The 121896-nt window shown below is 51.6% G+C and overlaps 1 protein-coding gene and 3 long non-coding RNA genes across 13 annotated transcripts; 2 read left to right on the top strand and 2 right to left on the bottom strand.

Annotated features, from left to right (window-relative positions):
* Positions 1–276: 276 nt before the first annotated feature.
* LOC309660730 lies at positions 277–25347 on the bottom strand. 2 transcript variants are annotated; one of them, XR_014263572.1, is made up of 3 exons: positions 25208–25347; positions 13323–13405; positions 277–7841 (listed from the first exon to the last, which is right to left on the bottom strand). It is a non-coding gene; the product is annotated as an uncharacterized lncRNA (long non-coding RNA). The 2 variants fall into 2 exon arrangements; XR_014263573.1 differs by having other exon boundaries at positions 277–7727.
* LOC309660721 lies at positions 20938–28976 on the top strand. Of its 3 annotated transcripts, XR_014263566.1 has the most exons (4): positions 20938–25519; positions 26614–26927; positions 28141–28207; positions 28419–28976. It is a non-coding gene; the product is annotated as an uncharacterized lncRNA (long non-coding RNA). The 3 variants fall into 3 exon arrangements; XR_014263567.1 differs by lacking the exon at positions 26614–26927 and having other exon boundaries at positions 25397–25519; XR_014263568.1 differs by lacking the exon at positions 20938–25519 and having other exon boundaries at positions 25548–26927.
* A 12160-nt stretch (positions 28977–41136) lies between these two features.
* Positions 41137–62445, bottom strand: LOC309660736. Of its 5 annotated transcripts, none has more exons than XR_014263580.1 (4): positions 60606–62445; positions 57184–60571; positions 51605–51722; positions 41137–44200 (listed from the first exon to the last, which is right to left on the bottom strand). It is a non-coding gene; the product is annotated as an uncharacterized lncRNA (long non-coding RNA). The 5 variants fall into 5 exon arrangements; XR_014263581.1 differs by having other exon boundaries at positions 51605–60571; positions 60606–60628; positions 62007–62445; XR_014263577.1 differs by having other exon boundaries at positions 41137–44215; positions 51605–60571.
* A 167-nt stretch (positions 62446–62612) lies between these two features.
* On the top strand, positions 62613–98527 carry H6PD (hexose-6-phosphate dehydrogenase/glucose 1-dehydrogenase). 3 transcript variants are annotated; one of them, XM_082461209.1, is made up of 6 exons: positions 62613–62992; positions 76159–76252; positions 80650–81286; positions 82420–82537; positions 93812–94081; positions 95333–98527. In XM_082461209.1, the coding sequence occupies exons 2-6, from the start codon at positions 76227–76229 to the stop codon at positions 96694–96696; spliced, it is 2415 nt and encodes an 804-aa protein (XP_082317335.1). In that variant the 5' UTR covers positions 62613–62992; positions 76159–76226; the 3' UTR covers positions 96697–98527. The 3 variants fall into 3 exon arrangements, with proteins under 3 accessions (XP_082317335.1, XP_082317336.1, XP_082317334.1); XM_082461208.1 differs by lacking the exon at positions 62613–62992 and adding an exon at positions 73928–74001 and having other exon boundaries at positions 75867–76252; XM_082461210.1 differs by lacking the exon at positions 76159–76252 and having other exon boundaries at positions 62614–62992.
* Positions 98528–121896: the final 23369 nt, after the last annotated feature.

Here is a 121896-nt window from a genome sequence, read left to right as displayed (position 1 = left end):
CATTTTTGTTTTTAATAAACTTTTTATTTTGGAATAACTTTAGATTTACAGAAAAGTTACAAAGGATAGCACAGAGAATTCCCTCATATCCTTTACCCAGTTTCTTTTAAATGTTAACATTTTACACAACCATGGTACAGTTGCTAAAACTAAGAAATTAACATTGGCAGATGTTAAAGGTCTTTCTTGGGTTTTCTAGTTTTTCTACTCATGTCCTTCTTCTGTTCCAGGATCCAATCCAGGGTACCACACAGCATTTTGTCAAATATAAATATATATGTTGTAACTTTTTATTTTGAAATAATCATGGATTTACAGAAAATTGAAAAAAAAAAAAAAAAAAAAGGTACAGAGAGATCCTGTGTACCTTTCAGCCAGTTTCTCCCAGAAGTAACACCTTGTGTAACTACAGCACAATACTGAAACCAGGAAATTGATATTAGTATGATCCACAGAGCTTATTAAATATATATGCATATATATTTTTTAATCAAATATGTATTTTTAACCCTTACTTTGCCTCATAGTCAAGAAGATCAAATACTTTCCCCAAAAACATAAAATTTGCATCTAACTCCACCTGCCTCCAAATGCCAAGTCCAACCATGAAATTCTTGATCCCTCTCTCCGACCCACCAACTACAAACTAGAATCTGCCCATTCGTTCTCAAAAGCAGAAGTGTACTCTGCCCCGGGGTCTGGATATCCTCAACTTACTGGACCTTGAACTCCCCAAATTCGAGGCCAGGGTGCATGCGTGCACACGAGTGTGTGTGTGTGTGTGTGAGAGAGAGAGAGAGAGAAAGAGACAGAGAGAGAGAGACAGAGACAGAGACAGAGAGAAAGAGACAGAGAGAGAGAGAGAGAGAGAGAGAAGTAGCTCTCTTTGTCCCAATATATTCTAAACTCACAACATCATCCCTCCTGTCTCTGCAGGAGTGGAGATAAAGCGCTAGATGTATATCCCAGCACATTTCTTCTATTACTATCAAATAGAAAGACGACAGAAATATTCTATCCATCTGCTCTAAAGACTGCATAAGTGAATTCAATTGCCACAAAGACATCAGTTTTATCTAAGACCGGACCGGAAGCAAAGACTGTCTGCTGTTTCTGTTTCCTGACTGATTATCCAGGAATGTCTACAGGTGACCTCTGCCTGTCAGAGAAGGATCACTTTTCTTGTTTCTGTATTGACATAACTAAAAGCAAAGCTAGGTAGGAAAAGAGGTTACTTTGTAAATGATTTTACCTGAACTCAAATTCATAGGCTAGTTAGATCATAATCCAAGGGTGTGGTCCCTTTGTTTTAGAAGTTCAAGCCCCTGAATCGGTTGGTGGTTGGAAAAGGCAGGCATTCTTTACTTCAGCCTAAAACTGGGGAAAAATGTAAAGATTTCAGCTCATAAGCGATCCCAAATGCTGCCTCGGTCAAAACTCCCGTGAGGGATCGGGGCCCGCTCTGTCACTGCAGCCGGCATCCCAGGCATTCGGTGGCCCCGCTGCAGCCCACGCACTACTGGGTGGGGGTGGGGCGTGGCACAGCAGAGGGGGAGCTGTGGCCACGTGGGCGTGGGCGTGGCCAGTGCAATGTGCATGACAAAGGGACCATCTCTGAAGCCAGCCCTTAGAGCAGAGGAGGAACAGAACAGTTCCCACAGGAATCCGCTTTGGCTGCTTGCTTTGCTCTCCAGCAATAAGAGAAAGAGGACTGGCTTAGGCTGGAGGAGGGGCCTATCCATCAGAATGTGTCAAGACCAAGGGTCAATTCCAAATCCCAGAAAACCTAAGAGCCCTCTGGCTCTTATAAAGTGGTCAGAATGGAAATAGGCTCCTCTCTCCTCCAGCGTTTGGAAGCACTGAGAAAGGCAAGACAGAGCCAAGGGATGGGGTCCAGGTGGGTGGGCACGAGCAGGGGAGGTGCCCTGGGCAGTGGCTGGGAGGGTAGCAGCAGGGGACATGCAGAGGCTGGGGGGGTGGTCACAGCAAGTGCTGTCCTTGGTCTGCATGAAAGTTACCCATCGCTTCATGGACCTTGGAGGCTCGTCTTAGTCATTGGGGTCAGTAGGCGTCAGCCACTGGCACAGTGGTTTCGCCTCTGGGACATGGGTGAATTCCTATAAGCACCAGATTGGAGAACAATGGAGAAAATCAGTGGGACAGAGAACCGGGGAACTCACAGCTCAATGTCAACGAGCAAGGACACCAAGGGCAGAAAGGCAAGGACCCAAGGCTGGTTTAGCAGACTCTGGGGAAGTGCAGGGCCCCTTGGTGGGTTATCCCGGGCTCGCTGGAGGCCATGGGCATGCCTCGTGGCCCAAGACCTGGAAGAGCCACCACTGTGTCTTGGTTCTCCATCTTCTGGTGGCTTGGGTCGAGTTCCTGTGGCCATGGTAATCCGGCTGGCCTCACAGCTCACTGGACCCAAAGCTGGCATCGGTAGGTGGAGCTGGTGGGACCCACAGAACTGAACTGTTGTCTCAGCTGAGCTCCCTTAGAGGAACCTTTCTCATCAGCCACCAGAGCAGAAAACACCACCAGCTTCTCATCCTCATCAACTTCCTGGGCCCGGCTTCGGCTGAAAAGAAAAACTCTCCCCAAGGCACACACATCTCCTAATGCCCACACAGGAACATTCTCCAAAGCGTATGACTGCATTTGAAATTTGCCTCATGCAGAGAGAGAGTGGAGGGTATTCACGTTCAAATCATTCGGCAAAGCGGGTCCGCAGGACAGTGACACCACCCTAGGCCCATCTCTAAGGACACAAGACCGCGGTTAAGAGTAGAGTCTGGGGACTTCCCTGGCAGCCCAGTGGTTAAGACTCCGCCTTCCAATGCAGGGGGTGCAGGTTCGATCCCTGGTCAGGGAACTAAGGTCTCACATGCCGCAGGGTGCAGCCAAAAATTAAAAAAAAAAAAAAGAGTACAGAGTCTGGAGCCAGACTGCTTGGGCCCTCTTTCTATCAACTGCATCCTTTGTTACTTTTTTTAAAAAAATCTATTATTATTATTATTATTTGGCCACGCTGTGTGGCTTGTGGGATCTTAGTTCCCCAACCAGGGATCGAACCTATGCCCCCTGTAGTGGAAGTGCAGAGTCCTAACCGCTGGACCACCAGGGAAGTCCCATCCTTTGTTACTTCTGCTCTTTGTACTTCTGTTTCTTCTCTGCAAGACAGGGATAACAACAGACTCTTGCTCCTGAGATAATACATTTAGGATGCTTTGGACAGGGCTTCATACACAGTAAGTGCTCATAAACACTGGTGAGTATCATTCCTATGTGCAAACTTCTCCCAGCCAGAAACCACCCATGGCCCAGGCTGTGTGCCCTTTTCCTTCAACACCCGTGAGCAGGCCAGCTCCGGGGCCCGGAGAGCTTGCTCCCCTGGCAGCCCTTACCAGCCGACACGGCAGGCCAGAGCCTCCGACATCCTGTCCCGGCGTCTCACGTGGCTCGAGTGTCTTGCCTCTTTCTTCCCTCTTGGGCACAACAACGTGCAGCACTTCTAGGGCAGTATACTTGCTGATTGCTTCCTTCATTATTACTCACAACAACCAGCTAAGACACTGCCAAAGAAACACTCACAGCTGGCCCTGCTGATGATGGCGTGCAGGCCTGTCCTGCCTCTCCCTAAGACCTGCGGATAAAGAAAAGTGGGGAGGAAAGAGAGACTGGAGGAGAAAGCTGAGACCGGCAACACATCCCAGCAGGGCAGGCCCTTGACCCACTGACCAGGAGAAAAGAACAAGTCAGCACTTCCCTGGAAGAGAAGAAGTTTGAAAATGATGGTAGTTTAAAATCCTCATGTCTGGGCTTCCCTGGTGGCGCAATGGTTGAGAACCCGCCTGCCAATGCAGGGGACACGGGTTCCAGCCCTGGTCCGGGAAGATCCCACATGCCGCAGAGCAACCAAGCTCATGCGCCACAACTACTGAGCCTGTGCTCTAGAGCCCGCGAGCCATAAGTACTGAAGCCCACGCACCTAGAGCCCGTGCTCCACAACTAGAGAAGCCACCACAATAAGAAGCCCGCACACCACAATGAAGAGTAGCCCCCGCTCGCTGCAACTAGAGAAAGCCCGCACGCAGCAACGAAGACCCAACGCAGCCAAAATAAATAAATAAATTAATTAATTTAAAATAAAATAAAACAAAATCCACATGTCTACATGAAAAGCAAAGAACAGAATAAAGCGGCACCGGCTGCTCCCCGATCCCGGGCACCAGGCAGAGAGTGGATCAGTCAGAGTTCTGGAAGAGGAGGCATGGATTAAGAGATTTATGTCAAGAAATGGGCTCATGTGATTGCAGGGGCTGGTAGGCCAGGCTGAAATCCACAGGCTGCAGACTCCTGGGCCGAAGCCGGTGCTGCCGTCCACACACGGAATTTCTTCTTTCTCGGGAACCCCAGCTGTGCTCTTAAGGCTTTCAACTGATTGGATGAGGCCCACCCAGTTCTCCGGGATGATCTTCACTCAGAGTCAACTGATGGTGGGTGACAACCCTCACAGCAGCACCTAGATTACTGTGTGGTTGGGTTCCTGGGTCCTACAGCCTGGCCACCTGGATGCCTCGAACTGACCATCACAGAGAGGCGGCCTAAAGATCTCATGACTCATGGCTTTGGATGCAGACCACCCATGGGACAGTTCCTCTCCTGTGTAGGTGGGGGGACATGTAGGGGGTGTTCTCAGTGTGACCTCTACCCCAGCACAGGAGGTCCCAGAAACCTGAGTTCCAGGCAAGGGCATGCAGATGAAGGCAGCTCCCGAGCCAGCGCAATCTCTCTGCCTGAGAGGAGAAAGCCCCTGGGAGGGCATCCCACACACGCCGCAGGGGGAGGGTGCAGGCTTGTCCTTTCTTGGCTACGAAATGTCCAGTGGGGGCTGATGGGAGTGCCCTCTTACCTCAGTCCTCTGCCCCCCAGACAGGTGAATGCATAATGCTGTGTCCAAAAAGCAACCCAGGGAGGACCTTCCTGGCAGTCCAGTGGTTAAGACTCTGTGCTTCCATTGCAAGGGGGTGTGGGTTCAAGCCCTGGTCGGGGAACTAAGATCCCACATGGTGTGCAGCGCAGCTTTTTAAAATAAATTTATTTATTTATTTACTTTTGGCTGTGTTGGGTCTTCATTGCTATGCATGGGCTTTCTCTAGTTGCAGCGAGCGGGGGCTACTCTTCCTTGCAGTGCATGGGCTTCTCATTGCGGTGGCTTCTCTTGTTGCAGAGCATGGGCTCTAGGCACGCAGGCTCAGTAGTTGTGACGCACGGGCTTAGTTGCTCCGCGGCATGTGGGATCTTCCAGAACCAGGGCTCGAACCAGTGTCCCCTGCATTGGCAGGCGGATTCTTAACCACTACGCCACCAGGGAAGCCCCCACCAAAATTTTTTTAATTAAAAAAATAAATAAAAAGCAAGCCAGGCGAGACCTTAATTGTTATCTTTCAGTGTGGAAAAAATGTCCCAATATGTCCAATTTTACCCCAAAGGTAAGTTCAGGCAGAGGACATTTATCGGGTTAAAGCATCGGTTCTCAGCTTTCCTATGCATAAGAGTCGCCTGGGGGCTTCCCTGGTGGCGCGGTGGTTAAGAATCCGATTGCCTGCCAATGCAGGGGACACAGGTTCGAGCCCTGGTCCGGGAAGATCCCACATGCTGTGGAGCAACTAAGCCCGTGCGCCACAACTACTGAGCCTGCGCTCTAGAGCCCGTGAGCCACAACTACTGAAGCCTGCACACCTAGAGCCCATGCTCCGCAGCAAGAGAAGCCACTGCAATGAGAAGCCCGCGCACTGCAGCGGAGAGTAGCCCCCGCTCACCGCAACTAGAGAAAGCCCACGCGCAGCAACGAAGACTCAACGCAGCCATAAATAAATAAATGAATAAATAAATCAAAAAAAAAAAAAAAGAGTCGCCTGGGAGCTTGGGAAAGGGGCAGATTCCCAGCCCCACAGCGGAGCTTCCGGTCCAGCAGGTCTGGGAAGGGGCCAAAGGCACTTTCTGCAGTGACCGTGTCCTCCGGTAAATACAGGGACAAGAGGAGTCCAAGTAAAGGCTCCCCCTCCCTTGACTCCCAGCCTAGGCCAGCCCAGGTGGAGGACCCTGGAAACTGGAAACAGAGGCAGGCTTCCCAAGGTAAAGACAGCTACGTGGAAACAAAGGGGCTGTGGCATGCCTGGCTGGTATGAGCTCTCCGGCTGCAGACCTGCCCGTGGTACTGCTGCTGAGGGTGGGAGGGCTGGTGAGTTTCACTGGGGCGGGGCACGTCCTGAACCCAGCAGCGATCTGGAGCAGGCATCACAGAGTGTGGGAAGATGGAGACAAGGGACCTGCCACGTCCTGGTCCAGCCCACCCTCAGGCTCAGAAACAGTCTTGAAAGGAAAGATGGCTCAGGGACTTCCCTGGCGGTCCAGCGGTTAGGACTCGGTGCTTTCACTGTCCGGACCCGGGTTCAATCCCTGGTCGGGGAACGAAGATCCTGCAAGCTTCGTGGAGCGGCCAAAAAGCAAACAAAAAAACAAAACAGAACAAAATAACAACAACAAAAAACCCCATGGCTCAGAAAAGCATGATGGGGAGCTGGGGGCGTCCAAGCCAAACCGGATGCACCTTCTACGGCTAAGCAGACCCCGCCCTTGATTTCCACGCAGAACCCCATTTTCTGAATCTAGGCAGTTACCTGGATGAAGAGGTCTGCCTAGGGAGGCTGCCTCCCCCCACCCCCCCGCCCAGGCACCAGGGCTGATCAGCCAGGGCCCTCAGATGGAAAGGACAATCTTCCAGCCAGAGAGAGGAGGCTGGGACTTCAGGAACAATCTTTTCAGTCAGAGAGAAGAGGCTAGCATGAATAATCAGTCAATGTCCCCAATTTCCTGTGTTCCATGAAATACAAAACACACCAAGTCAGCAGTCTTTCACCAAATCAGACTTTCCTGGAAAGTCACAACCCAAGTGAACATACTTTTTCAATGTACTTTCCTTTCTACTGAAAGGCCTTTGGTCCAGTTACCAGGCGAGCTTCTGCTGCATTAACACAAGATGTTTAAAAGGCCCGCAGTTCAGTTCAGAGCTGTGATGTTAAACAGACTTTACTTCTCTTCTTACAGGGGCCCTTTTGAGCCCCAAGCCCAACACATCGTGCTGCAAAGCCAGTGCTGCTGGGCCAGGGAACCAGGAGGCATACAAGAAAACCAGAAGTCATCTTTACCAGGGGCGTTTTAAGTTCCTAGCACTTAAGTTCTAAGCATTAAAGAAAAAGTGGATTCTGGTAACAAGGCTCTCGGATGTTACGATTCCTGGGAAAGCAGGACCCCCTCTCCGTCCACGGAGATGTGGAAATTCACTCAGGAAGGCCTCCTAATTCCACAGCGCGTCTTTCAGAAAGCACGGATGTCCCCTTCACGCACCCACCCATCACATGCGGACTTGAGAGCCTGTGATGTACTGGGTGCCAAGGACTCCATGAGGAGGATGTCCTGGGCCTTGGGGGGTCCATGGAGAGAGAGAGGCAGGCGGGAAATCGCGACATGCAAAATCACAACCGAGAGCGGTTCTGAACCACAAGAACAAGTGCTTTGGAAGTGCCTGTCCTGGTTGAAGAAGCACGGTACTCAGAAAGACTCACAGTTTTGCATCGCACACACCTCCGCAAGGCTTTGAAAGGAATCCGTGATGTTGAATACCAGCCCTAATGTCCTCTTGCGTTTCACAGTGATGTCAAGAGCTGGAAGAAATTTTTCTGTCCTTGCATTGATTCCATCCAGAAAACCTGACCCAGTGGCAGGAAGGTGATGGCAGGTCAGAGATCCAGAGATCCTTCCAGATCTTCAGGTGATTTCTGTCCAGGTCAAAGTGGGGGCAGAGACAAACCTGCCTTAAGAGTGGGGTCTCAGGGTTGGGGCAAAAAAAAAAAAAGAAAAGACCTCAAACATTACTGTCAGGTCCGCGTCCATCGGAACCAGCTTTCCCAGCATTGCAGACACCACTTCCCTTTTCCCTGAGGTTCGGGAGCTACCTGTGCCTGCCCTGGAGAAAAGAGAAAACTCCAGCAAGTCCCTGGGAGGTGATGCTGGTGCAGGCCCGTCCCTGGCAGACCCCACAGTGTTGTGGGCGAATGACAGATGGCTCTGGGGAGCTGCCAGCCAGAACCCTGTTGCTGCTGCCCTTTGCAGAGCTGGAGACGTGTTCACCTAACACCTCTGAATATTTAGAACTCCTACTGTTTCCTATTCCGGTTCTTAGGGACGGAGCCTCGAGCAGCAGGTTCATCAAGAGGGAGAAAAGCTCAAACTCTTAAAAACCACCAGCCCAGATGCTTAAGGAAGAGGGCCTCCTGGGAGGTGAAAGGTTAAGAGTGGACACCACAATTATCTGAAACTGCCCTTGCATTAAGAATCGAGTATAAAAAAAATACACGTATTTTAGGAGCAAGAGTTGTTGTACTGCCCCCAAGTCAGGTACAAATCTGAATAAATGTAAATTTCCAGTGTAGCAGATATCGCCCCAAATCCACACCCTCTCTCCTCCTGCTCACAGACCCTGATTTGGTTCAGGTAACGCACCCTCCTCTCCCTGATGGGCCTCACAAATTCCATCACAATAACCCCCTCCCTTGCCACTAGTTGGCTGGGGCTGGACACGAGGCATAATTCTGGCCAATGAGATGTGTGGGCAAGTCAGCGGGGGAGGGCCTCGGGAAGGGCTTCCTCACTTATAATGAGAGACCCCAGGAAGAGCCAGGCGGGAGGGGAGCTAGTGGGAGACAAGTCAGCATGTGGAGGATGGCAGAGCAGAAACAGGGACAGAGCCTAATTCCCTGACCTTGCTAAGCCCTGGATATAACCCATCACAAAGCTGCCCGACCTCTGCACTTACGTTTTATAAAAATTTTAATGTTCTGATTATTTGTCATTTTGAGTAGGGTTTTCTCCTACTTGCAGAGGAAGGAATCCTAATCAATATATTGCATAATCTAAGCAATTCAGGCACCACAAATTACCTTGGAATAAAAATTTTAAAAAAAAGCAAACCACTTAACAAAAAAGTCTCTGTCACAAAAGCTTCAACAGCAGAAACAGCTTTCCTGTCCTCTCCCTATAAAGTGCAAGGGCAGTTTGAGACCATCACAGCATCTGCTCTGAGCATCCGGGCGATGTTCCGGGATGCTGGCAGACAGGGGAGGGCACGGATTGCAGAGAGGAAGCGGTACCTACAGTTCAATGATGCCAAACAGGACAAAACCAGTCCCTGTTTGGGGTGGGTAGTCCTGGGTTTGTTCTTCAGACCTGTGCTCTTTCCCTTCCTGCCCTCAGGCCAGAAATCCCCCCAAAGACTAAGGGAACAGCTCCCCGGCTAAATAAAACGCGGGTGAGAGTGCTGGAGACACGGCTTTCACAAGTCTAGTCTTCTGAACAGGAGAGGCGATTTGAAACTTCAAACAATTTCAAAATAAAACCCAGCCCAAGGGCTGTAATATAAATTTTGAGTTTTGGAAGAAGTCCGGCACTCCCCGTGCTTCTCTGAGTAGGGATTGAGGGCGAGGCAGCCCCCAGCCCGAATCCTCCTTATGGAAAAGGAAAACAGCCCACCAACCACCACAAAGTCTCCCACAGGCCCTCCATTTGCAGTTACAAAAAAATCTCATCGTTTCTGGACCTTGCCTTCCTGATTTGCCATTCAGCATCCAGGCTCCGTAAGAAATTTGCTTTTCAGAACCAAGGACCGGACAATTAGACCTGTTTTTCTAACGTCAAGGTCAAGTTTCCCACACACCGACAGAGCAAATCCTCTCCAAACACGCTCACGATTTCCCCCGAAAATCCCAAAGGCCTTTTTCTCAAGTCATAAGTGTTGCCTGAAGTTGACAGCGAACTGAACCAGCAGAAGAGATAAGACGGTGGGTTACCTGGTCTGTGGGCTGAGGGAGGACCCGGGATGAGACCCTCGGCTGTGGCCCTACAGCCGCAGGGCTGGCTCCACCTGTCCGACCTGCCAGGTTCTCCGCCACACCTCCAGGCCTGGGCTCACTGCCAGCGCCCGGGCCCGCCATAGGTATGCGTTCACCTTCGGAGAAGTGCTGGCACACGGGTCCCCCCCGACTCTGCTCCCACCCTGTGACCTGCCCCCCCAGCCAGTCAGGCACTGGAACATCTCTCCTGAGTCATCTGATTCTAAATCTAAAGCTGGTAGAGAAAAGAACAAAAGAGAAGAGGAAGGAGGGAGGGGAAGAGGGAAAAACCCAGGCCCACACCCACCCAGCGTTTCCGTGATGGTCAAAGGTGAAGGCAGGTGGGACCACGAGCCTGGGCAGGGCCTTCACGGTGATGGTCAGGGTCAAATTCCAGGGCTGCTCTTTCCCTCTGGGTGGCTATTTTGGGAAAGCAGCTTTGCGCCAGCAGTCGACAGACTGGCTACTGCGGACGCTGGAATCCGGAAGACTCAGAGCTCTGCCAGCACCGGCACAGGTGAAGGCAGGGAGAACAGCCCCACAGAACAAAAGGCAAGTTCCGGGCACCCCGGAAACTCCACTCTGAGCCCCCACAGGCCCACCCATGCCTCTTGGCTCCAACCCTTCAGTAAAGATCTCTGGGCACCTGGAGTAGGAGCTGTCTGGTTTGTCAGAGGAGGTCCTGACTTGATGTGTTAACCCGGGGCTGATGGGCATGGCCGGTGGGGCTGGTGGCATCTGGTCCAGCGGCATCACTGGCTATCACTGTCCTGCCAATCCAGGACGAAGTGCACCTGGCGGCCAGATCTAGCTTCTGTTCCCTTCTGTTCCCTTGCACTGTTCTCTGGCCCGTCCAGCGTACGTTGACAGCGAGCGTGGAACTCTCGGCACTGGCGGAGTGTGAGGCCACAGGCGGTGCCGGGCGGGAGGGGGGCGGGGGGTGGGGTGTGGGCAGCGGGGATCGCGTGCTTCCGAGGCAGCCAATTAAGTCGAGCCTCTGGGCACACTGAGATCTTCCGATAACTAGAGTTTTCGAGTGCAAGGCAGGTTCTAAGATCTAAAGCCCCCACTAGGAAACCAGAACCCGTTTCCCTAAGGAGTCCGTGAGGGACACAGCTTAACTCCTTGACCTTGCTGAGCCCTGGATATAACCCACCACAAAGCTGCCCGACCTCTGCACTTACGTTTTATAAAAATTTATAAAAAATTGAGGCAGGAAAAGGAGCCCAAGAGAGGACCAGTGGCGGAATTCAGACAGAACCCAGCCTCCTTCCTCCGGGTTACAGCCTCGATCACCAAACGTGGGTAGGAGAAGGCGTGGCCTTCGACCTCAGGGTTACGTCAGTCCTCAGGGTTACGCTGTGCTTTGTGAAGTCCCGTCTCAAAGCCAGCGGCTTTCTCTGGGGCCCCAAGAGGGGCTACAAACAGGCCAGGCCTTGCTCAAGGGTCCTGACGCACAGCAGTGAGGCGTGACTCTTCCTCCTCCTCTTCCTCCCCATCCTCCTCCTCTTCCTCCCCATCCTCCCCCTCTTCCTCCCCATCCTCCCCCTCTTCCTCCCCATCCTCCCCCTCTTCCTCCCCCTCCTCCCTCTCCTCCTCGACCCTCCTCTCTCTCAAACAGCCAGTCCTCTGCCTTCTTCCCCCATCAGTCCTGGGTCAGAGGCCTTAAGAAAATCCCCCAAGCACCGGCCAACTTCAGACCGCCCTGACCCTTAGATCATCTGCTAGTCACTGGGCTAAGACCTAAACTAATGGGAGAGAAATGCTTGGCGATTTCAGAAAACTGAACTGCAAGGGTGCTCACGATAAAATCGTCAGCAGGAGCCCTGCTTGCCCTTGAATGCTCGGCCTCCAATTTGGTAGACAGGAATCTTTTACATTTACGTACAAAGTCCCATGATAAGTCACTTGGGATCCCCCAAAGTAGGAAGGCTGCTTGTGGTTAGAGCTGGATGAGTCAACGAAACAAACAAATGAGCTCGATGAGGTCAGCTTCTTGGAAAAGGAACAAAGAAAACTGCACCCAAGCGAGAAGCAGCTTACGATGCCAAGGCAGTGGTCACTGAAAGCCCATTCGGAATCTTTGAGGCCGGTGGCTCTCAATGGGGGCAATTTTGTCCCCCGGGGGAGATCTGGCAATGTCTGGAGACCTTATTGGTGGTCACGAGTGGAGGCGGGGATGGTCCTGGCAACCAGTGGGTACAGGCGTGCTGATAACATCTCGCCGTGCCCAGGATCGACCCACAGCAGAGAGTGACCCGCCCCAAACGGCAACAGTACTGTGACTGGGAAACAGCTCTAATACCACGAGAAAGATTCTCCTCTCTTCTTTAAAAGTCCTGGACAAATGTCCTTTAATCACTGGACATATCCCTCAGCCCAGAGGGCCACCTGCGACCTGCCGAGCCAGGCGATCACAGGTCAGTATCTTTGCAGGGCACTCTAGCAACAGACCCCAGCTTGGGCAAGCTGCCAGTTGCCCCCAGCCAAGGGTCCCAATCCTCAGAACTGGACCCCCCCCACCTGCTGTTCAGCTGCGGAGACCTCCCAGTAAAGCCATGGAGAGAGAGCGGTGGCGGTCCTCATCAGCACAGCAGACGACCTCACCTGTGGCAGGTGCTTTCCGGGCGTCAGCGACCTTTCACTTACTTTGTCTCGCCCGAATAAATAAGAGCCTTGCCCATTAAAGCCGTCTTTCTGCGTTCCTGACCTGCCAGGCCAGTGGGACACGCAGGAGCCACACGTCCAAGTGCACAGGGGGATGGGGCAGGGAGAGCATGTGCCCGCCTTCACATCACATGAAGGCAGGGCACTGAGGGAAGCTGGGAGCTGACCGAGACCCCCGAGCTGAGACCAGCCAGACTCCATCCCCTGCCTCCCCTGAGCGTGGGGGGCGTCCGAGGAACAGGATTCGCAGAGTCACTCCTGCCGGCTGAGCCACCAGGGACCGGAGCTGGGCCGATGGCACGGCATCTGGGGGTCCCCCTGGCTCTTAACTGCAGACTCTGCAATCGAGGGTCTGGATGTGAGTCCCGCAGAGACGGGGGCTCTGGAAGGATACAGAGCACATCACTCTCCCGGAGTTTTTTCTGCCTTTAGGCTCAGCCAACAGTCAACAGAAACCACCCCGAGAGCTGGGCGGATGGGAAGGACCCACGCCCAGGCTGACGGTGGCCGCCTTTGGGGAGTTGGGAGTAAGGGGAGAGGCAGGCCAGAAGGGGCCCAACCCATTAACTTCATCTACCTCTGAACTCTTTGACTTTTTATGAGCATTGCTACCAATTTTATAATTTTAAAAGAACATTAACAAAGCTGAAGAATGAGGGCAGAATATCTCGCGTCCGCGCCTTCTTTCCTGGGAGCACACTTTACCTGCTCAGGAATCTCTGCACTGCTATCTTGATCGGGCTGGTGACCCCGGGCGCCAGACCCCAGAAAGCTGCCTCACGGAGACTCTGCAAAGGCCAAAGAGAAAGGGATGAGACAGGGCAGCTGTCTCCCGCCAACCTCAGGAAACAAGAAGAGTCCAGGCCAGGCCAGCAGCCCGGGGGGGTAGGGAGGCTGCCGGCCCGACACCCCTACATCTCCTGCCAACCCTCCCTGAGCAGCTGGCTGTCACCATGATGGTGGAGGAAAGTCATGCACGGCTAAAACGTGTCTCCCCCTCACCCCTCCACCACACCTTTACGCTCAGTGCCTTCTCACCACCCAGTCTGCTCACAATTGGAACAAGGCCCAGCCTCCTTGAACTGCCACGCTGACCTTTGTGTACCTCACTTCGGACCCGCGGAACCCGAGATCTGGTTTTCCACGTACAATCAGCTTCTGGCCTGGGACCCAGCATTGTCACCACGGCTCAACCGCTCACTTCTCTCCACCCCTAGAGTTCTGGGCTCCCCTCCGCTGACTGTTACTCACAGCCTGGTTGAATAACTCACACACAGGTGTCTCCAAGACCATTCGCCTTCCCAGGTTCCCCTGTCCTGCACGGGGGACCCAGAAACCCAGAGACAGGGCTGGAGCTGGGGGGACAGGGGTGACCCAGTAGGACAACTCACATGCCCTCACATTCTTATGGGCGTCTACTTCACCACTAACATCAAAGGAAGATTAGAAATGCAACGTTTGGCCATAACAACATCACATTTTAACAGTATAGTATACATTGCAAAATGTTGTAAAGAAAAATGGATACGTTGATAAAAGAATATTCAAAATAAATGGTCTAAAGCTTGTGTGTGTGTGTGTGTGTGTGTGTGTGTGTGTGTGTGTGTGTGTGTATGTGTCTTTAGCTTAAGGATATACAGGTACAGAGAAGAAAACACAGGCAGAACAGTCTTTGACGGTAAATCAAAGCAATATTTTTTTGGATCTGTCTCCTAAGACAAAGGAAACAAAAGCAGAAATAAACAAATGGGACCTAATTAAACTTGAAAACTTTTGCACAGCAAACCATTGACAAAATGAAAAGACAATCTACTGAATGGGAGAAAATATTTGCAATTGATGTGACCAATAAAGGATTAATATCCAAACTATATAAACAGCTCATACAACTCAACATCAAAAAAACACACAACCCCCCCCAAAACCAAAAAGCCCGATTAAAAAATGGGCAGAAGACATGAATAGACATTTTTCCGAAGAAGACATACAGATGGCCAACAGACACATGGAAAGATGCTCAACGTCACTAATCATCAGGGGAATGCAAATCAAAATCACAATGAGATTATCATCTCACACCTGTCAGAATGGCTATTATCAAAAAGACCACAAATAAATGCTGGCAAGGATGTGGAGAAAAAGGAACTCTTGCACACTACACTGTTGGTGGGAATGTAAACTGGTGCAGCCACTATGGAACACAGTATGGAGGTTCCTCAAAAAAATAAAATAAAAATAGAACTACCATAGATGAAGCAATTCCACTCCTTGGTATATATCCACCCCCCCCCAAAAAAAACCCCAAAACTCTAATTCGAAAAGATACATGCACCTCAATGCTCACAGCAGCATTGTTTACAATTGCCAGGATATGGAAGCAACCTAAGTGCCCATCAACAGGTGAATGGATAAAGAAGACATGGTGTATATATATACACAACGGAATACTACTCAGCCATAAAAAAGAATGAAATTTTTGCTATTTGCGACAACATGGATGGACCTGGAAGGTATTATGCTAAGTGAAGTAATTCAGACTGAGAAAGACAAATACCATATGTTATCACTTATATGTGGAATCTAAAAAATAAAACAAACAAATGAATATAACAGAAAAGAAGCAGACTCACAGATTTAGAGAACAAACTAGTGGTTACCAGTGGGGAGAGAGAAAGGGGAAGGGGCAAGATAGGGGGAGGGGAATAAAGGTACAAACTACTATGTAAAAAAAATAAGCTACAAAGATATATTGTACAGCACAGGGAATATAGTCAATATTTTAAAGTAACTTTAGATGGAGTATAATCTGTAAAAATTCTGAATCACCATATTGTCCACCAGAAACTAATATTATAAATCAACTATACCTCAATAAAAAAATAATTTAAAAAGCTAAAAAAAAGAATATACAGGTACAAAGGCAAACAAAACCAGTATTCCCAGTGGGCTAAACGGAAAAGTCACTTGGATGCTACGGAGATGATGCCCATCTGGTTCCCACAAGAAGGGAGCAGCTCCCTGAGGCCCCAGTCCGGGCTCTGGACTCTGGAAGTTAACTGGGGGTCTGGAATGCAGGGGTGGGAGAATGGAAGAGATACAGAAGCCAAGCAGACATGAATTCACTGCACTGAGCAGGAAATTAATGGGGGAACCTACCCTCTGCCCCACATAGGGAGGCTCGAGCATCTAGTCTAGTTTATGAGGCAGGGCAGGAGGACCCAATGTCCCTATGTGATCAGACAGCTCAAGGCTGGCAGGAATTATAAAGGAGGGATGTTTGTGGACCCCAAGTGCCGTCCGCTCTGCTCCCGTCCCTACACACTGGTGGCTCACTTTCCACCTACGCCCACAAGTATTCAGCGTCCTCAAACCCTGCGTGACAGCTGATTCACTGAGCAAAACCTGTCCTCAGGAGAACCGGACGCCCCAACCTGCAAGCTGGCTGGCTGAGCAGGAGCCTCGGCCGGTTCAAGGGGCTTTGCATCTGACTGTAGAGTGAATTTGCTTTCTGGCTTAAGCCAAAAGAATGAAGCTCTAATTTGTAAATTTGAGCCACAAACCAGCTCACTGAAGGAGACTGGGCGGGGGTGGCAGCGGAAGGGGAGGTTTCCCCGAGATCCCTTCGGCTCCCTCAGATGCCGGCTCTCCTGCCTCTCTCTGCACCTTGCGGGGCCGGCCTCTCTGTCTTGAGCACCCACTTTCCAGCTTCAACAAACAACCCTTACTTGTCCTTCAAGTCTCGGTCAGCCCTCCTCTCCTGGGGGAGGCACGGTACATGCCCTGGCCGTGGGCTCCCATGCCCACCCCAAGCATCACCCATCAACGCCCCGGGCTGCTGTCAGAGTCAGGGAGCCCTGGTTCACATCCTCTGCTCGCCAATGACCAGGCTGAGCTGCAGGTGTATCGTCTGTACAAGAGGATGCACAACACGGGTTGAGACAGTGGATGGGAAAGTATTTCACAAACTGTAAGTGTAAGGAATTATGTTTACGTGTTAGACTCTCTTGAGCACACCTAATTTGTAAGTGAACAGTGATTTGGATTCTTCGGAAGTTTGTTAGTTGGGTACCCGGAACCAGGAATGCCGAAGCCCAAAGGGATAACAGTGTCAGTGTGCAGGTGCGCTGACCCAGCCGGTGGCGCGGGGGGTGGGGGGGGGGGTGGTGGCGGAGGAGTCCACTTAGCTGAGCGCCTGTGCTCAGAGCCGACCTCAGGCATCTGGAAACGCCTCTGCGACACTGAGAGACTACATTTCTGTTGTTTTAAGCCACCCAGTTTGTGGTCATTTGTTACAGCTGCCACAAGACCCTCAAATACCCCTGGGGTCATCAGGGAACTCACTGCAACAGGAAGAGGGAGGGGACAGGGGCTTGTGGGGGAGGAGCGAGAAGAGACCTCTGAGCAGCCTGAAACTCCTGCGCTTCCTCAGAATGTACTGTTACCCCCAATGCTGTGCTCTGTTGATATTCTCACCTTCTGTTAATCAGTACTCTCCTTGGATAAACCTAGTCACCCCAAATTTACAGTTAGATGAAATTCAAAATCAAGTAAACGACATGACTAACATTAAAAGCAACGAATCAAAGCTTTGTTTTCAAATGACACCCACTCCCTTATTCTGATATCGGGGTGGGGCACGATTGCCCTTGAGATCCACTTATTAACTCGTACCTTACACACAGCGCTAACCTGCTGTAGGGATGGGGGTTTCTAGCCCCGCAGTAATTTAGAAGCAGCCACTCAGAAGGGAGGAACAGGTTTGCTGTAATCGGATTCACTGACAAAACCAAGGAGAGACAGGTGAGAGGGCTGCAGAGGCAGAGAAGAAATGCGAATGCTATAGAACACACTTACTAACACGTACAAGAGCCCGGTGCCCTGAGGCTGGGGCCTTCGGGCCATCGTTCCACACTACACAGCACAGCCACGCATCTTCAGGGGGATAGTCTGGCTCAGCAGGAGAAGGTAAAACTGTTTATTCTGCTTTAAGAAGCATACTGTTCCCTTTGTCCGCCTGTCCCCACGCCCACGGTCCTAGGCAGAGGGTGTCCCACCCTCTCCTCTTGTGAACTCTGCCCTGGATGCAGTGAGGGGACTGGCGCGGAGTTGGGACCACAGCCCAGAAGGGGCTCACCCAGCGTGCCAGCCGCGGGAACACATAAATGAATGGATAGAAGAACAATAAGAGATGGGTGAATTTAAAGTTTTGATTAAATGTCTGAATTCCTCACTGGGCTTGGCCTCTCTCTCTGCTGACTCTGCCTCAAGCTCCTGTGGCTCTGTTTCTCTTTCACAGAATTCCTGGGACCATTTAACCATGGAAACAGCCATGACGATATTAACGAGGGCAGTCCTCAAAATCCAGGGGGATCAGGAAAAATTGTAAGAAATGCTGCCAGTGTCTCTGTTTTAAAAATTGTAAATTGCTGGCAGGACAAGAAACTATGAGGAACAAAAGGTCCACAAATAGAATTAGAAATGGTGGTGGACAGACCCTTCAGGCCCCGTGACTGTGGCCTCCTAGCGCTCAGGCCCTTGTGCCATCCCCTCCCCTTGGGTGTGGATGGGACCCGGGACTTACTTCTGAACAAGAGAAGAGGGCTAAGGTGGCAGGATCGCGGATCTCAAAGTGCCTTCACACCATTCGGGTTCTGGGTGGCCCTGCAGTCTCCCACACATCGTGGGGGAAGCAGCAGAATGACCACGACTGCAGCCTCTGAGCCATGTTACCTGCATTCAAGCCCAGCCTCAGCCATAACCACACTTGTGCCCAGCGACGTAAACCCCCTAAGTCTCAGTTTCCCCATATGTAAAATGGGTACAATAGTAGCTTCCTCACAGCCTTGTTATAAGGATTAAATAAGGGAATATTTGAAAAGTGCTTAGCACAGCGTGTGGCACACACTAAGCACTCAATAAATGTTTGCTATTTATGCATTACTTATTCACCTTCTGTTGTCCTGACTGGATGGTAAAGTCCGTGTGGGCAGCGATGGTCTGTCCTGCCCACTGTTGCACAGAGCCTTGAACACGGGGTGGATCACAGAATACTTGTGAATGATGCGATCCTCTGTGAGGCAGGCAGGATGGGAATTTTTTATTCCAAGAAGACGGGTTGAGAGATGTTAAATTCTTACCCAATAGCACAGAGGAAATGAGGGGTAAAACAAGGACCATCTCACTACCAAACAATGTACTTTCTATTTCTCCACTGCCTTCAACACGACTTCTAACAAAGTTAATCTGACACGTATTTAAGGATAAGTGCTAGCCTCCAGTACGGTAATTAGACTTAAATGGAAACAATTCACATAACTGAACATAATTAGCACTATGTGTACACACTCAAGCTTGCATTTCTGGAAGCGTTCTAGAGAAGGTGTGATTCTCTGGTGAAGAGGAGGGAATGAGAGGCTGGGAAGCATTTGCTTTTTTTAAAAAAAATTCAGGGCTTCCCTGGTGGCGCAGTGGTTAAGAATCGCCTGCCAATGCAGGGGACACGGGTTCGGGCCCTGGTCCGGGAAGATCCCACATGCCGCGGAGCAACTAAGCCCGTGCACCACAACTACTGAGCCTGCGCTCTGGAGCCCGCGAGCCACAACTGCTGAGCCCGCGTGCCACAACTACTGAAGCCTGCACGCCTAGAGCCCGTGCTCCGCAACAAGAGAAGCCACCGCAATGAGAAGCCCGCGCACCGCAACGCAGAGTAGCCCCCGCTCACCACAACTAGAGAAAGCCCGCACGCAGCAACAAAGACCCAAGGCAGCCAAAAATAAATAAGAAAATAAAATAAATAAATTTATTAAAAAAAAATTCAGTGTAGAATGATGTGGCTTAGGAGTGGCTCGAAGGGAAGGGAAGTTTTGAAATACGTTGGGGTTAAACGGCTTTTGAGGGGATGGGACAGTCCTCAATGGATGCCAAGGTGGAAAGCTATCGGGGCCCACAGTGCAGGCTTGGTCTCAAATATTACTCTGGGCCCGTCCTCCCTTCCCTCCTGCTAAAAGGCCACCACAGCTGCCCGCTCACCCTCACAGGGTCTCTCTACATCCCAGCCCACATCCCTCCCCTGGCTCTGCCCTATCAGGGAGGTGGGCTTTCAGGGCAGGGAGATGGCTGGGTGGTACCCAGGGTAAGTAAATTCAACACAGGCCCCCAAGCAGCTGTTTCTCAGCACATTATCCAGAACAGTTTCTCTGTAGCTCCAGGTTGGAGGCAAGGGATTTGAATTTGCTTTGGGTTTTGGGTAGATAATTCTGAGAACCACCACCTGCCTTGCGGTGATCCTGGAGGAGGAACTGTATCCATCAGTGGCTGATGACGTGGTCCAGGAATTTAAACTTGCTTCACCCCATCACTGGTGGTGAGTTTCATAATCAGAGGGGGTTATAACGGCAGTAGTCACCCACTTTCAAGTCTAGTTTAATTAATTTTGTTGTGAGATGATGTGACAGCCTCAGAATATGTTTAACGCCAAGTTTAGTAATCAATTCGGCTCAAGTCAACTAACACCCCTCCCCCAGTATGGACACCCCTCCCCCACTGCCGTCAGGCCAGCTCTTTCTCCTCTGGATGGAACCTCCCTTTCCTCCACCCGCTTTCCTCATAGGGAGCCATGAGGAGCCGTGATGCACCCAGCCCGTGGCTGATCTGCCAGGAGGAGGAAGGGCCCGTTCAGAGGAGGCGATGAGAATCAGGCAGGAGCTGCCCAGCCCGATGCTAAGTGAGGTGGGGAGGCTGGGAGCAGTGAGTCAGCACCCTTCTCAGGAAGGGACAAGACACGCATCAGATGACAGTGCAGTAAGAGGTCACTTGGTACCATGGGGGTCAGGGTGGGGTCTCAGGAGTAGACTGGTCGACCATGGGCGCCATGCATGGGAGCTGCCCGGGGTCGGTTACCACCTGCCCACAGCCAGGGATACGGGAGCAGAGTGTATTCTTTTTGCATCCACCCAAGGCATTTTGCTCCACTTCAACATCTGCAACACTAGTTAACAACAACAAAAATGAAAGCATCAATCTTTAGGAAGGGGAAGAAAGGGATATTTGCAATGCAAAAATCCAACACACACAAAAAACTCCAAAAGCCTCACTACATTATATCAGTGTAAAGGAAGGTTCTTCTCATTTAGTGAAAGTATTAAATATCTGTGGCAAGACGGGAATAAAGACACAGACCTACTAGAGAATGGACTTGAGGATATGGGGAGGGGGAAGGGTAAGATGTGACAAAGTGAGAGAGTGGCATGGACATATATACACTACCAAACGTAAAATAGATAGCTAGTGGGAAGCAACCTAAAATAGATAGCTAGTGGGAAGCAACCACATAGCACAGGGAGATCAGCTCTGTGCTTTGTGACCACCTAGAGGGGTGGGATAGGGAGGGTGGGAGGGAGGGAGATGCAAGAGGGAAGAGATATGGGAACATATGTATATGTATAACTGATTCATTTTGTTATAAAGCAGAAACTAACACACCATTGTAAAGCAATTATACTCCAATAAAGATGTTTAAAAAAAAAAATCTGTGAAAGCAAAGCTCGTTATCACTGATGATACCTAATAGCCACCAGAGCGCCCTGCTGCATGGCTGATGTACATTATCTAATTTATTTTACACTGTGACTCTACGAAGTAGGTCCTAACATAAGCCCAATTTTACAGATGAGAAGCTAAAATCCAGGAAGGTTAAGTCATATTTCCAGATTCAAGCAGTCAGTGACAGAGATGGGCCTGGAAGGCAAGTCCTTGACTTGAAGCCATGCGCTTCATGGACGTTGGGGAACTGAGATGCCTTTGAATGGAGAGAAAAGACCCATACCTGTTAATGGACCGCAGCATCCGGCAGCGCCTGCATGGCATCTACAGCCAGACCCAGAATGGGAGGGGACGCCCAAGGTTGGCCACCAAATGCTTTCATTCCTAAGGACTCTTTCACTGAAATTGGGATTTAAAGTAGCCCCTGCCAGCCCCCCCTGACTAACACACACACACCAGCCCTTGTTGTCAGACAGATTAAAACAAACTGATGCCGATTCTTTGGGTGCTGGAGCCAGGACTCTCTTTCTCAAGGTGGGGTACAAACACGAGACACAGGCAATCCCTTCAGCAAAGGCCACCGGGGCAAACTCAGCAGGAACTGCTGGATGGAGAGTTTTGGGGGGAGCCTGCATCCACATCACTCCCCAGGGAGGTGAGTTCCAAGGTCTTCCTCACTTTTCAGCAATCAAAAATGAAGATCAAAATAGATAACCAACAAGGACCTACTACATAACACAGGGAACTATACTTAATATTCTATAATAAAGTATAAGGGAAAGGAATCTGAAAAAAATACATATATATGTATGTATAACTGAATCACTTTGCTGTACACCTGAAACTAACACAACATTGTAAATCACCTGTACTTCAGTGAAAACAAAACCAAAAAAATATTGCTAAGACCGATATCAAAACAAAACAAAACAAAACAAAATGAAGATCATAATCCCCACGCTCTCCCTAGTAAACAGAGACCAGAAGATGTCAGGTGCTCTGCCTAGGCTGGGCGGCAGAAGTGGGCCTGTTCACCCAATATTTGACAGGGTGTAGGCCTGGGAATGAAGACGGGGCCTGGGGATGGGCTGTCTGTCCTCCAGCCACCCCTGTGGGGGAGGGAGCCTCAGCCGTTCCACTCTACCAACTCCCCCTTTGTAAGAACCCTCCACCCAGTCTAACTCCACTACCTGTATCAGACTCCTAAATATGACTCATGCATCCCTAATTTTGCTAATGCCATTCTCTTCAATTTACCTTTCCCTTTTCTCCAACTGTCTCAGAATCCTGGCTGCTCTCCCAGGCTCAGATCAAATCCTTTCTACTTCCACAAACTGCCTTGACTTCTCCCCAGCCCTGTGAGTCCCTGAAATCCCAGCCCATTTACTAACCCATTACATTCCCCACTGGGCCTATAGATACTCAGCACTGCACAGCAGTCCTACGACATTTCACATGTCCATCCATCCACCCGACAAATATTTATTAAGCACGTGCCATATGCACTGTTCTGTCACTTCCCTTGTCCATTCTCTCCTCATTTCCCAAGGTGGCTCCTTCCCACCTTCTGTTCTGCCTCAAACCTCCCCCACTCCCTCCCTCAGCAATCTCACCCAGTCTCACGGCATCGGTACCATATTAGTCACTGAGACCCCCTGCCCTGACCTCTCTCCTACACTCCGATGTCTAACAGGTGACCTACTGTAGCCAGATCAGAACTCCAGATTCCCCATAAACCCTGCAGCCTGCACCTCCCAGTTTTCCCCACCTCGATAAATGATTCACCCATCTGTGCAAGCCACAGACTTCACAGTCATCTTCGTCTCCTCTTTTTTTTTCCTGCCCATCCCCCCATGTCCAACCAGCAGCAGACTCCGTCGGCTCTGCCTTTAAAACCTACTGCCTCTATCCCCTCCAGGCTACAGCCCTAGCCCAACCACTGTGGTTTCTAGCCAGACCAAGGAACAGCCTCCAGCAGGTCTCCCGGCTGCCACTCTTGTGTATGTTCTTTACACAGCAGCCAGAGTGATTGTTTTAAAACATAAGATCATGATGTTTGCAGCTCAAAACCCTCCAAAGGCTGCTGAACATCACCCTTTGGATTTCATTCTAAGTCCTCAAGGCATACAAAGCCCCTGCCTGACTTCACCTGTTACCGCTCACCTCCAGCCTCACTGGCTTCCTTGCAAATTTCTCAAATGCACCTTTGCACGTGCTGACCCTGAAAAGCCCTCCCCTCACCTCAGTGACTTAACACCTCCCCCAGCACTCTTCATCCTCCAATCCCTTCATAGCATTTATCACGACCTAACATTATTTGAAATAGTTATTTTGTTCATTTATCACATCTTTTCTCCATCAGAAGATCAGCTGCTCCACAAAGCAAGGATTTGCCTATCTAGTTCACTGCTGTATTCTCAGTGCTAAGTGATGCAGGCACATAGCAAGGATTCAATAAGTATTTGCTGAATGAATGAATGAATGGGTGCTGCCTAGTCATTTTCTTGTTGCGTATGTCTGACCTCCTCTAACCCGAGGCTGAGCAGCCTCTAACCAGAGGCAGCATCTTGTACATCTTTTCATCTTCCTATACCTCCTAGCCCAGCAGCCAGTTACAAGGGCAAGTTCAGGGCTGGGAAGACAATCAGGCTGCACGATCAGTGGGAGGTGCTGCCTGACGTGCCGTGACGCAAAGGACCCGGAGGCCGGTCTAGGCTTAGCATCATTGATTTGTGTGCCAGGGGCCCGGGGTGGGGTGTAAAAGTGTAGTCCTTGGGACCGCCCAGCCTGTTAACCAGGGGATTCTTGAGGCAGGAGAGAAAGCTGGATTGGCAGGCAGAGCAGGACAATCTTGGCCGGTCCCAGGGTTTGGGAAGCTCAGGAAACAGGCCACTAACCCACAGGGCAGCTGATGCCAGTGGGCCCCAGGGTACCAGCTGATGCTGCCCCATCAGCCCTCTGTTCCTGGAAAGACCCTCAAGGGAAATGTCAGGGAGTACAGGAGCCCCTCCCCCCCTCCTGCTCAGCCCACCTACCTCAGCCATTGCTACACAGAGGCTCAGGGGAGTGGCCATTTGTCCCAAAGCTCTCTTGGGCCTGGAGGCAGAGGCAGAACTGGGCCCACATAACTTACAGGGCACCCCTTTGCCTTCCCGACAAGATTCCTGGCTACAGAGTTCCACAGGCACTTATCCAGGACGCCCAGCCACTTCCTGCTGCAGGAGACCAGCACGGATGTAACAGGAGGGCACGGGCCCTGGGTCTTTCTGCCCAGCCATGCTCCCTGTGCCCCACCAGGCACAGAAACAGTGAAGGCACTGGAGCAGGTGCCCTATCGGCGCTACCAGCCTCATTCACTTAAGCTGGGAGAGGGGGCGTCCATGCACTGCTGCCTGCCGTTCCCTGCCGGGAGGGTGGACGACCAGAAGCGCCCTCCCTCGAAGTCTCCGTCCTGACCTGCCGCTCCCAGGCTGGACGCTGTTCCCACCACTGGGGGGTGGGTAGAAGGCCGGGGTGGGCAGGGGAGGGAATGGGGGAGGGTGGAAGGCGGTGGGCGGGACTGCAAGTCTGAAACCCCTTTCTCCTGTTCCTCTCTTTGAAACGCGAGTTGGCGGACTAGACTTCTTATATAACACTACTTTCGTGACCAAAGCACTCTTCATATCTGAGACTTTTCACAACCACCTTGGGGAGCTAGTTTCAATGCCCCCACTTGCAGGAGGTCAAGGTATTTGCTGCGATAGCACGTGGCTGAGCAGCGGCAGGAAGACCAGAGTTCCCGTTTCCACCCCCAGACCAGGCAGCCCTCCTGCACCCACGACGGAGTGAGAAGGAAAGAAATACCCAGCCATGCAAAACCCGAAAAAGGAATCCTTTCTCTCCAAAGATTATGAAATCAAAGAGCATTTTGTTGTTTCTTGGACATACTTCTTTCGACTCGGAGGCCACACAATTCAACAGGCTTCCCATTATTATTATTGTTAAAGTACTTACTTTAGCTCCTGCCTCCTTTACCAACTTTCACACTGACCGAGAACTAAAGCGTTTACCTGGGCTCAGCCTTGGACGGGGCGAGCAGGTCGCGCGGGCTTCCAGCCTCCTCCTCCCCGGGGCTTGGCTCCAAAGCTCCCGCAAAATCTCGAAATCCCCCCAGATCTGCGCGGCCACTGAGGGAAGCAGCCCGGCTCTGAACAAGCCCAGGCAAGCCCAGGCAGAGCCCGCTTCTTGGTCCTCCCTCCTGCGCGCACCACCCGGCCCCGGGGCGAGAGACGCGTCTCTCCAGCCCCAGGTCCGTGGAGTCGACTCGCCCCAGACAGGCCGGGCGCCTACAGCTCCTCCAACTGAAAAGGAAAAGGGCCCAGGTAGGGCAAGGAGGGGCGGTTGGGGGCGGCGCCAGCCCGCGGGGAGCAGGGCGGGAGCGCCGCGGGCGCCCGGGTCACGTCGGGGCGGGGGGTGGGGGTGGTGTACGCGTTCACAGAGGCCCGGGGCGCGGCGGCGGGGCGCGCTGCTGGGGGACCAGGCGCGCTCGGCCGTGGAGCGGGTTCCCCCGGGCACCGGGTCCCGGCCCCTCCACCACCGCCGCCGCCCGGCTGGGCTGGTGCTGCCCTGGTGACAGCGCGGACAGCGCAGCGCCCCTCGCCTCCGCCCGCCGCGGGAGTCCGGGGCGGGATCCCGGGGCGCGCTCCCGGAGCCGACGACCGGACTCCACGGCCATCGCGACCCATCCGGGAGCTCCTCGCCCCTCCGCGGCGGGACCGAAGCCCGGGCGGGCCGAAGGGGGCCTGTAAGAAAGCAAACAGAAACCACGCGGCCGCTCGACGCGATGCCCAGCCCGCGGGCCTCTCCCCGGGAAGGGGGAAACAGAAACCCGCGTCCCGGGAGCGGGCGAGGGAGGTGCCCCGGGTCTGGATTTGCCGTGCCCGCGACATTGCCATCCTGGAGAGCTCGGAAGTCCTACGCAGCCCTGATTCAAGGAGACGGGAAAGGACTTCTAGGGCCAGAAACTGGCACCCCGCTGGGGCCACCGCCCGCCGGCCCGGCGCCCCACCCCCACTCACCTCGCCTCCAAGTTCCGGCGCTGCGGGCCGCTGGGTGTCTGGGCTCGCGCGTCCCGGGGCGCAGAGGCGGTCGGCGGGCATCGCCCAGGCGCGGCGCTCGAGAGTCGGGTGCGCCGGGCGGGGACCGCGCGGGGCAGGGCTCGGCTGAGCCGAGGGGCCGGGCGCAGCCCCCAGCATCGGCCTTAAAGGTTCCCGCAGGCACCAACGCAGACGCTGGGAGGCGCCGCACAGCCCACGAAGTGCGCGCCTCCCTTTTCTCCCGTTTCCACGCTGCCCTGCGCGTGGCGCGGGACGCCCCCCGGGTAGATGGGGACGCACGTGCAGCAGTGGCCCTGAAGACCCCTCTCTGCTGTGCGGAGGGGGCTCCCCAGCCACTCTCCCTTCCCCAACCACCGTAGATCCCACCCAGTCCGACCAGGTTTGGACCTGGGAGACAAACTGCCCCGCGGCCCGCGCGCCCAGGTATGAAGGAAAGAGGAGTTCCCGGGGCCTTGCCGTGCGAGCGTTTCTGCCCTCAGGGTTGTTGCAGGACTGAAATCGCTTCCTCCGAAGCAAACCCTCCTCGCAGACTCAGCACTTGCGAGCCGTCAGGCACCTGTCTCCTCCACAGACACAAAGCTGACGGCGAAGGTCTTCTCGGCCCCGTGAGACTCATGAGGCTCGCACTGGGAGAAAATGGCCCTTGGGGGGGAAGCAGCCGCTGCCCAGATGGGTAATCCCATTTGGGCACACGGTGGGGGGGGCGGAGCACGAGGAGGCGGGGTGTGAGCTGTCCCCATTGGACAGACGACCATCCCGAGGCTCACAGGGATGTCTGCGTGGAGCCCATGTTCCCAGACTTTTCCGGGGTTTCTAGAATAGTCCTAGAGAAGGAAAGAGCCAGTCAGCAGGTGAGAATGCCCAGGTGCATTGGATAGCTGCAGGTCAGGCCTACCTTTCTCCACACCAGCAGTCCACGGGAGAACAATTCCCCGCCCACCCTCGCCCCAGGGTGGCCATCACCATGGAGTAGATGGGGTGAGGAAGGCTTTGCAGATCCTGAGATTCAGGAGGATTCAATGAGGCCGATGGCTCTAGAGGCAGCACAAGCTGATGGAAGGGAAAAGGGGGTTCTAATCCTGATTCAGTGTGTGACCTCTGGCAATAATAATTAATAATAATAATAATAATAATAATAATAATAGAGACTTCCCTGTTGGTCCAGTGGGTAAGACTCCGTGCTGCCAATGCAGGGGGCCCGGGTTCGATCCCTGGTCAGGGAACTAGATCCCATGTGCATGCCGCAACTAAGACCTGGCGCAGCCTGAAGAAATAAACAAATAAATATTAAAAAAAAAAATAGTAAAGCTAACTCACATTGAGTTCTCAGTGTGCAGGCATCATCCTAAACCCACCCCAGATAATCTCTTTCAATCCTCAAAACAGTCCTATGAGATAGATAGTAGTACTGCCCCATTTTCAGGTGAGAAAATCGAGGACCAGAAAGGTAAAACTTGGCCACCATCGCAAGGAGGAGAGTGGGGGGTGGAACCAGGACCCAAATCCATGCCTTTCTGACCCCCAAGCCTCACTCCTTAAGCACCTGCCATCCAGCCTCAATTTGGCGAATTGCTTAGGCTGTCCAAGCCTCGGGGTCCTCATGTGTATGGACAGCGTGAGGCCCATGGTATGGATTCAATACATATTGGTGGAATGAATGAATGACCCCCCCCAACCCCTCAGAGTAATTGTAAGGACTGCAGTAGATGGAGTTCCTGCACGTAGCAGGCACTTCCGTGCATTCATCAGCTCATCTAAGGAACCTCTATGGAGCCACAGGCCCGAGGAAGCAATAGTTCCCTGCTCCAGGTGTATAGACACTTGGGAGCATTTCCGGCTGAGACCTCCGCCCTCATTGGTTCTTTCTTCTCATTTTCTTTTCAAAGCCACCAAAATGCCTTGACCTGGGCCACTAACAGATGAATGGGTACACTTGGGAGACACCAGACTCTGGTAACTAGAGGACTGAAATAACCAGATTTGTATCCACTTTTCCATCCAGAGAGGCCAAACCATATCTAGGCCTCATTTTTTTTTTTTTCTTGACTCATTTTTGTGGAAGTGAGGACTGGTTTACAAAGGCTTCTCCATATGCCAAAGTCTGTCTCACCACTTCCTACCCCACCAAGCATGAGGATGTTGAGCCCATTTGTATTTCCCCTAGAATCCATCCAGCACCCGGATGTACACACACCCCTGACTAACAAGCAAAGGGGCTACGGAGAAAGGGGGCTACAGAAGTAACAAGGACAAGCTTCAATTTATGACCCCCGCCCCAGACACAGCTTCGAAACAGTGCACCCGGGAGGCATTGATGTCTTAAATCTAACCACCAAGGCCCAAGGAGTCCTGTTCCCCAGTCGGCCTAATGAGATTGATCTTGTCCAAAAATGTGAATTAAAAAATAGGATAACAATGTCCTGGGATTAGATCATACGGATGGTTGCACAATTTTGTAAATCCAGTCATCCCTCCAAGGGGGATTGGTTCCAGGACCCGCCTCAGATCCCAAAATTTGAGAATGCTCAACTTCCTTATATAAAATGAGGTAGTATTTGGATATAACCTAGGCACATCTTCCTGTATTCATTATATCATCTCTAGGTTACTTATAATACCTAGTACAATATAAACACAATGTAAATAATTGTAAATTTAATGTAAATGATATGTAAATAGTTGCTGGCACCAGCAAATTAAAGTTTTGCTTTTTTGGAATATCCTGGAAATTTTTCTTTTAATTTTTTTCAATCCACCATTGGTTGAATTCACAGATACAGAACCCATGGATACAGAGGGCTGACTGTACACTAAAACCCACCAAATTGTACACTTTTAAGTGGTGAAATTTATGGTATGTAAGTTATATCTCAGTAGAAAAAAAAAAAAAAAAGGAGTCACTATTCTTCCTTACTGCCTGGAAATACATGGCATGAACCCAGCAGGTCGTCTGAAAGCCCCGGCACTCTTGATAAACACTAACTCCCCTGACATAGAAGATCTAATCCCAGTGTGGGTAACACAAGGGGGTCAGGCATCCTATGGCTGCAGCCATTCTGCTGGGGCCCTCGTTGTGGCCGTCTCAGGAACAAGTGGCCACAGGTCCAAGGCAGCCTGTCTTGTATGCCCTCGATTACAGAACTATGGGGACACAGGGCCCTCCTAGACTGGACCCTGCAGAAGAAAGGGGGTTTGGGGGAGGACTTTCTTCATTGCAACCCTGCATCTGTGAATGAAAAATGTTGCCTGCCGTATCAGTAAACAAAGGATGTTGCAGCCATCAAGCCACCATATTACAGTCGCCCTGATGGTGAGCCCTGAGGGAACTCAGGATGGAAGCAGGATTCCCCCACCCCCACCCCCACCCCCGCTTCTAGCAGTCAACTACTGCAGCCACCCCGCAACCGTGCACCCTGAAGAGCCTCAGGATGAGAAAGCACAGGACACTGGCCCCAGAGAGCTGAGGTGCATATCAAAGGGATGATTTCAGTGAGCCCAGACTCTTGCATCTTCCCATACATAGAAAAGTGCTAAATTCCTGAACTTAAGATGTCTGGTTTTCTTTAACAGTCATCTTTTGATGTTCTGACTACCTGGTCTTTGTTGGAAAAACTCCTCGATCTCTTGGCTTCCCCCGCGCCTCTTCGGAGCAGCCCCTCAGAGCTGAGAGGCTGTGTCCTGGGCTCAAGTCCTCAGAATGTCTGCCGAATAAACCGTAACTCTCGTCTTTTAGGTTGTGCATGTTTTTTTCAGTCAGCACATCAGAGAGTCATTTGGTGGGGTGCTGGTGGACAGGCCAGGGTGGGTGCCTGTGTGTATCATGTGGGGGTGTTCCAGGGAGCCTACCTAGCGCTTGCAAAGCCCTTGTGTCAGCAAGCACTCTTGGAAGCCCCACCTCTGAATAAGGAAGCGCAACTTGACTTGTTGGGTTGGTGAAGAAATCGCCACTGGATTAAAAAGAGCAAATAAATGTAGGAAGTCAAAATGCTGTACAAAGGGGAGAATTCCTTTTAAGTGTTTACTCATTGCTATGCTGACTGGGCATTTTAACTAAGCATAGCTTTAAGGTTCTTTTATTTTCCAGCTCCTAAAGTAGCCCTGTGGCTTATGCATCAAATTCACCTTTTTCCTAATTGAGGACAGAGAGAGGTCAACTTATTCTTAGGAGAGATCTATCTTTGGAGCAATTGATTGATTGATAGATATTTGATACATACACACACACACATTATTTAGCTACCATTTATCAAGTCCTTATTATATACGTTATGCACTGTTATGTGTTTTACAGACTTGATCTCGTTTGATCCCCCAGAAGGTCTATGAAATCCCTGCTATTATGCCCATTTAGCAGGTGATAAACTGAGCCTCAGAGAAGTTTCAGTCCCACGGCCTTATCTAAGGTCATACAGCCGCTAAGCAACAGACCTGGGATTTGGACCTCTGCTGAATCCCAAAGGCAGTTAACCTCCAAACACAAGGGCACGATTTGACAAAGGTGGCAGGCACAAGGGCACCCCAGCCATTTTTGTTGGGATGAGTGAAAACTCCCCTACCTTGAGTCCAGAGAAGTGAGACTTTGCACAGGTCTGTTTGCTGCCTGCAGCTTTCATAAATACACATACCTGCTACCTCTCATTTCTCCAGTTCAAAGAGGAAAATAGGGCCAGTTTCCTTTCAATGTCTAAACTGACAAGGGCCCCAAGCTCCCATCCAGAGAACCGTGAGAAGGACAAGGGTCCATCCCCCCGAAGAACCCTGGAGCCGCAGCTCACCCCCAAGGCTGCCAATCCTGATGGTTCCTCGCTTTTTTTTGGGTCACATAATCCTGTGAGAATCTGATGCAAGCTATTAACCTTTTCCAAGAAAAAACCCAACAACTCACATCACACAAAATTTTACTTCCAATTTCAGAAGACTCCTTGCCTGCATCCTCCCTATCTCCTCCTCTCATCAAATTTAAAAGGTTAAAAATGGCGTGATGCTGTCCGATAGAACTGTCTGTGATGGTGGAAAAGTTCTATGTCTTTGCCGTCCTATTGGGTAGCCACTAGCCACACGTGACCGCTGGAATTAAGTAAAATGTAACATTCAGTTCCTCAGTGCATTAGAACATGTGGCTAGCGGCTACCGTATGGAACAATGCAGCTCTAAGTGTTTCCCGAATTAAGCCAGAGCATCAGAGAATTGCCAACCTGGGCCACATCACACACTGGCTTGTGTTTTAGGGTCTTATGAGAAAGAGTCCTAAGACAGGGTTCCCTACCCACTGTGCTTTACTCTAAGACACTGTTCATTACATGAAGCATAATAGGTATTGATAGGGGTCTCCATGACCATCCATTTTTGGGGACTCGGATCCCCAAATGCACCCCGGTAAGGAGACTTTTCTTTGATCACCAAATTGTCCTTTAACTTAGTTGAAGGCAGAAGGCCTTTCAATATCAAGCCAACCGATGTGCTCTGATGATAATGCAGCCGTCTGGATATGAGCACAAGGGTGTTTGACAGGTAGTAGTGTGATCGAGTCTGGGCACAATATTTGGAAAGGTCTGATGGGTCACTTGTGCTGACAGCTCCCAATCGGACCAGAACTAGATCTGGATGGCTCCGTAGACTAATGGCCCGGAGGCTGTCTCTCTGCAGTCACCGGAGACAAGAGGACAGGCCCCTTGGCCCTGCAGCTGCACCTGCTGAGACCTATGGCAGAAGGGAGGGGCCTCGTCTGAGCCAATGAGGCTTTCAGGACCTGAAGGCTGCTGGGTCAGTGCCCACCCACTTTGCTGCCATGGGCCCGGGTCTGGCAGATGCTCTTTTTTGCCCACTGGGTCTAGGAAGGCAGCACTGAAGCTGGCTTTTGTTCTACTCATCCCTCATCAAGGTCACCGATGACCTCCATGTTGCTAAACCCAATGGTCAATTCCAAGCCCCCATTTTGCTTGACTCATCAGCATCGTTTAACAGAGCTGGTCCCTCCCTGATCTTTGAAACTCTTTTTTCCTTTCTATTTGGATTTCGGGATGCCACCGTCTCTTGGTTCTCACCTACTTTACCCACCACTCCTTCCTTCTCGGTCTCCTCTGCTGGTTCCTCCCCTACTCCCACCCTTTTTGTGTTCGAGGACCCCAGGGCTCGGGTCACCTACCCTCCCTCCCTGGGTGATCTCATCCAGCCTCAAAGCTTATCAATCACATCCATACACTGACAACTCCCAAATTAATATCCGCAGCCACGACCTCCAGACTCCGATAGCCAAATGCTAATCCAAAATCTTGTGGGTGTGTAATAAGAATCTGAAAACATGGTACATTCCAAACTAAAGTTCTGATTCCACCCTGACTCCCCAGACTGCTCCGCTGAAGTCTCCCCCATCTCCACACATGGCAACTCCTTCCTTCCAGAACTCTGCAGTTCATCCTTGACCTCTGTCTCTCTTCTCCTGCCTCCAGTCCCTCAGCAGAGCCTGTTGGCTCCACCTTCAAAATACAGCATGTCTCATGACATTCATTGTTTCCACTCTAAACCACTATCACTTTCTTGCCTGGCTGATTGTCACAGCTTCCTAACTGGTTTCACTTGGCCCTTGCTCCCCAAGTCTGTCCTCAACCCAGCATCCAGGACTGATCTGTTTAGAATGAAATCTGATCGCATCACTCTGCTGCTGAAAACCCTCCAATGGCACCTCACCTTGCTCAGAGTCAAAGCCAACAAAGTTCAACTGAATCAGCCCGCCACTGACTCTTGACCTCACTTCTTTCTACTGTCTCTCTTGCTGACTCTGTTCCACACTAGCCTCCTTGCTGGTCCTGGAACACACCAAGAAGTCCTCTTCCCCTCCCTGAGGCCAAAGGAACCAGACAGGGACACTGGGGGCCCAAATCCACCATCCTTGGTCACCACCGTCATCGTTATCAATGGGCAGTGAGGACCAGAGGCTGAAACCATTAAGCCAGTTTCCATCCTGGCCCCCAGGAGGACATCAGAGGAAATAGCACTAGGGAGGTCCCTAGGCCCATGGTTACAATAGTCATTTCTTACAGTCAAAGGGCCATGGAGGGAAAAAGTGATAGCTCCCTTCTAATTCAGAAAATACTAACATAAGCACTTTATTTCTTTTTTTTACTTTTTTTATTTTTAACTTTCTTTTCCCCTTTGGCTGCACCAGGCAGCTTGAGGGATCTTAGTTCCCCAACCAGGGATCGAACCTGGGCCCCCTGCAGTGGAAGCACGGAGTCCTAACCACTGGACTGCCAGGGAATTCCCAAAATCACTTTATTTCTGACATAGATAACTACGTTATTCTATCGATTAACTAGAAAGGAAAAAAAAAAAAAGAAAAGGAAAAGTCAACCCACGCCAGTAGGAAATGTGGATTGTTTTATAGAAGAGAGGGTTATCCTTGGGGGTTGAGTTGAACAGAATTCCACACTTGGGCTTTGAGGTTGTTGAGTGGCGAATACTGTAGAAATGCCGTGGACAGGTGGGGCCACTGTGAAATGGGACAGATGTTAAAAAGGCACAGTAATTGGTGGAAGGGGCTGCCCATCTAAAGTAAGTCTACCCTAAAAGGATAGCTGAGATCAACGAGAAAGCCAGAAAGGCTCCCAGATCCTAGAATATATAAACATCTCCAACATGAGGTCCACAGGGATGATTCTCACGCATGATGCATTGGGCCACTGTCCTTAGTGGAACCCCTTCTCTGAGCGGCCACACCAACACCCATCCTCAATCCCTTGGATGGATACTGCCAAGTTACGTATTTGCAGCCGTCGCTCCTTTCACTGTAGTTTGCTGCAGGTTAACATCACCCCTGTCTTTCTATAAATAGGAACAATGCTTAGCACAGCCCTCAGAAAACCATGTGTTGCCAGCATCTGGAAGAGATAAGCGGCACTCACAGGACGTCTTTGCTGGAGCTGTGTCTCTCCCACTTGCCTGGCAGGAACGCCTTGGGAGAACAGTCACTTTTGACCTCCGGGGACCTAGAGAAGCCAAGAAGCAAAGCAGTTGTGAAAAACAATCCAATTCCAGCACCAGGTACGCAAGGAGGCGGCCTGCAGGTGCTGGCAGGTCTGTTCAAGTCTCCCTCACCAACCTTCTCTCCAAAGGGGGATTTTGCCAGGAGGAACCTCTGAAAATTTCTAGGGTGGAAGAGAGAGACGGATCAGACGCAACAGAAACGTGGCGCTCGGGCAGCCAGGCTGAGCAGAGGTGCTAAGTGGAGGCTCCTTGGTGACCCGGGGTCCCTTTGAGCCTCCGGGGTAGCCTGGGAGGCCAGTGGGATGAAGGCAGTAGGGGAACATCAAAGACAAGCTGGGCCCATTTCACATTTTTATCATGAGCCAGCCCTATCTTACTCCTTCTATTTTGAAGAAAAACCTAATTTGTACTTTTCTTTAAAAACCATTTATGTCTGGTCTACTCCCTGTTGTCAAATAAGCACGTTTATTACACAGACAGAAGCTTGGTATCTCTGAGACCTTGAATGGACTATTTACAATATTGGGGTTGCAGGGCAAGGTGACCTTCAGATCACAAAGGGGCAGTGCCTTGCACGTGGCAGGGCCTTTCAGAGGACGTGAGACGTCCAGGCCTTTGCCATGTCTTAGGGGACCTGGGAGTTTACAGACTGAAGAAATGTCAAAACAGGATTAGAAAAATGCATTTTAAACATTTAAAATTTAATGCTTTTAGAAGTAAGACAGAGAAAGGCAAACATCATATGATAGCACTCATATGTGGAATCTAATAAAAAAATGATATAAATGAACTTATTTACAAAACAGAAACAGACTCACAGATTTCAAAAACAAACTTGTGGTTACCTAAGGAGAAACATGGGTGGGAGGGATAAATTGGGAGCTTAGGATTGACAATATACACACTACTATATATAAAATAGATAACCAACAAGGACCCACCGTATAGCACAGGGAACTCTACTCAATATTCTATAATAAGCTAGGTGGGAAAAGAATCTGAAAAAGAATGAATATATGTATATGTATAGCTGAATCACTATGCTGTATACCTGAAACTAACACGACATTGTAAATCAACTGTACTCCAATAAAAAATTTAAAAAATAAAATAAAATTGAATGCTTTTAACACACGACTCAAATATGAGAGAATTGAGCTGTTTGCTAGAAATGATATAAAAAACCTAAAAACCTTTTTGAACATGAAGCCCAGGCCAGATGCCTCACTCCCAGCACATAGATCCTGAAGCAAGTTGCCCCCAGAAATCAAGTGACAGGTATTGACCTGGTCACTGCAATAGGAATCTGAGCCCCAGCACGGGACAGGTCAACTTCTAGCTGCGTTTCTAAATTCAAGAATGGCCAGCTCTCCCTGGGAATTTTGTGAAATTTCCTTGGACAACAGAGGCGCAAACGACCCATCAAGCCTGTTCTGAGAACTGTGAACAAGGAAAGCGACAGCACAGCCCTCTTTGTTGTGTTCCACAACCTTTCTAAGAGGCCAAAATGAAGTGTGGGCAGACCTAGGAGATGACACAGATCCTGAATGGGAGGGAAATTTCTAGGTGAACTTTCTGTTTTATGCGTCAAAACAAAATCCAGAAAAACTCTTCTGCCTGAATGCATGGGACCAAGTAAAACTCACATCCCCAATTCCACAAACGCCCAGCCCCGCAGTGAGCGGCTCGTCTCCTTCCTGCGTCCTCGGGCGCCCTCTGCTGGAGGAAGCCTGAGTTACAGCACTAATAACCAGACTGGCAACCGCCAGGCTCCAGGGGCCCCGATTTCCCGGAATTGCAAAGAGGAACAACTATAAAAGAAGCCCCATGTTTTCTCCCCTGGACACTTGGCCCAGTGAGAGTCATAAACCAGAGGTGCTGCAAACCTGCTCAAAGGAAGGGTTCAGTTCCCAGAGCAGCACTTCCTGATGTCCAGTAAGTTTTGCCCATGGTCTTTAGGACCTCAGGCCTGTGTCACCTCCAGGTCCCCAATCTCCTTACCTTGTCCTATTTCACTGGAGTCGGGGCACTCGATGCGTCCAGCGCTGATGACTTCATCCTTGTCTCACATGCTGGCTGAAACACATCCTAGGGATTCGCAGGCCTGCCCTGAGCTTCCTGTCTCCTTGGGCAAGTCGGTTCATCTCTAGGCCTCCCGGTCCTTGTCTCTGAGCTCGGGGCTGGCATCAGATGATTTCAAAGTATCTTTCATTTGTGGGGCTAAAGTTTGCACGCATAAGAGGAAAGACAGGTTCTGAACCTTAATCAGATCTGCAGAGAATGGGCACAGCAGAGAAACCGCTGACTCTGCATTGGGTGAAAAGCAAAAACGGTCAGTGGGGAAGTGCCATGGGTCAGGATCTGGCCCTGGGGCCCTAGGATCCCAGCAGCGCCTTGGAGCCTTTTCCCGCCGCCCCAGCCTGCCTCCTGGTCCTCCCTGTCTTCAGGATTTGGGGCACTGCTCCTTAACCAGGTGGGCACCACCCGTGTGTGAAATCCAGGCCCACCATTTGCTCTCATGGCCCTTACCTTTGCCTTATACCTTAGTCCTTGCGGGAGCCCCAGGGACTCGGCTGGCCAGTTGGCTCTGCCTGGAGGGTGCAGGCAGTCCCCCGAGAGCTGCCTGTCCCCACGTCCTTGGCAGGGAGACTGGCAGCCTCAGCACTGCGCCTGTCCCAGGCTGAGCAGGAAGGCTCCTAGTGTCAGATCTGTGCAGGCCCCCAAACTGATGACATCAGCAGGGAGCAGGGTCTGCAGGCCCCACGACCCCTGCCATCTCCCCCTCCTCCTCCCCCTCTGCCATCTCCCTCCCCCTCCCAGTGCAATGCAGGCTCCAAGGGCAGCCTCCAAGGTGGAGACACTCAAGCCAGCAATGGGAGGAAGCAGCCACCAGCACCCAGGCTCTCCCCGCAGAAGTCCAGGGTCCGGGACGGTGAGAGGCATCGGTCTCCGAACTGTCTCACAGCTGCGAACGGCCCCGGAAGAACAGGCTCGTGTGTGCAGTGTGACATCACTTCCCATCTTGCCAGGAGACAGGGCTTTTGCCAGGAACAGGCCCCAGGGGACGAGTCGGGCAGCATTTTCATGCCACTGGCATAAATGAAGACCTGCACCAGAGGCTGCTATTCTGGGCAGAAGGTGCTGTCTGGGCCCCCTGGGGCTGCCTTCTCTGTCCCCAGCCCCTCCCTCCTGCCACCTCAGCCCCTCGCATCACCCAGGAGGGTCAGCAGCTACCAGACCCCACCCACATCTGCTGGCCCTGCTTCCCTCTGTAGGGGAAGCTGGACTTCTTCCACATCCAACTTTAACCTTCTGCAACTAACTCGACACTGGGAAAAACCCTTTCTGCCACCGCCTTTGTGCCTCAATCTGTCTCCGGAGGCTTTCCCAGACATCCTGAGCAGAGCATTCAAGAATACGTCCCGAGAAGGTCCCTCTGCCCTCACCCAAGAGGATGCCTGAGTTGGGAATCCCTTCTTACCACCCCACCCCCCAATTGGAAAGACAGTCTCACTTTCCAGACCGGTGTCCACGATTCAGAGCAGGAGGTCCAAAGCCGGGGCCCAGACACAGCATCCCCGGGCTCATCCCAAAGGCTTCATTCATCTCCCATCCCTTCCGAGGTGTCACACGTCCTGTTCTCCTACGGAGGCTTCGGCAAATCACGCCTCACTCTTGGTAGGTGCTCCAAACAGAAGCGCCTGTGAAAATGGCCCATCCAAGGATGCGCGAAGCCGGTCGCTACGAGAGCCTCCGTTTGACATCCTTCCCAGCCGGGGAGGCTGCCTCCGGCCCCAGCCCTCAACTCCGATGAAGTAGAGTCGTGCAGAAAATGTTGTATAAATAAAGCCCGAGACTCACTCACTGCACCAATCAGGGACCGAGTCCTGTCTCGGCGCTGGCTGCGCGCAGCCGCCGGGAGGTGGCCGTCGGGACGCGAGCGTGGCAGTGGCGCGCCGCCCGCCAGCCCGGAGCAGTGGTGCAGGGCCTCTGCACCGCCCGCTGCTGCAGCCCCGCGGCAGCCAGCACTGCTGACTTGGCCCGGGCGGCGGGGAGGGCGGGGGAGGGCCTGCAGCAGCTTGGGTTCCAACCGCCCCTGCGCAAGGAGACCCGGGGAACCAGCAGCACGGGCTCCGCGGGCCAAGGCCGGGGCAGGTGACGGGGTGGGAGAGGAGAGCGCGCGGGAAGCACTGAGTCAGCACTGGTGCATTGCGAGCCGCCGCCGGGGAGCCTGGGACCAAGGCGCACACCCGCTCCTGCCCCTCCAGGCACACCTCCCACCTAACTTAGGGACCAGCTCTAGCCTCACCGTTTCCCTGCCACAATCGCAGGGCTAGGATGCGCCTGCTCTAAGTGATCTGGGGGATGGAAAGAGAGAATTCTTTTTAAAGATCAACCCAGGCCCATGTCAGCCCCTGGATCTGACCCGTGGGCCGGGTGGGGGAGAGTTTCTTCCTGCTCCCACCCTCCTGCAGCCCCTGGACTTGGGTCGGGCCTGGCGGAAATGGGGGCAGGGTGGGGTCTTCATCAATTGCACTGGATTTTCTGCCTGAGGCAAACCTTGGGAAATGCTGGTCCCTCACTGTCCAGCATGGGGCCAGCTCTCGCCATGCCAGCTCCTCAGCAGCTGGCTTCCCCGTTCTACTCCCTGAGAGATGAGGGCGTCCAGGGGCCTGCAGGGGCTAAGACCCGCCCGTCCATCCCTGAGGCTCTTGCGCCACTTTGGCTGCTTCTTCCCCGACTGCCTTGATGGGGTCACTTTGGCCCTGACAGCACCTGCTGAGGGAAGGAGAGCTCTCACGATGAGAAGCTTGTAGAAACCCCTTTTCTCATCTCATATTGGCAGTGCATGTCATTCGTTTCACAAGCTCCAGTGATGTCTGAGGGCTGGGCTCTGGGGTCACCTGCTCCCCTTGGGGCACATTTGTGAAGTTCCTGTCTCACCTGACCTCCCCTTAGGGGACCAGAGACTAGTGGATGTGGGCGGGATGCTGGGGCCAACAGTGGCATTTGCTTTGCAGCCACGGACAAGAGGCCTTTCTCTTGGCTAATTCCAGATATAAAGGAATTAATTCCAGATGTAAAGGAGGCTCGTTTGTCATCCAGGCAGGGGAGGGAGGCACTGAATGGGAGAGGAGTTTGCCTGGGCATGCCAGCTCTAGTCTCTTGCTCCCCGGGGCAGAGAGGCCGCTGACACCTCCATCCCACTGATAAGGGAAAATTCGTCAAGGTTTGTCCAAACAGCACATCCTAGCAGCTTTCTGGGGGGAGGGGCAAGTTCTGCCTGTTGCACCAATGAGGCTCCATCATCAGCACCACACGATGCTGACCACCAAAGACCCTAGTGTGTGGGGCCCCAGTGATTCATCTGGGTACACCAGGCTCGAAGTGTTCCACATCCAAGGATGTCAACCTGGAAAAATTAAGCTGCTCTATATCTCAGGAGGTTCTGCAAGCCCATGCCACAGATCTATGGGCTAAGGTCAAAGATGGTGTTAAATACACAGGGAACACATAAAAAGCGGGGGGAGTGAGTCAGAGAGACAGGGATTTTGAAAGTAGAGAAGTATCAAGGTACTCCTAATTCGAGGGAGGAGGTTTGTTTTCACGGGCAGAGGGCTTTTCCAATCTAGGCAATTATGTGGTCTAAGACCCTACAAAATATCTGTCTATGAGCCCGGGTTTTCCCAAACGCCTGCAGAGGGGTTCAGTGGGACCACCTCTCATGCCCCAAGGAGGTTCAACTGTTGCAGCCCCTGCCAGAGTGCAGGCAGGGTTTTCTAAAGATGAGCCTCCAAGCCTGGCTCCAGTCTACAGCAAGACCCAGAACACAATGCAGAACCCACAGAGGTCATGGCACACCGCCAGCCTTGGCCCAGTTGCTGTTTCAGGGACTTGCCTGGATAATTTATATCTGAGAGGTTTGCTGTGCATCCTTAGAGCAGATTTAGTGAGAGACCTAAAGTTGTTTTTTTTTTGTAAAAAGATACCGTTTTGCTTTGGGAAGAACTGCACAGGAGCTCAGCTCGTCCAGTGCCCGGGACCACCTGGGCGCATGCCCCCGTCGGCCCTGCGTGGCATCACCCCCAATGCAGACCTGGATCCAGGCACTGCACGTCCTGGAATGCCACGCCAGTGGTGCCAGCCTTGGCGCACCTCCACCGGCACCTACTGAGGCAGCAACTGCCTTTGGGGTGGCCCTTTGGCCAGATGGGGAGGAGCCTGGTCCCGGAGACCAGAGTTCAGACGCCTTGGGCTCCTTGCGCATGTCCCCGTAAAGAGCCACTGCCCCAAGTGTGCTTTCCGCTGCTTCTGTGCGAACCCCATCCCCATCTAGATGGGCTTCTTATGGAGCCCCCCACAATTGCCTGGCACCCCGTGCATCATAATTCAACACCCACTACTAACACGTCAGTGAATTCATCCCTTCTTAAATGCTGCAGCCTCTGCCCCTGCGGTCGCAAATCATTGCTTCAAGTTTCCCTCCAAAGCACATCTCAATAAACCCACAAGAAGAAAACCTCCACCCCCAATGAATAAGGCAGTGAAGGCTGCCTCTGTGTTCCCAGGGTTCAAGCCAGGCTGGAAAGATCACAACAGAGATGAGACCAGAATTCTCCAGCCCGATTCCACACGGCTTAAAGAGCCAGCTAACCAGACACAAACGCACGCACGCACGCACGCGCCGAGGCAAGGACTAAGCTTAAACTCGTCAGTGAGTCTGTGGGGTCTCCCCGTGCCCAAGCATGTGAACCAACCCGAAGTCAGGTCCTGAACGCACTTTGGATTTCGCCCAGGGCTCGGCGCTCCCCAGTCTGAGTTACCCAACGGGCTGACCCGAGAGTGGGTATCCCTTTCTCTCTCCTCCTCCTCCTCCTCCCCCACCCCCCCTCCACCGCTCCTGAGGTTCTGCAGTCACTTGAAGGAGAAAGATTTCGCAGTACGGCATTCTTAAAGCTGCAGTGTCCAAATTCTCCTTCAAACCCCAAGTGTCACAGACATCAGCGCACTTACCGGGGTCCTTTGCAGAGGGTGGGTGGGCAAGGTGGTGGGGCATGGGGGGCTTGCTTGGAGAAGCCAGGCGGGTGGGAATCAGAGACTCAGACTCTAGCGAGGGTAAAGAGGAGAGGCAGACTGCACCGTGATAGCCTCTGCAGTTAAACCAGGTTGCTGGGACTGCAGCACGACTGCAATGGAGTAGTTTTTTTTTTTTAAATCACAAAGCCACCCACCAAAATTTCCTCCACAAACTTATATTCATCGTAGCTGAATTAAAACACAAGGTGCAAACATAAAACCAACATGAGAAAGAAACCGAATGAAAAAATAATAATTCGAACGGCATTTAAAAATTATTTGGAAAATTTTACTCCTGTGAGCAACTGACTCAGCTTTCCTTGCACTGAAAGCCATGCGGGGAGGGACCTGGATGAACTTCATGGAGCCCAGAGTTGCTGTAAAGTGCAGGGAGAGGGCTTCAGCTTCTTAGAAAAGAAAGCTTTTAAAAAACCCAAAGAAAAGGGAATCGTTCTGCCGGCTACCTAAGGAGCGGGTAAAATGAGCTGATTGATGGTCTAGCATCAAGAAACCCACACACCCCTCCCGAAAGTTACCTCTCTCCTCTGCTCAGCAGCTGCCGGCTGCCGTCCTGCCCCGATGCCGGCAAGTTGCAGACTTCTGCTGGGAAGGCAGGACCCAAAATAAGAAGTGTCAGCTGGGTCCTTGCACCGAAATGATGCCAGGAGTCAACGCTGCAGACGCGGGGATGGTCTCTCCCCTTCTCCCTCCCCCATCCTGGTTTAATTTAAACCCCTGACACTGCAAGATGCCCGCTCCTACAGAAGCGCATCTCCAAAAACCCTCCTTACCACCAGGTCCAAGGCTTTGCTCCACCTCCCACATTTGTTCACCTGAAGATGCTTTTCCGGCAAAAGAAAAAAAAAAACAACGAAAAGAAGACAGGGACTGCAGAATCCTTAATTCCTTCCTTCCTGGGACCACATTTTAGAGAAGGTGTGACTTGTTCAGAAGTTTGAGAACTGCAGCCTGATGCCCAGGAAGCAGCAGGAGCCATGAGTGACAAGTCTGCTCTGCTTCAGGCAGAAGTCTACACCATCACTTTACCAAAAAAAGGACAGAGGTAGACCCAGGGTCAGAAGAATAGGAAAATTCCTCTCTGTCTGCTGGCAAATTTTCAACAGTTTGGGAAAATCTCTAGTTTTGCTTTCCTTCAAGAAAATCCCGTTTTAAAAATTGGCAGGCACGTGAAATGTACAAGATGGCCACAACGTGTACATTTTTGTCCTGACATGTCTGTGATTCTTAAAGTTTTTGCTCCTACCTCTGTGAAAGTTAATATGTTTTAAGATTGAGATAGGGATTTAATTGGGAAAATTCCAGGAGAGAGCTGCACTTTAAATGCAGATACGGTTAAAATAGCACATCCTAATATAATCCACGAAAGATAAAGCAGAGTAGATAAATTGAGATGGAGAGCAGGGTGAGGGGAGAAGAAGGGATTCCCAGATTTTGAATTTAATGCAGACTGAGAGTCTGAGAAAAGTCAATTAAGGAGAAAGGCGGGGAGGGAAACTAAGACTCCTAAATCAATTGTTCAGAAGGACCAACTGCATCAATTTCACGTACATTTCATCACTGAAGGAAAACCTGGTGTGTGACTGGTTTCTAAACAGACCCAGGGGGAAGGCTGTGCTGTCGGCATCCTGCCTGGGACACACAGGGCCACCCAGCTGCAGTGTGCCAGCGCCGACATGGGCACCGCATCCGCCGGCCACCCTCACCCACTTTCCTGGCTCTCAGGCTTTGGCAGACAGGTAAGGCTGTGCGGCACGGGCTATGCTGACAGGCAGACCCAAGGACCAGCCACGGTCAGGCTGTTGGCACCCTCCATGCTGCACCCCTTGTCGTGGCAGGGGTGGCCGCAGACTCACGGAGGGTCCCAGTGGAAGGGACCCCAGAGAGCACACAGCCCCATCCCCCCATTTCACAGACAGGTAGTCCTGACACCCAAGAAACGGCAGGGCCTCACGCAAGGTCACCTGGCCAGTGAGAGGCAGAACCTGGATTAGAATTTGGACCTCCAGATCCTTGGTCCTGTGAACTTCGCACTGTATTTGCCATCCCCCTGCCCCTTAGGTGAGCCGACTTCCTCTGCCCCTTCTTCATATGACCTTGAGGGTCACCTCTCTGTCCTGTGAGTCACTTTACCCTCCCTAGATGGCACGCAGACTTAGGCCAAGGAGTTTCAACTCTTTGAAAGTGGGAAAAATACCAAGTCATTTTCTTGCCTTCAGAGGCAAGACCATACTTAAGGCTTAGGAACCAAAGCAAGTGTTTTTCAGTCTCCTCCGATTTTGAGACCTACAGGGTCATCTGCATTGGGGCTACTGAAACAAATTGCCACAAACTTGGTGGCTTAAAACAACAGAAGTTTATTGTCCCACAGGTCTGGAGGCCAAAAGTCTGATATTAAGATGTCAGCAGGGTGGTTCCTTCTGGAGAATTCATTCCATGCCTTTCTCCCGGCTTCTGTTGATTGCTGGAAATTCTGGGCATTCCTTGCCTTGTAGATGCATCGCTCCAATCTCTGCCTCTGTCTTCATGTGCGTGGCCTTCTCCTCTGTGTGACGTCTTCCCTTCTCATTTGTCTCTTCTCTTATAAGGACACTTGTCATTGGATTTAGGGCCCATCCTAATCCAGCATGATCTTGTCTTGAGTTCCTTAATTATATCTTCAGAGACCCTTTTTCCATATAAGGTCATCACAGGTTCCACATCTTTTTTTTTGTGGAGGGGGCGTCCTTCAACCCACTGCATTGTCCATTGAAAGTTTTCACATGCGCAGCAACAGCAATGGAATATCACGGTGCTGATCCCATCCCAGTCTCTGGAGGTGCCACAACACAGAGCCCTTTAATGCCATTTGCAGCAACATAGTTGGACCTAGAGATTATCATACTAAGTGAAGTAAGTCAGACAGAGAAAAACAAATATCATGTGATATCACTTACATGTGGAATCTTAAAAAAATGATACAAGTGAACTTATTTACAAAACAGAAGCAGACTCACAGACTTTGAAAACAATCTTATGGTTACCAAAGGGGAAAGGTGCAGGCGGGGGGGGGGGGAATAAATGAGGAGTTTGGGATTAACATATACACACTACTATATATAAAATAGATAACCAACAAGGACCTACTGTATAGCATAGGGAACTCTACTCAATATTCTGTAATAACCTATATGGAAAAGAATCTGAAAAAGAATGGATATATGTATATGTATAACTGAATCACTTTGCTGTACACCCAAAACTAACAAAATATTGTAAATCAACTATACTCCAATATAAAATAAAAATTAAATTTAAAAAAAGAGAAGTTTGGAACTCCCTGGAAGTCCAGTGGTTAGGACTCTGCACTTTCACTGCCAAGGGCCCGGGTTCGATCCCTGGTTGGGGAACTAAGATCCCACAAGCCTTGCGGTGAGGCCAAAAAAAAAAAAAAAAAAAAAGGAGTTAAGGAGCTCTGTGTACGGAATGCTTGGCCTCTGAGTGCTTTACTTGTGTCGACTTAGTTAATTCTGTCAACAACCCTCTGTGGTAAGTACCGTCATCATCACCCCCATTTTACAGTCAAGGAAACTGAGGCACAAAGAGGTTTAGGTCACACAGCTACTGAGTAGCAGGATGGAGGCCATCTGGCTCCAGAACCCGTGCTCTTAACCACACTTCTGCTCAGTCGTGCTGGGGTTGCAGATACTTCTCTCTCTCTCAACTTGACACCATTGATTTTCTATCCAACCCACATCTCTGATTTGTTTCTTTTACAAATATTTATTGGGCATGTTTGAATGTGTGCTCTGTGCTGATCTAAATTCTGGGCATTGTCCTTTGCCATCCCTGCCAGGGATGCCTCTGCAGCCTTTAGACACACGGGAGGGACTCAGGAAAGTAAACCGTGCAGATAAGCCCACGAGGTTACCCTAAGAACGGAGGGGACATGTCACTGCACATCTTTGTCCCTCGTGATCAACAAGACGCCCGTCAGGTCAGTAATTAACACGAAACAAAAACAAGCATCCATTTTCAAATCAACAAGAAAGAAGAAACTGGGGAACAACGGCGGTCTTTGGGAGATGCCAACATTGTGGTCCTTGCATTGGATCCTCTTTCCCAGGCTGTTTTAGCAAATCCGGTGAGTCTTTCACTTTCTTCAAGAACAAGTTCTAGGGGACTTCCCTGGTGACTCAGTGGTTAAGAATCCGCCTGCCAATGCAGGGGACACGTGTTCGAGCCCTGGTCCGGGAAAATCCCACATGCTGCAGAGCAACTAAGCCCGTGCGCCACGACTACTGAGCCCGCATGCCACAACTACTGAGCATGTGTGCCACAACTACTGAGCCCGCATGCCGCAACTACTGAAGTCCATGCGCCTAGAGCCCGTGCTCCGCAACAAGAGAAGCCACGGCAATGAGAAGCCCGCACCATAACGAAGAGTAGCCCCCGCTCTCTGAAACTAGAGAAAGCCGCACGCAGCAACGAAGACCCAATGCAGCCAAATAAATCAAATAAATAAATTTTAAAAAAGAAAGAACAAGTTCTAATCCATTTTAGATTTCTTCTTAGGCCTTGAGAAATAACTTGAGCACTTTGCACACAAACTGCTGGGTGGAAGGCAGATACAGCCCCAGTTTTTTTCATTGGCTGCCTTATGCGGGGTTAAGATGCAACAATCCCACTGTCTCTTATATGTTCAGTAGCAGTAGTAGAAAACTAGGTTCAACCTAGGGAAAGTGTCCTATCTGGAAGTTGTTCTAAAATATTACTCTAGATCAGGGTCTTTCCCTTTTAAGGACAAGGCAGAACCCTTGAAGGCCCAGGAGCAGTGCTGCCTGGAGATAAGCTCGAGATGGCCATCTGACTCAGCAGATTCCCTGCCTCTTACATCATAAAAAGTCCCTTGACCTTTACATAGCAAAGCATCTGGGTTGGGACTGGAGAACATCGCTGAATGCATCACTGTGGCTTTTCTTTCCGGACGAGTAAAGCTTTCTGTGATGACTTCCATGTGCTTGGCCTTTTCTCTATCAACACAAAATCACCATCACCAGGGAGGGGTCCAAGAGGGTGGCTTTCATCGTCTTCAAAAGAAGATAAAGGCTTTGCCCGCCTTGAATCTCCTACATTGTTTGACAGCTGCGCTGAGCAGAGTTCTTTCTGCTCCGAGCAATGTCGTGTGAGGGCACAAGGATTGCAGAGTCAAATGCATTTTACAATTAGTGAGAACTCTTCCACCCCAAACAGTCACACTGTTTCTTCCTCCTACTTCTTCATGGTCAGCTGGGGGACAGCAATCTCCTACCCTCCTGATCTGCCTCGTAGTCTGTTTAAACAAAAAAACCATAAATGCTCAAGTATTAGATCTGCCAGCTTACATATGCACTTTGTGGGTTTTTTCAGTTGTTCATTTTAAAAGTGTTGATTGAGGGACTGCCCTGGAGGTCCAGTGGTTAAGACTCCGAGCTTCCACTGCAGGGGACACGGGTTCGATCCCTGGTCGGGGAACTAGGATCCCGCATGCCGCGTGGCACGGCCAAAAAAAAAAAAAAAAAAAAGTGTTGATTGAGCACCTTCTATGTGCAGAGCAGTGGAGAGCCACACATTCTGTCCACACTGGGCTAAAGGTGAGCTTGCGCTCCATAGATTGTTAATGTATCTTTGCTGAGACATTGGAGGTTCACAGCTTAAGCTGAGATTCTTCCCCAGGATGTCTGTGTTAACTGCCAAGGGATGATGGGCGCATCTTCAGGCCCTGGCTGCCTGATGAAAAATATTTTCAGTGCAAGGAAGCCTTCTTGGGGTCCTCGGCCATAAGCATCTTTCACTGTGCCCATGGAACTTGCATCTCTTGGCCTGTGCCCAAATGTCCCCTTATCAGAGTCACTCTCTTCTTCAAAACAGCACACCAGGACCACCTCCTTGCCTTCTGAGCAGGTATGTCAGCACCTGACATTGTACACTTATTTGTTTATTCGTTAGCATTTGTGTCCCTACACTGGGGTGCCACCTCCCCCAAAGCTGTTTCACTCACTGCTGTGTTCGCGGCACTAGGACAGCGCCTAGCAGGCAGTAGAAGCTCCATACGTTTTTGTAAATGAATAACTGAATGAATGAATGAACAAACATATTCCCTTTCTTTTCAACCTGTGCCAATGGAATTCTTCATTTCTAGGCAAACCTACGATCTCCGCCGCTTGGGGACTTCTAATTTTCCCCCATACGTGAAAGCTGGCTTCCCACAAGCCCACATGACGACTCTGCAGATCACGTCCCAAGGAAGTCACTGCTGTCCTTCCCCGACACGCAGGCCGGGGGGAAGCGCTGGCTGAGCAGGCCGTCCCTCTGCCATAGTGCACCCCTTCGGAGTTGCCCTTCATCTCAGAATAAAATGCAAACACCCTACCAAGGCCCAGGAGGCTGTGAGGTCCAGCCTTGACCCCTGCCTCCAGCCTCCCACCTCCTCTTGGCCGACCTCTCCCTCTTGCTCAGCTTCAGCAGTTCCAGCAGCCCCTGGCCTCCTCCTGATCTCCCTGAACAGCTCCCGACGGCTCCTTCTCACCTTCAGGTGTCAGCCCGGCTCCCTTCCTGGAAGAGCCTCTTTTTTTTTTTTTTTTTTATTTTTGGTTGCATTGAGTCTTCGTTTCTGTGTGAGGGCTTTCTCTAGTTGCGGCCAGTGGGGGCCACTTTTCATCGTGGTGCACGGGCCTCTCACTATCGCGGCCTCTCTTGTTGCGGAGCACAGGCTCCAGAGGCGCAGGCTCAGTAATTGTGGTTCACGGACCTAGTTGCTCTGCGGCATGTGGGATCTTCCCAGACCAGGGCCTGAACCCGTATCCCCTGCATTGGCAGGCAGATTCTCAACCACTGCGCCACCAGGGAAGCCTCTTCAAGAGCCTCTTTTGATGGGCTCCCTGGAGTGGCTCTTGGCTCCCTGCTCCTTCCCAATCAGTCCCTGCAGCCCGGCATCTGTCACTGTCTGTGATTCTCTGGTTCATCTGTTCTCTCAGGAGAAGGACAGTGTTCATCCCTGGACACCCTGGGCAGGAAGAATACCTGGTATCAATGCCAGCACCCCCCCGCAACATCAACGAGAATGTCTGTTGGATCAAGGGCTGCATGACTGCTCCCGGGCGCTCAGCCTACGGCCATGTTCCCACAGCCTTCTCTTTCGACACCTGTATTAACCTGCTGGGGCCACCGTAAAAAGCAGCACAGACTGGGCAGCTTACACGAAAGAAATGTATTCTCTCAGTTCTGGAGGCTGGAAGTCCAAGATCCAAGGTTTCGGCAGGGTTGGCTTCTCTGGAGGCCTCTCTCCTTGGTTTGCAGACGGCCGTCTTCTCGCTGTGTCCTCGCATGTTCTTCCCTCTGTGTGTGTCTGCGTCGTAATCTCTTCTTCTTATAAGGATGCCAGTCAGATTGGATCAGGGCCCCGTAAGGACCTCACATTAACTTAATCACCTCTTTAAAGACCTCATCTCCAAATACAGTCACACTCTGAGGTACCGGGGGTGGGGTTTCAGCATACGAATCTTGCGGGGGGCACCTAATAACACACCTGCTAACCACTCACTGCCTCCATCACTGGCTGCCTTGCGTGAGCTCTCCCACTCTCCTTTGAATTTGGCCTTCGGCCCCCATTCTCCTTCCCACTCCTCCTCTCGGTGACCTCAGTGTCCCCATTGCTCATGTTTTGCTTATAGAAGCTTTCTGCTCAGATCCTTGTTTCTTGGGCTTGGCTATCCGGTTGCTCAGCCCACCACCCGGCAATTACCCCATTTGCTGAGTGCTTACTAAGGGCCGGTGCTGCCCCCGCACTTCCCATATTTAAGCCTCACATAACCCAGGAGGTGGCTCTGACTGCCCCCATATTATTTAGGCAGGAACCAAGCTTGGACAGGTCGAATGAGCTGCCCCAGCTCATAGAGTTGAAAGTGGGGGGACCTGGAGTGGAACCCAGACTTTCAGCTTCAGGGCATGTGCTCCAAACACCATGTTTGCCCACAGATTCCCAGGGCACATCATCGGTGGGGTGAGGAGCTAGGACAGGCAGGCTCACTTAGAGAGCAACAGACAGGGCCATCGATAGACTGGCAACCAAAGAAGAGATGGCAACATTAGAAAGAGCAGAATAGGAATAAAAAGCATGGCAATCTGGTCCATTTCCATAAGGGCTAAGAGCCCTCCAAGCCTCCAGAGGTCCCCAGTGCATCACCATACACCTCACCATAGAGAACAGCAGGAGAAGAGCCTGTTCAGTGAGGACTGGCAGAGTCAGCGAATAAAAATACAGGACTCTCAGTTAAATCTGAACTTCAGATGAACAACAAATTATTTTTTAGTCTAAGTATGGCCCATGTAATATTTGGGACATGCTTTTACTCAAAAACTATTTGTTGCTTACCTAAAATTCAAGTTGACTGGACATCCTGTATTTTATCTAGCAACCCTATGTTCACTACATGTTTGATTTTAAAAAGGAAGAGAATGTGCAATGTATTCTAGAGAGATTTCCTTCCAAAATGGGTAAAATAAAATGATGGGTGCTTAAGTGATCTTTGTAACAGATGTAACAGATAAGAACTGTGTAAATGGGGGCTTCCCTGGTGGTCCAGTGGTTAAGAATCTGCCTGCCAATGCAGGGGACACAGGTTCAATCCCTGGTCTGGGAAGATCCTACATGCCTTAAGGAGCAAGTAAGCCCGTGTGCCACAACTGTTGAGCCTGTGCTCTAGAGCCCACGAGCCACAACTACTGAGCCCACGCACTGCAACTACTGAAGCCCGTGTGCTGCAACTACCGAAGCCCATGCGCCTAGAGCCTGTGCCCCACAACAAGAGAAGCCACTGCAATGAGAAGCCCACGCCCCGCAATGAAGAGTAGCCCCTGCTCGCCGCAACTAGAGAAAGCCCGCACGCAGCTACGAAGATCCAGCACGGCCAAAAAAAAAAAAAGAAGAACTGTGTAAATGACAGAAGCCATAATTAGAGACTTAAACAAAATAGAGGTTTATTTCTCTTTCATATAAAAAAATTCCCGAGGTCAAAGGTCCACAGTGTCATCAGGGACCTGGGCTCCTCCTACCTTTTTCTTCTCTCATTCTTAGCATGTGACTTCCAGACTCACTGTCACCTCATGAGCCAAGAGAGTTGCTGGAGCCCCAGCAATCACATCAGCATTCCAGGCAAGAAGCAAGGAGCAGGTGGAAGAATATGAAAAAAGCACATGCCAGCTGTCTATCCCCCTTTTCATAAATTCTATAATACTTGATAACTTCTGCTTACAACTCGTTGGCCAGAACTTAATCACATGGCCCTGTTTAGTGGCAAGAGAAGCTTGGAAAGGTAGTGTTATAACTGTGTACATTGCCACACTGTAAAAAATCAAGGATTTGTTAGTAGAAGAAGGGGAGAATGGATATTAGGTAGGCAGGTAGACAATAAAACACTATGTCTTCTTTCCTTGCATATTAGGATACCTGGCCTTTCCGCAGGAGGACTTTAAGGGCCCACTTTTGAAAAATATAGGCAATTTTAACACACCTGCTATTTTGTTTTATAGACTTCACTTGTTATGATCCTAAGCCACCAAGGGTTACAGTTTAATATAACAGAAGAGTAATAAAATAAAGCAGCAGATTGATCTTTTTATATCTAAAATCTAATTAAAAAGAATTTTTTAAGGAGAAGAGTAAACTCCTTGAAGAATAAATTTCAGGTCTCTTTGGCTCTCCCCACTCTACCCTTAGATTGTAATTCGATTCAGGCTTTGCCCAGATCCTACTATGCGCCCGACATGGTGTAGAAGCAGGGGGTAAAAGGAGGGCTGTGTGGCGCCCACCCACGGGGTGCTTGCTCTCGTGGAGGGATACATGGGTGTGAAATGGCCTGAGATAGTGCCTGGGTTCCTTCCTGATTAGGTCAGGTGAGGAAAAAGACTGGTTAGGTTGGGTGGGGAAATCACTCGTATTCCTGACAAAACTCATCCAGTGGAGGAGAATTCCGGTCCTATGACGCTCCACGCGGGCTGTAAAGACCTTCATTAGCAGCTGCAGCTCTTCTCAGTGACTCGGGTTTGGGGGCAATTTTCTGGGTCTCCTGAAATCACTCAGTGATTTGCATGGGTCTCTTGAATTCTGCTGAGAATATTTCACCTTTTAGATTTCGTACGAAGCAAAACTCTTAAAAGATGAAAAAGAAAGAAAGAAAGAAAGAAATCCTTGCTTTGCCCTCAATCTTTGGATCATTAAAAGCGTGTGTAATGGGATGTTCTAAAGGGACTCACCGGCTCCGTTTCAGTCATGGGTCCAGTCTTGGGAGGCCACCATTCCCAGCTCCACGGGGACGAACATGCGAAGGAGGGGTCAAGTGACTGCTTTGCGTCCATCAGCTCAATAACGACTCTGAGAGAGAAAAAAGATGCATCACATTTGAGATGAGGGAAGAATGCTTTTCACTGGTCATTGTCCCGCGAGTATCGCCCCCACGTGGAGGAGCGGGGACTTGCTTCCCCTTACCACCAGCTGGCTGAAGGGATCTTTACGTAAAGAACTCAGAGCGCAACACAGGTGCCCCAGGGCCCCGTGCAACTCCCGCCTGAGAAATCGAAAGGTGGAGAAGGGACGCCTGGCTAAAGAACGCCCCTGGCAATGACATTCTTTCCCTGAGAGCCGGTTCAAGGTGGGAGCTTCTGGGGACCAGGTGTGCGTCTGGGAGAGTCTTTGATCTTCCCAATAGATCGCCTGGAGGGGAAAAGAGACCTCAGAGGAAGAGGTCTGATCTCCAGGGACTGGGGATGGAATTACAAATAACAAAAAGCCAGCCAGAGAAGGCATTTTCACAGGAGTCAAAAGAACAGCAGGTGTCAGCTCTTCCCTGTTGAAATTTCCAAAGACCCTTCAAAGTGCCTGGTGTGATAAGCTTTGAATATCTGCCGAGCCCAGCGAGCAGCGATGCCAGCCCAGGACCTCCCAGTCCAGGTAAACCTCACCTGTCGCTTTCTCGTGTCTTCTTCCTGCAGTTCGGGAGCAGGCAGAGGCCACAGCTAGCAATCGGAGGGCCGCCCAGGTAGAAAAACAGTATCCTAGCCCCTCCCCTCCAGGAGCTGGGGGCAGGGAAAAGCTGTAACTCTGGGGTTCTGACTATTATATGGGACTAGACATTTAAAATCCTGGCTGGAGAGAGAGGCTGAGAAAGTCAGATCTCATCCAAGATTTCAATTTCAGATTTCATCCAGAGGTGGAGTAAGCGTCCCAGCAGGTTTGAACCGCCAGTGGGGCAAGATGAAGTTTTGTCTTTTGCACCCAATGAGTCCCACTTGTTCAAGGTACCAGCTACATGTGAAAGCTTTAAAAATATCTCAGGGTTAATCTCCCAGTTGAAGGAAAGCACAATAAGCAAGGCATTAATTAGGGCTCCATTTACACTTCCTGCTTCACCTCTAAGTACCTGTTTACGGGGAGCTGGTTCTTCTAATGGCTGCACTCATTCCTGTTCTATTTGTAATTCGGATTTCTTTAAGTACCTGGGAGCCATGCTCTAATATTAGCCAACTTTCTGGAACTTAATACAGATAAACTCATTTGGGGGTCTCATCCATGTGGCACTTAATTCTAGAAGAATTAGGAGAACGTCATTATTAGCCTGTTACCCAATGGCGTGGGTTCTAAGAATGAAGTATTTCAGAGACCCAGGCATATGTTTGAGTTTCATATGCCTTTTACTTTGTAATGGGGACTCACGTACTCAACATTCTCCTACAATGGACTGGTGTTGATATCAAGGCAAAGTGTCTGATTTTAGCTAACACATAATTACCTTTTACAATAAAATTGCAGCTGGACAGTTGAGGAGACATTGAGAGGGATGCAGAAGTAGAAATGAGAACTGGGCCCTTGAAGAGGTTTTCGCTGTGTGGACATTGGCTGCTGTCCCAGGTCTGAAAAGTGTCAGTCTTGGGGATAAACCTCTGTGTGTCTAGCACTCCCCATACAAAGGTCAAAGGATGACTGGCTTGTTCTAATCCCAGGGCACAGGGGAGACAGGCGGGCAGGGTATCCTGGGCTAAATGATACTGCACAAGCCAGACATCTCTCAGATCCTCATCCATGGGATGTTGCCCCAATGTGACTTTCTTTTTTCTTTCCAGTATTTTCTTTTATTGTGATAAAGCATACACAACATAAAGTTTACCACTTTAATCATTTTAAGTGCACCATTCAGTGGCATTAAGTATTCACAGTGCCGGGTAACCATCACCACCATCCATTGCCACAACTTTTTTCATCTTCCCAAACAGAAACTCTGTACCCAATAAACACCAACTCCCATTTCTCCACTCCTCCTGCCCCTGGCAACCACCATTCTACTTTCTGTCTCTATGAATGCGCCAGTTTTAGGCATCACAAATAAATGGAACCGTACAACATTTGTCCTTTTGTGTCTGGCTTCTTTCACTTAGCATAATGTTTTCAAGGTTCATCCATGTTGTAGCATGTACCAGAATTTTGTTCCTTTTCGTGGCTGAATAATATCTCATGGTGTGGATGTACCACATTTTGTTTATTTGTTCATCTGTTCACTGATACTTGGGTTGTTTCCACCTTCTGACTATTGTGAATAATGCTTCTACGAATGTTGGTGAACAAGTATCTGGGTCCCAGCTTTCAGTACTTTTGGGTATGTAACTAGGAATGGAATTGCTGGATCATATAGTAATTCTGTGTCTAACTTTCTGAGGAACCTCTAACCTGTTTTCCCTATAGCAGCTGCACCATTTTACATTCCCACAAGCAGTGCATGAGCGTTTCGATTTCTTCACGTTCTCCCCAACACTCGTTATTTTCCCTTTTTTGTTTGGTTGTTTAAGTACAGCCATCCTAGTGGGTACGAAGTGCTGTCTCATTGTGGTTTGACTCGCGTTTCTCTAATGACTAATGACATTGAGTATCTTTTTATGTGCTTTTTGGTCATTTGCATATCTTCTTTAGAAAAATGTCTATTCAAATCCGTTGCCCATTTTTGAATTGGGTTGTTTGGTTTCTTTTGTTGCTGAATTGTGGCGGTTCTTTATATATTCTAAACACTACAAATTTATGAATATTTTCTCCTATTTTGTGGGTTACCTTTTCACTCTCTAGGGTCCTTTGATGCACAATCAAATGGGACTTTTTGCGTACGTTGAAAAAAAACTTGATCTGACAAAGATCTGCCAGCTGACAGCTATGTAATGTTAATTAACTCATCTATTTAACCCGCAAGTATGTATTAAGGAGACCCTCGTTCTGGGGTTTATGTTCACAAGATATAGTAGCCACCAGACAGCTCCCCTTCAAAGCATTTATAGGCTAGTTAACAAGACACTTCCCGTAAAACAGAGAGGCTGAAAAGCAACCACAGTGGACGTTGGCAACTGACATACGATCATTTCAAATGTGTGAATTCCAATCGGATGTGACAGGAAGTGCCCCCGCACCAAGAGAGGTTGGTCGGGGAAAGCCACACAACTCCGCATCACCTGCCCCAAACCGCACGATCACATTTATCACCAGCAATCAATATTGCCATCCTCACAGTATGGCATCTGTACCATATGCCATACGCTGTATGGCATCTAAAGTAGCAAGAACTTGAGAACATTAACTTTAGGTGTTACAGCATTCCCAGCTCAGTTGGTCCCTAATCAGGTCAAGATGATTATATTCTGGGGAAAGAGCTCCGTTGTAGCTTTGAAACATATAAATACATCAGCAGTCCCACCTTTCGTGGAGGCTACATCATCAAAATTACAGGAACATTTTTTATTGAGCGCCTATCTTATGTCATGGGTGTTCTGTTTTCTTAATCTTGATTTTAAAATAATAATAATAATAAAAGTTATTTACTGTTATATATCACTGAGTTTAACAGCAGTAGATCTTACAAAACCAAAAAGTTAAAAGGCAATCATTTATATAATCAAAGGAGTCTGTAGCTCTGAAAGCCCTCATCTTAAATGCTTATGAAGAGGTTTTCTGGCACAGATAAGATGGGTTTATAGAAGCATTAAATCTCTGGACAATATCAGCAGAGACCCTCATCACGAGTCCTGGGCCTTGGACAAGTGAAAGCCAATCAGAAATTATGGTTGCTGAAATGGTAATACAAGTACATGGGGGAAATATTGTATCTGAATTACATGTTGTTTTCCAGCAACATTTTTGTTACTTAAGGCAAGGTACACTCATATTTCAGGGCGCCTAATGGCACTGACTTGATTGCCAACTGTCCCTACTTGAAACCTGGCTCCCCTACAAGAGTTCAAGCTCCTTGAAGGTAGCTGTGTCTCCTGGGCCCTCAAGACTTGCTTGAGAGGGACATCCCTGGCGGTCCAGTGGGTAAGACTCCACACTTCCACTGCAGGGGGCACAGGTTCGATTCCTGGTCAGGGAACTGAGATCCCTCATGCCGTACAGTGCAGCCAAAATAAATAAATAAATAATAAAGTACTTAAAAAAAAAAAAAAAAGACTTGCTTGAGAGTGGGGGGACCCAACTGCTTAAGCCAAAAGGCCAAGCAGCATCCTTGATTATTTCTCCTCCCTTATCACCTACGTCTAACGCATCAGCAAATCCCATCAATTTCCTCTCCGGAAGCCTCTCTCCACAGAATACAGATGTCCTTGTACGTCAACCATGTGTTTCTGATGCTTTGACATCCGGGGCCTTGCTGACCCTGGAGGGACTGCCCCTCCCAGGGCTAGCCAGTTCCTAGAAATAGTCTGTGATTCACTCTGGCGCGTGCCTTTCATATGCAAACAAACCCATCCAGATCCCTAAGCTCCAACCTCCTTCTTTATCAGGCTCTCAGACTCAGGGCCACTATCTACCTGCCCTAATCACCCTGGACCAGATACAGACAACTAGGGGACAGCCCCTACGCCCCAGAGCCTGCTGAAAACTCTTCAAACTGGCCAGTCCTAAGCCTGCTGACCCTGCCTTGCCCATGCTTCCCTTGGAAACCACTATAAAGGCCCTTGTACACATTTTCCCTCACTCCCTCTGCCTCCTGGCTGACCCTGGTGCATCCCCACGTGGCCCTGCGTGGGCGGCAGGGCGTGCCCACTCTTCTTGGGAACTGAACTGTAACAAACTACCTTCTCAATGGCAGTCATCTCCTGATCTGTTGGCCTTGCGGTACCTGAATAGTAATAACATCTACATTTTAATACATCCTGGAGTTGTGCCCCTAGCCTGTCTGGACCCTACAATAACCCCCACCCACTCAATGTGCTTCTCCTCCGGGCCTGCAGCCCAGAAGCCCAGGGACTTTCCAAAATGAAAACTGATTGTGTCCTTCTCGGCTTAAAATTCCCTAGGGGCTTCCACTACAAATTAGAATGAAATCCACATTCGTTTCCGTAGCCTGGAAGGCACCACGTGTCCCAGCTTCTACAACCTGTTCTTAGGTCTCCCCTTGCTCAGTGCTCCAGCCACACTGGCCTCCTTTCGGTTCTGCAAAGATGCCAAACTATTTCCTGGCTTGGGGCCTTTGTACGTGCTGTTCTCTCTGCCCGGAACACTCTTCCCCTAGCTTTTGTGTGACTGGCCCTTTTCCCTCTGGTCTCAGTCAAATATCACCCCTGGAGAGACCTTCCTTAACTGTACAGTCAGACATCCTGTTCCATTATTCTGTTTTATTTTCTTCATCACACTTGTCACTCTGTAATTATTCTTTTACTGCTTCATGGTCCATCTCTCTACCACACACCCCGACATGGAGTAGAACATAAGCTCCTTGAGAACAGGAGCCTTGTTCACAGCTGTGTTCCCTGAGCCTAGACAGCCTGGCATGTTGTACTGGGTGAATGAATGAGGGGTACCTTACCTGTGTTTCCAGGACTGGAGAGGGGAGTGGAAGGGGCTGAGGAGTAAGGAGTTGTCCCCTGCTGTGACCCTGCAGCCACTTGGGAGCTACTGGCTCCCCAGAGGCTCCCCAGCTCCTGGCCTCGTATCAGGCTACTGCAGTGTCAGGGCTGGGAGAGACAGACAGTGCCTGCTTCCTGGAGAAGCCGATGGGAAGCCAGCCTCTGTCTCGTGAGGTTCTGCTGACCATCACATTTCCCCTGCAAGGGTGCCTTCTCCTTCCGCAGACCCCAGGTTCATCTGTCCCCTGCTCCAGAAGCTTGGCTGTCCCCAGGCTGCGTCTCCACTTGGCCCAAAGGATACGATGCAGCTTTTGCCGGTGCAGAGATGTCTGGGGCGGCTGCCAGCACTTTTATCTTTTCATTTCATCTGCCAGCCAAGAGCTTTCCCCTGCTTTTGCCTCTTGAAGCTTAAGGCAAGAAATGTTGACCTTGAGTACAGGTGCTTCTTAATTTGTTACTCAAGGTCCCCTGTCCTGGTTCACATCCCAGCCAGCTGTTCCCCAATCTTCTCTCTTCCTTTCCCTTGACCCCCCTGTTCCCTGGCAGCCTCAAAACAAAATTTGGGATTTTTTTCCTGAGATCTGGTTCAGGCAGTAGGAGCACTGCTAGTTTGCCCCCTTTACTCAAGGGTACCAAGGCACCTCTTTAGACCGTGGCCAAGTGGCCGCTTGGAGGAAACATTTCCAGAGTCATGCGCAGAGTGAAGGGGACTCCAACCCCTGAACTTGGGGGCCTCAGCTCCCCACCTTGTACCACATTCATCTGACAAACATTTTTTGAGGATCTGCTGCTTGCCAGGCATTGGTCTGCTGGGGTCTGTCTTACTGGACCGGGGAGGGACTTTGGTCATGTCAGTGTTGCATAGAAATCCAAGCATATGTGTTTGGGGCACATTATGTGACAGTTCAGCAAAGCATTCTGGGACAACTGGATAGTCACATGCAAAAGAATACAGTTGGACCTCCTACCTCTCACATCATACACAAAAATTAACCAAAAATGAATCAAAAGCCTAAACGTACGAGCTAAAACAAACTCTTAGAAGAAAATGCAAGCATAAATTTTCATGATATTGGATTAGGCAAAGCCTTCTTAGATATGATTCCAAAAGCACAAGCAACAAAAGAAAAAATAGATAAACTGGACATCAGAATAAAAAATTCTTATGCTACAAAAGACACCATCAAGAAAGTGAAAAGACAACCCACAGAATGGGAGAAAATTTTTGCAAATCTGGTAAGTGGCCTGTATCTAGAATATATAAAGAATTCTAACAACTCAATAATAAAAAGATAACTCACTTGAAAAATGGGCAAATAATCTGACTAGATATTTCTCCAGAGAAGATATACAGTCATCCAATAAGCACCTGAAAAGATGCTCAATGCCGTGAACCATCAGGAAAATGCAAATCAAAAAAACACAGTCAGATCCACTTCACACCCACAAGGATGGCTAGAATCAAAAAGTCAGATAATAACAAGTGTTGGCGAGGATGTGAGAAATAGGATCATCCATTGTTGGTAGGAATGCAGACTGGTGCAGCCACTGTGGAAAATAATCCGGCAGTTGCTCAAAAAGTTAAACACAGAGTTACCATATGACCTAGCAATTCCACTCCTAGGTATATACCCAAGAGAATGAAAACATTATGTCCACATAAAAACAGGTATATGTTCATGGCGGCATTATTCATCATAGCTCAAAAGTGAAAATAACCCAAATGTCCAAGAACTGATGAATGGATAAACAAAATTTGGTATATCTGTACAATCAAATGCTATTTAGCAATAAAAAGGAATGAAGCACTGATACATGCTACAACATGGATGAACCTTGAAAACATTATGTAGATACACATTATATATATGTGTCTATCTAACATACTATATATACACAAAAGGCCACATATTATAGGATTCCATTTATATGAAATATACAGCATAGGCAAATCCACAGAGACAGAAGGTAGATTAGTGGTTCCCTAGGACTGGGAGTGTTCGGGGAAAATAGGGAGCAAGTGCTAATAGGTACATGGTTTCTTGTTGGGGTGATTAAAATGTTTTTAATTGATTGTGGTGATGGTTGCACAACTCTGTGGCTATATTAAAAAACAATGAATTGTATACTTTAAATAGGTGAATTGTGTATTATGTGAATTATATCTCAGTAAAGCTATTACCAAAAAAATCATGTGATAAAGATCCTGGACAATCAAGAGAGTTTGAGAGTCTGGAAATTTATAATTTGTGGTAGGCAGAATAATGACTCCCTAAAGACGTCCAGGCCCTAATGTCTGGAACCTGTGAGTATGTCACCTTATATGGCAAAAGGGACTTTGTAGCTGTGATTAAACACATGGACTCTGAGATGGGGAGATGATCCTGGTTTGCACAAGTGTGCCCAGTCTAATCATGAGTCCTTAGAAGCAGAGGTCCTTTCCCAGATGCATCAGAGAGATGAACCTGAAAATAATGATGAGAGATACAAAGCACTTGACCTGCCATTGCTGGCTATGAAGATTGAGGAAGGAGGCCACAAGCCAGGGAATGTGCTAGCCTCTAGAAGCTGGGAATGGCCCTCAGCTGATAGCCAGCAAGGGAACAGGGATCTCAGTCCTAAAACCACAAGGATCTGAATTCTGCCAACACCCAGATGAGCAAGAAAAGGGCTCCCCTTGAGAGGAACACAGCAGCCCTGCCACCCCTTGGTTTTAGTCCGGTGAGACCCACATCAGACTTCTGACCTAAAGGGCTGTAAGATATTATATTTGCTTTGTTTGAGCCACTAAATAGTAGTCAACTGTTATGGCCACAATAGAAAACCAATATGTAGCTACTTTATGTAGACTTTATGAAGCTCATCTTAAAAAAAAAAAAAAAAAGGAAGAGAGAGAGAGAGTGCTGGGCTTTCTCATGCCTGGGGATGAAAAGATGTACTGGTGGTTGAAAATCCACGACACCTGTTCTTTCCTCCCCACCCTGTACAAAGAGCAGAGTGAAGGAGTAGAACTAACTTAGTGACTGCTGCCCCAAAATAGAAACTGCTGCCCCAAAATAGAAACTGCAACATGATTTTAGTTCTAACTCCACTGCCCTCTCTTGTGAGTCATTCATCTCTCCAGGTCTCACTTTCCACATCTGGGAAGCAGGCTGAAGTAACCCTGACTTCTGCCTACCCCACTGTTTAGGAAGACAAAAAAAGCTTCAAACAGAGCTCCAGGGCGCTCCTTGCAGACACAGTTCAGGTCACGGGACACCCTCCATCACCACCACAGGGCATCACTCCTTTCTTCCGGCTTCCTTCAGAGGGTTTTGGGCATACCTGGTCCCATGGGATGTGGAGTACCTTGTGATGTGGCATAACCTGTGATGTGGCATACCTTGTGATGTGGCCTTGTAGCTGCTGTTAGCAAAGAAATGAGAAAAGCTTTAGGTATGCAAAGGTGCTAAAGCTCATCATAAAGCTCCATGGACAAGCTTTGAGATTTTTGGTTTTAGGCGGCAATGCTCTCACACCTGGATGAAACCAAATTGTTTTCATGATAGAAAGAAAGCAAAGTAATGGTCCAGATCAGACTAGAAGGTACAGAATCAGGAGGAGACTGAGATAAGGACTAAGAGTGAGGGAGGAGGGTAGAGAAATGAAAACATATCAACTATGTGTGGGCATGGAAGTACTGGCAGGGAGAACAGCTGTGACACCCTAGGCTCATTTCATGTCACTCCCCAGTCCCCACCCCACTGACACCTAAGTGGACACATGCATGTTCTTAATAAGCTGGTTACTGCTGACTTGGCTTTGGGATGTTTTGAAAGGTGCCCTCGAGGTAACCGACGTTGGCTGTACAGGGATCTGGGAAACGTCCCCACCGCTCATATCAGTCTCTGAGCACTGCCTTCTCCCATCTGTGCCTCCTTTGGCCCCAGTTTACATGCTATGCGAGTGCACAGTGCACCCAGGGTTACGAACACGGGAAGGGCTCTTGGCCAAGTCCTGGCATCGTCCAGCATGGTTTGGCTGGCCGCTGCCCTAGACCCTCCCACCCACTTCCAGCTATGGAGGCAGCCGGGCAGGGACCTGGCTACTTGACTCTCCCCTTGGGTACCACCCAGTATGGCCAAATCCTTGCTGAGGCCCAACAGCTCCGTGCAGGCCCCCAGATGGCCCCTGGCTTTGATGACAGTGGAGCCCAGCCCCCCTTGGCTCCCCAGCCTTCCTGGAACCCTCTTGCTTAATATCCTGTGTGGTAATCACGCCTGTTGGCCCTACTTAGTCCTGCTGGCCACTGCCAAGTTCCTTCTGCTAGTTCCTGACATTCCTACCTCTAATGGAACCTTCATGGAATCAAAAGCTGCTACAAGTTTTCTTTCTCTGGTCAGAATGCCCTCTGTTAGGTGGTCAAGCGCTCTGCAGCACAGGTGACCAGGCATTCTCCTGTCTCTGGGATGGGAGGAAGGTGGGTCTGAAGAAGGGAAAGAGCCAAGATGCTCAGGAGTAGGGATGAGACCATCCAGGAGGTGGTCCTGGGTGGTCTGGCTGGTCAGTGTAGCAGCAGCCCTGCCTTATTTAACTCAAGGTCACGCAGGGTCTGTCGAGAAGCAGGAAGTAGCAGCAGCTTCTCTGATGGCTGCGGCCCCACAGGGGGCACTGACCACACTGTAGGGCTGGGAGGAAAGTGGGCATGAAGGTGAGAGTGAGGGTCAGGTACTGCGTGATAATGGTGAAGAGTGGGGCAGGGGGCCGTTATACCACCCACTGAGTGCTCAGAGAGGTAGCGCACCCTGTCATCTCTTTATAACCTCACCATCACCCCGCAGAGAAGACCTTCTTCCCATCCACGATCTTGCTAATAAAGCCACACAGGTGCAAGCTACCACTTCCTGGGCACTTATCACAGGTTAGTGTCTTCAAAGTCACACGAGTGTAGGCAGAGAGTTGAAGCTGCCTGGTGGAGACACGGCCCATAGCCTGCTCTCCCACCCCTAAATCACTACTTCTGGATTTTAAAAATGGGATACACCAAGCCGCTCGTTCCATAGATGGAGAAAAGCGAGGTCAAGTGACCTGTTCCAGGTCCCACAGCTTGTGCCAGATCGTGGGCAACCCGGCTCCACGACACAACCACTTCCCTCGGCCCTCGTGTGTCCCAGAAGGCGGCCTCTACGATGCACAAGAGAACCCAGGGCGACAGAGAATGGTCCGCTCACTTCGTTCTTAAGTCCAGCCCATCCACGGGAACCAAGGAATCATGTGGGAGGGCCTCGCGGGAGGGCCCTGCCCCCGCCCCCCTACCCCCAGCAACCGGAGCTAGGGGGCGTGGTCTTGCCTGCGCCTCGGCCGCCCGCCCCTGGTTCGGCCCCACTGCGCGCGCCCCTCGCCTGGTCCCACTGCGCGTGCGCGTCCCTGGCCCGGGGGGGCCCTTCTGCGCGCGCGCGCGCGTGCCGAGGTCGCAGGGGTCTGAGGTCCAGGTCTCGCGGGGGCACCGTCCTCGCGGACTGTGACGCGTCTCGGGTTGGGCCGGGAAGGGTCGGTCGGGCCGGACCTGGCCTCGCGCCCTCCCCGCTCGCCGCCCCCGGCGTCGCTGGCGAAACCCGAGCGCGCGTTAGGCGCGGGGCCGCGTGACGCGCCCCTGTTAGGGTGGGCCCGGCGGGCGGAAGAGGATGCGCGGGGCCCCGGCCTGGCCTGAGCTCGGCCCGCAGCACCGGGCGCCCTGCGCCGCCCTCAACGTTTCCCGGAGAAGCGGCCGGCTCTGACGGGCGAGATGAAGTAAGCTGCATCCCCCGCTTTCTCTCCGGCTCCTTTGGCCGCAGGAATTATTTACAGCCGGAGGGCGACTGCGTGCTCGCACCCAGCCGAACCCGCAGGCCCGAGAGGCCGGCCCCGCGTGGCTGTGAAATCCTTGGGCGTTTAGTTGGGAAGAGTCACCCCAGCCACCACCCACCCGCCCGAATTCCCTTCCCCGCCTTCCTCCTGCGAAATAAATTATTGTTCGCTTCCGCCTCCGTAGGTCCCCTGGCGCGGCAGTTGTGTTTGGTGGCGGGTGGGCAGGAGGCAGCCAGGCGCGGTCGAGGCTGGTCCGGAGGGGCCGGCGGCGTCCCCTTTCCCAGGCTTTTCTGCAGTTCAGTTCAGTGAGAGGAGGAACTTGCGGCTTCCCCACTCCCCCACCCCGGAATCTGCTTAATCTTTGGCATTAGCGCTCAGGTTTCGATCAGCGTTTCAAACACATCCATCCAATGAATGGTTTTGCAGAAGTAAACCTATCTGGGTCTCTGAAAATCTGCTCACTCAAACTTGAATGTGTAGCTGGAAGTGAGAACTTCTGGAAAAATCATAAGCCGAAATTGCGTTCCCCCAACCCTCTGTCCCCGCCCCCCACCAGGCCCGTAGCTTGTGAAAGGTAGCCAGTGAGGGAAACCTGGGTAGACCGGGTGTAGTTTTTTTCCCATGTATATTTTATTTTTGTTTATTTATTTTTATAGATCTTTATTGGAGTATAATTGCTTCACAATATTGTGTTAGTTTCTGCTGTACAACAAAGTGAATCAGCCATATGTATACATATATCCCCATATCCCCTCCCTCTTGCGTCTCCCTCCCACCCTCCCTATCCCACCCCTCTAGGTCCTCGCAGAGCACAGAGCTGATCTCCCTGTGTATGCTGCTGCTTCCCACTAGCCATCTATTTTACATTTGGTAGTGTATATGTGTCAATGCCACTCTCACTTCACCCCAGCTTCCCCCCCCCCAACCCCGTGTCCTCAAGTCCACTCTCTATGTCTGTGTCTTTATTCCTGCCCTGCCACTAGGTTCATCAGTACCTTTTTTTTTTTTTTTTTTAGATACCATATATATGCGTTAGCATACGGTATTTGTTTTTCCCTTTCTGACTTACTTCACTCTGTATGACAGACTCTAGGTCCATCCACCTCACTACAGATAACTCAATTTCGTTCGTTTTTATGGCTGAGTGATATTCCATTGTATATATGTGCCACATCTTCTTTATCCATTCAAATGTCGATGGACATTTAGGTTGCTTCCATGTCCTGGCTATTGTAAATAGAGCTGCCGTGAACTTTGGGGTGCATGTGTCTTTTTGAATTACGGTTTTCTCAGGGTATATGCCCAGTAGTGGGATTGCTGGATCATATGGTAATTCTATTTTTATTTTTTTAAGGAACCTCCATACTGTTCTCCATAGCGGCTGTATCAATTTACATTCCCACCAACAGTGCAAGAGGGATCCCTTTTCTCCACACCCTCTCCAGCATTTATTGTTTCTAGGTTTTTTGATAATGGCCATTCTGACCGGTGTGAGGAGATACCTCATTGTAGTTTTGGTTTGCATTTCTCTAATAATTAGTGATGTTGAGCAGCTTTTCATGTGCCTCTTGGCCATCTGTATGTCTTCTTTGGTGAAATGTCTATTTAGGTCTTCCGCCCATTTTTTAATTGGACTGTTTGTTTTTTGATATTGAGCTCCGTGAGCTGTTTGTTTATTTTGGAGATTAATCCTTTGTCTGTTGTTTCATTTGCAAATATTTTCTCCCATTCTGAGGGTTGTCTTTTCGTCTTGTTTATGGTTTCCTTTGCTGTGCAAAAGCTTTTAGGTTTAATTAGGTCCCATTTGTTTATTTTTGTTTTTATTTTCATTACTCTAGGAGGTGGGCCAAAGAAGATCTTGCTGTGGTTTATGTCAAAGAGTGTTTTTCCTATGTTTTCCTGTAAGAGTTTTTTTTTTTTTTTTTAAATATATTTATTTATTTATTTATTTTTGGCTGCATTGGGTCTTCATTGCTGCGAGTGGGCTTTCTCTAGTTGTGGTGATCGGGGGCTACTCTTTGTTGCAGTGCGCGGGGTTCTCGTTATGGTAACTTCTCTTGTCATGGAGCACAGGCTCTAGGTGTGACGGCTTCAGTAGTTGTGGCACGCGGGCTCAGTAGTTGTGGCTCATGGGCTCTAGCACGCAGGCTCAGTAGTTGTGGCACAGGGGCTTAGTTGCTCCTCGGCATGTGGGTTCTTCCCGGACCAGGGCTCAAACCCGTGTCTCCTGCATTGACAGGCAGATTCTTAACCACTGTGCCACCAGGGAAGCCTTCCTCTAAGAGTTTTATAGTGTCTGGTCTTACATTTAGGTCTTTAATCCATTTGGAGTTTATTTTTGTGTATGGTGTTAGGAAGTGTTCTAATTTCATTCTTTTACATGTAGCTGTCCGGTTTTCCCAGCACCACTTATTGAAGAGGCTGTCTTTCCTCCATTGTATGTTCTTGCCTCTTTTGTCATAAATTAGGTGACCATATGTGCGTGGGTCTATCTCTGGGCTTTCTATCTTGTACCATTGATCTATATTTCTGTTTTTGTGCCAGTACCATACTGTCTTGATTACTGTAGCTTTGTAGTATAGTTTGAAGTCGGGGAGCCTGATTCCTCCTGCTCTGTTTTTCTTTCTCAAGATTGCTTTGGCTCTTTGGGGACTTTTGTGTTTCCATATGAACTGTAAAATTTTTTGTTCTAATTCTGTGAAGAATGCCATTGGTAGTTTGATAGGGATTACATTGAATCTGTAGATTGCTTTGGGTAGTATAGTCATTTTCACAGTATTGATTCTTCCAGTCCAAGAACATGGTATGTTATCTTTGATTTCTTTCATCAGTGCTTTATAGTTTTCTGAGTGCACATCTTTCACTTTCTTAGATAGGTTTATTCCTAAGTATTTTTTTCTTTCTGTTGTGATGGTAAATGGGATTGTTTCCTTAATTTCTCTTTCTGATTTTTCGTTGTTAGTGTATAGGAATGCCAGAGATTTCTGTGCATTAATTTTGTGTCCTGCAACCTTACCAAATTCATTGATTAGTTCTAGTAGTTTTCTGGTGGCATCTTTAGGATTTTCTATGTATAGTATCATGTCATCTGCAAGCAGTGACAGTTTTACTTCTTTTCCAGTTTCTATTCCTTTTATTTCTTTTTCTTCTCTGATTGCCATGGCTAGGGCTTACAAAACTATGTTGAATAAGAGTGGCAAGAGTGGAATCCTTGTCTTGTTCCTGATCGTGTGGAAATGCTTTCAGTTTTTCACCACTGAGTATGATGCTTGCTGTGGATTTGTCATATATGGCCTTTATTATGTGGAGGTAGGTTCCCTCTATGCCCATTTTCTGGAGAGTTTTTATCATAAATGGGTGTTGAATTTCGTCAAAAGCTTTTTCTGCATATATTGAGATGATCATTGATTTGTTAATGTGTTGTATCACACTGATTGATTTGTGTATATTGAAGAATCCTTGCATCCCGGGATAAATACCACTTCATCATGGTGTATGATCCTTTTAATATGTTGTTGGATTCTGTTTGCTAGTATTTTGTTCAGGATTTTTGCATCTATGTTCATCAGTAATATTGGTCTATAATTTTCATTGTTTGTGATATCTTCTTCTGGTTTTGGTATCAGGGAGATGGTGGCTTCATAGAATGAATTAGGGAGTGTTCCTCCCTCTGCAATTTTTTGGAAGAGTTTGAGAAGGATCAGTGTTAGCTCTTCTCTAAATGTTTGGTAGAATTTGCCTGTGAAGCCATCTGGTCCTGGACTTTTGTCTGTTGGAAGATTTTTAATTACAGTTTCAATTTCATTACTTGTGATAGGTCTGTTTATATTTTCTAATTCTTCCTGGTTCAGTCTTGGAAAATTGTCCCTTTCCAAGAATTTGTCCATTTCTTCGTGGTTGTCCATTTTATTGGCATATAGTTGTTTGTAGTAGTCTCTTATAATCCTTTGTATTTCTGCAGTGTCAGTTGTGATTTCTCCTTTTTCATTTCTAATTTTATTGATTTGCGTCCTCTCCCTTTTTTCTTTCTTTCTTTCTTTTTTTTTTTTTTTTTATTCAAGACCCATTTATTCTCTAGTTCTGCCCACATGGAGACACCCTCCTTGAAAAGGGATTGAATCCTTCTGTTCACTTTAACACCCTGTGCTGAAAACATGTCTTCTGAGGTTTCAACTATGAGATCCACATTCTTTTTTTTTTTTTTTTTTTAATTTATTTTTATGGCTGTGTTGGGTCTTCGTTTCTGTGCAAGGACTTTCTCTAGTTGTGGCAAGCGGGGGCCACTCTTCATTGCAGTGCGCAGGCCTCTCACTATCGCGGCCTCTCTTGTTGTGGAGCACAGGCTCCAGACGCGCAGGCTCAGTAATTGTGGCTCACGAGCCCAGCTGCTCCGCGGCATGTGGGATCTTCCCAGACCAGGGCTCGAACCCGTGTCCCCTGCATCGACAGGTGGATTCTCAACCACTGCGCCACCAGGGAAGCCCGAGGTCCACATTCTTAAAGCACTAATTCTTAAATCTCATCTAGATTTCTCCCCTTGGATGGGGGGAGATGACCCAGACACAGCGAAGAACAGCTCAGGACTGTGGGCTCTGCTCGCCCATAAGACCTTGCAGCTCCCCTGACCACCCGGCTGGAGCCAGGATTAGGGCCCTGAGATGAGGGGAAACTGCTGGATTGCTGCCAGCGCCACCGCCCCCAGCTCCTGTCCTCATCACTAGGCTGGCTGTCACCTTTAGTTTCCCTGGAGTTTGGGGCCTCCAGACGGTCTCTGCTCACACTTCTGTATCCCGCCTGCTGCCTCAGCACTGCTGATCCACACCAGGGGGGAAAAGCACACAGAACTGCTTCTCAGCACACCAACGTTCCACACACAAGTTATTTTTTAAGCCTGCAGGTTCTTTTTCATCAGAGGACATTCCCAAGGCCGTGACTTCCCCCGGCTCCCCACTGCCCTTGCCAGCAGACTGGACGTGCGTGGCCACCGTGCTGAGTCGGGCACAGCCCCCTAGCTCCCCTCCGGTGCACTCTCCTGGAGAACTGAGGGCAGTGCCCTGGGCTCATCAGCAGGATCTGTCCTGAAGCCAATCCTAGAGTGACAAGAGCCACACGTGCAGGTCTATTCCACTGACCAGACACACAGGACCGAGCTGGGCCCACGGACCTTGGTCTGGACTGTGTCGGCTGGTCATTCTTGCCTAGGTTCACAGGCCAACAGCCGCTGTCCTTCCTTTCCCGCTTATCACTGTACCAGCGGGTCACTCCTACCTGCTGCCGTCACACACCTGGCAACCTCGTGTTCCGCGGCCAGCCAGGAACTGAGACCCCCGCAGGCCCCTAGTTCCCAGCAGGCAAACTCCCCATTAAACTACTGCTGCCTAGCCGTGTTCTCGAGGCTTCAGAGCCGGGAAAGTGCGGAGAGCATAGCAATCCGCGGCGCCCCCAGCCCCAGACCCACAATGCTCCGCGGAGGCGCCGGAACCTCGCCGCACCCACCCCCGCCAACACAAGGGACCTCTGTGCCCGCCTGTCCCGTGGACCCGGGAGCACATCCGACCACCGCGACCCACGATGGAGACGCGGGGTGCGGGGCTCGGCCAGGCGCTGGGGCGGGCGGGGACCTGGGCTTCGGCCCGAGGCCGTGCGGACCCAGCAGGCTGCCCTCCCTCCCCGACGCCTGGAGAGCTCCCTTTTTTGTCTTGATGAGGCTGGCTAAGGGTTTATCAATTTTGTTTATCCTCTCAAAGAGCCAGCTTTTAGTTTTATTGATCTTTGCTATTGTTTTCTTCGTTTGTATTCATTTATTTCTGCTCTGATCTTTGTGACTTTTTTCCTTCTACTGACTTTGGGTTTTCTTTGTTCTTCTTTCTCTAGTTGCTTTAGATGTAGGGTTGGATTGTTTATTTGAGATTTTTCTTGTTTCCTGAGGTGAGATTGAATTGCTATAAATTTCTCTCTTAGAACTGTTTTTGCTGTGTCCCATAAGTTTTGGGTTGTCATGTTTTTGTTGTCATTTGTTTCTATGTATTTTTTTATTTTTTCTTTGATTTCTTCAGTGATCTCTTGGTTATTTAGTAGTGCACTGTTTAGCCTCTATGTATTTGTATTTTTTTCAGTTTTTTTTCCTGTAATTGATTTCCAATCTCATAGTGTTGTGGTGAGAAAAGATGCTTGATACGATTTCAATTTTCTTAAATTTTCCAAAGCTTGATTTGTGACCCAAGATGTGATCTATCCTGAAGAATGTTCCATGTGCACTTGAGAAGAAAGTGTATTCTGCCACTTTCGGGTGGAATGTTCTATAAATATCAATTAAATCTATGTGATGTATTGTGTCACTTAAAGCTTGTGTTTCCTTATTTATTTTCTGTTTGGATGATCTGTCCATTTGTGTAAGTGGGGTGTTAAAGTCCCCTACTGTTACTGTGTTACTGTCGATTTCCCCTTTCATGGTTGTTAGCATTTGCCTTAGGTATTGAGGTGCTTCTATGTTGGGTGCATAAACATTTATAATTGTTAATACCTTCTTCTTGGATTGATCCCTTGATCATTATGTAGTGTCCTTCCTTATCTCTTGTAACAGTATTTTAAAGTCTATTTAATCAATACGAGTATTGCTACTCCAGTTTTCTTTTGATTTCCATTTGCATGGAATATCTTTTTCCACCCCCCCTTCACTTTCAATCTGTATGTGTCCCTAGGTCTGAAGTTGGTCTCTTGTAGACAGCATATATATGGGTCTTGTTTTTGTATCTATTAAGCCAGTCTGTATCTTTTGGTTGGGGCATTTAACCCATTTACATTCAAGGTTATTATTGATATGTATGTTCCTATTACCATTTTCTTAATTGTTTTTGGATTGTTTTTGTGGGTCTTTTTCTTCTCTTGTGTTTCCCGCTTAGACAAGTTCCTCTAGCATTTGTTGTAAAGCTGGTTTGGTGGTGCTGAAGTCTCTTAGCTTTTGCTTATCTGAAAAGCTTTTGATTTCTCCATTGAATCTGAATGAGATCCTTGCTGGGTAGAGTAATCTTGATTGTAGGTTTTTCTCTTTCATCACTTTAGGTATATCCTGCCACTCCCTTCTGGCCTGCAGAGTTTCCACTGAAAAATCAGCTGATAACCTTATGGGATTCCTTTGTATGTTATTTTGTGTTTTTCCCTTGCTGCTTTTAATATTTTTTCTTTGAATTTAATTTTTGTTAGTTTGATTAATATGTGTCTTGGTGTGTTTCTCCTAGGGATTATCCTGTATGGGACTCTCTGTGCTTCCTGGACTTGGGTGACTATTTCCTTTCACATGTTAGGGAACTTTTCCATTATAATCGCTTCAAATATTTTCTCAGACCCTTTCTTTTTCTCTTCTTCTTCTGGGACCCCTATAATTCAAATGTTGGTGTGTTTAGTGTTGTCCCAGAGGTCTCTGAGATTGTCTTCAATTCTTTTCATTCTTTTTTTTTTATTCTGCTCCTCAGCAGTTATTTCTACCATTTTGTCTTCCAGCTCACTTATTCGTTCTTCTGCCTCCGTTTTTCTGTTGTGGATTCCTTCTAGGGTATTTTTCATTTCAGTTATTGTGTTGTTCATCTCTGTTTGTTTGTTCTTTAGTTCTTCTAGATCTTTGTTAAACATTTCTTGTATTTTCTCAATCTGCGCCTCCATTCTTCTTCTGAGATTCTGGATCATCTTTACTATCATTACTCTGAATTCTTTTTCAGGTAGATTGCCTATTTCCTTTTCATTTATTTGATCTTGTAGGATTTTACCTTGTTCCTTCATCTGTGACATATTTTTTTGCCGTCTCTTTTTTTTTTTTTTTTGATGAGTTGGATTGTGTTGTGTTCCTGTCTTACTGGTTGTTTGGCCTGAGGCTTCCAACACTGGAGCTTGTAGGCTGTTGGGTAGAGCTGGTCTTGGTGCTGAGATGAGGACCTCTGGTAGACCTCACTCTGATGAATATTCCCTAGGGTCTGAGGTTCTCTGTTAGTCCAGTGGTTCATATTTGGAGCTCCCATCTCAGGAGCTTCGGCCCAACACCCGGCTCGTGGACCAAGGTCTGGCACGCCATGTGGGGTGGCAAAAAAAACCAAAAAAACAGTAACAAAGTAAAAAAATTAGACTAGGAAATGAACAGATACGTTAGAAAGAATATAAAAATAAAAATATAGATGAAACAACAACCGGAAGGTAAAACAGAACCGCAATAGTGAAAAAGAGGAGGGAAAAAAAAAAAAAAAAAAAGGTGGAAAAGACCTTGGCTGTGGAGGGCAGGGCCTAAGCAGGGGTGGGGTTTGGGTGGTGAGCGGGGCCTATGCTTAGGACCACAGGGCTGGAAAAGGCCCCCGGAGGTGTGGGAGGTGGAGCTTAGGCTCAGTGGAACAGAAGGGACCCAGGCGTGCCTCCCGCCTCTGGTCTCAGGGGGCGGGGGACCCCATCTGGGAGCCCAGCATGCTTCCCAGGGTCGAGTGGGCGGGGCCGACACCCTCTGCTCCTCTCCCGCTCCTGCTGCCCCGGTCATGGAGGGCCCCTCCCGCCTGCCTTTCCTGTTCTCCCCCCGGCCTCCCTCCTACGCCCCCAGGACAAATGGGGCCCTGAGGGGGCCTCTGAGGGCGGGCGTAGGACCCGGCCCGATAACTGGGCAGGCTTCCCCAGCAGATTGGACAGAGGAAACGCTGGGCGTACTCCCCCCTGATCCGAGCCCCCAAGGGTCCCTCCGGGCGTGGGAACCCCTCCCCCCTCTCAGCCACCCCTCAGGGCGCCCTCCGGCCTCCACTTCTCCTCCCCGCTCAGTCCCCCCACGTCCTACCAGTTCGTTTGGGGCTTCCTCCTGTCTCCCTGGGCGTCGAGGTCCCCCACCAGCATCCAGCAGGCTGGGTGTATTTTAAATTATGTTGTACATTTTCTACAGTGATCAGCTTATGAGGCTAATCTTTTGGCAAGTTTTAGGAGCACCTGAGATAAAAAGGCTCAGTGTTTGGCATGCACAGAGCTCATTTTTAGGCGGTATTTTGTGTACATGTTTCTTTGAGGTACATAACTGCTCAGCAAATAACCACTCCAGGCAAACACTCAAAGTTATTTTTATCCAAAGACTAGAATTTACTAAGTGACTCTTATTGTCAGATGGTTTTAGGCTGTTTAAAAGGGAAACAGTCAAATCTGTGGGCAGACAAAGGGAAACCAGGAGGCACCTTTGGTCATCTGTGGCCTACCCACTTCTCACTTTATTGATGGAACGAGGCAAAATGTCATCGCTTGTTGCCAAATTTCACCATGGACTCTGCCAGGCCCTAACCCACGGACAGAGCAGGGTGTCTGGTTTGGCTTTTTGTTGCCCTGAGCTGGGAACTGGGTGGCTCTCTGTCTAGGAGACCTCTTACCACCATTACCTCTCAAAGTATTTTCACCATCATGATACGGGGGGTTTTTCCCAAGACATTAAAATGAGGTGGATGATCTCCATTTTCCAGCTGGAGAAAAGGCCCTGAGCAGTTAAGTGACAGGCCCAGGGCTGCAGATTTAGAAGTTTACTCTACTGTATTCTTTGGGCCAGATTATAAAGCCCTCATGGGCTGGGGTAGGGACTTTTTTTTAACCATCTCAGCATTATATCCCTTTGATTTTTCATCAGTATGGCTGGAAGATCACAAAGTTGTCAATGTGCTGTTCCTTGGCATCTTTTTCTGTTGTGGGAAGTTAATTGGTTCTGCAGCAGTTCCAAGAGATGAGCAAGAGAAGTCGCTTTACTCATGATGCTCTTGGTTTAATAATGACAGAGGCTAACATTTCTTGGGCGCTTACTGTTTGCCAAGCATCGTGCCAAGTGCTTTATATGGATTGTCTCCTTTTGTGCTTCTCATCGACTTGTTTTCCCACGCTGTGGTCGAGGTTGGGAGAGGTTAAATAACTTGTGTAAGCTCACACAGCTACTAAGTGGCTAAGGAGTCCAGAAACGAGCCCTTCCCCGGCAAAGGGCCTTCCAGGTTTTAAGAAAGCAACTCAGGCTTAAATACAGTGTCTTCATGACGTCAGAACGAAGGTGAGCGAATCACTGTTGGAGTGGACATGGGAGGCCACGGCCATTCACAGCAGGGAAGCAGAGCTGCCAACCAGCTTGGGTCGCTTACGGGAGTGTTTAGACCGCTGTCATTCCAGTCTTGGAGGGGAGCAGGATCAGTGTCCACACTAAAACAGTGGGGTTTTTTTGGTAATTTATTTATTTTTGGTTGCGTTGGGTCTTCTTTGCTGCGTGTGGACTTTCTCTAGTTGTGGCGAGCAGGGGCTACTCTTCGTTGTGGTGCACGGGCTTCTCACTGCGGCGGCTTCTCTTGTTGCAGAGCACGGGCTCTAGGCGCACGGGCTTCAGTAGTTGTGGGGTGCGGGATTCAGTAGTTGTGGCTTGCGGTCTCTAGAGCGCAGGCTCAGTAGTTGTGGCGCACGGGCTTAGTTGCTCCGTGGCATGTGGGACCAGGGCTCGAACCCATGTCGCCTGCATTGGCAGGCGGATTTTCAACCACTGCCCCACCAGGAAAGCCCCTAAAACAGTGTTTTAAATTTGCTATTTGGGGTTGTAGTCACACGTTTTACAGGTAGGTGGGAAGTAAGTGCTGGAACCAGGCTGCCTGTATTCAAATCCTCTCACCTCTGAGCTGCCTGACCTTGAGTAAGTTATTTTATCTCTCTGCACCTTAGTTTTCTCTCTACTCATTCTAAAAATGGGGACAATAATAGTACCTATCTCATAAGCCGTGGCAAGAATTAAATGGCATGGTGCCTATGAAGCTCTTAGCCCAGTATTTGGCATTTAGTTAAATACTCTATATTCTCTTTTATTGTTCATAGTATCATTTCAGGTAGCGAGCTGCTGCTATTGTGTGCTGTGTCACAGTGCTTGGAGTCACCATTAGAGATGTATTCCTTCGTGCCATCGTTCACACGCAGGTGCTCATACACAGGTGATGGTGGACTTGGGCAATGGGAATTCTTTTGTTCATTCAGCAAATATTTATAGTGTACCTTCTGTGTGCGAGGCCCTGTTTTGCCAGGCCCTGGAGGTGGGCAGTGAACAAAACACAAAAACCCCTGTCCTCATTGGCACTTACATTTTTGAGTGGAGGGGTGACAGACAATAAACAAAATAAATATACTTATCACATGCAAATATGTACTACAGGGAGAAATAAAGCAGGGGATGAGATGAGGGTTGGAGGTTTACAATTTTACTCAGAGTCGGCTGAGAAAGCCTCACTGAGAAGGTGACATTTCAGCAAAGAATTGCAGTTAGTGAGGGAGTGGACCACGTGGACATCTGCGGGAAAAGTAGGTCAGGCAGCGGGAACAGCAAGTATAAAGGCCCTGAGGCAGGAGGATGGGTGGCTGGAGCCCAGAGAGGGGCAGAGAATAGGAGAAAAGATCAAAGAGGTAATAGATGGGAGGCCAGAATGTGTAGACCCCGCAGGCCACCGAACAGAAGAATGACATGATCTGACTGATGCTATAAACAGATCACTCTCCTGGGTTTGGGCAAAGATAGAAACGGGAGGCCAGTGAAGTGGTTCCCTCAGTGGTCCAGACAGAGGTGATGGTGGCTGGGACCAGAGTGGAGAGGTGGAAGGCGGTGAGAATGGTGAGAAGTAGTTGTATGCTAGACAAATGTTGGTCGCAGAAACTATAGGACTTGCTGACAGATCGGATGACCCCAAGGTTTCTGGCCTGACACCTGGAAGGTTTGAGGTGCCATTTGCCAGGGATGGGGAAGATCTGCATCTGGAGCATTTGGGAGATAAGTCAGTTCAGTTTTGAACGTGGTTAAGTCTTGCGGGCATCCAGCTGTTGGTGTCAGAGTAGTAGTTGATTGTATGAGAAGGGAGTTTAGGGGGAGAAAGTCCAGACTGGAAATAACCACTTGGTGTATGGGCATTTGTGTGCTGGTGAATGTTTAACAACCTCTGAAAGGGTGGCAGTTGGTGGTGGGGAGGCAGGTTGATGGCATTTGCCGACAGACACCTGCCGTGTAAGTGTTCCCACGCTGGCCAGCCTCAAGCACACCGTTACAGAGTATCTATCTTCACCTTACGGACACAATAGGTTAAATAATGTCAAGAGCATAGATAATAGTAAAATGAAGTAAATCAATTAGGGAGTGTTGAGTTTTGAGTATTTAATACCTTTTTTTGTTTTGTTTTTGTTTTAAGAGTTTTATTTATTTATTTTTTTCTTTGGCTGAGCCACACGGCTTGCGGGATCTTAGTTCCCTAACCAGGGATTGAACCCGGGCCCTTGGCACTGAAAGCTTGGAGTCCTAACCACTGGACCACCAGAGAATTCCCCTAATCCCTTTGTTTTTAATATAACTTCTTTGGTTATAAATTTGTGTAATTCGGTTTTTAGTAATGGCTGTGTTTAACAACTGACTTGACGAATGCCTGAGGATTTAGCAATGGCATCTTGTGTGCAGGTATGCGGTGGCTCCAGCACACCATTTGGGTCGCAGGGACCCAGGATTGGTACGTAACGAGGTGATGGGAATAAGGATTCTCTGAGATTAGGGAGGAAAAAGCCTCAGAGCTGATCTTACGAATTCTGTCTCCTGTCCAGCCTTGAGGGGGATGCCTGCAGGTCACAGTTCATCATGAAGGGTCCGGCTGGCATCTGCGTGGGGATGTACGGAGGACCCAGAACGCAAAGGGGAGAGTGCAGGAAACATACTGGAGTTGGCGAGTGTAGAAGGGACTGGGCACTTCCCCTTGTACTTTAGCTAAAAGTCGCCTTCACTTTGAACTCTTGTTTTACTCCCCTGCGTTCTTTTAAACATTCCAAGCTCCTGAGCTGTGATTTGAAGGAAATCCCCCTTCCTCCTGCTGGGCAAACAGAAGGTAGAGGTCAAAGGTGTCCACGTGGCATTGGGAAAGGGATCAGAGCGGCAGCAGCCCCTGGCGTTCACCTCCCGGCTCCTTTCTCCTGCCGCTTGTCTGCTGGGACCAGAGGATCAGAGGTGCTTCGTCCTGTGGTTTCCCAGAAACGGCTCTGCCGCTGGAGCGCCCGCTCAGGCCGGGGCTGTGCTGGGACTGGTCCTGGGTGCACCCCACATCTGCCTCTTTCACTTTGGGCAGAACAGACGGGAACCCCGCTTCTGGTCTGTACCCTCTGGCTGGCCACGTCAGTGCTCGCAGCTGTGGCGATGTTAGCAGAGCCGCACTTTACAAGGTGAGTCTCCCAGGATGCCTGGTAGGAACCCCTCACCCTGGAGCTGTGGGCAGCGAGAGGTGCCCTGGACTCTGTACGTGGGCCCGGTCAGTCCCGACTCTGCGTCCCGAGCCTGTCACCCCCAGAGGATGCCGCCGCGGCACCGCACTTGGTAGCGTAGTGTGTTTCTGGCAAGTATCTTGAATAATAATTGTCGTAAATGAAATCGCATCCTCCACACACTGAATTTATAGCTTCGAAGACTTTGGCCTTAACTTCTGGGTGACACTCAGTTATCAGCTCCATGCTTCCTATTTCAATCCTGTATTTCCCGGCCCTGCTGCGTTGGCCTAAGGCTGCAAGCACTAAACTGCCCTTACAGAAAGGCTGTGGCCGTCTCCCTGATAATAGAGATGTTATCTCCTTTCCTTGGAAAACAGAGTTTAGGGGCAGGAAAGTGCTGTAGAGGTCCTTTAGCTCCATCTCTTCACAGATGGGGAAACTGAGGCCCACCAGGGCACATGCATGTTCAAGGTTACGTGGTGTTTAGATTCTTCTGGGGAAGGATCATCATGTGTTCCAATCCACAGTCTAATACACTGTCCTCCTGTCCTGGAGCGGCTCAAACTTTGCACTAATAGTTTTCTTATTTATTAATTAAAAATAGAAGCGATGCATAGCAGGATCAGCCGTTGGAATGCCATTTCTGTGTTTTTTGGCTAAGTTCAAGTATGTAATCTTAGGAGTTGTATTTCACAGCCCGTTCCTCTCAGAGTAGGCAAGGAGGCAGGAGGAAGTGCTTCAGAAAATCCTTCAAAAGCAGAGCCTCGCAGCCCAAGAGCAGTTTAGGCCACAGGTGGGTGTAGAGCCGTCTGGTTCCCTGTTACCTCCCCTCTGCTCCAGGGCGGGGACCCTGACCTCGACTTTGACGTAATTGGGCTTCTCTGAGCCTGTTTATTCTCTGTCGGGGCAGCAGGGAGGACACCTGTGCACCCGTCTTCCTCCTCTCAGGGTGTAAGGACCAGCAGATGCTGGGGTGTGTCCTGTGCTGTCTGCAGGGCTGGGCTCTGTAGACCCTGAGAGGAGGAAATGGCAAGGCTTTTACCCTCTCCGCTCATCTTCGCAAACCTCCATTAGTTTGGGGGTATTAGCCCACTTGTAAGGTGAGGACTGACTAGGTGACTTAACTGGGTCACACAGCTCAGAGGTGGCCTTGAGCCCATCCTCTTACCCAAAGGCCACCTTCCTCCACTCGACTAAGGGAGCTGTTTAACACAGTGACTGGGGCCTCAGGCGCTGGGACTCAACAGCTGACTTGACCTACCATTTCCTCATCCGTAAAATGGGCATCCTTGCAGAACTCCTTCCCAACAGTGTTTTAAGGGAAGGTTGAGATAGTGCATTTACATCGTCTGGCACACGCTGACTGCTTGGTAAACGTCAGGTATTAGGCTCGAGGTCGTTAGCAACCAGGTTTTGCAGGGGGATGGGCAAGTCTCGGCCATTCGAGGCTGCTTTGAAATACCCATGTTTGCACCTGCCCTGGGCCTGCTGGATCAGAGGTTCATTGCCTTGGTGAAGGGAGTAGGAGGCAGGTTGAAAACCCGCCAGCTCATCTGATGCTCCTCTGACAACAGCCCTGGCTCTGGGCTTCACCGCCCAGTGTTCCAGAGTCGTCCTCCTCACAGTGGGCTCTTTGGACCAGCTTTCAGCACCTTAGGCCCCATGCCCGGATCCTCTGCATCAGAATCTGCATTTTAAAAAGCTCCGCAAGAGATTCATAAGCACATATAAGTTTGAGAAACACTGTTAAGGTTAAAAAACATGGTGATAAGAAAACCAAACACACAGAGCCACACCCCCTGACTTGTTTAGGAAAGGGTGGTTCCCTGGTTGTTTAGCAACCACAGGGTAAGCAACCGTGTTGCAGTAACCGATATTTCTGATCTGTGTTTGTTTAAAGGAGGCTGGGGACGTAAGCAAGAGATAAGGGCGGCTAACCTGAGAACTGGGAGCCTGGACAGGGCTGGGCAGGGAAGACCGCAGCAGACTTCAGAGCCAGAACACGGTTAAATAGAGGCCCAGGGGTCGGCTCAGGCCAAGTGGCCAAGCGTCACGGCTTTCTGCAGTTTTCTGGGGTCGGGTAGACGTGCTGGCCCTCGGGGCTCCCTCACCTGCCCATCCAGGCACGTCCAGACCTCTGGCTACCAGTATCCGGTCAGGAGCTCTGAGACGCGGCTGCCAGCTGGCGGCTCCTCCTTCTCCAGGCTGTTCTCTGGGCTTCAGATTTCTCGCTGCCTCTTTCCTGCACTGACCTTGCAGCTTTTCCTTCCCTCCAGACAGGGGTGGTTGCCAGGTGAGAAAGAAATGCTTGAAGGGCCAAGGACAGGAAAGCAGGAGAAAAAAGTGGAATGGTTCTCCGGGCCATCTGTGGATTTGGGCGTGAGTGCAGATAAAGGGACAGTGGAAGAGGAAGCTGGGGGGCTGCTCATGTGGTCCCTCGGTCCTTCAGTTAAAGCTCCAGTGATGGGTATGTCTGGTGTCCTATAGATTTCTGGTGCAGACACTGTTGCTGGAACCTCATCTTGGTTTGGCCCCTAACCAGGGCCATCTTGGAGCTGGATCTCAAGAGAGATGGGGAAGAGGCAAAGGGCAAAGTGAGAGGAGGGGTCGATGTCAGAGTCGGGCAGGTCTGGTCCCTTGATATAGGGGATGGTAAAGGGGTGTGGGAAGGTCTGCAGGGCCTTTTCAGAAGTCCTGCTATTTCTTTAAACCTCAGTGTCCCTATCTGTATAACTAGACTGTAGCTTCATTGTTGAGGATTCTGTTAATCCTTTATCGGTAGAATACTTGCCATATAATAAGTGCCATATAATAATTATTATTGTTCCTTCTTCAGTCTTCCCACACCCCAGGCTGGGCCCCAGTCCCCCCACCTATGTCTGAGAACCCGTGTTGCTTTCCTCCCACTTCCTCTGCCTTTCCTTCAAAGCACTGGCCTTGGCAGGAAACTGGAGAATGGGAGAGCCATGGAGTAAGAATTGAGCGTATCAAGCCCTACAGCCTTGGTCAGAGCAGAAGGCCAGAGAAATTAAACCCTCTGGTGCATTTGTGACAGGTCCAAGGCCTCTCGCCTTTCCTGCATGTCAGCTGCTTCAAATTTGAGGCTGAAAACTAGCCAAGAAGTTAGGCTTACTTTGGCGAGGCTGCAGTGTATAATTGCTTCCCATCAGCTCTGGAGCCAAGGAGCCTGGTGCCTGCCCGGCTCCCCGCTTTCTCACCACGGGACCTTCACCTGCCTGAGCCTCAGCTTGTCTATCTGCAAAATGGGGGGGCTATGATAGTACCCCCTCCACTGGTTCTTTTCAGGGCTCTTGTCTGGATTCCGTGAGAGCCAATGCACAGTAGTGCTTAGCTCCATGTTGGGCACATGCTAGCATTCAGTGTTTGCTACTATTAGCAATATTCCATAATGATAGCTACACTTATATAGTGCATTATAGCAGATAGGCATTCTCCTAAACATGTTTTCAATGTTAACTCATTTTATCCTTGTAACAGCCCTATGGTGTAGGTACCACTAATACCCCCATTTCCGATGAGGAAACTGAGGTACAGAGAGGTTAAATAATTTTTTTTGAAAATGTTTGTTTGTTTATTTATTTATTTTGGCTGCACTGGTCTTAGTTGCGGCACACAGGATCTTTCAGTTGTGGCATGCATGCGGGATCTAGTTCCCTGACCAGGGATCAAACCCAGGCCCCCTGCATTGGGAGCACGGAGTCTTACCCACTGGACCACCAGGGAAGTCCCAGAGAGGTTAAATAATTGTTCAGAGTAAGGACTGAGCTGGGATTCAAACTCAGCCAGTTGGTTCTGGAGTCCGTGTTTTTGATCACCGTGCTGTAGCAGTGACGAGTGATCATTTTGTGCTTGGAGCCCAGTAGACAAGGGAAGAGCAGAGGAAGGAGTGAGGGGGCAGTGATGTCTCCTCCCAAAGTTCCAGCCATCATCCGAGACCAAGGCCTGCTGCTCCAATGGCCCCGGCCACCCGTGCTTGTGGACGGGACTGGCCTCGGTCGTAGAGCGGACAGCCGCAAGCGCACGGCAGCACTGGGACCTCCCCGGGGGCTGGTGCCCCCTTGCCCTGCTCCTGCAGCAGGACGGCCCGCCTCTAGCAAGTGGCGGCATCCTTGCTTACGGGCAGGCTCCTGACCCACTGAGGCAGAGAAGCCAAGCTGCTGAGGAGGGAGAGGGAAGCTGCGGGACTGTAACATTTTCCTGAGAACCAGGTGGCTGTTTCTTGCCAGGCAGGAAGTGTTTGATAACCTAGAAGTGTGTTTCCCTCCCGCATCGCAGCCGCCTGAGCCGTGTCTGATCCTTCCTTGTTCCTTGTCTGTCTTCCCCATGTGCCCCAGGCACGCAGGCGCTTGGAATATGCTCACGGCGGCCGTGTGCGTGGCCCTGCTGGGCTGCCTGCAGGCCCAGGAGCTCCAGGGACATGTCTCCGTAATCCTGCTGGGAGCCACCGGGGACCTGGCCAGAAAATACCTATGGCAGGGGCTGTTCCAGCTGTACCTGGAGGAGGCGGGGAAGGGCCACAGTTTTCGCTTCCACGGGACTGCTTTGACGAACACCAAGCAGGGCCAGGAGGTCATAGCCAAGGTCCTGGAGTCCCTCTCCTGCCCCAGGGACACAGCTCCCGGTCGCTGTGCTGAGCTCAAGGCTCAGTTCCAGCAGCTGAGCGAGTACCGCCGCCTGAAGACACCTGAGGACTATCTGGTCCTGAGCAAGGACATTGAGGCCTGGGTCCAGCACGAAGGCCTCCAGGAGGCCGGCAGGATTTTCTACTTCTCGGTGCCACCCTTCGCCTATGCAGACATTGCCCGCAGCATCAACAGCAGCTGCCGTCCAGGCCCAGGTGCCTGGCTGCGCGTTGTCCTTGAGAAACCCTTTGGCCATGACCACCGCTCAGCCCAGCAGCTGGCCACAGAACTTGGGAGCTTTTTCCAAGAGGAGGAGATGTACCGGGTAGACCATTACCTGGGCAAGCAGGTGAGCCTGCAGGGGTGGAGGGAGCTGGTGCAGGTAGACCCCGTCCACAGGGCCACACCGATGGCGGAATTGGGCCTGAAGGCGTCGTGAAATCTGGGCTTCCATGGTCATCTTGACTGTGGGCAGGAGGCAAGAGGCCGGAGGAAAGGCGGTGAGTGGCAAGGGCAGGACTGCTTGGCCCATGTCCACGTGTCCAGCCACCTGTTCTTTAGTGTATCCTGTGCTCTTTGTTTCCCAGCCAGGGTTTGGGCTCTGATGTCTCTGCGTTGCCCTGTATTCTCTGCAGAGGGGGCCCTGAGACTCTGAGGTCTGCACCTGGCTTCCAGCTGGGCATGCTGTGGGAATTAGAATTAACCACCTTCCTCCACAGCCATCGGCTCTTTCTCAGTACCTTTTTCTTCCTGAGTTCTGTTTTGAACCAGAAGGCTGGTAACGAGATCTTAAAATGTAATAGGGACCCTAAGTCCATGCTTCTCATCCAGGCCCTGTGGTGGAGCGAGGGGCTGGCCTCCTGGGGGATGCTAGTCAGCTGGCCAGTTCACTCTGAACATACCTTCAGGGCCCCTTCGGGACACCTCTTCCTGGAAACCGCAGCAGAGAATACACAAGCACCTGTGTTCTCTGGTGCTGACCAGGACGTGGGCCCAGGGCCACAGGGGGGGCACCACATAGTCATCTGGGGCAGAGGCATCGCCTTCCGTCCAGCCCTGTTTGGAGCTGCAATATTCCAAAGACAGGTCCTCAGGCCAGTTGCCCATCCTGGTAGGTTTTTTCACTTGTTTATGGGAGAAATTAGAAAAAAAACCAAAACTGGATGGTATTCAGTTTGAAGCTTTTCGTGCTCCATTTTTAGTGTTAAAATATCTCTTTTATTAAAAATTGATGATAATAGAAGATAGAGAATCCTTAAATATTTTCTTTCTCTGCAAAAGAAAAAGCTGGTGACCCTGTGTAGGTTACTGAGAGGTTTTTGGAGTCCTTACTGGGCTGTGAAGCCCTGGCGTCCAGGGACTGTTGCTGCCGAGAGCGTCTCTTCTGAGCAGGGGGTAGAGAGGCTGGGGGCCCTTCCTTGGGTCAGGATTCCCTCTTCGTCCTGCGAGGAACCACAGCACCACAGTCTCCTTCCCTGGCAGGTGGTGGCCCAGATCCTGCCTTTCCGAGACCAGAACCGCAAGGCCCTGGACGGCCTCTGGAACCGGCACCACGTGGAGCGGGTGGAGATCATCATGAAGGAGACGGTGGACGCAGAAGGTGTGTGCGTGCTCGGTGCCCCGCGTCTGTTGTGAGGCGTCGGCCCGCAGGACTGGAGGGTCTGCCTGGGCCCCACGCCTTGGCCGGTGCTTCTCAGAGGGAAGCTTCTGCGGGTGTGTGGTCTCCCTCCAGGGCCTGCCGTGTGCCCAGCTCTGGGTCATGCCACACCCCAGGGTGCCTGCAGGCAACCCCCACGTGGTCCTTGCTGCCCTTAGGGAGCATGCAGTCCCGTTAAGTAGACTTGGCCCAGGTGCTGAAACACTGGCTGGCAATGAACCCTGGGAGGTCAGCTGGCTTTCCTGGGAGTGTGGTGGAGACCGGCAGCCGGCACGAGGGCTCCCGGGCTGGTATTCAGTACTGGTACCGGCGGCTCCCTCGGCCTTCTCCTCCCCTCCCCTGCTCATCTCTTGTGCATTCATTCTCAGCTCGCTGGTCACTTTGTTGGGGAGCCTCTGCTGACCGTCCTGACAGGGTCCGCTCCTGCCACACACGCAGAGCGCACGTGCCTCCCGTCCCTGCCCCTCTGCGCTCTTGGCCTCGTCTCATCCCCGCCCCGTCTGTCTTTCCCAGCTCCTCGCTGGCACCTGGCACGCACCTGGGAAGTGCTGACCAAACACCGCAGGAATGAGTGGTGTTGACCTGGGAGTAGGGACACCTGAGTGTCAGGCCTGTCTCTGCGTCCGAGTGACCTCAGCACGTCCATTCCTGTCCCTCATCTGTGAGGCCAGCGGGTTGTGTCGACAACAGCAGCTGAGGCCCTTTGAGCTCCAGCGTTCCGTGATTCCATCACGTCTGTGAGCATTGACTGTGTGTGTTTAAAGCATCGGTTCTTACCCCAAATCATTAAGGCTCATTCTTACTGTTTGCTGATGCCCCCAGTAGCCATATGAGATGGGCACTGTTATCAGCTCCCACCTACAGACGAGGTTTGGTGACGAGCCCAAGGTCACGGCCGCAAGTGGTGGAGCCGGGTCCTGGTCCAGGCAGTCTGGCTCCGGCACCAGGCTCTGCACCACTGCAGCCAGCTCGTCCCCACCACTGTGTTCCGCAGCCTGAGCGGCGGTCCCGGAGGCCACCGTCCCCACCCCACAGTGTGTGCCTGCGTGGAGGGGAGGGCCCCTCGGGCCTGGATGGGGGACCAGAATATCTGTCTCTTTCTCTTTCCCTTGGTGACTCTTTTCAGCTTTCTCCCCTTTGTCTTTGAACGTGTGTTTAGTGCTATAGAAGCTCTCTGGGGGCTGCAGTGATAGAGAGGTGTGAAACCCAGCCGCAGTCCCCTGATACCTCAGGGGTTCACTGGGGGAGGTGATATATCAGGACAAGCTCCACAGTGAATGATGCAGATGGTGCTTTGGGGCCGGGCGGGTGGGGAGGGGAGGAACGGTGGGCTGGGGTGTCAGGCAGGAGGCAGGCCTCGAAGGGCTTTGCTGTCCTTTAGGGGAGCTGGGTTTCTCCATCTGGAACCCATATGAGAGAAGACGTGCTCTCCCCACTGCAGCGAGCCTTCCTGGGTCTTGGGGATCCTTCCCAAGCCTCCCACGTTTCCCCGCCTGTCCTCAGCAAGGGCTCAGGCCGTGGGTTTCCTCCTCGTGCCTGTGTGTGTTGGGTGTCCTGGCGGCAGTGAGGGCTGGGCTGCGCCCTGGCTTCATCTGCAGAGAGACGAGCTATAGATCGGGCGCTGAGAGCCTGGGGCGGGATGGGAGGAGGCCTGGCAACCCAGCTGTGGGCCAGGGCCAGGGGCCAGCACCTGTCTGCCTGGGCTTGACACGGGGTCTTCTCTCCTAGCCCATTTCTGGCAACTCCTTCCCGGGCCCACCCTGGGTTGGGGAAGAGTCGTGATGTCTGGAGTTACCAGTTGGCGTCGTTGGCTCTTATTTCTTCCAACCCTGCCACCCCATCCTTCTTGCTATCTGAGGTCATTTGCAGGATCCCTGCGGAGCCAGGGGCTAGGCAAACTGCAGGCCTACTTATCCTTGCGAAGGTACCTTTGGATGTTGGAGAAAGGAAAACAGAAGGCAAAACAGAAAGGCAGGGAGAGGCCTGGGCAGGTCTGTTTGCCACGGCAGGCCTATGGCAGGGAGAGTCTCGGGTTTGAGCGGCAATGTAATAGCCGAGGTCCAGGAAGGAGGGTGGCGCCGCACCTCTGCCTTCAGGGCTGCTGTGTGTGACCAAAGCTCAGGCCCTGTCGCCTTCGGGGTGTGGGCTCCGAGCAGTGGATCTCACTGCTGCTAACCCCAGAGCACGTGCTGCTTCACCTGGCCCAGAGGCAGAGAGAGACAGAGCAGGGCAGGCGGCGGGGACCCACCAGCCCTGAGGGGCTTGCAGCCAGAGGTTGGATAGTTCAGCCCACTGTCCTTGTCAGAGGTGGCCGCAGGACTGCAGCTGTCCTGGGTGCTGGGTCTCCCTGGTCGGCCCATTTACCTCCTGGTTGGATACACAGGCATTGATAGTGTATGGTGGGATGACTTCCTGCCTCTGTGCTCATCCCCGCAGGGTGGGGCTGTGGACCTGGGTCCTCGGTAACAGTGAGAACAGAGGGTCTCTTCTTCTCTGTGTCTGTGTCTGTCTCTTTCCCTCCCTCCCCCCCCCCACCTTCTGTCTGCCTGTCTCTCTTTCCCCTGGGGCTCGGGGACCCAGAATGACAGGGTTCTCTGCATCCCGAGGAAGCGGCCTGGTGCAGCCCTGTGGCCCCAGCACGGATCCTTGCTCTCCCCTCTCGGTCCTGTTTTGGAGCCCATCCCCAGGGAGGTCCTGCAGGAGCTGGGGACCCTGCAGCCGCCCCACCATGGCCAGTAGGCCCTGTCCCAGCACATCAAGGCCTCAGCTGTGCCTCCTCGTGGGATTGGGGGTGGGAGGCTGCAGGAGGAAAGACTGCCCTCCCCGCCAGAGGTCACAGTGTCTTGGTGTCGTTTGATGAGCTCAGCAGACGAGCTGCCGCAGCAGGACTGAGCATGGCCAGCAAGCGTCCAGGCAGGATTCCGAGCCGCGTGGTCTGACCGTTAAGCAGAAGGACAGAGTGTGGCGGCACTCCCCTCCCCCATCCCCCTCCCTGACTCCTGTGCCAGGAGGCCCCGGAGGGCCCAGCTCCTGGTGGCAGCCTAGACTGCGGCCTGAGTGCTGGAAAGGGAGGGGCTGTGGGCGCTGGCACGGGGGCTTCTGAGCTGCAAGGTGGTTTGGATGTCTCCCTGACCCCCAGCCCCACCATCCAGGCCCCCAGCTGCCCACCTCCGCGGCCGTGGGAGAGGTTTTTCCTCCTTTTCTGCCATAGCCTCTGGCCCAGAGGAGTTTGCTGCAGTCAAGGCTGCTGCATAGGCAGGAGGGGCACAGAGCAAAGGGGAGGCGGGAGGAGAAGTGGTCCGTCTGCAGCCCCAGCGCCCAGCTCGCTCTCAGCCTCATCTGGGGTACCCCTCTGGGGAGTCCCCGTCCAGTGAGCCCCTGAGAGTCACAGAAACCCTGGGTACCTGCCGGGGTCTCCTGAAGCAGCACTCCGGGCCGTCCGAAGAGTGACCTTGGCTGGGCCACTAGCCTGTGTGTGGAGGTGACCCCTGCCGGCCCTCATCGCGGCCACTGGGAAGGGCTCTGCTGAAAGGGGGGCTGGTCGCTCATGGACTGAGGTGCAGCTGTGCAGGCCAGGCTGCCCTTTCTTCCGGGGGTGCTGGGATGTGGTCCCAGGTCGGTGGCCCCTCAGAACCCAAGCTCCTCACCACTGTGCCTGCAGCCTCAGTCTGTCCGTCGGCAGTCGGCCTTCCTGCCAGGATGTGCTCGGGCCGTCTCTCTGCTGCCCTACATTCCCCTCTGGCTGGAAGACTTTTTTTTTTTGGCAGGAGAAAGGAGGGAGACTTCCTGAGGACAGTGTAGCTGTCACTGCTTTGGGAGGGTCCCTGTTCTGACATTGGCATGACGCACGTTGACCTCTGAGGGTTGGAATGATCATTCTGTAGCCCTCACTGAGGGACCAAGGCAGCCGGCATCCTCCCAGGTACGCACCAGCTGTCTTGCCTCCCAGCCTGGTGTGTGAGGAGGGGCTGAGAGGTCGCTCAGCTCCCCTTCCAGCCGTCCGTAGGGCTGTCTGCAAGGTGAGCCCAGGGCAGCTGCCGGGCCTCCAGCCCGTGGACCCTCACTCTCCTTGGCCCTCCGCCTTTTTATTTTTAGCGGTCCCAGAAGCTACTGGTAGAGATGGCAGCTGGCTTTTAGTTTTTTTTTGGTTTTGCTGGGAAAATCCGGATCTCCCACAGTGTGGAGGCAATGAGGAGGGCGTTTCTGGTCCCAGATCTGAAGGCTTCATCTTCAGCACAATCTCTACATAATGATGGTAACCCCTGTTGCCTCTCTCTTGGGATTGTTTTAAGGATTAAAGCGGATAATGTGCATGGAAATACTCTACAAATGGAGATGCTGTTCTCCTTCCAGGCTGGCAGGGAGGGGAAGCAGCAGTGTTCTCCGTCTCTCTGGGCTCCACGTGGCTTGTAGGTGACTTGTGTTGGGTTATATAAAGACCCGTAATTGATCTGCAATTCTCTTATGTCCATTTTTCACATAATATTATCTCTCTCTCTCACTTACATATGTATTTAAGTTTCCATGTATTGACAATTTGTGTAATATATACCTTTTGGTAGCTCTGTGTTTCTGTTCAATTCTGTTTATATCACAGAATATGAATTATTCTATTATTAGGCATCTCAGTTTCCACTTTTTGCTATTTTAAATAGTACTTTGCACACTTAAAAAAAATTAAGATATGATTGACATACCATAAAATTTACCCTTTTTTAAAGCGTACAATTCAGTAGTTTTTAATATATTCACACAGTCACGCAACCATTATCTAATTCTAGAACATTTATGAGTGTTCTAAAAAGTATTTCTTCTTTAAGTATACTTCTGAAGTGGAATGACTAGGCCAGAAGGGTGAAAACGACTTCATGGCGGTTATTACATCTTATCGGACTGTTTTCCAGAAAATTCGCAACAGCAGCGTCCATCGCTAGTGGTATTCCTACAGCTTTGCCCACATCGGGCGCCCCTGTCTCCCCTGTCCCTGCCGGTGTGGTAGGTTTGCAGCAGCTCTTCTCAGGCGTGTGGGACACAGCTGCTTCTGCCTCACGTGGGGCGCCGCCCCGTGAGATTTCGAAGGGCAGCACGACCAAGGGGCAAAGTGACGGGGCTCCCGTGCTTGTGACCCTGTGACTTGGACGAGCTCTGGGTTTCAGCAGTTTGGGAGCCAAGTTCATAGGGGTCTTTGTTCCTGTCGTCCCACCTGGTCATGCTTTATTCTGTCCTTGTTCATGTATTGATGGGTTTTTACCCCTCAGCTTTCAACCTAGGAAGGATGCTAGGAGTCATTATGGGTCATTTTCAGGAAAAATCAGTCCACAGTAACTGGTGGTAACCAGAAGAAATCACATTGTTGTGTGCCGTCAGGAGGACCAGCCCCTACCTTCCTCTCCCTGCCTGTCCTCTCCCCCATGAGGTGCCGGCCCTGGGCCTGATCACTCCACGTTAAGTGGAAGTACAGCTAAGCAGGAAAGGCTCAAAGTCCACAAACGTATGGGCTGTGCTAAACACAGGCGCACCTCCACCCCGTCCGGAAGCTTGAAATTAAGGAATGAAGGAAGCTCTCTTTTACACAGCGGGTAGCAAACCTATGAATGCGTTCTCCCCAGGAGTGAGAGAGGATAAAAATAGGAAGGGGGCCACTTAGGGATTTGCTGAACTAATGACTAGTAAGCAGATAACAGGGCTTTTTAAGACTCTGCTGTGTTCTCTCCATAAAGAATTCATCTGTTCTCAAAGCTTTAATTATCCTCTTTACACTCTTTAATCTCCTGTATTTCACTGATTCTAAGACACCCATTTTTACATATTTGAACCTCTCTAAAGTTGGGTTTACCATTGATGGGGTGATATCGTTGAATTGGCAGCCTGTTTCTTAGTGGTGACAAAATAATGATGCTTTCACCATCATTGGCATCTTTGATGTGATGAGATTTAGTCTGTCTCCAGCATTCATTGCCTTTCCAAGCCCTAGTATTATACCTCCAGCTACCCTTGAGATATTTTCACTGGATGTGTATCACCATGTCAGACCCAGCAGATTTAGAACTTAAACCATCATTGCATTTTTCTCATGAAATACTGTCTGCTCTTTCTAACTTCTTTATTTTCAAATGGTGACCATTCTCTGAGTTGCCCAGCTGGTAGCCTTTCTCTCACAGCCCCCGTAATAATAATGCTGGCCATTGTTTATTAGTGTTTCCTGCATGCCAGGCACTGTTCCAAGCCCCATTAATCCTCACAGCAGCCCTACAAGGCAGGTACTGTGACCAGTCCTCTTTTATATGTGATGTAGAGCCACTCGCCCGGGGTCACAGGGCTGAAAGATGGCAGAGTGGGTACTTGAACCCGAGCAGCGTGGTTCCAGAGCCTCCAGATCACAACTCTTGCACTGCCTTTCATGGATCCGGCCAGTGACCATGCAGTCTTCACTCGTGCACTGAATAATGTCTCTGTGTTTCACTGTTTGCTCTGGCCCCTGTTGCTTCCTTTGATTGCAGCAAAAGCTGCCCCGTTGATTTCGTTTCCACCAGTCCCCTCTCTGTTCATCTTGCCAATCAGAGATGGCTTAATCTTCCCACAGCGTCTCCTTCAGGGTTCCACTTCCCTATTCTTAACACCTTTTTAAAAAAAGTTTTATTGATATACAACTCACATATCATACAGTTCACTTATTTAAAGTTTACAATTCAGTGGGTTTCGGTGTATTCACAGAGCTGTGCATCCGTCACCACAATCAGTTTTAGAACATTTTCATCACCCCACAAAAGAAGCTCTGTACCTCTGAGTTCCCCCTGCCCCCAGCCCCTGGCAACTGTTAACTTACTCTCTGTCTGTATGGATTTACCTGTTCTGGACATTTCATGTAAATAGAATATGCAATATGTGACTCTGTGTCTGGCCTCTCTCACTGAGCGTAATGTTTTCAAGGTTCTCCGTGTCAGTGCTTCATTTCTTTTTCTTGCTGAGTAACATTCTGTTGTGTGGATGGATGGACCACATTTTATCCATTTATCAGTTGGTGGACATTTGGGTTGTTTCTACTTTTTGGCTATTGTGAAGGGAACTTTATTTTAATTTATTTATTTGTTTATGGCTGCACTGGGTCTTTGTTGCTGCACGGGGGCTTTCTCTAGTTGTGGCGAGCAGGGGCTACTCTTCGTTGCGGTGCGCGGGCTTCTCATTGTGGTGGCTTCTCTTGTTGCAGAGCACCGGCTCTAGGCATGCGGGCTTCAGTAGTTGTGGCTCGTGGGCTCTAGAGCGCAGGCTCAGTAGTTGTGGCGCACGGGCTTAGTTGCTCTGTGGCATGTGGGATCTTCCCGGACCAGGGTTCGAACCCGTGTCCCCTGCAGGCGGATTCTTAACCACTGCGCCACCAGGGAAGCCCTCAGCTATTGTGAATAACGCTGCTCTGAACATTCATGTACAAGTTTTTACGTGGACATATGTTTTCATTTCTCTTGGGTATGCACCTAGGAGTGGAATTGCTGGATCATACAGTAACTCTATTTAACTGGTGAGGTCAAGAACTTTTAATAGCTCCTCAAACCCCTCTGTCTAGTTTCCAAAGCCCTTTCCATCTGTTCTCGATACCTGCTATTCCGAATCACAACCTGGCCGCTTCTGCCAGACCAGGCTCACCCTCACCGTCTGACCTGCGTGTCGGGGCCTCTGATCTCCGGCTCATGCTTCTCACCCCAACTAGGACACGGTCCAGGGGCAGAGTCAGCCCACACGTATATCCTTTGAGACACACAGCGGTTTAAAAAATCTGAATTATCTGTGCAAGTGAGATTACACTTAATGATCCAGATTTTCATGTTCTCTAAAAATTGTAAGATTTGGTCACCGTGGGCCCACATACCTGTGAGGTACCCCCCGCCTGACTGCAGCTGAGGGACACAGCCCTACCTTGTCCTTCTCACACCTTTTCTGGCCTGCTAGGTGCTGGGGTCCCTGACCTCTTACCTAGACCCATCCCTCCACGACCCAGCTCGGCTTGCTGCTTTGACCATCGTGCTCCACTTCTGAAAGCCGCTGGAGCTTGTGCTGCTCTGCTCCACACAGGCGGCTGTTTAGATGGGCGTGCTGGGCAGCTACAGGGGAGCTGTGATGGCACTGAGAATTGCAGGCTCTGGGGCCAGCTGCCTGGGTTCAGATGTCATTTTTACCCCCTTATACCAGCTGTGTGACCTTGGGCCAGTTACCTGACTTCTCTGAACCTCAGTTTCCTTACATTTTAAAATGGGGGTAGCAGTAGGACCCCTTTATCTGTTGTTACTGTCAGGGGTAAATGGACTGATATACATGTTATTATCAATATTATCATTACTGTCTTTTTTCTGATGTCTTCTCAGTGATAGTGTGCAAACTTTGGAGACCAGACCGCGGCGGGGCTGGGAGCTCAGCCATGGCTTCTCGCGGCGGGCACGCCGGGCTGGTTGTCCTGTGCGTCTGGGGTTCTGCCTCCTCGGCCAGAGCTGCAGCCCCACGCTCCACCCCTGAGGACGAGGGCACCTTCCCACGAGCTGGCTGTGGGCCTCACTTCCTGCCCCGCAGTGCTGGTGCCGCCACCAGGCCTGGCCTGTGGGGCTGAACTCAGGGCAGGTGGTCCCTGCTCAGCGTCCAGCTGGCTCGAGAGAGATGGTGAGCCCGGTCAGGGCAGGTGGGCCAGGCAGATCTGAACCAGGAACCACTTCTTTTTGTTTGTTTGAATTAAATATTGACCGGATAAAAAAGAATGCTTACACAATCTAGGGAAGATATGCAAAACTATGATGTGACGAATGCCGGGGTACCTGCCAACCTTGTGTCCCTCCCCCAAATTCTATCCCAGTCCCCGTCCTTTGCGTTCCAAGTTTCAGGTGGACTTTCCCCTTGCTTCTCTTTCTTGTTTCTATGTGTGTCCGGTTCCCTAAACAACGTGCTGTTTCATTTTGAAGAGCCGTCACACTGTGTGTGTGTGAGAGTTGAGTCTTTCTGTCCCTTTAACCTGCATTCACCATAATCTCTCCAGATCTGTCTTCTAATAACTGACTTTATTTCCAGCTGTTCCTAATCCATAAAACCCATCTATGGAATTTCTAATTTCCCCTTATATTTTTCATTGATTGAAATTCTGTTTATTCTGGTCATTTTATGTCATATTTTCAAATTTAATTTTTATCAAAGCAATCAGGTTTCTTCCTCTCAGCATTGTGCCTTTGCAGGTGATTCCTGACGACATGTGTGTGTTCACTTTCTCGGCCATACAGTGTTCTGCGATGTGACTGCAGCAGTGCATCTGGTGCTCGGGACGCAGCAGGGAGCAGACAGATGCAGTCCTACTTTGATGGAGCTTCAAGGGTGCCAGGGAAGAGAGATAAACAGGCACCAAGTTAGTCAGGTGAACTGGCCAAAGACAGGACCCCCAGGAGGGGAGGCCAAGAGGTCGGTAAAAATCTCCTAGAAGCTGAGACCTGAAGGAAGAGTAGGAGTTGCTGGGTGGGAGAGCTGATCCCATGTTATAGGTGATGCTCGTGAACCTTGGATAAATGACTGCACTTCCTATTGTGATGTCACCTTTTTCTGTATGTAAGGCTGTGATTGGCCCAAATCTTGGCAAGTCAGCTGAATGTGAACATGTCGTCTGAGCTGTTGTGCATTTGAACCCTAAGCCTTTAGACCATTGCGTTGTATGTATTTGAGTCACTGATAATCAGAGTTCATGCCGAGGTCTGGAGGAGGGAGAGTAATGTGTGTGGTTGACCAGCTCCTGACTCCGCTCGTCCCAGCCCTGGGCCTCTGATTCTTTCCTCTCGCGTAGAGCCAGGACAGTCGTGGTACCCGCCGTGCGGGATCTCGTGGGTGTGACGGGGACAGTCGTGGTACCCGCCGTGCGGGATCTCGTGGATGTGACCGGGGGGCGGTGCCTAGCATCTCCGCACTGTCCCAGGCACAGCAGGTGTCGGTGTTGTCACTGCCGAGCTCTGTGGTCAGTGTTCTGTGTCTCACCCTCTTTTACCCTCTCAGTAACTGTCCACCAGGCAACTTGACGTCTCCACCTGTATGTCTTAAGCTTAAACACACCTAAAACGGAGCTCCTGGTTTCCCCTCCACCAGACCATCCCTCTCCTAGTCTCCTCGTCTCAGTAGATGCCGCCGCTGCCCGTCTTTGCTCAGGCCCGAGTCCTAGGAGTTGTCTTTGGTCCCTCCCTTGATCGTGCTTACCCGCATCGGTCAGCGGGTCCAGTCAGTTCTGACACCAGAAAGGACCGTCCGCTCCGTCCAGCTACCTTTTTGATGCCACTTTAGTCCGGGCCGCACTGTCTCCCCTGGGCAACCGCACAGCCTTCTCCTCGGTCTCCTCTTTCTGTAGCCACTCTCCCCGCAGCAGGCCGGGCGGCCGTGAATGTACAGAAGATCTTGATGTTTGCTGCTTCAGACCCTCCAGTGGCTTCCCCTGAGCTTAGAAACAAGTCCAGCCTCGTCCCCTGGTGCTGCGAGCCCTGCCCTCCTGCCTGCTCTCTCCCGCTCACCTCCTTCTGGACGCCTGGCAGCCGAGCTTGTTCCTGCCTCAAGGCTTTTCCTCTCGAAGCTCCCCTTCATCCGGAATGTTCTCCCCAGCTTCTTGCAGGGCTGCCTCTTCAGGTCTCAGAGGGACCCGCCCGTTACCCTCTGTCATGAGCTCTGTCTGTAATGTCTTTATTGGCTTTTCTCCCTCCCATCTTCCCTCCCTCCCTCCCTCCCACTCACTGTAAGCTGTGGGCAAGGACCTGTCTGTTGCCCGGCGCCTCGTGCACTTGGTAGGGGGTGGCAGTGAGCCCCATTTGATGGCAGGATGCAGAGCAGAGACTCAGAAGTCAGGTAACTCATCAGGGTCGTGCGCTAGCAGGCCACCCAGGCCCTCGCTGTAATGCGCAGGGCCAGACCTGCTGGCCAGGGCCCAGGATCCACGAATGCAGTCTGGCCTCTGCGGGGACCAGAGCCTTACCCACGCAGATGCCTGGAGACGCCCAAGGGGTGTGACACCTTCTGGTAGAATGGTTCTCGTTGAAGGGAGGTGGCTCAGAGACTCCTGCCCTCCTTCCTTCCCCTGCTCTGCTCCGTAGCCCACTCTCCGCACTGGGGAGTGCGGCTGCAGGGACCCGAAGCACAGGCGGGGGTCCTGGCGCTCGTCAGGGAGGTGGGGCGTGTTGCCGGGTCCTTACGACCTTCTCCCTCCCCACCCCCGCTCAGGTCGCACCAGCTTCTACGAGGAGTACGGCGTCATCGGCGATGTCCTGCAGAACCACCTGACCGAGATCCTCATGCTGGTGGCCATGGAGCTGCCCCTCGACATCAGCAGCTCGGAGGCGGTGCTGGGGCACAAGCTCCAGGCCTTCCGGGCCCTGCGGGGCCTGCAGAGGGGCAGTGCTGTCGTGGGCCAGTACCAGGCTTACGGTGGGCAGGTGCGCAGAGAGCTGCAGAAGCCAGACAGCTTCCACAGCCTGACGCCGACCTTTGCAGGTGGGCTCCGGGGCTGGGCACGGGCTGCTGGGCCGCCCCCCCGTATCCCCCAGACGGAAGCAGTGCTCCCACACCGGACGCCCTCCGGGTTGGGCTGGAAGGGACTTGAGGTGGGGTTTTCACACAGGTGCTCAGTGGCGAGTAAGAAATGCCCCTGCCTCTGACCCCCCGCCGGCTCAAAGCAGCGGGTCACCTGCTGCCTCCCTCTGGGCGGAGGACACCTCAGTGATGGTCTCCATTCAGTGCACGGCCACGGATCCTGCCAGGGCTCGCCAGTCTGGGCTCAGCCCTGGCTTTGCCCTTGTGGAGCTTACATCAGCCCCCAGAGAGGCTGCAGGCCTGCCTGCTGCAGCCGGGGGCACCCCCAGCGGGCGGGCACCACGCTGGTCAGGCCGGTGCCCAGCGGGGCCATCCCCTGGACACTTCCACTGGCTCAGAGCTTTCTGGGGGAAGCTGGCTCCCTGCCACTGAGATAACAGCCGCCACAGCCAGAGCAGCAGCTGCTCGTCGGGCACTGACCACGTGCCTGGCACTTTATAAACATCATCTCATTTAACCCTCACGTGGACAGACGCATCAGGCAGGTGTGATTATCACCTCCCTCCAGAGGTGAGGAACCGTGAGGCTCAGTCAAGTTGCCAGAGCTTGCCCAAGGTCACGCAGAGATAGTACGTGGGAAAACCAGGCTTGGGACTCGAGTCCGGAGGGCACTCGGCGTCCGGCTCTTAGTGCCGTGGTCCCCGCTGCAGGTCTCCTCACCTGCATGGCCGTTCCCCGCTGGCCGGTGGCTGAGAGCCCTGTCCGCCCTCCCCTTCGCCCTGTATGTGACGGCCTCAGCGCGTCCTGAGTGCTCTGCACACAGGAAGGAAGTCCGTTTCCCTAGGAACCCACACCCCCTCGGCCGGGATCCCCGCTGCCTTGCCCACCCTCCTTGAGACTCTTCTCAGAGCCTCTGGGTGGAGCCTCTGAGCCCAGTGCCCCTTGGCTTGGGGACGGTGACTCTGAGAGGCGCCTCAGGGAGCTGGGGGTCCGAGGCAGCCCCAGAGGCTGCTTTTCAAGCACCGACTGGGAAGAGAAGGTAACAGAAGAGGTGGAAGGTGGGGGTGAGGCTAGCGAGGCCAGGGGTGCCCAGAGGAGGGCTCGGAGAGGGAAGGCTTGCTGGCAGGAAGGAAAGGAGAGGAAGGCGAGGGGGCCGAGGGGACCTGGTCCTTACGCTGGAGCATCACCTGCGCTGTCCCCCTGTCACCCCAGGCATCCTCGTTCACATAGACAACCTTCGCTGGGAGGGGGTCCCTTTCATCCTGATGTCCGGCAAAGCCTTGGATGAGAGAGTGGGCTACGTTCGGATCTTGTTCAAGGACCAGGCGTACTGTGCCCAGAGCGAGAAGCACTGGGTCCCGGCCCAGAGCCACTGCCTTCCTCAACAGATCATCTTCTACATTGGCCACGGTGAGCTGGGCGGCCCAGCCGTGCTGGTCAGCAGGAACCTGTTCAGGCCCTCCCTGCCCTCCACCAGCTGGAAGGAAGTGGAGGGCCAGCCTGGGCTTCGCCTCTTTGGCCGCCCTCTGTCTGATTACTATGCCTACAGCCCTGTGAGGGAGCAGGACGCCTACTCCATCCTCATCTCTCATATCTTCCACCGCCGGAAGGACTCCTTCATCGCCATGGAGAACTTGCTGGCTTCCTGGGTCTTCTGGACGCCCTTGCTGGACAGCCTGGCCCACGAGGTCCCACGCCTCTACCCAGGAGGAGCAGAGAATGGACACTTGTTGGACTTTGAGTTCAGTGGCAGCCACTTGTCCTTCTCCCAGCCGCCACTGGAGCAGCTGGTACTGGGGCCGGATTCTGCTCCGATGCCCAGTGACTTCCAGGTTCTCGGGGCCAAGTACCGAGACAGCCCACTGATATCGGCCTGGCCGGAGGAGCTGATCGCCAGGCTGGCCGGCGACATCGAGGCTGCAGCTGTGCGGGCTGTGAGGCGCTTTGGCGAGTTCCACCTGGCACTCTCGGGCGGCTCGAGCCCCGTGGCCCTGTTCCAGCAGCTGGCCATGGGGCACTATGGCTTCCCCTGGGCCCACACACACCTGTGGCTGGTGGACGAGCGCTGCGTCCCGCTCTGGGACCCCGAGTCCAACTTCCAGGGCCTGCAGGCTCACCTGCTGCAGCACGTGCGTGTCCCCTACTACAACATCCACCCCATGCCCGTGCACCGGCGCCAGCGGCTCTGTGCCGAGGAGGACCAGGGCGCCCAGGCCTATGCCGAGGAGATCTCCACCCTGGTGACCAACAGCAGCTTCGACCTGGTGCTGCTGGGCATGGGCACCGACGGGCACACGGCCTCCCTCTTCCCTCAGTCACCCGTCGGCCTGGACGGCGAGCAGCTGGTGGTGCTGACCACGAGCCCCTCCAGCCCGCGCCGGCGCATGAGCCTCAGCCTGCCCGTCATCAACCGCGCCCGCCAGGTGGCGGTCCTGGTCATGGGCCGGATGAAGCGCGAGATCGCCCTGCTGGTGAGCCGCGTGGGCCGCGAGCCCAGGAAGTGGCCCATCTCGGGCGTCCGGCCCGATTCTGGCCAGTTGGTGTGGTACATGGACTACGACGCGTTTCTGGGGTGACGGCGCCTTTGCCCTTCGCTCACCCCCGCGCTTTCCTTCACCCGTCCTCTCTCCGCCCCCTCCATCCTGCCCCAGCCCGCGTGCCCTGCTCTCTGGAATCTGATGCCTCGTGGTCAGGCTCCCGGAGGCGAAGGACAGAGCCCTTCCCCAGCCCCTGTAACCGTCCCTGCCTAGTGGTGGTGGGTACACACCGGAACAAGGAAGAAATGGAGTCTCTGCTCTTGAGAAGCTTCGAATCCAAGTCAGGAGGGAAATGTCCACCTTAAGAAAAGACCTGCGGCAGTCACACGTGAACACCAGCCAGCGCAAAATAGGACGGTCTGAAAGCTCCCCGCTTGAGCAGGAATGTGGTGGGCTGAGGTTAACGGGGGGGTTTCCTGCGGGCCGGGACCCTTCGACCGGCTCTGGTGGAAAAGCAGAACGTGGGTGGTAGAAAGCAGGAGCCCAGGCACCAGCGGCCCTGTGCCCCCCACAGAGCAGGCGGCTGGGAGCCCTCCCCCCTCCTCCATCCCCTTCCTCCCGAGCCTCTGACGCAGCCTGCTGTCCTGTCTCCTCCGGGGCCACCTCCACCTGCTCCGCATCTCGGGTCTCTTTCTTTTCAGCCCCGACCATGGAGATCTTCCCACCCCCTCTCTGTTTCTTTGCTGTCCCTCAGACGCCCCATTTATGGACAGATGATGCCAGTAACACGGTGACAAACAAGATGTTAAAATGGAGCCAGAAATCGTGCGACTGTGGTTTGCAGCTCCTTTTCTCAGTAGATGGATTTCTCCTGATGGCAGGAGGCTCTGGTTCCCCAGCTCTGTCAGGGAAGACCCCTGCCCCACGCTTGCGCTCCCGTCCCCAGCCAACTCTGCGTGAAACACACTGGAGATAGATGATCAGGATTTAAGAGGGTCCTTTGTGTCTCAGGGGACTTCCCAGTGAGTGTTTCCACTCTCGGTGTCCCCTCTTGTTTTACCTGGGAAGATCCAGTTGAATCTTTCTCTGACGGTGACATCTCATTTGGGGGGAGAGATGTGACATCAGGTGATCGCGACCATCCAGGTGCTCTGATCTGACCAGGCTGAGCCAGGCCTCCCTGGTGGGGCCCTGCAGCTCACGTCAGCACTGGCTGCCCACGACCGTCTCAGGGACTTGACTGATGGTCAGCGCCGAGGGAGGCTGCCGCCTGCCCTTCTCATACTACCTCGTGGCGGCATCGGCCTCCTGTCTGCCGGTCCCTCCTGCCAGCGCTCACCTCACCGCTAACGCGTTGCTGAAGATCTGGGGGAGACCAGCGAGCTTCTCGTTAAGAGTAGGTTGGTGCTCCGCTCCTGAGAAGCCATGGGTCAGTAATACCTGTGTTTCTGAAACCCCCAAGGCAGGGGCGTCTCCAAAATTCTTTTTTAAAAAATCAGAATTCTCAGGACACTTTTTTTTTTTTTTTTTGGCTGCGTTGGGTCTTCATTACTGCTCCGGCTTTCTCTAGTTGGGGCGAGTGGGGACTATCTTCGTTGTGGTGCACTGGCTTCTCGTTGCGGAGCAGGGGCTCAAGGCGTGTGGGCTTCAGTAGTTGTGGCACGCGGGCTCACTTGTGGTACGTGGGCTCAGTAGTTGTGGCACGCGGCTCTAGAGCACAGGCTCAGTAGTTGTGGCGCACGGGCTTAGTTGCTCCGCGGCACGTGGGATCTTCCTGGACCAGGGCTCGAACTTGTGTCCCCTGCATTGGCAGGCGGATTCTTAACCACTGAGCCACCAGGGAAGCCCTCTCAGGACACATTTAATTTTTATTTCAACTTCCCACATAGCCATGTCCCCAAGATAATGTCAATAAAGGATAAGACAGGTATTTCTGTGTAACTGTTTCCCCATCTTATAGTCACATTTTGTATCAGGCAGATATATCTGATCAGGCAGATACAAAGTGTCAAGGTCACAACAAGGGCTTTCCTGGGTGAGAAGAAGCATCATGAAATCTGTTTCTCTACATTTGATTGTTGACACTTTCTTCAAGGCAGTTTACACTTCTTCAAGAATTTAAGAGTTCTTGCTGGGATTTGAGATGTGTGCGTGTGAGGTGGGCTCTGGCCGGGGGCCCTGCACCTGTTGAAATTTGGCTTCCCCTGGTCTCCAACGACCCGGTCCAGACAGGACATCTCTCTTTAGGCCAAGAGAGCTCTCCTTGGCCAAACAGAGCACAGTGCCGGGGTCAGGAAGTCTCCTCCGTTTCTGAAGAGTCAGCATTTTAGCTTTGATGCACCTGGTGGGCTGGCCTGCAGGAGCGGACACGTGGTTGTCGGCCGAGTGCCGCCTCTGGCCACATGGGGGCGCCCTCGCGCCATCCCTGCTGTCAAGAGCGCGGAGGCGTTTCCCCTCCGCGCAGGTTCCTGCGCTTCCCCGGCCCCTTGGCTCTGAGCAACGACCCTACCCCAACTCCCCCCGCCCCCCGCCCCCGCCGTTGTTCTTTAGGAAGTTCTTCCTCTGCGAGAAAGAAAGGGACCTCCACGTACCTGAGTGTCACCGCAAGACCATTTCTGAATAATAGTGAGTCACTGCGGGCCTGAGCCTGGCACGTCCTATTTTCAGAGGAGCGCCTTGCCTCAAAATGTACTTTCATCTGTGGAGAGCGCCTCTAGGGGCAGGGGCGGGTTTCCTTTCCGGAATCACGTGCTGTCTTGAAGTCACACCAGGAAGATGCCCTGGGAGACACCAACGCACTCCTGCTTCCGCCTGCTCCCTTTCCCCTTCCCCTCCCTTTTGCCCTGTGACGGTGGTTTGCAAGCTTTTGGGCTCATGATCCGCAGCAGAAAACGCACTTCACGTCACGAGTCAGTGCTCACATTCATGCGTGAATCTACGTCTCAAGCAGAAGTTTCATAAAGGAATTCTCACTGAGAATTCAGGATACCTTCTCTAATTTTTATTTTTAAAAATGCTGCTTGTAATTTGCTAAATTGAGTTGATACACAGTTTGAAAAGTGCTGCTGTCATCTGACTTTACCCTGTTGTGTAAGCCGAGGCCCCAGGGTTTGGAAGGGAGCACGCGAGCCCAGCTCACACGGGGGATGCTCACGACCGCGCTGGGACCGGTACCCAGGCTTTCCGTTCCTGCAGCTTCGCGCCTCGGACCAGTCCCAGGTGCTGCTACTCCAGCCTCTGCGGTGGGATGCTTGCTTCCTCCATCACGAGGGAGGGGAGGAGCAGGTGTTGGAGACAAGGTGACCAGAGCCCTGGGGCTTGTGGGAGCGATGACGATGTGCCCTTTACAGAAGGGTGATACGTACCAGGCTCAGTACTAAACGCTTTGCACTGTGTGGCCTTGTTTAATCTTTACGACAATCCTGTGAGGAGGTGGAGGGATCCTGATTTACCAATGATTTTGAAACTGAAACTGGAGTTGTCTAATGACAACAGGCCAGTTGTTCTAAGCCAGACGTGGACCCCAGGCCTTCAGGGTTCTAGATGTGTGCTCCCAGCCACGCTGTGCTGCCACCACCTCCCCAGGGAGCTCGGTGCAGCCGTGGTTCCCAGAACCCAGGCTCTCGGAGCAGACCCCACGTCAGAGGCCCTGTGGGCCTGTGAAAGGCAGCAGGGCCCCTCCTCCCGGAAGCCGGCTCAAATCCCCGTCTCTAGAGCAGGCATTACTACCATTAGCTGTAGGGAAAGAATTTGGGACTTTCCGGGTTGCTGTAAGCTAGATTCTGATTTTGCTCCGGGAGCAAAGTTTTCTGTTAACCACAAGTTTGAAGAGTCCTGTTGACCTGCCCGGCTTGTCACTTCTCTGCAGGCAGTGCTTTCTTCCCAGTCCTGGGCCTCCCGTGGAGCAGCACAACCCAAGCTCTCTGCCAGCGGCCGCTGTTTCAGAATACTCCCTGGAGGGCCGCTGTTCCAGAGCACAGGGCTTGGTCTCCCTGGTCTGGGAGCTTCCTCCTCCCCACTTGTACAGAGAGCTGGGGACGGTGTGACTGAGAAAGGGAGGGAGACGCTTCTGCAGAACCTCAAGGGGCAGTTTCCTACAAGTTAGTTTTCAGAAACGAGTTTTTTTTTTTCCCTCAATAAAAATACATGCAGCCTCGCAGGAGCAGCTTCTGCATCAGCTTTACCACCTCTATTTTTATCCTTAGGAGACGGGCCCTGCGGACCTCAGTCCATTGGTAGAGAAGCTGCGTGGCAGCGTGTCCGTGTCAGAGAATGAGCAAGTCACAGGAAAGGCCAGTGGTGACACGAGGGGGAGTTGGCCGTGGTGGCAGGCCCACGTGATCAGCGCCTGCCTGCCCCGCAAACATAGACTCCGGGGAGCGGGGAGGCCTTGGGAGGCTGCCCGAGTGGCCCGCGTGGCCCACCAGGGGCCGTGCCCTCCCGCCCGCCCCACCTGCTGAGCTGAAGAGCAGCCCCCTGCCCTCAGCCCTTGCACGGCACTGCTCTGGGCGCCGCAGACCTCGGGGCTGCAGCTGAGCACGTGGCACTCGAGGTGCTCGCTTTGTTCAGGGAGATTTCCATGAGGAGGAGGGTGGTTCCTCCACCCTCATCCGCATTTGGCAGCTGGTCAGAGCCTGGGACGAAGAGCTCTCGGAGGCCCCGAGCATTTTGGTCGCAGTCATGGATTCGATCCTCTGATAACCCACCCCTCTGCCCCCGTTGACCGGCCAGTGTCGGCCCAGGTGTCAGCCTGCCGTCCGAGGTCCATCTTCCGTTGGTCACTTGAAGTTTGGGGTTGGGCGCCAGTGTGTGCTTTGTGGTCCTTTGCTGTGTAGTGTCCACGTGAGATGAAAATCCCGCTTCCCACCCTTCCTGCTCTAGAGCAGGCTGCCGCCTCCTGTGTAGATCAGCCTTCGCCCGAGGAAGCCAGCCACACACGCCAGCCTGTGTTCCTGGAGGACATGCGTCTTCCAGGACATCCCGCGACCCTCCTCTAGAGGCGCGCGCTCCCGGCCTTGCATCATCGGCAGCTCGAGGTGGGGCCGGAGTGAGAAACTCCCAGGATTCCGAGGCTCATTGCGAAGCAAGGCGCAGGCTTAACTAAAGCTGTCAGCACCAGAGAGGAGTAGCCGGAGATTTGAGGAGGCACTTCTGATAGCACAGCAAGCCAGAGAAAATGATCCCTTTGATGAAACTTCCTCTCCAGCCAACTTTCAGGAGCCCATCTGTTTGCAAAGCAGGTCCCCAGGGCTGTGTCTGTGTGTGTGTGACCCATAGAAGGGGAAGGGCGGAGATCTAGATGAAGTATGCTGCTTTTATTCTTGATTCCCAGGCTGGTCTTGGTTTAAAACTCTTACCTTCCTCTCAGGTGTTTTAAAGGAAGTCTCTGCATCTTTTGTGTCCCTCCAGCGTGGGAAGGGATAAACACGTTTTCACTCACTGAAAGCTGCGTGGAGTCAGTTTGAATGGCTAGTAGCTTTGAAAGTGGAAGTGTAAACAGAACTACATACATTTGTCAGTTTGGGTCTTTAGCTGTACCCCACAGAAGTCTGGAAGGGTCGGTTATAAACGGTATGAGGTACTTGAGTATAAGAGGAAAGGGCCCTGGAGTAGCTGGTAATCACGGGCCCAGCTGCATCCACTTCTCTGAGACGTGGCCTGTACAGTCCTCTCCTCCTGGTCCTTCATTTGGGAGAACGGGGTGAGAACAGACACCATGGGCCCTCTGCTGGGTCCAAGAGCCGTGGCTGCCCGTGCCTGAGTGAAGGGCCTCGTTTCCAGCACGTTGGCGCCGTGCTTAGCAGCGGGTGCCAGAATGAGACCTAGATGAGGGCGGGGGGGGTGGGGCGGGCGTGTGGGCACTGAAATCAGGGCATGTTGCAATCTGGGTCGTGTCCGTGCGTTCTGTCCCGAGCTGGGAAAGCCAGCACAGCACGGACTTTTGTCGGGAGAGAAGAGAGACAGGAAGACTTTTCTCAGAGGACCCGTCTGTTCCCTCGTGTGCTGGGAGACCGCGGACGTGAACACCTCCACCCCCGCCCGCCGCCTATGGCAAGAACGTGCCATGCCTTTCTGCAGAGACAGAAACCGCCCCTGGTGTTTATGGAAATACTGCACACTTTTAACCATGCCTCTGACAGTGAGACGTATTCAGAACAGAGTTTTTAAAATGCCTTTTTGTATGTCAAATGTACCGTTTATTTTTTTAAACAATGAAATAGTTTTGCCAAAATTCATGCTTTCATTTTCTCTGGGAGAGGGAGTGTGACGGCTGTGCGTGTGCTTGGAGCAGGGGGTGGGGAGGGAGACCCAGTTACCCCCGTGCCCATCACAGGTGGGACGTCTGAGCAACCAGCTGGTGTCCACTTGCTTGAGGGCCCCTGGGCTCCTGGGGGAGACAGTGGGGGGCCAGATGACTGGGTCTCATAGGTTCCCAAGCAGTCTGAGGAAAGCTGTCCCCCCACCCCTGTCAACCTAGCTGGCAGCCCACCGATGGACAGGGCCTCACCCAGAGGGTGCTTACTGTGGTGTCTGAGGGAGAGGTCGGGACGGAGCACGTTTGGAAGCAGCAGCGCCCGATGCCATCATTTGTCTTCTCTTGCGTTCTCTGCCTCCACTCCAGCCTGTGTCATGATCCCAGGAACGCAGGGTTCTGGGGGAGTCGAATAAAACTGCAGGACCCCTGGGGGTGCACGAGCCAGGGATCTGTTGGTGGTTGTCCACGGTGTGCGGGACCCAAGCAGACCTGGAGGCCTCACAAGGCGGAGACAGGAGCAGCGTGCACTTCCAGAGGGGGTGGGATCCCGAGGGACCGAGAGGCACAGGTGACAGACACACCCAGAGCCCCACCCCCACCCCCGCCCCCCGGGAAGAAGGGAAGGCCCGTGGGCAGTAATGAAGGCTGGAAACTGAAGGCTGCAGTCACAGCCTTGATGGAGCCTTGGCCTGGGAACACACGGAGCACGCACGCCCTCGGGGCGGGCACCCGGAGCTGGGGAGCATTCCCGGTTCTCTGCTGACGGCCTCTGGCTGTGCCCTCCTCACTGCCTCTTGAGACAAGACTGGGTCGCAGCTGGTGTCCGTGAAGGCAGAACTGGAAGGTCACTGGTACCTGTTCCTCCTCTGGGGAGCCTTTCTGTACTTGTGTTCTGGGGGGTCCTGGTGGGTCAGGACATCTGATGCTCACAGCTGTCGTGATGGGCTCAAGGCGAGCCCGTGGCCCAAGTTGGTCAAATCTGAGTGAATCCAAGGACGTGAATGAAGCTACCCCATTTCTCTGGTTGCCTTGGAGCTGCTGGCAGCTGACATCTCAGCCCCAGTGGGAGCCTGTGACCTAGTGATGAAGCAGAGCAGACCCAAGGATACCACATTCTGGACCATCCCCAGGCCCAGACCGCAGTCACGCCGGGCGTGTGCCGGCCAACTGTTCATTTATAGGTGCCGAAACCAGTTAAAAAGGGGCTGTAACTTGTGATAGAAAACCTCGCGGGTATTGGAGCTGGGAGCTTGGTGAGGTGTTTCAGGAAGCCCAGCAGACACCCTCCACCACCTGAAAGAAGGTGATTCTGGCCAATCAGGAGGATAGATCTCTGTCTGGGGCCTGGATTTCATCAGTCCAGTGTGGACCAGCTCTGGTTGGCCCAGTGCTATAGAGCTTTGGCTGTTTTCTTATTGCTTGATTTGGACCACTTTCCTGACAGACCAAAGTTTTGGAAAAGCAGGGTCAGAGAGAAGGGCCAAAGGACAGAGGATGTGAAAATAACAAAAGGAGACGTTGGTGGGCAAGCCTGGGAACTGCTGGCCTCAGTGGTCTTCTCCAGAGCCTCCCGGCAGCTCTGTGGACCCACAGCCCGAGCCCTAGAGGGTGTCAGCCCACCTGCCGCAGCTCCCAACACAAGGGGACAGTGTGGCTCCAGCTCCCCCCCACTCCACGCCATCCACCCCTCACCTGTCCGGCTGAGGACCAAGCCTGCAGACTCCAGTGTCTCTTGCATTTCGGGTACTTAGTGCCCTGCGGTAAATGTGTGAGTGAATGAAGGGCAATCATGAAAGCAGGAGAGGAAGCATCAGCTGCAGCTGGTAGAGCTCTTGGATGGCCCAGGTGTCGTGGTCCAAGCCGCCTGGACACTTGCTGTGCCCCCTTCTCCTGAAGGACATGCTGAGCAGGACCGTCTGCCTGGAAACGCAGAGAGGTGGCCCCAGCAGCCAGGGCTCGGGACCTGGGGTGAGTCACCAAGAGAGGCTCAGGAGGGTCCACCGGCAGGACCCAAGATGGGCGTGCAGGCCCCAGGCCCGGTGTCTGTGGCTAAGGAGAGGAGAATGGGAGCCGGCACCTTGGAGCAGGAGCTTCTCAGAGCCGGAGTGGCCAGCGGAGAGGCGGGACAGGGCGGGCGGAGGACGAGGCAGGGGTGGCAGCCAGAGGGGAGCCCAGCCTTGGGTGGTCATCTCTAGGGGAGACTGGATCTCCTGCCTTCACAGGGGGCTGGGGCAGAGGGGGCAATGAAAGGTGGTCCATCCATGTCGGGGGCCAGCGCTTGTCGGCACTAGAGGGATGGGGTGGGAGGCATGACAAAAGCAAGGCAAGGTCTGAGCCCCACGCGTGGCGATTTTCCCACGTGCTGCAGGTGGAGAGCAGGGCTGGGAGGTCGGGGCCAGCTGCCGGGCACTGGAGGTGAGGGCCTCAAAGCCCCGGCTCTGCTCGTCTGTCCGCCCCCCTGCCTCACCCTCTGCTCTGCCGTCATCTTTCCTGTCCCAACCCCCTGGCTTGTGGGAACCCATCATCACATCTTTTGCTTGAACAAGCATTCTTGGAAATAAAAACCATAAAACTAAGCTCATGCTATCAGCGCCCCCCCGCCCACACACACCTGTTCCATAAACCTTTATTTTTCAATTACAAAAAAAAAAAAAAGGAAAAATACAGAAAAGCGCAAAGACAAGACTACGAACCCATGCAGATTACTTCCACTCAGCATTAACCACTGTAAGATCTTTGCCTGCTGTCTTTTTTTAAGGAAAAACGTCACAAATATTTTGGTAAAATAAGGCTGACTTTTTATAAGTGAATTCATAGAGTGCCAAAAAGTACGCAAATGAATGTTCAAAAAAAAAAAAATCACTGCAGTCCAGTCCCCTCCACTGCAGAAATTAGCAATATTAGCAAAAGGTGAACCAAAACTCATGTCCTCCTGGAGCCTCATCTGCCCTTTATTTTGGGTGGTCCGTCCGTCCATCCCTTTTCAAGTTCCTCTTTCTCCTCCGTGCCCTCTTCACTAGCAGATTTCTCAGTGGCCTCCACAGCGGGGGCCAACGCAGCCCAGGCGAGAGACCCCGTTTCGCTGATGGTCGTCAAGAGGTGACCATCGTCAAGACCTGCCGGCTGACACTGAATCTGGGGGACCAGGGTAGTGTCCGCCGACCCTGAAAGTGAAGCCCTGGTCGGGGGCGGGGGACTCCTGCTTTCACTGCTGTCTTGTCCTCTTCCTTGATTCTCTTTGTGAATTTCATTACGTGGCCCCCAAAGCTGAGGTCTGTCCCCCTTCTCACTTCCAATCAAGAGGGGAGGCAGTTTGGAAAAGGTGAATTTTCTCCCATCTGGATTTCTATTTACATATAAAAAAGACCCCACTAAAAACATGAAACAGAGGAAAGTTGTCCACAGCGCCTGCCACCCTGCCTAGTAATCGTTGTCGTGTCCGTCCACCTCCCTCGCCCACGAGACTCTCATCTCAGCGGTCTCTGTCGTCGCAGTTCTGTGTCCTGCTTTATTTCATGTTTATCTCATCGTGAGCATTCTCCACGCGTCCTCATGGTCTTCATACTTTGTTTCCACGCAAGCATGAGATCCATCAACTGATAGCATCCTGTTAACAAGTCCTGTCCTCTGTGGTTGAACACTTAGGTTATGTCTGGCTTTTATCTGTTGGAAGACAATGAGACAATGCTGCAACAAAGCGTACTTAGAAGGCAAAAACCCTTTTTATTCTTTTAAAATTACAGAAATGTGAGGTTTAAAAGGACCCGGTACACGTGAACTACTTTGTAATCGATACGACAATAATTATAACCACAAGAATAATCAATGGCCTAGGAAGGAAAGGAGGGGAGAATCTGAAGACACAGGAGGAGGCTGGAAACCTCTAGGTCAGAAGAGAGACGAGGGAACCATGGGGCTGGCACGGTCACAGGCTGTGTGGGGAGCACGACCCCTGAAAGAGAAGTGAGAAGAGGCTGCAGGCCAGGGCGCCAGGCCCAAAAATCCTCCTTCAAGAGTTCTTGAGCCCCTGGTGCTACACTTTGGGTTTCCAAGCCCCTGGATTCCCAGGCCACGTGATACTTTGTTGCTGAATGGTGCCATCACTTGCTATTTTAACCCAGACTCCTTTGGTCACGAATGACAGAAACCCATCTCAAACTAGATCTGAAAGAAGAAGGAAGTGCCCGGCTCCTCTCCTTGGAAAGCCCAGGGTGGGAGCAGCTTCAGCCGGGCTGGACTCAGGGAAGTCAGCCCGTGTCACCAGGAAGCTGTTAGACTCTCCTTTCATTAGGGCCGCCAGATTTAGCAAATAAATCTACAGGATGCCCAGTTAAGGTTGAGTTTCAGGTAAAGAACAAATATGATCTTAGTAGCGGTATGTCCGAGGCAACATTTGGGACAGACTTAGACTAAAACATTATCTGTTGTTCATTCGAAATGCAAATGTACCTGGGTGGCCTGTGTTTACTCTGGCGATCCTACTGTACATGCTGGCTTCAGTCCTGCCTCGTGTACCTGGCCTTTCCTGGGAGGGACGTGGTTGCCGGCAGCTCACAGCATCTCGATGGCCCCGGGATGCCCAAGGGAGAGAGGGCCTCGGGCTCACGGCTCTGCCTGGGACACCCTGGGGAGGACTTGGTTGGGTCCAGCAAGGGTCACTGTGGTGGCGGCACCAGGAGGTGCCTGGAGAGCCCTCTCACTTCCCTCCCCACCCCATCACAGCACCCCGAAAATTCTTGGATATGAACAGTTGAGGTTTTCTCAATGTTTGTCAAGTTCTGGGCAATCAGTGCAGCCCGAAGGCAAGTACTGGGCTCCCCTTTTTCATCAGATTCCTGCCCCAAAGCCCCTCCTCATGGGAATTCAGGTGGCACCCGTCTTTGAATTGATCACTGGGTGGGGATGGGGGGCAGTTGCCCATCCCTGGGGTGTTGCGATCATCAGGTGGGTCACTCCCTAAGGAGAAGCAGATGCGCCCAGACCCACGTGGACCCACCATTCGGGCTGAACGCACGCTGGAGAGCTTCAAACTTTTCACCCGGTGCCTTCCCGTCCTTAGAAATCGGGGCCGTCTAGTGAATAGAAATAACCATTTTAGCAGTTGTTATTCCGTGTTCCGGAGAACGGAACATCCAACCAAAAGTTTTTCTAATCATAAAGCTGTTTCAGAAGCAAGTCATCCCCCAAGAAACCCAAGCTGAGGATAGTGCTTACAACCAGTTTTCAGGCCATCTGCTCGGACGCCCACCCGTGTTCGGGAGCGAAGTTAGAAGGTGAGGCGGGAGGGAGTGCCCACGGGGGCCCCTGTGCTCTTGAAGTTCAGCACAACCATGGTACTTTCCTTGCCTTCTCCTCAGCAAATGCTAAAATTACTCCCAGTGCCTCAGAAAGTCCAGGACCACAACGACCTCTCCCATTGCAGCCGTGGTTTGATTCTTTGCAAATATTATGACTTCTTGTGCTTCTGTGGAGGGTTGTCCCAAAATCCTAAAAGGCGGGGTAGACGGCCAGGGACGGCAGAGGCGCAGTTGCCCGTGTCTTGAATTTGAGCGATGTTCCAAGCTGGTTGAACCCAACAGACGGGCTGCGAGTGGCTGCAGGTGCCGTGCGCTGGTCACCTGAGGCGGGAAGGTCCCTGGGCTGGACCCCAGGTGATCCGGAAGCAGTTTGGGGCTGGGGTCCCGCTGCAGCCTCCCCTCTGAGGGTTGTGTCCATGTGTCCCTGTCCTGGGACGGCCACCCTGGCGACTCCATCACAAACAGGCTCGGTTTTTCCTAGAAAGGGACTCTCATGGCCCGTTCTCTCCCCCTCGCTCTCCAGACCTCCCTGCCCCCACACCCCAGCACCCCAGAATCCACCCAGCAGCTCCGCTCCGGGATGCCTGCTGTACCCGCTCAGCCTGGCACGGCAGGGAGGCCGCTCCTCTGGGCCTCTTCCCAGGCCTGATCTTGAGGACCCCCGGCCTGCCCGCCACGCCCTGGAGAAGCCATTTGTGTGGTGTGAGCGTGGCAGGGAAGGAGCCCAAAGCCCGTCCTCCCGCTGTCCCTGCAGCCTGAGCCCCAGGCTGGAACCTGGGCCTCGCGCACTGCCCAGGAGGCGGCTGAACACATCTGTGCCAGCAGCCCCTGAGCACCAGGCTTTGGGACAGCCTCTTTCATCCGTTTTGACATTTACTGATTGGTGTTGAGCCCCGGAGAGAGGAGGAGGCCCATCACAGGCCCTGACCCCTGGGGCCCGGTGTGCTGAGTGGGTGTCAAGACCGTGGGGTTCACCTTCCCACACGCTTTCCTCCCTCCGGGCGCCCCCCCCACCCCGAGGAGGGCAGATGCCCGAGGCTGGACTGGCCAGGCTCCCTCCCCGGCCGCAGAGAGGTCCACGGAGAGAGGGGGATGCACAGGTGTCCTCCGTGTGCCCCACTCTGCATCCTGCCACCCCTCGCCCCCGTCTGGGTCCCAGCAGGTTGGTCTGCATGGGCTACATCTCAGGCTCCCTTGGCCCCCGGTTCCAGTCGCATCCATCGATGGGACAAGAGTGAGGAGGGTAATTTATTACCCCAGCTGTGAAGGGTCCCCTGGGCTGGCCATGTCCTTGAAGGAAGGTCACAGCCCTTGTGCAGCCAGATGCCCTGTGTGTCTCTCCCTTGGGGTTCCAGTGCTTGTTCCCTTGCACGGGCCCTTCAGACCTGGGGGTGGGAATAGCCCTCCCACCCCATCCCAAGGGCTGTGCTGTGCCCCCTGGTTTCCCTAATGGGCCCAGGCCTCTGTAAAGAGCCCCCTTTGCAGCTCTCCTCAAATTAGCCTAATTTGTGTGAGCCAGCAGGCTGGGGTCCGGACTGATACAGCTTCCCTGGAATTTTCTACCTGGAACTGGTGGAAAAGAGTGTTTTTTCTGTGACTCAGACCTGTTTGTGTGTTTGCCTGGGGAGCAGGCAGCCAGGGCTCCTGTCCCAGAGAAAGAAGCCACTTAGACAAGAGGCACAGAGGGTTCCAACCATCCCCCTCACTCCCAGGTTTGCCCCGCCCATGCCTTCCCAGTTTTGTGAATCAATCCATCCCACCTCTTTTTCCAACTTAAAATAATTTGGATTGGATTTTTGTCATCCACTGGATTGTACAGTGGACACATGTGGAGCATTATTCTAACACTGCATTGGAAATGTGATAAACAAGGGGGTGACGGAGGACACGGCAGAGCACTGAGCCCCACCTGGGGGCCAGGAGGGCTTCCTGGAGGAGAAGGTGCTGAGTCAAGTCCTGAAGGGTGAGTAGACATCAACCAGAAGAGGAGGGTGGGGGCCTGAAGCAGCCTGTATTGGTTGGGGGGGGGCCACACACAGTCCTGTGCTGCTGGGGGCGGGGGACAGTCCAAGTGGCCGTTGTGGGCAGCAGAGGCGACAGAGGCCAGACCTCAGGGCCTTGAAGGCCAGCCAAGGAGTGTGGACATTAACCCGGGTCGGTCCCAGCTTCTCAAACTTCTCAAAAACTTCACTACACAGAGCTGGGGGGACTTGAAGCCACAGGACAAACAAAGCACCATATCCTAGGACAAAACCTGTGCTCCAAGAGTTGAAGGCAAACATTTTTATGCTAACACAAAGCTGGAGCAGAAAGTAAAATTCTATCCCTTTCCAATATAAAACACAGGATATCAGAGATATTCCTACTTGTGTTGGGTTAGGACGGTTTGTAGGGAAAGCTGGAACATCACTTCCTGGGATGGTGGGGCTGTCAAGGGGGCTGCTCACTGGGGAGGGGTCCAGCCAGGTCTGGCTGTGGTGTGAGGGCTCAGCAAGATGGAGATCAGCCAGACTGCCCGTCCCTGGAGCCAGCCAGCCAGCCAGCCATCCATCCATCCATCCATCCATCCATCCATTCCACAAATAACTCAGCCCTGTGGCAAGTGCTGGGAACAGAGCCGTGAACAAGGCGGGCAGGGTCCCCCCTTCCATAGCAACCTGTGATTTGTCTGGTGACATACCCTCCCCACTAGCCCGGCCGACTGCTCGTCTCTGGGGCCCCGCTGTCTGGTACACGGTCGGCACCCAGTTAGTGCTCGTTGATGGAGTCAGCGATGGCTTCAGGACCAGCTCGTCAGGTTGTGCGGCCGTGTGTTTTGGATCCGCAGAGAAGCCGCGTTTGCTGCCTCCACGAGGTCCCCGCTCCGGCTCTGTCCACGCAGTGGCTCCCGCTCCAGAAGGGCTCCTGCCAAGAGCCATTTCCTTTGGGGCCTGAGGGCTGTCCAAAGAGCGAGTGCTCGACTAGCCTGTGGCACAGTTTCCGCCCCTCGGAAGGATGTTGGGAGCAAAGATGCGGATCCTGCCATCCTGGGCCTCTCCAGGATCCCTGGGAGAAGACAGCGCTTTGTGGGGTTAAGAGTTAGGCCTTGGAGTCAGTCATATCTGGCTTTAAATCCCGGCCCTGCTGCTTAGTTGCAGAGTGATGGCCCAGTTTCACCACTGTGAACTTTGGTCTCCTCCTCTGCTAACCGGGAAGATGAACCCGGCTTTGTGGGAAGGAGGCACAGAGCCAGGGGTTCAGCATGGCCCTCGTCAGGAGAGGCCCACGGCCCGGAGGCACGGGCCCCAGCGAGAGCAGGTCGTGTGTCCCCCGCCATGCCCGCTCTTCTGACAGTTGGGGTCTCTTAGGTGCCAGGGCCTCTGTCTTACACAGGGCAGGCTCTCAGGTGCTGAACTCGGCCTGGAGCAGCAAGTGGGAAAGATGGCAGTTCTGGGGTTCCGGGAGCAGGCCAGGGAGTCAGGAAACAGCTCCACAAGTTGGGGTCACAAATTACGTCTTCAGGAAATGCTGACAACTGGTGTCACAGTCACCCACCCACATTTGTTGAGCACTTACTGTGTGCCAGGCACTGTGCGTGGTGTTGGATAAACGGGGCACAGGGCGAGGCAGACCCTCCCCAGGACTCCCTGTCTGGTGGAGGGAGAGAGACAAGGCCCAGGCGACAGCAGCCTGGCTGGGAACTGTGGGAGCGCATGGCGGGGCGCTTACCCACCCCAGGGGGGTCTCACAGGCACTGGGAGTCAGGAGAGGAAAGGCTGCTGTGGGACGCAGGCTCAGCCCCTTGCCGTCTCTGGGCCTCGGTCTCATGATCCACAAGCCAAGGGTGTTGGAGCTGCCAGAACCCCAGAGAATGGTTCTCTCTCGGGCCCTGGCAGCCCTGATGGGATGTAACTCCCAGGCCTCCCCAGGGTCCCGGAGGACCTACTCCTACTTATGACCTGGAAGCCCTTGGAAAGCACAGGGCCTTCACAGGGTGTGGCTATGGAGGCTGATTTACCAGCAAATCTGTCCATCCAGCAGCCCAGCCCAGGCGGGGGCCACCCAGCCCCCCCTCAGCACTTGCCTTGCCCATGTGCCCAGGCCTTCACCTCCCCGGGGGCACCCAGAGGCCGGAAGCCCCTAAGGGGAGACTGATCTTCTCTCTTGGGCCTTGTCTGTAGTCCCTGTGTCCTTCCCAGCCACCCCGGGGGACAGAGGAGACCTCCACACGTGCACAAGCTGCAGAGTCATTGGAGAAGCTTCTTGCAACTGGCCCTGCTGGGCGCAGAGAAACGCAGGTTGACAATCCCGCAGACGGCCCTGGCTTCAGGCGTCCGCAGCAGAGTGTCTCCCAGATGTGGCTTCCACACAGCTCAGCTCACTCTTGGTACGTGCCAGCCGCCTGGGTGGTCTGGTATCAGAATGAAATCCAGAGGCCAGAAGGAGCCTGGGTTCAAATTGCCACTAATTTCCTGAAAGTTCCTTCTGGAGCTCCAGACAAACCCACTGGCTGAGTAGGGAAAACAAGAGACCCTTCACTTAAAACCAGATGGCAGCATGTGTCCTGAACCAGCCCAGGAAGCCGGACACCACCCTGCCTTCCTCTCCCCGTCCCAACTCCTCAGGCTGGGTCAGCCACCTCCCCGCCACACAGCAGACGAAGACCCTGTTCAGAGGAAGCAGCTTCTTAGCTGGCACCTAAAAATATTGACTTGGGTTTTTTTCTTTAAATAGAAAGGAAACTCAGCTCACTCCACCCCAGTCCTCCTCCTTCTGGGTGGTGAGTGGGCACCCTGGGGACCTCACCCAGACTCAGTTTCCCCAACACTGAGCGGTCAGGGGGATGGAACAAGGACAGGGTGGGGGACAGGGAGGGGCCCGCGGGGCCCGCCCACTCCTGAGGGCAGATTCCTGGGGCAGGGCGGACCCAATGTCCCAGAGTGCCATCTGTCCTGAGAGGCACTGGGCATCTCTGTGGCACCTAGAAATCAGAGGACAAAGGCAACCAGGAGACCCATAAAATGCGAAGGGGGCTCTGATGCCCTGGGCCGCCTGGCTTACCGACCTCACCTCCCCTAGATCATCCATGGGCCTGGAGGCCGGGCAGGAGCTCTGCCTCTGTGTCAGACACCGGGGCTCTGAGCTCGGCCTGGACCTGACAGCCCTGCTCCCATGTCTGGGTGGCTGGCTTCATGTGCATCCTCAGGCACTTGGGGAAGAGCCCTCCTGGGGCCCCCTCCAGCCGGGACACCTGTCTTGATTCCGAGCCACAGTGGAACACAATGGAGAGATGCTAGTGCCTGGACTGGACCGTCTCCGAGAGAGAGAAGCAAAGGGAGAGAGCCGTGTGTGGTATGCAGCCCCCAGGTTAGAGCACAGACAGGTCTGGATGACACACAGGAAGCTGGCCAGAGGGTTGCCTTGGGGGAGGAGACTGGGGATCCCTTTTGTACTGTTTGAAGCTCCTTTTTTGGGCTTGATTTGTATTTTAATCAAAATAATGCATGCAAATAGTTTTTAAAATATCAGAGTAAAGTAAAACAAGTAAAACAAAAAACCCCCAGCAATTTCCTGTCCCGCCCCTCCCCAGGCGCAGTTGCTACACCCAAGAGGTGACTACTTGCAATTATTTTTAGCCGTTTCTTCTGAAATTTAGAACTGTATTTCTCAACAGCTTGCTAATACTATTGTTTCATTTCTTTTTTCACTTATAACATCATCCAAATGTCTAAAATCTAAGAAACTACACAGAATAATGGTTAAGATGCTGACTTTTGAGCCAGATTACCTGGGTTCAAATCCAGGCTCTGCACTTACTAGTAGAACAACCATGAACAAGTTATTTATCTCATCATGCCTCAGTTTCCTTATCTATAATGTGGGATACTAGTACCTACCCCGTGGGGCTCATGTGAAGAGGAAATGGACTAACACATGTACTTTGGGCCTGGCACGTAAGAGTCTCTCAATAAGTGTTGGCCATCAACATCATCATCATTTTTACTGTTATTATTATCTTCCATCTATGAGAGATGAGAATCCACATTCTTTTCCTTCCAACTTCATAATTTAGTTATATCACCGTTTTGATTAAATAAACATTTATTGTATCTATGGTAATGAGTATCCAAATATCATTTACAGCTGAGCCACATTGTATACTATAATTAAATTTCCTTTCTGGTATGGATTTTGTTATGTTTTTCCTGTAGTTAATTATTGCCTTGTCTTTTAATTTCCTGTCACTAATTCTTCCCTTCAAATCCCTGAGAAAACTGTGACTCTCCTCTCAATACGGTCATCCACCAGCTCCACTTCTGGAGCCTTCCAGCCTCCTGCTTCAAGCCAGCACGGTTGCTCCCTGAGCAGGGGTCCAGCATGGGCAAGGGCCCGGGAGAATGAACACCCAGATCCTGGGTTCTAAATATCCCTCTCCTGCAAAAGGAATCAGGGCTCCTTGGAGAAATGGCTGGTTGCAGGGTAAGCATAAAATGAGCCTGGAACATCTAGCCGCGTAGGAAAGGAAATGTTCAGAGAATGGTGGAGATTTGTCAAAAGGACATTACAGAAGACAGCTTGATGGGGGTCCCACTGGCCAAATAGGCACAATTTGAGCATTAAAATAAATCCTGATAGTAATGGATTGTAATCATCTGAAGTAGGAATCCATGAGTTCATACCAATATAAACAGAGAAATAAAATGAAAGTTTGACCAGAAATGGAATCTTTACATTGTCTCAAAGCACCTACCCACAAAATATGTGTTAATTCCAAAGGGGCAAAGAGTAACTTTACAATAGAAAAGTCTGGCAGACACTACCTTAATTACATGGTCAAAGTTAATGTCACCAGTAACGGGACAAATAAAAACCAAGCGCCACCTGACGGGAGGCCACGAGAGGAAGGCAGCATCATTTCTGTGATCTTCCTGGCAAAGAGGCCCAACTTGAATTTAGCCGTGAGGAAACTGACAAACCCAGATGGGGGGACATCCTCAAAATAACTGGCCTGTCATCTTCCAGAGGGGCCAGGTCATGAGACTCAAGGAGAGGTAGAAGGGAGCCAAAGAGATGCAACCACTAAAGGTGACACGTAATTGTGAACTGGGATTTCTGCTCTGAAGGCCATTATTGGGACAGCTGGCAGAACTCGTAGGGTCTGAGGATGAGATGTGCTCACATCCCAAAGTGAGGTTCCTGATTCGGATGGATGTCTTGTGGTTAGGCAGGGGAGAAGCCTTGTTTTGGGAGTGATGAGGCATCATGCCAGAACTCTCAAGTGGTTCAAGAAAAAAAATTCTTTACACTGTCCCTGCAACTTTTCTGTAAGTTTCAGGTCATTGAAAAACAACAACCAAGGTGCAGTGGTTGAGAATCTGCCTGCCAATGCAGGCGACATGGGTTCGAGCCCTGGTCTGGGAAGATCCCACATGCCGTGGAGCAACTGGGCTTGTGAGCCACAACTACTGAGCCTGGGCATCTGGAGCCTGTGCTCCACAACAAGAGAGGCCGCGATAGTGAGAGGCCCGCGCACCGCGATGAAGAGTGGCCCCCGCTCGCCGCAACTAGAGAAAGCCCTCGCACAGAAACGAAGACCCAACACAGCCATAAATAAATAAATAAATAAATAAATAAATAAATCCTCCTCTGGGTTAAAAAATAAAAGAAAAACAACAACCAAAATTATTGATAAGGGTAGAGAGTCATTACGGAAGTGATCGTGCCTTCTCTTTGCTACAGCAGCCCACAGATGATGGAGGCCCCACTGGTCTGGGTCCCTTAGTGAGGGCAACATGGAGCAGAGCTTCCCTACAGTGAGATGAACAGGGAGTGTGGACGAGAACTCAATGCTCTGAGCTGTGGGGAGCTGGGTACCATCATAACCTCGCCTCTCCTGACCGACTCAGAGACTCTGCTCAGATGTCTGTCATCCTTGGTTCTCCTTCCTGTTTGAAAGTGAGACTTAGAAGCTGATGGAAACTCAGTGTATGTGTGGGGTGGGGGGATGGGATGGTGGAGGTGGTGCTCATCGACCGTGGAATGCCCTTGTTTGTCGAGGACCCTCAAATGTGAGGATCTGCAGGTCTTTGCTCTTGGACAGGTTAGTTTCCCCAAAAAAGCTCCTTCTAGTCTCTTGTCTGTGGGGAAAAACCTTGGTCACCAGTGCCGTGGGAGCTGGTGAAGGGGGCAGGGGTCCCACTGTTACCAAACCAAACCTGGCTTTGCTCACCTGCCTGCTTGCAGTAAAGCCCGTCTACTGACACCAGGTTGTGGTGAAGGAAAGCGCAATGTTTATTGCAGGTGTCAAGCAAGGAGTCCAGGCAGCTGGCGCTTAAAAGGCCTGAACTCCCCGAAAGCTTTCAGGGAAAGGTTTTTAAAGACAGGGTGAGGGAGGGGGGTTGTGGGGTGTGTGAGCAGCTTGTGGACATTGTTCTGATTGGTTGGTGGTGAGGTAATCAGGAGTCAGAATCATCAACCTTCTGGTTCCAACTGGTCTGGGGTCTACATGCCTGTGGGCAGCATGCACTTAATTTCTTCCACCTGGTGGGGGCTTCAGTACCTGCAAAACAGCTCAAAGGACATGGCTCAGAATATTATGTAGAGTCCTTGAGGAGCAACTAAAGGTCCTTGACTTTGTTTAATGGCTAAACTATAATTATTTTGTCTTGCTTGACTGTTTTCCTCCCATCTGATTCCCGCTCAGCAGTGGAAGTGATATTTGCAAAATGTGTATCAGAATTCTTAATGTGCCCACAAGGCTCTAGGCAGTCTGCCTTCTGCCTGTCCCTTCAGCCTGCATGGACCACCCCCCTCCCCCACCCCCACACCTCTCCTGGCTCCTTCCTTCTACAGCTCCTCCAAGTGCCATGCTCCCTCCTGCCATGAAGTGTTGCCCCAAGGCCTCTCTGACTGGACTTCCCTTCCTTGCCTTCTTCTCATAGTCATCCCCTGCTTCTCCTCCAGCTCCCAGCTCCCATCCTATCCAGCCTGATCCTATTTTCCCATTGCACACTATCCCATGTACCCCTTCCTCTGTACACTTGTCACAGGAGTTAGTTTCACTCTTACTTATCTCAGAACTTGGTACACCATAGGTTCTTGTATCAGTCAGCTGTTGCTGCATAACAAACCACCCCAAAACACAGTGGCTTCAAGCCACAACCATTTCTTCTCACTCACATATCTGCAGGGTGGCTGGGGGCCAGCTGGTCCCACCAGGCTTGACTGGGTGACTCTGCTTTGGGCTCTAGGGCTCCCTGATGTGGCTCACAGCCGTGTTCTATGCACTCATCCCAGGGAAGAAGGGGAAGCGGAAACCCCTGGGAAGCTCTTCTCCTGGTTGTCACAGAGGTGCCAAGAAGGAAAGCCCAATGGTGCAAGCTCATTTCAGTGTCTGTTTGAGTTGCACATCTGCTCACTTCCCATTGGCCACACCAAGTCTGAGCTCCAGGTCACAGGGTGGAAGGACTGTCTCCAGTGGCTGGGTGGAGGACAATAAATATTTCTCTCCTGCAGTTTTCAATCAATATTTGCTTGAGCAAGATTGGTCATGGGGAAATAAAGGGATGCAGAATTCCAGGAGGGTCCTGAATGCTTTGCAAGTTTGACATACCCAGTGCTGGCCTTCAGGAGAGTGTTTCTGGGAGATCCTGCAAAGGTCAGCGTTAAGATCCCATGGAAGAGCATAGAGATGCCGGTCCAACTTCATCACGGGGTGGCCACAGAGGGAGACCCTGGGGGTGGACTCGCTCTTTTCTTTCCTCCCTGCTCCGGTGGTCTCTCCCCTCATTACACTGGCCCTGCTGATGTCTCACAGCCCACAGCTGGCCGGCGGTCAGCCCTGGATGCACTTCTCCAGAGAACGTGCTGCCCCGCCGGCCACACCCAGCAGTGCCCTGCTCTCCCCTGCCTCCTTGTGATGACAGACGGCATGATCCCGTGTCTGGGAGTTACCTCGCAGACCCCGTCCCCAGAGGCAGGCAGGAGGCCTACTGATGCTTCCCTGCTCAGCCTGGAACTTCGGCTGGGCAGACTTCCACTCTCAGAATCCTCGTCTGTGATCATGCTATAGGTTTGGATGCCTTAATTCTTTCTTCTTCCAACCTGATCCCTCCTGGAGAGGAAAATGCAGAGCATCCCCAATGAGGAAATAGGCCACCCAGAACGAGCATCACCAATTCCCAGCCGGAAAGTGCCGGGCTTTGTGCAGAAGGGTGGTAGGCCTGATGCTCTAAGCTCTTGGAGGTATTTTCCAGGAGTGAGGCAGAATGGGAGCTGATTCAGCATGGGAGCTGATTCATCTCATTCTCCAAACTGGTCCCTGTGGGATCAATGCTAACCTTAGAAGTTCCCAGCACAGAATGGGAGCTCACTCCCACTAAATGTTTGCTTAATGAATGTGGCAGCTGACCCCCTGGCTGGAAGATGGGGCATCCTGTGACAAGGATGGAGTAGAGAGGCCAGACCTGTGAGTTTGGACTCATTTTCAAGGTGTCTACCAAACACGGTAAACTGCTGTGGGGGACAGGAAGGAGATATGAGTCCCTATCAGAGGTCTCTGATCTGTCATTTGGGACAGAAGGGTTACCTTTCTAGAATCTTTACATAGAGTCTTTTAAAAAAAAAAATTAATTAATTAATTTTTGGCTGCGCTGGGTCTTCATTGCTGCGCACGGGCTTTCTCTAGCTGCAGCGAGCGGGGTCTACTCTTCGCTGCGGTGTGCGGGCTTCTCATTGCGGTGGCTTCTCTTGTTGCAGAGCACGGGCTCTAGGTGTGCGGGCTTCAGTAGTTGTGGCTCTCAGGCTCTAGAGTGCAGGCTCAGTAGTTGTGGTGCACGGGCTTAGTTGCTCCATGGCATGTGGGATCTTTCTGGACCAGGGCTCGAACCCGTGTCCCCCTGCATTGGCAGGTGGATTCTTAATCACTGCACCACCAGGGAAGCCCATAAAATGATTCTTTATTATCACTTGTTACTCTCTGAAATGATCTCATTTACTGTTTATTGTCTGTCTCCCTCACTTAACATGGAAATGACCAGGAGTCTGGTCCATTTTGTTTACTACTTTCTCTCCAGCCTGCAGAAGAGTGCTGTTCGATATTTATTCATTCAGTTCCTCAATATTTAGTAAAAAATAAAATAAAACAAATACTTGGAGGGGTGCTTCACTTGTACTGTAGTTTTACTATAATATTGAAGATGTTCCCATGGGAAAAATAATACACTGAAGGACTATTGAAAACATCCAGGGAAGAGTCAAGACAGGCATTGAGGTCTCAGCTGGCTCACTTTTAAGTCACTGAAAGTGTTTTTGAATAACTTTACAATAATTATTGTCACAAGTCCAAGGTCATCTCTTTATTAATTTCTTCTCAAGGCCACAGGAAGTCTCCTCAAGCTTGGTTGCCACCCAGTGTCTCATTTAAAGCGTCTGAAACTTTGCTCAGCATCATCCCTTTGTTCTGATGACCGGCAATGTCTGATAGAGCTATGCCGCAATATCACACTCTGCCAGCAGGTGTCCCTGTCTACTAATTATGTGATCAAGAGTGAAACCCACAGATCTTTAAGGCCGAAAAGTCTAAGAATCTGTGTACTAATTCATGAAGATCAGAGTTCTTTAAGATCAGAGTTCTGAAAGACAAGGTCTACTCCACTTCAGTTTCACTTCATGAGCTAAGTATATGTCGTGTTAGGGATGCAAAATGGGCTTACATTTTTAAAAATATGCCTCAGCGTTCTTTCTGTTTTGGTGGACCTTGCCACACTTTTGTGTTACGGATCCCATGCTTTTTTAGGAAACCTCTTTTTCTTATTGTCAACAATAATATCTAAAATGTGTCTATTATCCTGACATTCCTCCAAACCCTCTGGATTTCATTTTAGCATGATACCTTGCACATGTTGTACTCAGTGAATATTTGTGGAATGACTGCTACTCTTCCTTCCCCCGCCACCAAATCCTGGAAAACTTGTAGAGCCATTCTACAGGTGAGAAAACTGGGTCCCAGAAAGATTAAGTAACTTGCCCAAGCTCACACAGCTGGTGAATGGCAGCACCGGGGTTTGCCCTAGGCTTGTCTAATCCCAAATCCCTTGCCCATTCACTCCAATCAACAAAAGGGGCTCAAAGACAATGGGAGCCCCCAGGAGGCAGGAGCTTGTGAGGGCAGCAGGATTCTGCTGGCTCGAAGGCTCGAAGTGTGTCTGAGACATCATCTCTGGACAGACTTTTCATCATCAGAAAAAGCAGCTGATAGCCAATTTGCTGTCTAATAATTTCTCCCCATCATTTTCCCGAAACAGATTAGAGAGGTGAGCAAACAGTGCTGATGTAAGTGATGAAATGTTGAGTGGAGGTGGAGGTGGAGGTGGAGTTGTGGGGGGAGAAGACACCACCAGGAGCCAGAGCCGCCCCTCTCCCTACTCACCCCTGTGGAACACAGATACTTGGTTTAAGACTTGAGTCAGTCTTCAAACTCCTGGATGGTGTTTATCAGCTGAGGTCACAATATGACAAGTTTATGTATCTTTTTAACAACAGTATCAGTGCTGATAGCATGAGTATACACCCCTTTCACACAATCTGGTCTCCACAATTGCTCAACGCTGTTCCAGGTCACTGCTGGATGACCAGCTTCCCAGCATCGATAGGCTTACCTGCCCATGCCCTGGCGGAGAGGAAGGCTCACTCCCCAGGGATTGCTCTGAGAAATTTAGGTCAGCAGGAGCTAATTAGCCAACTGGATCAGAGCTGAGAGGTCCAGATTAATGCTGAAGGAGGGTGGGGTAGGAGCGCTGCGGACTTCTGATTGGGAACGGTCTGTTTCAGGGCCCTCATATCAGAAGTGGGGCTCTGGTCCCAAATGGACGGACTCTGCCACTTGAATTACACTTGGTCTGCCCTGGAAGGTCAATAATAACATCTAAATATCGTCCAGGCTAAGGGCGAGGCCTGGAGGAGCTGCCCTCAGGAAGGCTGACAGCCTCACGGTCCCAGGCTGTGTGGCTGAAGCACCAGCCTCCCCCCACCCCCTGTCCCGGCCAGGAAAGCTCCTAGCGAGAGGTGCCCACTTCCCACATAACACACTGACTATGGTCATTCTTTAGAGGGAGAGGAATGAAGCACAGAGGCCATAGAAGCAGCTGTACTTTCCAGGGATTAGGCTACTCTGCGGTACACCAGGAACTCGGAAAGACTTCCTGCCACCCTGGATGTTTTTGAAACAGGGGGGAAGGGGGCAGGGCACAACCTTTAAAAGAATGACATAGCCATAGGACACAGTATAAATTGGTTAGAACCAACTAGGTCCAAGATGGTGGACGAGTCCACTTTCACTTGACCTTGAGCCTATACACTCACTGTAACACATACACTCACTGTACATACACTCACTGTAACACATCATACACTCACTGTAACACATCAGCAAGCTAAATGACACACCCACAGATGCCATGACAGTTCCAAGGCTGACCATAAAGGTCAAAAAGTGGGCAGTGGCCCAATTTCTGGAAATCCCCACTCCTTCCCCCAAATAGCTGGAACACTCCTCCCACTCATTAGCCTATGAAATTACCCACCCCTATAAAAACTGACAACCCCATACCCTGGGGCGGCTCTCGCCTTCTGAGATGGCCCACACTCTGTCCGTGAAGTGTGCTTCTCTCTAAATAAATCCACTTCTTACCCATCACTTTGTCTCTCACTGAATTCTTTCTGTGATGAGACATCAAGAACCTGAGCGTCATTCATTAAGTCCTGAGA

The sequence above is a fragment of the Balaenoptera physalus genome (genome assembly GCF_965194825.1).
Source record: "Balaenoptera physalus genome assembly, chromosome: 1".
In the NCBI taxonomy this organism is placed as follows: Eukaryota; Metazoa; Chordata; class Mammalia; order Artiodactyla; family Balaenopteridae; genus Balaenoptera; species Balaenoptera physalus.
The sequence above is the reverse complement of the archived record's forward strand: the minus strand, read 5'-3'. Positions and strand labels throughout refer to the sequence as shown.

Coding starts and splice junctions, on each gene's coding strand:
- H6PD (XM_082461209.1), top strand. CDS start 76,227: ATGTTAGCAGAGCCGCACTTTACAAG. Junction 81,287..82,419: donor ACCATTACCTGGGCAAGCAG/GTGAGCCTGCAG, acceptor CTTCCCTGGCAG/GTGGTGGCCCAGATCCTGCC. Junction 94,082..95,332: donor CCTGACGCCGACCTTTGCAG/GTGGGCTCCGGG, acceptor CTGTCACCCCAG/GCATCCTCGTTCACATAGAC.